The sequence below is a fragment of the Sus scrofa genome, chromosome 4, assembly GCF_054392235.1.
Source record: "Sus scrofa isolate SSC_HxYL_T2T_F1_AM1 chromosome 4, Sscrofa_HxYL_maternal_Yorkshire_Landrace_v2.0, whole genome shotgun sequence".
In the NCBI taxonomy this organism is placed as follows: Eukaryota; Metazoa; Chordata; class Mammalia; order Artiodactyla; family Suidae; genus Sus; species Sus scrofa.
In genome coordinates this window covers 42,863,001-42,967,321 of record NC_139386.1, presented here as the reverse complement: position 1 = coordinate 42,967,321, position 104,321 = coordinate 42,863,001, and the positions used below count along the sequence as shown (strand labels likewise).

The 104,321-nt window shown below is 39.3% G+C and overlaps 1 protein-coding gene, 1 long non-coding RNA gene and 1 pseudogene across 9 annotated transcripts; 1 reads left to right on the top strand and 2 right to left on the bottom strand.

The window, feature by feature from the left end:
* The first annotated feature begins 5,367 nt into the window (after window positions 1-5,367).
* On the top strand, window positions 5,368-58,217 carry TMEM67 (transmembrane protein 67). Of its 8 annotated transcripts, none has more exons than XM_021089105.2 (29): window positions 5,368-5,451; window positions 5,543-5,633; window positions 7,633-7,721; window positions 11,031-11,124; window positions 12,090-12,189; window positions 13,702-13,771; window positions 13,865-13,939; window positions 18,637-18,699; window positions 23,946-24,100; window positions 24,212-24,320; window positions 25,086-25,172; window positions 25,456-25,521; window positions 27,532-27,688; window positions 28,543-28,666; window positions 30,372-30,477; window positions 34,695-34,751; window positions 35,780-35,878; window positions 38,559-38,657; window positions 39,205-39,291; window positions 40,482-40,581; window positions 40,677-40,816; window positions 42,385-42,525; window positions 47,044-47,124; window positions 47,613-47,729; window positions 51,442-51,558; window positions 51,664-51,768; window positions 52,648-52,750; window positions 55,894-56,036; window positions 56,986-58,217. In XM_021089105.2, exons 1-29 carry the CDS (start codon window positions 5,383-5,385, stop codon window positions 57,064-57,066), a joined length of 2,925 nt encoding a protein of 974 aa, XP_020944764.1. In that variant the 5' UTR covers window positions 5,368-5,382; the 3' UTR covers window positions 57,067-58,217. The 8 variants fall into 8 exon arrangements, with proteins under 8 accessions (XP_020944764.1, XP_084878158.1, XP_020944768.1 ...); XM_085022032.1 differs by having other exon boundaries at window positions 56,382-58,217; XM_021089109.2 differs by lacking the exon at window positions 51,664-51,768.
* Window positions 45,177-45,459, bottom strand: LOC146403791 (signal peptidase complex subunit 1 pseudogene; annotated as a pseudogene).
* Window positions 58,218-64,284: 6,067 nt separating the features above from the next.
* LOC146403790 (uncharacterized) lies at window positions 64,285-76,615 on the bottom strand. The gene is made up of 3 exons (XR_014843653.1): window positions 76,509-76,615; window positions 75,270-75,381; window positions 64,285-64,415 (listed from the first exon to the last, which is right to left on the bottom strand). It is a non-coding gene; the product is annotated as an uncharacterized LOC146403790 (long non-coding RNA).
* Window positions 76,616-104,321: the final 27,706 nt, after the last annotated feature.

Below are 104,321 nucleotides of genomic sequence, written 5' to 3'. Positions count from 1 at the left end.
CAAAGAAACAGTGGAAATACTGGTTCAGAGCTCAGAAAAGCTATTTGGCCTCCATATATACATGAGTCATATGCAAAAATATGGACATTGAAGTCATGGAAATGGTTGACATCCCCTGGGAAACTTAAGAATGAGAAGAGTCAAAGGTCTAGGACTGAGCCCTCAGGGACTCCACATTTAACAGCCAACGAAAGCTGGATCCTCAAAGGGCAGAGAGTAGGAATAACCCAAAAGTTTATTCTAGGAATAACCTGGAGGAAAACCAGGAGAGTGTTCCATTATGGAAGCCAAGTCCAGTTTGGAACATAATGAATATGATGCTGTGGTTATTTATACCTAGTAAGCATTGTCATTAAGAGTCTGGAGATTGGCAAAGAGTGCAAGCCTCATCACACAAAGTGCCCCAACTATAGGGTCTTGACCTCACTAATTCCCCTTTAGACCACAACCTCCGCTTCCACACTTTGAATGTGTCCTTCATGTTCTTTGTAGTATTTTAACTAATCATTGTCCTCATGGATTCACTTGCCTTTCCCTTATATTTATTAATGCTTAGGAAAGCACATCCAGGGATTCAAGAGCACCAGTAAAAAATTGGGGTTAAAATCATGACATCAAATTGCCTGGGTTAGAATCATGATCTGAGTGTGACCCTAGAAAGTTGTACATACATTCTAAGTCTTGGTTTTCTCATTTACACAGTAAAGGTTATGAGAGTGGTCCTAACTTAGGATCAAATGAGATACTGCAGTGCCTGACACATTGAAAGCAAGCAATTCATATCAATTATTACAATTATTATCCATGGTCCTAACTTCTGCCAACATATTGAAAAATTCCTTTAAGTTGAATTTCTACCTGTAATTATTTTCTGTATTTAGTAAGAAGCCTTTATTTGCCCCAAGGAGTTTCTATGTTTCTTTAATGTCACAGTCCACCCAGCTATCAAATCAGAAACTTGGGGGTGATCTTTGTTTTTGTTCCTTTACTTCCTCTACCCAAGTCATAAAATTCTCACATTGCTTCATCCTAGACCACTCTTTCATTTATCTTCTCCTGCTTCTCCCTTCTTCCTTTGCCCTAATTTAGACCCCAGATTTTTTCTTTAGCCTCCCAAGCGATTTCTACTTCTAAAGGTTTCCATATACTTCTTTTCTAGGATGTTTTCTAAAATGCAAATCTGCTTATATTATTCCCTAGTTTAAAGCCTTAACAAGCTTAAAACAATGGCAGGCAAACACAGGCATTCAAGAAACTTCATTTTTATTTCTTCCTACCTTTCAAACCTAATTTCCTGCCACTGATCATGCACACCCCACACCTCAGGGATACTTAGATACATGGTGTTTGCCAATGTGCTGCTCACTCATGCCTCTGGGTCTATTCTGCTGGTCCCTCTACCTGTCCTGTCCTACGGTGTCTCTTCCTCTGTGACTTCTTCACCGATCTCCCTCCCACCCACCAAGGCAGGGTTAATCCTGTCTTCAAGTTCTACAGTCTCATTAGAGCAGTTATCTCAAAATATGTTAATTATATTTTTCTCTGACTGTTTCTCTACCAGGTTATGAGGCCCCTGAGGGAAAGCCTTAGAGAAGTGCTCAATGATTGAAAAATGATTGAACTCCCCATCAAAGATGAGCTACCTTCTGACTTCTTACCTAGGGCTCTCATTCTTAGTGATATGCCTCTCAACTCATTTTTAAAGATTCAAAAACACAACAGTCTTTTTTATTTTTTCTTTTTTGGATGCCCCCATGGCATATGGAAGTTCCCCAGGCCAGGGATCAAATCAAAGCTGAAGCTTCGACCTACGCCAGAGCTGCAGCAATGCCAGATTATTAACTCACTGCACCACAGAAGTAACTCCACCAAAAACATAATAGTCTTTAGAACACTTAAGGTGATTCCCATTTCTGGTTCCAGACTCTTCAAGACTTAGACCTCCACATCCATTTCTGCAATACCTGTCTACCTGAGTAGGCAACTCATGTTCAACATAACTAAACCATTCTTATTTTCTCTCTTTTTTTTTTAGGACCGCACCTGTGGCATATGGAGGTTCTCAGGCTAGGGGTCTAATCAGAGCTACAGCTGCCAGCCTACGCCACAGTCACAGCAACACAAGATCCGAACCGCGTTTGCAACCTAAGCACAGCTCGCGGCAATGCTGGATCCTTAACCCACGGATGGAGGCCAGGGATCGAAACTGCAACCTCATGGTTCCTAGTTGGATTTGTTTCCACTGCACCACAATGGGAACTCCCATACTTGTCTTCTCTTGACCCGAGGACTTTCCTTGCCTAGCTTTTATCTGCTCCCAATCCAACATGATCTAGCCTTGCAGTCAAGATCTAGACTTGCTGCAAGTTTTTAGTGCTACATGGTTTCCCTTTCAATTATCCATTCTACTTCTTACTTTTAACTATGTTCTTCACTTAAAAAAAATGATCTGGCTTAATTTTTCTGATCTCCAGCCCAGGATTTCTTGATGGCTTCACTCATCTATCTCTTTTCTTACAATCTGAGAAAGAATGACTCTCCTCCCTTTAGATGATTCTCTTTCCACTCTTATATCCAAGTCCTTGACCCCTTCCCAGGAACTCAATTACTCCTCTTTTTATTTTGAATCTCTCTTCTACTACTCCTTTCCTTTCATCTCCACTAATGTACATATTCCCCTTACCCTAAAAATATTAAAATTCTTTTAGTTCATCCCCTTCTTTTGCCTTCCCTTCAATGCCAAGTTCCTTAAAATAGCCTATCTGATGGTTGCTCTTTATCAGTACTGCTCTATGACTTGCCTCTAACCCTATCACTGTAATAAAACAGCACTCTAAAAGGTAACTAATGGTGTTCCCTTATGGGGCAGTGGGTTAAGGATCTGGCCTTGTCATTTGCAGTGGCCTGGGTTGCTCTGTGGCTTGGGTTCAATCCCCGGCCTGGGAAATTCCACATGCCACAGGTTTTGGAGTTGGTCAAATGGAGATAAATTCTAGCTTCACCACTTCCTAAAATGTAACTTTTTTATCCTCAGTTAATTTTTTTTGTCAAAGGATACAAAAAAAAGATAGTATTCCCTCAAAGGATTATTATGAAGCATTAAGGTTCATGCTGTCAAGTGCCTAACACAGTGCACAATGTGGAACACAAGGAACCTGCTCTTCTATTGTTTTAGTTATATAGTAGATAATAAGTAAATATTATTGCCCCAGTCACTCCCACAGAGCATATAACATTGTGTACTTCATTAAGGAAAATTAGAGTTAAAATTCCCCCATAGGAAGTTTTGCAGGCTAATCTCAACTATTCTGACCATACCCTTTCTGACCCAGTTAACATAAAGTTATGTATTTTTCAAAAATTATATTCATATAAGTGATTTCTACTTCAGATTAAACACTCCAACAGCATGGTAATTACTCAGAAAATTTTTTAAAATTCCTCTTAAAGGAACAGTTTTCAGAACATACACCTTCTGTGCCACAGATATTAGTGACAGAGTGAATGCAGATCTTTGTGGGAAGGTCACATGAAGAATACTAGGCCTAATGGTGGCTAATAGTTAAAGTTAGCTAACTTTCCTAGATGCATGTTACCACACATATTGAGAATATTACATACATGTATTCCCTTAATAGTGATAAATCATTGTTTTTATTACAAAGTTTGTGTTTTTCTGAGAAAGCCAAAAGTCATTTCAAGCTAACACTAACACTAACACTGATGAATAAGGTGTCTTCAAAATATGCCAGCTTTTACTGGGTGTGGGAGGGGGACAAAATACAACAATAAAATAAATAGAATACAACAGAAGCAGAAAGGGAATGTAAATATTAAAATGTAATTTTTTCTTTTATGACCCAGATACTGGCTTTGAGGACAATTCTAAAATGTTTGGGGGCCGAGAGCCTCCAAGTGCTTGATTTTTTTGTCTTTGGGGGGGGGGCACCCACAGCATATGGAGGTTCCCAGGCTATTGGTTGCATCGGAGCTACAGCTGCTGGCCTACACCACAGCCACAGAATTGCTGGATTGGGGCCACATCTGTGACCTACACCTCAGCTTGCAGCAAGGCTAGATCCTTAGCCCACTGAGCAAGGCCAGGGATGGAACCAGCAACCTCATGATTGCTAGTCAAATTTGCCTACGCTGTGCCACAAAGGGAACTCCTAAGGGTGCCTATTTTGAAAGACAATATTCACTTATGTGTACATTTGATTAAAAAAATAGATTCCTTTTTTTTTTATTCACAACTGGAGTAAAGATGATCTCATCTTCTATACATGATTTCTTATGCTCAAAAAAAAGAAGACAGGAGTTCCCATCGTGGTGCAGTGGTTAACGAATCCGACTGGGAACCATGAGGTTGCAGGTTCGATCCCTGGCCTGGCTCAGTGGGTTAAGGATCCGGCGTTGCCGTGACCTGTGGTATAGGTTGCAGACACGGCTGGGGTCCTGCGTTGCTGTGGCTCTGGTGTAGACTGGTGGCTACAGCTCCGCTCAGACCCCTAGCCTGGGATCCTCTATATGCTGCGGGAGCGGCCCTAGAAAAAGGTAAAAAGACAAAAAAAAAAAAAAGAAAAAAAAAAAAAAAAAGAAAGAAAGAAAAAACACAAAGAAAGTTCCGTCAGTAAAGATCTTTTTTTAGTGCCAATCTTCCGACATTGCATATTTCAAATCAGTGTTTTTCCTTTTTTGACGAAGGTATTTTTGACAAATTCATTGTTGAGATGTCTCTTTTAATACGATAATGACCTACTGTGTATAAATTTTTTTTTTTTTTTTTTTTTTTTTGAGGGCTGGCACTCATGGCATCTGGAGGTTCCCAGGCTAGCGGTCCAATCTGAGCTGTAACCGCTGGCCTACCGCGCAATCACAGCAATGGGCCAGATCTGAGAGGCGTCTGCGACCTACGTCACAGCTCAGGAACCTGGATCCTTAACCCACTTAGTGAGGCCAGAGATAGAACCTACGTCCTCATGGATGCTAGTAAGATTTGTTTCCGCTGTGCTACAACGGGAACTCTGACTTACTCTGCATAAATTTTGATGTAAATGTCATTTAACAGATTAATGAAATAACACTCAGTTTGTGTGCTAAAATCAGATAATTTCTTTGCTGTGCTATTCTATTTCGCGACCTCCTAAATTAACTTCGCGTCCTGATAATAGGTGGCATAGCAGAGTTTGAAGCAAACATTTTAAACAGCCTGTCGCGCCTGCCAGGCTCCCGCGTTAGCTTGCATGTAACCCAGACCAGGCAGCTTCCCGCGGCTTTGGTAACCTAGCAACCAGGCAGCAGTGGCCGACACTTCCGGAATCCGGGCCTCAGTTGTCCAATCAGCTCTGCAAAGTCGTCGCGGAGGCTGATGGGGCGCGTATAATGCGCGGCCCGCTAGCGTCTCACCATGGTGACGGGCAGCTGTGGTCCTGGGGTGGCAATGGCCGCCAGGTCTGTCCGCTCCGTAGCGACTGTGACCGTATTCCTCTTATTGGTAGTGCCTCGAGTCTCACAGACTCAGACCTTCTTTTTCCCTTTCCAGCAACCAGAGACATGCGGTCACAACCAGTACTTCGATATCTCCGCGCTCTCCTGTGTGCCGTGTGGAGCTAACCAGATGCAGGATGCCGGAGGTGAGATGGCTCCGGGTGGGCCCTGGCTAAAGTACCACTCCCACCTTGGCTCTGTCCCCAGACCCCAGGGTCGTCGAAACACCTTTTCGTCTGCGGAAAGAATATTTCAGAAAGGTTAACTGCCAACAGCCGAGAGAAGGGTTTCCTTGGAGGATTGCAACTTGCGCACAACATATGAGGATGAGGAAACCCTGGTCCGTAGGCCGTTGCCAGTAATTAATTTCTTGTCTCCATTCCCCTACTCCTTATCCGGGAAGTCTTTTAGGGAGGCACCTGAAAAAACTGAATAAGGTGAAAAAGCAGGTGACAGGACAAATTGGGGAGGGAATACAAATTAGGGCTTGTACATTTTGATCGCTTTTTTCCTTGCTTTTCAAATCCCAGAAGTTTCGAGCTGGAAAAGATCTTAAGCATAATCAGGCCCAGCCTTCTCATTTTACAGATAAGGAAATGAATGACCCTCAGTCTCAACCTATGTATTTCCACTATACAGTATGTCAGTAATATTATAAATTTTCTTAGGATCTAGCCCTTTTAGTGTTGAATATTACTAATTGCCCTTGAGGTCTCTTTAAATTAAGCTTTTTTTTTTTTTTCTTCTTGAAACGTTTATCATTTGGTCCCTGGTTGTCCTCACTAAAACTGCTCAGAATAAGTATTTCCGTATTCTGAAGTCAAGGATTTTTTTTTTTTGTCTTTTTGCCATTTCTTGGGCTGCTCCTGCGGCATATGGAGTTTCCCAGGCTAGGGGTCTAATCGGAGCTGTAGCTGCCAGCCTATACCAGAGCCACAGCAACGCGGGATCCGAGCTGCATCCGCAACCTACACCACAGCTCATGGCAACGCCGGATCGTCAACCCACTGAGCAAGGGCAGGGATCGAACCCGCAACCTCCTGATTCCTAGTCGGATTCGTTAACCACTGCGCCACGACGGGAACTCCTGAAGTCAAGGATGTTTTTAATCTCCACTTGATCACCCATGGCATTAACTTTCTGCCATCTTCAAATTTTATATGTCCTTATAAAATAATCCTGTAGGACAGGTCAGGTAAGAAAAGATGAATGAGAAAGCGTTTCCCGGACTTTAAAGCGTAAGGGTTAGTTTCATAGTTATGAACCCTAGTATGATAAGCATTCTACTATATGTATACCTATGGATGTTGTATCCACTTAATGCCTTTTTAGAGAGTGCTGTCCTAACCTATCCATCAGGTCGAATAGTGATTATCTTATAAAATTTACTGTCTTTCCAAACAGAGGAAAACAATGACTTATTTGAATAAAGATAACTTTCCTAATAAGGTTTTGTTTTGACCAGGTAAATTTGAATTCATTGAGTATATATGTGTATGGTTGGGTAGAATAGAAGTGTAAAAATTCCAGAATTCCTGTTGTGGCTCAGCAAGTTACAAACCTGACTAGTATCCATGAGGACATGGGTTCGATCCCTGGCCTCGTTCAGTGGGTTAAGGATCTGCTGTTGCCATGGGCTGTAGTGTAGGCTGGCAGCTCCAGCTCTGATTCGACCCCTAGCCCAGGAACTTCCATATGCTGCAAGTCCATCCCTAAAAAGAAAAAAGAAAGTGTAAAATTTGCCATAGCAGTTAATCAAGAGTTTGATTTTATGTTTAATAGTTATAACTTAATAGTTTGCTTATGCTTGCACTTGCACCTAAAATGGTAGCAAACACAATATCTACTGTGCGCCAGGCATATTCTAAGATGTTTACGTATAATAACTAATTTAATACTCTTATTAACCCCATGAGGTAAGTATTGTTGTCCTCATTTTACCAAATTGGAACCCAAGGCACAGAGCAGTTTGGTACCTTGGTCAGAGTCACACAACTAAGTAGCAGAATCAAGATTAGAACCCAGGCAGTATTGGCTCCACTGTCTTGCTCTCAACTACTGATTCTGAAGATTTTAAGAATTATTAAAAATTTCCTATCTTGGAATTGTATTTATTAAAGTCAAAATTGGTTCTTTTCTTTTTAGGAACTTCATGTGTGTGTCTACCAGGATTTCAGATGATCTCTAATAATGGAGGACCTGATATTATTTGTAAGAAGTGCCCAGAAAGCATGGTATGGAGTATTTATTTAAATATAATCTTACTGGGGCGGGGGGGAATATAGGAGTTCCCATTGTGTCACAGCGGAAACAAATCTGACTAGGAACCATGAGATTTTGGGTTCAATTCCCTGGCCTTGCGCAGTGGGTTGGGGATTCGGTCCTTAACCCACTGAGCCACAAGAGGAACTTCCAATATCTTTCTTTTTTAAACTACAGTTTAATGCTGTACTATCATATTTTCCCACAAATTTAAAATTATTAAGGTAACTTTGTTTTTACTAGAGTAAATTTGTGGAGATCAGTGAAATTTTGCAAACTTGGAAAAACAGTGATACTGGTTTACTTTTAAAAGTCTGAAATCTAAAAAAACACAAAGCTGTGAAAATTAGTGTGTCTTTATTTTACTTCATAGAGAAACTGAGTTATAAAGGAAAATAGATGAATGAATAATGCACATATAAATCAGTTTGGAATGTGTGTATCCTTTGGTACAGATTGAGTGATTGAGTTCAATATCTTAAACTTATTGTGTCAACAGTTTTTATTTTCATTTTAGGGCTGCATCTGTGTCATATGGAAATTCCCAACCTAGAGGTCAAATCAGAACTACAGCTGCCAGCTTATGCCACAGCCACAGCAACGCAGGATCCAAGCTGCACCCGCAACCTACACCACAGCTCACGGCAATGCTGGATCCTTAACCCACTGAGGGAGGTCAGGGATGGAACCCACATCATCAAGGATACTAGTCATGTTCGTTTCTGCTGAGCCACAATGGGAACTCCAGTGTGAACAATTTTATATAATAATTCATGTTTGTAATGATATGTAAGGTGTGATAAGTTTGTGAAATGCCAATTGCATCACTAAAATTCATAATTAAACATGAATCCATTGCTGTTTTATAACTTCATTATATAATAATTTTTGGAAAATTAATAGTTACTATATATTATGATTCTTAATAGCAATATATCTTCCAGTCATTTTGGATAAATAGGAGTTCAATTCTGACTTTTTTTTTTGTCTTTTTAGGGTCACACCCGCAGGTTCCCGGGCTAGGGGTTGAATCGGAGCTGTAGCCGCTGGCCTGTGCCACAGCCACAGCAACTCCAGATCTAAGCGGTATCTGCAATCCATACCACACCTCACAGCAACGCCAGATCCTTAACCCACTGAACGAGGCCAGGGATCAAATCTGCATCCTCTTGGTTGCTAGTCAGATTCGTTTTCACTGAGCCACAATGGGAACTCCCAGTTCTGACTTTTATAATAATGTTTCTTCTCATTATCTGTATTAAAGAAAATTAAATCTGGGAATTTAATATTTGCCAGTTGTCCTGGTTTATGACTATTACCTATAGGGGTTTTTTTTGTTTGTTTGTTTGTCCTTTTAGGGACGCATCTGCGGCATATGAAAGTTCCCAGGCTAGGGGTCAAAGCACAGCCCCAGCAATGTAGGATCTGAGCCTCATTTGTGACCTATACCATAGCCCACAGCAATGCTGGATCCTTAACCCACTGCGCACAACCAGGAATCAAACCCACGTCCTTATGAATACAGTTTGGATCGGTTACCGCTGAGCCATGATGGAATTCCTGCTTATAGGTTCGATGATCATTTTGATACTTTATATTTTTGGAAATATTGACCCTGGCTGAAATATCCATGATAAAAAGCTACTAATAGGAGTTCTTGTTGTGGCTCAGTGGAAACAAACCCGACTAGTATCCGTGAGGACACGGGGTCAGTCCCGGGCCTCACTCAGTGGGTTATGGATCTGGCTTTGCTGTGAGCTGTGGTGTAGATAACAGACATGGCTCAGTTCCCTCGTTGCTGTGGCTGTGGTATAGGCCAGCAGCTACAGCTCCAAATTGACCCCTAACCTGGAAACTTCCATGTGCCACAGGCACAGCCCTAAAAAGACTAAAAACAAAACAAAAGCTACTAATTTGAAATGGTGCCAAAGCAGATTTATTTTTCGGTGACATTATTAAGTCATCATAATTTTTAAAAAGTCCTATATGCGTAAATGTACTAATAAATATAGGAGCATTTCTTGATGTGTCCAGTCTTTTTTTTGTTTTGTTTTGTTTTGTTTTGTTTTTTGCAGTGCCTAAATGGCATCCTCACATTTAGAGGGATATGTTTTTTTTTTCTTTTTTTTTAAATGATTTTTTTTCCCATTTAGCTGGTTTATAGTGTTCTGTCAATTTTCTGCTGTATAGCAAGGTGACCCAGTCACACATACATATACACATTCTTTTTCTTCACATTATCATGCTCCATCATAAGTGACTAGATATAGTTCCCAGTGCTATACACCATGTCCAGTCTTTTTAACCAAAATTTAAAATTGTCTGTGATATTGTTTTGTTATTACCATTGTTCTCTATTAATTTTGGTCACATTCATGTTAGTAATAAAATTACTGTATTTTACCTCAGGTTTTTTCTAAACCATATTATAAGCTAAATGTTGGATGATGTCATATTTTATAAAAAACCTTTACTAGTACAAACTATTAATGGATATATGGAAAGATCTCATAATTTAAACAAATTTAAGTATATTTCATACAATTCATCCATTTTGATCACAACTTAATTTTTAAAGCTAATATATTTGAACTTTAAAAAATTAGAATAATTATTTTAGAACAGGTTAAGACTGGGAGGTCCCATCATGGCTCAGCACTTAAGCAACCCGGCTAGCATCCATAAGGACTCGGGTTAGATCCCTGGTGTCACTCAGTGGGTTAAGGATCCGGTGTTGCCGTGAGCTGTGGTGTAGGTTGCAGATGTGGCTTGGATCCCGTGTTGTTGTGGCTCTGGCATAGGCCGGCAGCTACAGCTCTGATTGGACCCCTAGCCTGAGAACCTACATGTGCCTCAGGTGCAGCCCTAAAAAGACAACAACAACAACAAAACAGATAAGACTGAATTATTAGCTAGCTGTCTATTGATTAAATCCTGTTGAATTTTGTTGCATTTTATCTTTGTAAATGAAAAAACTGAATGACAGTATTAATTATGAGAGTAAGGAGTTCTTTGAGTTGAAAATCATGAGGAAGAAAGAACTATTGCCTGGAGTTAATAGCACTCAGTACATGGCAGTAATATATAGCTTAATTTTTGAAATTTAGCACAAATTGGCTCTTTAGGAAAATTTTATGCCTCATATGTATATAATTTTTTTACATATTGCCTTCAAATTATACACTGTTGTGGCTTTTTGAACTTACATGATCAATTAAGGAGAAAGTTAATCAAGAAGGGGAAAATAATCTTTTTTTTTTTTTTTTTTTTTTCCAATTTAGAAAGGTGTTACTGAAGATGGCTGGAACTGTATTTCTTGCCCTGATGGCTTAACTGCAGAAGGAAAATGCCACTGTCCTACTGGCCATATCTTGGGTAAGAAGTAGACTCTAGAATGTGTCCTTCTAGAATCTTTTTTCTTTCTTTCTGTTTTTAATACAAACATGTCCATTGTAACCACAGGACAAATAAATGGTATTTTTATGTAAATATTCCAAAAATAATGTTCTGCAGCATACTTTTTTCAGTTAACAATATGATCTGTTAGATCTGCCTCATTCTTTTTATATCTGCTCCATAGTATGTCATTAGCATTTTCTATTTAGATCATTTTCTAACAAATATTGTTTTGTTGTTGTTGTTATTTTTTGCTTTATTTTTATGCTGTGGCCGCACTCACAGCATATGGAAGTTCCAAGGCTAGGGATCTAATCGGAGCTACAGCTGCTGGCCTGTACCACAGCCACAGTAACACATGAGCCGAGCCATGTCTGTGACCTATACCACAGCTAATGGCAATGCTGGATCCTTAACCCCCTGAGCGAGGCCAGGGATCAAACCTGCATCCTCATGGTTACTAGTCGGATTCATTTCCACTGAGCCACAACAGGAACTCCTAACAAATATTGTTTTGATGAATATTCTTATACACATGTACAAGTGTTTCTGTAGGTTAGGTATCTGAAAATGAAATAATTTGAGTAGATACTACCAAAAGCCTTTTAAGTTGTGAAAGACATCAGCAGTCTATGTCAATATTTGTTTCCCCATACCCAGTACAACAAGAACATGTAGGTAAGATGTAAGAAATTTTCTGAGAAAAATATATTAACTTATGATGATGATGATGATTTGGAAATTAGTTTCTGTATTTTTCATGTGGTAATGGGGAGGGCTTCACTTTTCGATAATTTATTATAATAGAAGGTGCTTGACCTGTCTTTTATGCAAATAAGGCATTATGGGAAGTTTTAGAATAATATTACAGGTGGGTTTTACTAAGTGTATAGAAGCTTATATGTTGATTATGAATTATATCTTGTTGTTTCTAAATTGTTTAGTGGAAAGAGATGTTAATGGAACATTGTTGTCCCAAGCAACTTGTAAGCTCTGTGATGACAGTGAGAACTCTTTTACGGTAGCAAATGCTTTAGGAACCAGGTAAGCAGTGTGCTGGGTGCTAACTTCATTAATATCATCTTATATTTATGTAGAGTCTTGCCTTCCCAATCATATTTCTTGCTCCTTGCAATAACCCAAGGAAAGATAGAAGTAGATATTAACAGGTAAAGAAGCTTAGGCCCAGAGAATGAGAGAAAATAGGATTTAAATTTTGTTTTAGTCTCTCTTTGGTTGTTTGACCTTCACTGGGCAAGTCAGTCTCCTTGTCTTTAATATGGGGATATACCACCTACTTCTTAGGCTGTTATCACAGCTCAGAAATAAATACCTAAGGGTCTTAGCTAAGTACTGCAGAGTAAGCGCTCAGTAAAAGATACTATTTTTGTTTGTCATTAGGTATTTTGTACATAATCTATAATCTAATATATAGTATATGATAGTAACATTTATTTGCAGTATACTTACTGTATACTGGGTACTATATATATTGTATTTCATAAAAATACATTAATGAATGTAGTGATAATTACCATATCCAGGTACCCTGATTTATAGCCCTGTTCTCTATCATTTCCTGTTCCTGTTTATGCATGCATCCTGTGCACCATATACACACCCCTCCATCTCTAACTTAACCACATTATTCCTATTCCAAATTCTTCAATTTTTTTAGAAGCCTACATGCTGACCTTCCTCTAAGCACTGTTTTCTCTTCAATTCCCAAATTTAAGATAGAAAATACTAGAGAAGCTTCTCCTGGGGATACTTAGTGTTGATCATCTTTTCTCCCTGGCTGACCTAAGTTGCAGCATCCTAACACAGCCTACTGGGCTGACCCCTTTTTCTTCCCCTCTTAGACCTCCCCAAGCCTAGTTTGAGCTACGTACTATGCCCCAGCCTCCTCTCATACCTGTCCTATCTTGCAGGTAATGAATACCCATAGAAACCCATCAGGATCCATGCTCATCCAACGCCTTCTCTCCCTCTATATCATTTATTAATGAACAATATTTTTTCCTAAAATAAGTAAAGTCAATGAAAAACTTTTAAAGTGTTGATTATGGGCTTGATGAGGGGATAGATACATGTGTCTTTTTAGCATATATTACCTTTTTGCTTTGTGGCAGAGAAATAATTAAAGTATATTTGATATAACTACTTATAAAAATGGATTGGGTTTCATTATGTGAGTTTGTTGGGTTCTTTTGTTAATTGAGTGACTTAGCCATCTTTTCTATTCAGTGTTATTTGTTTTCTATTATGTGTGGTTTCAGAAAACTATTCCCCTATCATTGGTTGATTTTATTTTTTTATACCTTGGTTTGTAATACAAAGAACAGTATAAAACTATTCAAATCAGTGTTCATACTTTTAATATGCAATAAAACTTTAAAAAATGAAAAAATACTTTAATATGTTTACTTTATTAAAACTATTTGCTTAGTGGAATGAACCTATTCACACCTAGTGTTCAGGAAGACAAATTCTTGATTAGATTAGGGCTACTGTAATTCATTAATATTTTCAAAACTATTTTTGTTGTATCGACAGGTGTGTCCGATGTGAACCAACATTCATTAATACCAGCAGGTCCTGTGCATGTTCAGAGCCTAACATTTTAGTAAGGCTGATCAAATTTATAATGTATATATTTTTAAATTAAATTGCTTATACTCTTCCATTAACTTTTTTTCCCTCTTATTTATTTATGAAGACAGGAGAATTATGTTTCAGCAGCACAGGGAATTTTCCCCCACATATGATTTCAACTGCACGTTATGGAGAGCTTGTGAGTATACTTCAGTTTTTTTGTTCTGTTGTTAAGGATCTTTCTGCATTTCTTCCTTTGGTCCTTAATTTGGGGTAAAATGAGAAACATTTGTGTAAATCACTTTAAAGCAGCAGTTATCAGTCAATAAGAAACATTAGACTAACAACTCAGCATTATAATTTATTCGTTACTTATACGTCTTCTCTCCCTTAGCTTGTTTCTTTTTCAGTGAATCACAGAATGTTTAAGCTGGAAAGATTCTTTATAGATCCTATAAAGAGTGCAGCTTAATACAGTTAAGAGCACCAAAGACTCTAGATTTGAACCCTGGATTTCCTGTCATTAGTTTTATATCTTTAGGCTTTCTAAACTTCAGTTCTGTTATTTGTAAATTGGGAATAATAATAACCTACCTCACAGTGTCTGCACATGGTAGTCACGGGAGATTTGAGGATTATTTTTATCTGGCAAGGTTCCTTATTTATAGTTCTGCTGCGAGCCACAAAGGAAGTCCATGGTTCCTTATTTATTGATGAGAGTACAAGGGCATAGATTTAGAGCTTTTGCAGCAGAAGCCAGTGATGACACGGTCTGGGATGTACAATGGGAAGTGCATGAACTGGAACTGAAGAGGTCACCAAGTCAATAGAATAGAAGTTAGATGATTAACTAGAGGTTAGTTAATGAGCAGAAAATGAGAGTAACTAGGAGAGCTGTAAGGATAGCCTTGATGAGGGTAAAATCTGGGATCCTCATGAATAAAGCAAAAATTCCTCTTTGCTGTAGTCTTGTGGCCTAACTGGCAAGTACCAGGTATTTGCAGAGCAGCAACAACAAAAAAATGCCAAAATAGGTGTATAGATAGGGAGCATGAGATCATATCCAAAAATTAGCTCATCTGTAATAAGATGCATGTCTTTGGGGACATTCTTCTCCAGTCTTGGGTTATAGTGATTCCTCCCATTATCCAATTAGCAGGCCTTTAATTTTCACTTTTTCCTTTTTCAAATTTAGTTAATTTTGCCAAAAATTCCCACAATGTCTCTTTTTCATATTTGGTCTCAGATTACTAATCAATTGGAGGTCATGTCCCTTTCATTTTCCTTCCTCTGGAACGGGTCCTCAGTATTTTCTTGCCTTCCTTGAGCTTGACAGTTTGAAAGATTTCAGGCTTTAAATCCAGAGCGAAATCCTCAACCTGGGTCCATCTGGTCTTTCTTCATAGTCAGGTCATGCTTGGCAGGAAACCACAAAAAAGGTGTGCTGTTCTCAGTACATTGTGTCACATCAGGGTGCACATGATGCCTACCTGTCCCTGTCCCACTGCTGGTGATGTTAACCTTGATCCCCTGCCATAAACTCACCATGTGCACTGTAAAGTTACCATTTTCCCTTTGTGATTGGTTCATATTTTTGAGAAGCGTTTCCAAAGTTACACTTCTTCACTAAACCTTAATAGCTTTAGTCTCCACTGATGACACTTCCCTTTATCAGCTGCTACTGTGATGGTTGCCAAATGTTTCTACCATTCCTTCCACATTATTATTATTATTATTATTTTTGTCTTTTTGCCATTTCTTGGGCTGCTTCCACAGCATATGGAGGTTCCCAGGCTAGGGGTCGAATCGGAGCTGTAGCCGCCAGCCTACGCCAGAGCCACAGCAATGCAGGATCCGAGCCATGTCTGCAACCTACACCACAGCTCACTGCAATGCCAGATCCTTAACCCACTGAACAAGGCCAGGGATCAAACCCGCAACCTCATGGTTCTAGTCAGATTCGTTAACTACTGAGCCATGACGGGAACTCCCTCCTTCCACATTATTAACATTCAACTCTAAGGAAGAATTTCCCCTTCTCATTTATATATTTATTTGTTCATTAAGAACAGTGTGGGTTCCTATTTTGTTCATTTTTTAATAGTCCAATATATGTATTTCTTGTTTTGATGCTCAAATTGTCCTAGATTTGGCCATTAGAAGCCCTTTTGAGTTGGTTCCTATATCTTTTTGACATATCCCCATCATTCTTTGAGCATTTCCTTACTTGTACTTTTCCTGCTTCAGCCCCAGAATCAGCTGTTTCTCTACGAAGCTCTTAAAAATAGTATTCAGAAAGCATAGTTACCATGCTTAGTGTGCCCTTTTTAGCAGACATAGCTGGAAATGTATATACACACATTATGTATGTACATACACACATGTATATAACTGTTTCTCGTGTATCTGTTAAATGAGTTCAGGGAGTTCCCACTGTGGCAGAGTGGGTTAAGGATCTGTCATTCCTTGTAGCGGTGGCATAGGTCACAACTGTGCCTCAGATTTGATTCCTGGCCAGGAACTGCCATATGCCTCAGGCGTGGCTGAAAGAAGAAAAAAAATAAAAATAAAATAAAATAAATGAATCCATACTGATATTTTCAACTCCAAAGCAATACCTCAGAGTTTGTGTTAGCCTTTCCTTTTGACAGTGGTGAGACTTGACAGTACCTTCTCTCATAGTGAGAACTCTGGGTCTCATCCTCAATTTCTCATCTTGCTATAACCCAACCGTCTTTCATACCATCCCCCACCTCCTCCATCCCCTGTACTACTATGGGAGTAGATCTGTTGCAGGCTTCTCTGCTAGGAAGGGAAAGTAGGCAGGGAAAGGCTATTCCAGTCTTAAAGTTAGTCTGACTCGATTAATGTATTTCATTTAAACATGCCAGTCTTTTTTTTTTTTTAGGGCCATGCCTGAGGCATATGGAGGTTCCGAGGCTAAGGGTCAATCGGATCTGCAGCTGCCGGCAGCAATGCCTGATCCAAACCGTGTCTGCAACCTACACCACAGCTCACAGCAACGCCAGATCCTTAACCCACTGATCGAGGCCAGGGATCGAACCCACAACCTCATGGTTCCTAGTTGGATTCATTTCCATTGCACTACAGTGGGAACTCCCTAAACATGCCAGTCTTGAACACTGACACTTTCCTGAGGACAAGTTTTGAATTCCTGACTTGAAGTCATTTTATACCTGGTGTTCAGACTGGTTCTATGTAGCCAGTGTATGAAACATGTCAACAAAATGTAGTTAAGGTGGTGTGATTGTCTCTGTGCTTCCTGGAGTTCCCATTTTGGCTCTGCAGTAATGTGGGTTTGATCCCTCCCATGAGTTGTGGTGTAGGTCACAGACGTGGCTTGGATCCCGTGTTGCTGTGGCTTTGAGATAGGCCAGAAGCTGCAGCTCCAATTCAACCCCTAGCTCAGGAACTTCCATATGTCCCACATGCAGCCCTAGCAAAAATGAAAATAAAAAAACTGCTTCCTTTTCTTTTTCAAACTTTACTGCAAACTCATAGTATCTTGAGTGTTATAATCAGTCACAGCAGTTGCTGCTATTCTTCTTTTCAAAGCTCAAATTGTCCCAGATTTGAACTTCCACAGAGATAGTTCCTGTGTTAGATTGATAGGTCTCCATTAGTCTTTAGGCACAACCTTGGTTTCTCCATACAGTGTTCCAGGCTCAACCAATGTAATTATAATTTTAGATAGTTATATAATACTCTAGTTTATGTATTAAAATTTATATAATTATATATTTATTGAGTATTTAGGTTTTCTGTTAATAATATTGCTAGCCACTATTTTATGCACATAGATGTGTTTTTCCTTTTGGAGAGATTATTCTCTTAAGCCAAATTTCCTAAGTGTTTCTAAATTCCTGGGTTAAAGTGTGTGGATATTGTTTTATAAAAGATCATGCAACTTTATCACTGGCATTGTCTGTGGCTTCATTTTACATGCATTTGCCAGTATTTTCATTGCTTCCCATTTTTACTTATGTTTTTGTGTGTGTGTGTGTGTTCAGCCTTCTATGCATATATTTTTTTCTTACAGAATGAGAATTTTTGCTTATTGAAGAGTTGAAAATAGTGACTCATTTTATTTTAGATTTTTTGACAGTTGTGGTACCATGTTTCATATAATTTGGTTTTATCTCCTTTGTCCATTTTCAAAGAATTTACTCTGAATGGTGCTTCTCAGTATCACAGTTTTTAGCAAGATATGCAGATAAGCTTTACAGCAGTGGTTCATAGCCAGAGGCTTATATCTTCAGCTTTCAGGGAGCATGTGTACCTTGGTCTCATTCTTGAGATTCTGATTCATTTGGTTTAGAATGAAGCCAGGCATTTTCTGTTCTTAGAAATTCTGCAGTAGATTCTGATAACCATCATTGTTTGAGAATCACCACTTTGGAGATTTTAAACATTAGTCTGTATATTCTCAATCTCCTGTTATGTAGCAATTATTCACAAATACTTCTTTTTATTACTTGCCGATTTAATATAGTGTGATAACCCTAAATCAGCAAATGTTAGCCAATTCTAAAGGTCTAATTTTTCTTTCTTTCTTTTTTTTTTTTGCCACTTTGATTTTTGTTTTTTGTTTAAGCAAAATGGGCATAGTAGGTTTGTTTTGATTATAGGCATACTTTGTTTCCTTATATCTTTTGCCTCAGTGATATGATTTTGTAATGTAGTCTTATTTGTAACTTTTGACATAGGTTAGAATTTATTCTTATATTCCCATTAAAGTCTATTTTTCTAATAACATTGAGAAAGTAATGTTAGTTATTCCCCACTGAACAAATGCATATTAATGTCTTCCTCAGATGGTAGGGTTAAGGAATTTCTATTTGAATTTAAAACTAAAATTCATCTTTTTGTTTACAGGGCAAGTCTTTCACTTCAGAATGGTTTGCAAAGTATTTGCAGTCATCAGCAGCTGCTTGTTGGGTATGTTTGAAATTTTGGAGAATAATTTTATTTAATTTTGCTTTTTTATTTTTCTTTTTTAATTTTATTGGAGTATAATTGACTTACAGTGTTGTATTAGTTTTAGGTGTACAGCAAAGTGAATCATGTATACATATACACATATATATTCTTTTTTCCCATATAGATTATTAGAAACTATTAAGTAGATTTCCTTGTGCTATACAGTAGGTTCTTTGTTAATTATCTGTTTTATACTGTAGTGTGTATATGTTATTCCCATCCTCCTAATTTCTTCCTCTAGATTGGTTTTGAAATCTGTGTTTATTTCTATTTTATAAATAAGTTCTATTGTGTCATTTTTATTAGATTCCACATGTAAATGATAGCATATGATATTTGTCTTTCTCTGTCTGACTTCACTCTGTCTGATAATCTCTAGGTCCATCCATGTTGCTGCAAATGATATTATTTTGTTCTTTTTTATGGCTGAATAATATTCCATTGTATATAGTACCACGTCTTCTTTATCCATTCCTCTCTTGATGGACATTTAGGTTGCCTCCACATCTTGGCTATTGTAAATAGTTCTGCAATGAACATTGGGGGTGCATGTATCTTTTTTGAATTACAGTTTTTGCCAGTTACACGCCCAGGAGTGGGATTGCTGGGTTGTATGGTAATTTCCTTTTCTCCGTATACTCTCTGGCATTTACTGTTAATTTTATTTCATTTTGAAAAATTGTGGTGTCATTTTTCCAGTTAATAAAAGTTTTCTCTATAAGTAGATATAGCTCCTTGGTCATATCCTATGAGAAAAAAATCCTTTCTTGTTATTCATTTCACATTTCATTATACACAGACTGTCTGTGCCCAACTTATTCAGCTGAAATTGAGTGTTTCAGGAAACTGATTCATACTGTCATTCAGTAAATGTTTATAGATAACCTCTTGCTTGCTAGGCCCTGTTCTCAAATCAAGTAACCTATTTTAGGAAAAGGCAGATAAAAATACCTTATGGAATTATACTCTAAGTAAATGTCAAGGGTGCTTAGTGCTATGAAGACCACCATAGTAGGATAAAGAACATAGAGAATAGGGAGTTCCCATCGTGGCTCAGTGGTTAACAAATCCAACTAGGAACCATGAGGTTGTGGGTTTGATCCCTGGCCTTGCTCAGTGGGTTAAAAATCCGGCATTGCTGTGAGCTGTGGTGTAGGTTGCAGACATGGTTCCGATCCCAAGTTGCTGTGGCTCTGGCGTAGGCCGGTGTTTACAGCTCTGATTTGACCCCTAGTCTGGGAACCTCCATATGCCGCAGGAGCAGCCCTAGAAATGGCAAAAAAAAAAAAAAAGAACATAGAGCATAGAAGGCAGTACTGTTTTACAGAGGGTGGTCAGGGCAGGCTTCTCTTGAGAGGGTGATATTTGGGCAGAGACCTGAAGGAAGTAGAAGGGAGTTGTGTAAATACTGAAGGGAAGAACATTCTTAGCAGAGGCCATAGCAAGTGCAGAGGTCCCAAAGCAGGAGTTCTGTGGTGTGTTCATGCCTGTGAAACAGGAAGGAGGCTGGAGCGGCTAGGGCAGAGTGAGCAGGGAAAATGGAGAAATGAGTTCAGGGATAAAGAGGGGGGCTATGGTGAGGACCTGGCATGTACTGGATGGGATGGAGAGGATTATGTGCAAAGGAAGCCATGGTTGAGCTTCAAGTTTGAAAGGCTCACACTATCATGGAGGGTGGATTTTACTGGGGCAAAGACAGGAGCAGGGGAGACCAGTTAAGAGAGTCCTAGAGTAATCCCAACGAGAGAAAATGGACCCCTGGACAAGGGTGCTGCCATGGAAATGAGAGAACTGTTTAGCTTTTGGATATACTTTGAAGATTGAGCCAACAGGGTTTACTGATGAGGTGGATATGAGAAGGGGAAAAAGAAGATTATTGCAGTGTTTTTTTTTTTTTTTAATTCAAATAGGTATTTTTATTCTTTTTAATTACTCAGTGAATTTTATTACATTTATAGTTGTACAACAATCATCACAACACAATTTTATAGCATTTCTATCCCAAACCCTCAGTGCATCCCCCCACCCACAACCTGTCTCATTTGGAAACCATAAGTTTTTCAATGTCTGTGAGTCAGTATCTGTTCTGCAAAGAAGTTCATTGTGTCCTTTTTTAGATCCACATGTAAATGATAGCATTTGATATTGTGTCTCATTGTCTGACTGACCTCACTTAGCATGACAATTTCTAGGTCCATCCATGTTGCTGCATTATTTCTTTCCTTTTAATGGCTGAGTAATATTCCATTGTGTATATGTACCACATCTTCTTGATCCACTCCTCTGTTGATGGACATTTAGGTTGTTTCCATGTCTTGGCTATTGTATATAGTGCTGCAATGAGTATTGGAGTACATGTATCTTTTTGAGTTATGGTTTTTCTGGATAGATGCCCAGGAGTGAGACTGCTAGATCAAATGGTAGTTCTATTTTTAGTTTTCTGAGGAATCTCCATACTGTTTTCCACAGTGGTTGCACCAATTTACTTTTCCACCAACAGTGTCATAGGGTTCCTTTTTCTCCACACCCTCTCCAGCACTTACTGTTTGTAGACTTTTTGATGATGGCCGTTGTAGCTGGTGTAAGGTGGTACCTCATAGTGTTTTGATTTGTGTTTTTCTAATCATGAGTGATGTTGAACATCTTTTCATGTGTTTTTTGGCCATCTGTATGTCTTCTTTGGAGAATTGTCTGTTTAGATCTTCTGCCCTTTTTTTTTTTTTTTTTTTTTTTTTTTTGTCTTTTTGCCATTTTCTTGGGCCGCTCCCGTGGCATATGGAGGTTCCCAGGCTAGGGGTCAAATAGGAGCTGTAGCTGCCAGCCTACGCCAGAGCCACAGCAACGCAGGATCCGAGCCACATCTGCGACCTACACCACAGCTCACTGAGCAAGGCCAGGGATCGAACCCACAACCTCATGTTCCTAGTCAGATTCATTAATCACTGAGCCACGTGGGAACTCCCCTTCTGCCCATTTTTTGATGGGATTATTCATTTTTTTTGGTATTGAGCTGCAGAAGATGTTTATAAATTTCGAAGATTAATCTCTTGTCAGTCAATTCATTTGCAAATATTTTCTCCCATTCTGTGGGTTGTCTTTTCATTTTGTTTAGGGTTTCCTTTGTTGTGCAGAAAATTTTAGGTTTAATTAAGTCCCATTTGTTAATTTTTGTTTTCACTGTCATTACTCTAAGAGGTGGATCCGAGAAGATGTTGCTGTTGTTTATGTCAGAGAGTGGCCTCTGTTTTCCTCTAACAGTTTTATAGTATCTGATCTTATATCTAGGTCTTTAATCCATTTTGAGTTTATTTTTGTGTATGGTGTTAGGGAGTGTTCTCATTTCATTCTTTTCCATGTGGCTGTCCAGTTTTCCCAGCACTAATTATAGAACAGGCTGTCTTTTCTCCATTGTGTATTCTTGCCTCCTTTGTCATAGCGTAGTTGACTATAGGTGTGTGGGTTTAATTCTGAACTCTCTATCCTGTTCCACTGATCTATATTTCTGTCTTTGTGCCAGTACCATATGGTTTTGATGACTATAGCTTTGTAGTATGATCTGAAGTCAGGGACCCTGATTCCTCCAGCTCCATTTTTCTTTTTCAGGATGTCTTTGCTAGTCTGGGTCTTTTGTGCTTCCAAAACAGACTTTAAAATATTTTGTTCGAGTTCTGTGAAAAATGTCCTTGGTAATTTGATAGGGGTTGCATTGAATTTGTAGATTGCCTTGGGTTGTATAGTCATTTTGATAATATAGACTCTTCCAATCCAAGAACATGGTATGTCTTTCCATCTATTTGTGTCCTCCTTGATTTCTCTCATCAGCGTCTTATAGTTTTCAGAGTACAGGTCTTTTGTCTCTTTAGGTAGGTTTATACCCAAGTATTTTATTCTTTTTGATGCAATGATAAATGAGATTGCTTCCCTAATTTCTCTTTCTGATCTTTCATTGTTAGTATATAGAAATGCATTCAATTTCTGTGTCTTAATTTTGTATCCTGCGACTTTGCCAAATTCATTGATAACAGTTTTCTCGTAGCATCTTTAGGATTCTCTAGGTATAGTGTCATGTCATCTGCAAATAGTGGTAGTTTTACTTCTTCCTTTCCAATTTGGATTCCTTTTATTTCTTTTTATTCTCTGATTGCCATGGCTAGGACTTCTAAAACTGCGTTGAATAGTAGTGATGAGAGCGGACATCCTTGTCTTGTTCCTAATCTCAGCAGGGATTCTTTCAGCTTTTCACCATTGAGAATGATGTTAGCTGTGGGTTTGTCATATATGGCCTTTATTATGTTGAGGCAGGTTCTTTTGCAGTGTTTTTTTTTTTGTTTGTTTTTTTGTTTTTTTGAATAGCTAAAATTTCACTGGCCTGAGAGGGGAGACTGAGAAAGATGTTTGAGGGCCAACCTCAACAAATGGTCTTATTTTATTTTTCATGTAACAAATTACTTAAGCAAAATGGATTGGATTTATATGCATAAGCTCTAACACAGGAACACATTATTATTCTTTCAAATATAATTATTCCACAGAATTGTTTTTTCAAATGTCATGCTGTAAAGTTTTAGTTAGTTCTGGAGTTCCTGTTGTGACTTAGTGGTTAACGAATCCGACTAGGAACCATGAGGTTGCGGGTTCAATCCCTGGCCTTGCTCAGTGGGTTAAGGATCTGGCATTGACGTGAGCTGTGTTGTAGGCTGGCGGCTACAGCTCCGATCAGACCCCTAGCCTGGGAACCTCCATGTGCCGCGGATGTGGCCCTAGAAAAGGTTAAAAAAAAAAAGACAAAAAAAAAAAAAGTTTTAGTTAGTTCTTTCAGTTGTTTGTCTTTATATTTTCACCCAAAATTTACAGTTAAAAATGTGCACATTTGGGAGTTCCTGCTGTGGTACAGTGGGTTAAGGATCCAGCATTGCTGCAGCTGTGATGTAGATCACAGCTGTGGCTGGGATTCAGTCCCTGGTCCAGGAACTTACATAGGCTGCGGTGGGCTGAAAAGAGAAAAAAAAAATGTACACATTATCTGCCATATGGAAATTTCTTTTCTACTTAATTAGAGGAAAGATATTAAAAGCAAAAGACCTTAATCCAAAAAAAAGAATTTGTGGAATAGGTAAAGTTAAAACTAAGCATGATTTTTATATCAACTTTTGCCTTGGGTAATAAAGTCCACGTTATATTTCTTTGCCATTGTCCTCTCATAGGTGTATGCCAATCTTACATCTTGCCAAGCTCTTGGAAATATGTGTGTGATGAACATGAATTCTTACCATTTTGCCACTTTTGATGCCTGTCAGCTATTTCAGTTTATCTTTGAAAATACTGCTGGACTGCACACTGTTCATTCCATTTCATTTTGGTAAGGATACTCTAATGATGAGCTGTCACTTCAATCAAGTTCAGTGCAATTACTTTTCACAAATATTACTAAGAAACATTTTATTATTAAAACAATTGTGATTGTTTGCAGGAGACAGAATCTTCCATGGCTGTTCTTTGGAGACCAGCTAGGATTAGCACCTCAAGTACTCAGTACTATACCTCTTCCTACAAATTTCAGTTTTAAAGGGGAAAACCAGGTACAAGTCATCTATATTATTGAAGGATAACTACATTGTAATTTATAATTTTAAAAGGTAATAAGGATGTTACTAGTCAATTCTTGATGGATTTTTAAAGAATTTAATTGCTAAACTAAATCTCAATATAGCTGCTGAGGACTAAACAACATAGAGTTTAGCTATATATGGATATTTCTGGATTATATGGTTTTGGCAGGAAGTAGTACTTGTGGGGTTGAGAAGGATAGTTTCCATCACCAAATGCGAAGCCATCTCAGTCTTGTATCTATACATTTTTAAAAAGGGCTCGCAAAGGTTGAATGGAATTCTGTCCCTCTTCTAAGCACATCACAGACTCTTGCCTTCAACTTTTTGACCTTTGAGATGAAAGAATAGGTTATGCCCCCTCCTATTTACCCCACATCTACACACACACACACACACACACACACACATTTAATAGGTTTGAAAAGTCACTAGCACTATCTCTATCACTAGCACTATCTCTCAATTCTGAAGTGGTAGTTTTTGGGTAAAAAACCCAGTCCATTTATTTTAGAGATCCTTAGATTAATTTTGCTTCAGAGTAAAGATAGTTGAATTAAGTATTTGGTCTCTGGGAGAAGAAAGGATCAATGAACAATGAAAAAATTTTATAGACTATTATATATACTCTCAAATTTTTTGTAGACTATTATGTATAATAATATGTATTACTATATATTATATAATATACTTTCAAGAGCATGTGACATTATTTTATTCTTGTTTTTCTTTAATCAGAATACAAAACTGAAGTTTGTTGCTGCCTCCTACGATGTAAGAGGAAATTTTCTCAAGTGGCAGACTTTAGAAGGAGGTGTTTTACAGGTGAGTATAATTCTAGCTGAGAATTACTAAGATGTTTTATTTTTGACTGAGGCAAAGATGAATAGCACATTATTTGCATGGTAGAGTTGTTTTTTTTTTCTTGTGCTTTAAATTGGAATTTCTTAAAACTACTTTAAGTTATGACATAACAAAGATGCTCACTTAACTTTTCATAGCCTTGATACATTAAATAAGTATTTTATAAAGCATATGAAAACCCTTAACTGTAAAGGGAAGAAAACATTTGTGAGAGAGATTTATCAGTTGTATTCTTTTGCTGTAGCTTTGTCCAGACACAGAGACAAGACTAAATGCTGCTTATTCTTTTGGGACAACCTATCAACAGAATGTAAGTTTGAATTATTTTAGATAGTCTGTATTTTAGCCTCAGTTTTCACGTTAGCAATAATTTGAACAATCTTTGAATTTTTGAAATTAGTAATTTTTTTGTAGCAGTGAATAATTTCGTCAGTGTAAAAAGAGTGCCTTATCACCTATACAGTCTTAAACATCATAATCAATTGTTTATTTGCCTTTAGGTCTATAGATCTTAAAAATAATGTCTACTTCTAAGCATTTTAGAATAAAGTAAAAATATTATTTTATTTTTGGTGACCAATCAATGTTATTACTCCCTCTTCCCTCTTCCCTCCGGTAACAAATAAAAGAACTTCCTTTCCTCTCCTTCCATACTTTCCTCCCCCCCTCCCTGACCTTCCTTCCTTTGGTGATGCATTTTAAAACTGCAGTGTGGTACAAAGGTATATTATGAGCCATTAAACGTTTGAAGGAAATTCACTGGTCTACAAAAATATTTCTTTTTTTTTGTTTTCTTTTGTCTTTTTACGGCTGCACCTGCGCCATATGGAGATTCCCAGGCTAGGGGTTGAATCGGAGCTGTAGCCACTGGCCTACAGCACAGCTGTGGCAGTACCAGATCCGAGCCATGTCTGTGACCTTCACCACAGTTTACGCAATGCCGGATCCTTAACCCACTGAGCGAGGGCGGGGATTGAACCTGCGTCCTCATGGATGCTAGTCAGATTTGTTTCCTCTGAGCCATGAGGGGAACTCCTACAAAAATATTTCTTGATAAAATCCATATACACACAACATAGAACAAAACTGATCGCAGTTTTGTTAAAACCACAATGAAAAATACTACCATGGAAAACAGATTGGAAGAAGATAAACATTTATAACAGTAGTTTATCTCTGGATGGTGGGATAGCAGTTGTTTTTTTTTTCCCCAAAAAATTTCTTTTTGTGTTTTTGTTTTTGTTTGGCTGAGCTGGGGATCAAACTTGTGCCACAGCCACTCGTGTCACTACTACAGTGACATTGCCAGATCTTTAACCTGCTGGGCCACAGAGGGACTCTCCTATATTTTCTAAATTTTCTATCATGAACATGAATTTATTATTATCTGAAATGATTTATATATTATTTTTAAAAATGTTGTATGTCTACCTTGAGCCAGGAGCATCAACATTTGTTAAGATGCCTGCCGCTTTGTGCTCAGCATTTTATCATTGTTATCTCACCTGATCCATGAAATAACTATATAAAGTACACTTAATTTTTTTTTTTCAGATAGGCAAATGGTGCTCAGTAAGATTAGGTAATTTACTCAAAGTCTTGCATCAAGTAAATGTTCTGTTAGGCTTAAAAACCATGTCTTTTTTTTCCGTTGAACCCGGTTACCTTTCAAGTAGTTCACAGCCTAATAGAGAAAGCAACTATATAGACTGAGAATTGCAAAGAATGTGATGTGTTATTCTATGAGTATGAACAAGGTACCCTCTTGGTCCAAAGGAGGGGTCATTAGTAGTTCCGGGGAAATGAAGAGATGCTTTACAGAGTGAGTGATACTTGAACTTAAAGAATGAATATGAGTTTGCCAGGAGAGCATAGTGGGGAAGAGAACGTCAGGTGGAAACACCATTTGCAATGACAGAGAGCATAGCATATTTAGAGACTATAAATAGATCAGTTTGAATGGACCATAGATAGACAGGAAGCTTTGGAGGGAAATCCTGGCTTTGTGAAGGAGAGCCAAATCATAAACAGCAGTGTGCATCAGGAGAAAAAGGACCTTACCTCACAGGATAGGCGTTTTTAAACCTACCTTTTCACTGCAGTACTCTTACTGTTGAGAATGAATGTATACCCTCCCCAGCTGGGTTGTAGGATCCTTATGAAAGAGTCGTATATAGTATTTGTGTTTTGAAAGTCACATGAAAATGCACATAAACAAGATAATTGAAAGGTATTTCATTTTATAATTAAAAAACACCTTTAAAGATAATACATATGATTTCTAATTTTTAATTTGGGTTCTTTTTATTTTATTTTGCAGTGTGAGATTCCTATCTCTAAGATCTTAACTGACTTTCCCACTCCTACATTTTATGATGTGTACATTGAATATACTGATGAAAATCAACACCAATATATTTGGGCTGTGCCTGTGTTAAACTTAAATCTTCAGCACAATAAAATATTTGTGAACCAAGGTAAGACATCCATCCACACCATTCTTTCTCTGAGCTGAAATCCATAAATAAGTCTACCAAGATAATAATTTAGTAAACTACAGATTATAAGAAAGGTCATAGATTCTCTCTGATTATAAGGTTTTTGTTTGTTTGTTTGTTTTTTGTCTTTTTGCCTTTTCTAAGGCCACACCAGCAGCGTATGGAGGTTCCCAGGCCAGGGGTCTAATCGGGTCTAATTGGGATCCGAGCTGTGTCTGCAACCTACACCACAGCTCACGGCAACACTGGATCCTTAACCCGCTGAGTGAGGCCAGGGGTCGAACCCGCAACCTCATGGTTCCTAGTCGGATTCGTTAACTACTGAGCCACAACGGGAACTCCCTAATTATAGGGTTTTATATAGCATGCCCAAAAGTAAAACAGTAAGGTTGCTGGTATATTCAGAAATTTTTGCTAACTGTGTCAAGCTTATTAAGAAATTATATTATTGCTAAAAGTGTATCCTGGGAAAAATTAGTAGAACTGTAAAATCAGGGCTTCTTCAAGCTGTCCTTGAGTTGATTTTTGGGCAAATTAGTTTCTTTTTTGTTCATCATGTTATAAAATCCTATTGGCTCAGGAAATTTGCAGGGATAATACTTCTAAACTGATGAAAAGTCCAGACACTTAGAAGACATTCAGGTACAGGTAGAGAAAGCCATGACCAGGAATTTCTTGCATCAGTAGCTATTTTTGCAACCATCTCATCTAAAACAAAGTGTACTAATGTCATGTTTTAAATTTGTGGAGTAAACTTCTCCTTGAGCGCCATCTTGAACAGTAGAAGATATTATTTAAATGCCATTTTTTTTCTTTTTTTTTAATGATAAAAGACAGCAACTCTGGCAAGTGGCTCCTGACTCGGCGTATCTTCTTAGTGGATGCACTAAGTGGACGAGAAAATGACTTAGGAAGTCAGCCACGATTAATTCGAGTTGCTACCCAAATCTCACTAAGGTAAACAATTGCACTAAATGAGGCTTGCTTCATATATGAAAATGTCATAGTGAAAGTGTTGATCCATAATTATCAGATGAAAACAATAACAGCAACTCAACTGGAATGATAAATAACGTGTTTTTAGATGCCTATGTAGATTAGTATGCACAAATAGAGGTGAGGATTATGTCACAAAAGCTGAAGGTGTTTGGCCAAAATTCACATTCTAGGCCCCACTGTAGGCCTGCTAAATTAGAATAGGTCAAGAATTTGGGGAAGGTGAAGATAAATGGGCTGACACGGGTGTTAGAAAGAGCCTGCCAGGTGGTTGCAAAAGGCAGGCCTCCTCTGGCTCCCTCTCCTTTAGCAGCTACTGTTCTGTTATTTTTCAATACCTCCCTCTTCCTGGGATACTTTACTGATGACCCTGCTTTCGGGTAGTGGCCTGCAGCCCTCCTGTCTCCTCCAGTGTGAGATTCCTATCTCTAAGGCCTTAACTGTTTTTCCCACGCTGATATTTTATGATGTGCACCTGGAATATACCCATGAAAATCAACACCCTCATCTTTCTGGCACTTCAACATATACTGTTTTTTCCCCTATCTTTTCATTTTGTTTTTCATAATAATTTTATGAGATAGTCACTACAGAAGCATTCTCATATACCTTGCTGAAGTCCCACTGTACGGTCTTTGGCACTCCTTCGGTCTGCTAATTTGGTATCCGTAGTGAAGACAAAATTGAGACTTGTCAGGCTTGACTTGATCTTGGTGAAACCATGCTGGCCACTGTGTTTGGCACCTTCCTTTTTGAGTTGATAAACTGTACATTACTAATGCATTGAATTCAGCAAATGTATCCCACTGTGTGCCACAAATAGTAGTAGATATGACACATATTGTTAAGAATTCATCTTCTTTGAAAATCAGTGTATTATTTGCCTTTCTTGCCTTTCTTTAGGCTTAGTGTAACACTTCCCTCACTTTTTTTTTTTTTTTTTTTTTTGGTCTTTTTGCTTTTCTAGGACCAATCCTGCAGCATGTGGAGGTTCCCAGGCTAGGGGTCGAATTGGAGCTGTACCGCCGGCCTATGCCAGAGCCACAGCAATCCAGATCCCAGCTGCGTCTGCAACTTACACCACAGCTCACGGCAACGCCAGATCCTTAACCCACTGAGCAAGGCCAGGGATTGAACCTGCAACCTCATGGTTCCTAGTCGGATTCATTAACCACTGAGCCATGACAGGAGCTCCACTTTTTTTTTTTTTTTTTTTTTTTTTTAATTTTTTGGCTGTGGCATACAGCACCTTGCTGTGGGATCTCAGTTCTCAGACCAAGGATTGAACCTGGGCTGCAGCCTAACCACTAGGCCACCAGAAACCTCCTAACACTTCTCTTTTGAGTTCTTCAGTGATTTCATTTGAAAACATCTTAGGACCTAGATCAAGAAGAGTTTCTAATTTGTCTCAGAGGGTATGAAACTTTACGCTCTTTTAACATAAAGAGGGATGAAACTTTACCCTCTTTGATGTAAATTTTTGACCACTTCAGATAGCCTATGTTGTTACCATTAGTTTATGTTTGACCTTCCCTAGTTTTCAGTTACTGGTTGGTTCTCAGATCACCAAGACTCTCCAAATCACATTCAGAAGAAACAATAAGTTAATGTATGTTTCAACGGGCCTCCATGTATTTATACTAGAAATGAATTTTCTTTTAAACAGCATCCACCTTGTACCCAACACAAAAAATGGAAACATCTACCCCCCCTTAATTACCATTGCCTACAGCGACATTGATGTCAGCGATCCCAACAGCCAATCTGTGAAGGTGAGTTCCTTCCTAATCAGGGCCTCTCTGTGGGTTCATATAATACTGATATAGTTTGCATTATGGTCGAAAGACAATGTAGTTTGCATTTTGGTCGAAAGACTGCACTTTAATGTAGTCAAGACAATGTTTTGTTTTGTTTTTTTACTAGTAATAGTTATGGATCTTGAGTATAAAAAAGCAAGAGTTAAATGTCACCATCAGCTGGGCATCCCTATTGAGAACCCCAGGGTATGCTGAGTCATGCAGCATCTGCTCCTGTCCTCTTTGGCCATTTTTTAAAATTTTAATTTTTTTTAATTTTAGGGCTGCACCTGGAGCACATGGAAGTTCCCAGGCTCGGGGTTGAATTGGAGCTGCAGCTGCCAACCTATACCACAGCCACAGCAATGCAGAATCTGAGCCACATCTGTGACCTATACTGCACCTTGTGGCAATGCTGATTCTCAACCCACTGAGCGAGGCCAGGGATCGAACACGAATCCTCATGATTACTAGCCTGGTTCGTTACCATGAGCCACGACGGGAACTCCTTTGGCCATCTTGTTTCTATAAGATTTTCTCCTTGCGTAATTAAGCCAGGAATGCCAGCCTTAAGTGGGCATGTGTGTTCCTCTTCTCACCAGTCTTGCCTGCTTGATAGAAACACATTGCAACAGGCAGAAAAGATTCAGTTTATCAGCTTTAAAACTAGTAGTAATAACATGAACTAGAGAATGCAGTTTGGACCTGCAGCCAAGTAGTCTTCTGACTCTTTGCCAACTCAATGAAACTTAACCACAGAACTAAAGCCCTTCCATTCCTGGGAAGGCCTGTATATGGAATTGAGACCATTACATGCTGGAATTAGGCTGCACCAAAGAGAATGAGCCTGGGAAAGGCCAAGCTACACATCTGCAGTTCCTCCTCTCAACCTCACCAGGTAGATGAGGTGTCCCTGCTTTGAGGAGAGAGGAAAGAGATCGAAATCAGAGCAGATCTGGAGCTCCTGTTGTGGCTCAGTGGGTTAAGGACCTGGCGTTGTCTCTGTGAGGATGCAGATTTGTTCAATCCTTGGCCTTGCTCAGTGGATTAAGGATCCAGTGTTGCTGAAAGCTGCAGCATAAGTCTAGATAACAGCTTGGATCCATTGTTGCTTGGCTGTGGTGTAGGGCTCAGCTGCAGCTCTGATTCAGTCCCTGGCCTGGGAACTTCCATATGCCATAAAAAAGGGAAAAACAAAATAAAACCAAAAATAAATGAACCAGAAAACAGAGCTGATCCTTCTATACCTCTTCCTCCTTCCCTTCTACCTCGAGAAACATGAGAACTGGGGGGTGAGCATTCCTTACCTCCAAGACTCATTAATAGCTTTTAATCTCTACTGTTTTACTTTTGTAAGTTTTAATGTTCCGGTTCTTCAGCCAGTACGTTTGACCTGTCCATTGTGCTTGTACTTCTACTCAGCTACACTCAGCTACTATTGGATTCAGGCTTTCATTAAATGAAAAGTGGGCACATAACTTTGAAAGATTTTTTGTGTCATTTGTATTACCTGATTTGATATTAAGATTGTATACACTCTATTGGAGTTCCCTTTGTGGCTCAGTGGTTAAAGAATCTGACTAGGAACCATGAGGTTGCAGGTTCGATCCCTGGCCTTGCTCAGCAGGTTAAGGATCCCGCGTTGCCGTGAGCTGTGGTGTAGGTCGCAGACGCGGCTCGGATCCCGAGTTGCTGTGGCTCTGGCGTAGGCCGGTGGCTGCAGCTCTGATTCGACCCCTAGCCTGGGAACCTCCATATACCATGGGAAGCAGCCCTAGAAAAGGCAAAAAGACAAAAAAAAAAAAAAAAAAAAAAAGATTGTATACACTATAATGAGAAGGGAAGAAAATCCAGAAACAGACGTAGTAACTACAGAAGACTGCCTGGTTTAAATTTTCCTGGAATGATCATTCTTGGGTGACTAAGAGTATATTTATTTTAATACAATTCATTTATGGGTGTTTTCTTTAAATATGTTTCCTGTCCAAAATATTCCAAACTAAGCCTTGACAAGTTAGGAAATAAGAGATAGAGAAAGTATTGAGGGAATCGTAAAACTATACTGATAAAGTCCACTCAAATTCTTTATAATTGTAGAATGCACAGTTCTTTCATCATTTTTTAATTTCTCACGACAGGTATTGCAAAAGTTCTATGTTAATTTTCAACATCAGCTCCATCTCTGCTCTCTCACCAATTGCAAATAAACTACCTTCCTGTTTACTGAGTAGATCAAAACCATCCAATATTGTGGAGTTCCTGCTGTGGTGCAGTGGGTAAATAATCTGACTGCAGTGGCTCAGGTTTGATCCCTGGCCTGGTGCATTAGGTTAAAGGTGTTGCTGTGGCTGTGGCATAGGTTGCAGCTGTGGCTCAGATTCTTTTCCTGGCCCAGGAACGTCCATTTGCCACACGTGTGGCCATAACCAAAAAACAAAAAGAACCATCAATATGAATTCTCAGATTTCCTCTTTAATACTTCAGAATCTCTGTTTTATTATCTTTCCCTCCTTTTGTTTCTATTTCTAAGAAAAGAGGACCCTTTTATCTTTATTAAAGGAATCTTCAGCCAGTACTTGTTTAGGGTACTTTCTCCAATATGCTGTTTTTCCCTCAACCCTTGCTTCAGCCAGCTTCTCTGCTGCTCCCTTTCCATTCATTGCTTATAACACCTTTCAGGTTGCTCCATCTTAACAACAAACTAAAGTGACCAAACAATAAGATCGTTCCCTATTCTGCCAGCTCTTTAGCTTGCTATCATGTGTCTTTACTTTATCTCCCAACCATTTACTCTTTCATCATTTGCAGTTTGGCTCTTGCCATTTTGCTTCTTTGGAAACCCCTTTCTTGAAGTCAGCAATGAATTCCACATACACTGGCTTTTTTTCTTTCACTCAGCATTTATACAGTTGATTCTCAAGCAACACAGATTTGAACTGCATGGATCCACTTATACACGGATTTGTTTTTTTACTGAATGCTTAACACAGTGCTCCAGGAAGTTGGTTGAATTTGTGGATATGAAGGGCCAACTGTAAAGTTATAACTGGATTTTCATTTGCATGCAAGTGGGTGCCCCAAACCCCTGCATTGTTCAGGGGTCAGTTATATAACATTTGACATGACTCCTGACCTACCCCTTGAAATTCCCTGTTCTATGACTTTGCTAAGACCTGGGTGTCTTCCCTCTCCTACTTCTCATGCACCTGTTTCTCTTAACCCTTCACTGGCTCTTCTTTCTTCTGTTTCAATGTAGTGGTGTCCCTAAGATTCTTGTTCTGCCCTTTGATTAATCTTTTTTTTTTTTTTTTTCATTTTAGGGCTGCACCCACGGCATATGGAAGTTCCCAGGCTAGGAGTCAAGTTGGAGCTATAGCTGCTGGCCAACACCACAGCCACACAGCCACAGCAATGCAGGACCCAAGCCACGTCTGCAACCTACACCATACCACACCTCACAGCAACACCGGATCCCCGACCATTGAGTGAGGCCAGGGGTAGAATCTGTATCCTCATGGATACTAGTTGGATTTGTTTCTGCTGGGCACAACGGAAACTCCTGATTAATCTTTTTAATTTTTAAGGTGCGATTGTTTAGCCAGTTGCAAAATTCTTCATACACGAGATCAGTTACCTTCCTCAATTATTAGAAACCTATCAGAAAATGGAATATGATTAGTTTGGCTTGACTGCTGTTAATGAACCTAACGTAGTTCCTGATGAACCCCTCCTTCTTTAATGTGTATTCAAAAGGAATATTTAAAGCAGCGTGAATAATTCCCTAAAGCAGAAGTTCCCTTTGTGGCTTAGAGGTTAACAAACCTGACTGGAATCCATGAGGATGTGGGTTCGATCCCTGGCTTCACTCATTGGGTTAAGGATCTGGCATTGCTGTGGCTGCAGGGCTGTGGCTGGCACCTGTAGCTCCAATTCAACCCCTAGCCTGGGAACCTCCATGTGCCGCAGGTATGGCCCTAAAAAGCAAAAAAATAAAAAAAAAATAAAAAAATTAAAAAAAAAAATTCCCCAAATTATATCCACTTATGTATAAGTGAGGGTCAACTCTAGTAATATTGATAGTTTAAAAGTATGGCATTTATGGTGAAATTCAGCTACAAATATATTTTTATAGTAAAAGTAGTTTTGTGTTATATAACTTCAGTATGGTTAATGTGCTTTCTTTTAAATATCAGGTTTCTTTCTCAGTCGAATATGAAATGGATCAAAAAGAAGCACATATCCAGACAGATGTGAGTTTAATTTAACCTGTTGAAATATCTACAGTACATTTTTTAACTTTAAGAAAAGTTTCTCATGTGTAGGCAAGTTGTTAAAGAGATTTGCCGTATATTCCTCACCCAGCCTCCCTAATGTTAACATCTTATATAACTGAATACAATGGTCATAAACAGGAAATTGATATTGATGTCGTCTTGTTAACTAATCTAAATACTCTTTGGATTTTACAGACTTTTTCACCATCCTTTTTCTGGTTCAGGACCCAGTCCCGGGTCACATGTTGCTTGTAGCCATCATGTATCTCTTTAGTCTCCTTAGATCTGTGACAGGTCCCCATTTGTTCTTTGTCTTTCATAACACTGCTATTTTGGGCCTCAGTTGGGTTCATCTGATATTTTCCCATGATTAAATGTAGTTATAGCACAAATGCCACAGAAATAATGTCTTACTCTTCTCAGTGAATTGTATCAGAAGATACTTGATATCGGTGTATCTTATTAACAGTGATGTGACTTTTGATCCTGTGGCTAAGAAGATGTCTGCAGAGTTCACTGTATTTTTCCACTTATAATTAATAAGTACCTTGTGGGGAGATACTTGAGATTATGCAAACATCCCACTCTTCATTATTATTTTGCCTTCTAATTTTAGTATTCATAGATAATTCTCGCTGGTAAAAAGTATTACTGTGGTATTTGAAGGATGGTGGTTTTGTATTTCTGTCATTTCTCCTATATTTGTTATATTTGTTCTTCTGTAAGGAGGAGCTGTCCCTTTGTCCATATTGATTTCTTTATTATTTATTTGAAACAGTATGGACTAATTAGTATTTATTTATTCTAGCAATAATGATTCATTACTATTTTCTTGCTCACATTGTCCCAGATTTGGCCACTGGGAGTTCCTTTAATTTGGCTCCAGTGTCCTTTTATCATACCTTCCACCACCACTTTTTGAGTACTTCCTTACTTTTTATTTACAATATCTTTGAACGTTGATGAGAGAAAGCACATAAATTCCAAAGTGTTTTTTCCTTTAGATTGCTTTGGGTGTGTTGGGTGGACTAGCTGTTTTGTCATCTCTCTTGAAGACAGCAGGGTGGAAGAGACGCATTGGAAGTCCCATGATTGATTTACAGGTATGACTGCAGGAATTTTTAAAGTGTATTTTTTATCTTCTATTTCATATTCTTCTAAGAAGACCCAGCTAGAAAATGGGTAAAAAGTTGCCTCAAGTTTCTCTGGGTGGTAATTAGGAGAGGTGTATGTTCGTTTCTCTCCCACATTGCTGTAGGCCTGTCTACACCCACCAATCCTTGTGGTTTTCTCACAGCCTCACCAGTCCTTGTGGTTTTTCCAGTCTTTCCATTTTTTGCCAATCTGGTGGGATAGGTGGTATGTCATTGTTGATTTAATTTTCATTTCTCTGATTACTTTTCATATGCTTTGCTAATCATTTGAGTTTCTCCTTCTGTGAACTTCCTATTTATATCACTTGCCCATTTTTCTATTAAATTTCCAGTTTTTCTTTCTTTTTTTTTTTTTTTTTTTTTTTTTTTTTTGCTTTTTGGGCCACACCCGTGGCATAAGGAAGTTCCCAGGCTGAGGGTCTAATCAGAGCTGCAGCTGCTGGCCTACACCACAGCCACAGCAACACGGGCTCTGAGCCGAACCTCAACCTGCTGAGCAAGGCCAGGGATCAAACCCACATCCTCATGGCTACTAGCCAGGTTCTTAACCTGCTGAGCCATGACGGGAACTCCCAAGTTTCCAGTTTTTCTTGTTTATTTAAACATGTTTTTTTACTTTACTTATTTTAAGGAGTTTTTAAATATTTTCTGAATATGAATCCCCTTTTGGTTTTTGATGTTGAAATTTCTTCTCCACGGGGGATTTATTTGTTATTTTATGTATGTGTTACTTTGTTTAACAGAAACTCTTTATTTTATTTTATTTATTTATTTAGTTTTAACCTTTTTTTTTTTTCTCTCTTTTTTTTTTTTTGTAGGGCTGCACCCATGGCATAGGGATGTTCCCAGGCTAAGGATCCAATCAGAGCTACAGCTGCTGACCTACATCACAGCCACAGCAACGCAGGATCCGAGCCGTGTCTGTGACCTATACCATAGCTTACAGCAGTGCCAGATCTTTAACCCACCAATCGAAGTGAGGGATTGAACCCGAAACCTCACGGTTCCTAGCTGGTTGCATTTCCACTGCGCCATGATGGGTACTCCTGAAACTCTTGATTTTAATATTGTACTTCTGACTAGGTTTTCATATTATGGTATGTGCTTTTAGGATCATGTTAAGAAAACTCCCTCTTGGAATTCCCATCATGGCGCAGTGGAAACGAATCCAACTAGGTTGTGGGTTTGATCCCTGGACTCACTCAGTGGGTTAAGGATCTGGCATTGCTGTGAGCTGTGGTATAGGTCACAGACGTGGCTCAGATCCTGTGTTGCTGTGGCTGTGGCTGTGGCTGTGGCTGTGGCTGGTAGCTGTAGCTCTCATTCAACCCTTAGCCTGGGAACCTCCATATGTCTCAAGTGCAGCCCTAAAAAGTAAAAAAAAAGAAGAAGAAAACTCCCCCATCTCAAGATCAAAAAGATACTCTCCCATGTTTTATTCTATTAACTTTATGGTTTCATTTCTCATCTAATCCTTTTTAATATTTGGGGTTTTTTTTGTTTTTTCTTTTTTTCTTTTTAGGGCTGCACTTGCTACATATGGAGATTCCCAGGCTGGGAGTCAAATCAGTGCTCTAGCTGCCTGCCTACACCACAGCCATAGCAACTTGGGATCTGAGCCACATCAGCGACCTGCACCACAGCTCATGGCAACGTCGGATCCTTAACCTATTGAGGGAGGCCAGGGATTGAACCTGCATCCTCGTGGATACTAGTCAGATTTGTTTCTGCTTAGCCATGACAGGAACTCCTCATTTAATATTTATAGCAACAAAGTAAGAGGTGGTTATTTTCATTTAGCAGATTAAGAACATAAAGGCAAGGCAGTACACTTATTTGTACTGTGATGTCTTCCTGACTCCAGAGCTAAAGTGCCAAGGAATCAGAGAAGAGGGGCTTGATAAAGGCTTCCCAGAGAAGTGAACTTTCTGCTGGGTTATCTGTGCAGTCTACAAATAGTCTCTGATGGCCTATGCCCAGCACGCCAGGATCTCTACCAGGCTCTGGGGATGTGATAGTGAACAAAGAGAGACACGTTCTCTGCCCTCAGAGCTCACTAGAGTTTGCCAGAAAGAAGAAGGGAATAATATTTGATGAGACAATGCCCATAATAATCCTCAAAACATTTTGCTTGAAGGTATGGAGTGGTCAGTTGTTGATTAAGCAGTTGGAACTGGCAGATAATGCTAAAACTTTAATTTTGGTTTAGGTTGTGGAGGACCCTTTGGGTCAGGAATTTACATTTTAGTGAGGAGTCACTATATGTTTTTAAGAATGAGAGTGATGCAAATTAAATTTATATTTTTGGGAGCCAACTCTGGTAGTAATAATATGGAGGATAGATTGGGGAGAAGGGTTCCAGACTAGAAGAAAATTAGGAAGCGGTTTATAACTTTTCAGATGGTGAAAGATGAGAAGGGTTGACTAAGACAGAGGCTGTTGAGAATGGATCGAAAGGTTGGGACCCTAAAGGCTACTAGGAAGTGGCTGCAGTTGTCTTTCTAACTGATCCATGGATACATGAAACAAAGCTTCAAGCTTGAGAAACTTGGTTGATAATGTGTTACTAAAGGTAATAGTATAAATAGATTGAGTCTATTATAGCTGTAATTCTCTTTTCTAATTGCAGACCGTTATGAAATTCTTGTTTTACTATGCCGGTGATCTGGCCAATGTTTTCTTTACCATCACTTTGGGAACTGGTCTTTACTGGCTTATCTTCTTCAAAGTAAGTGATTTTCTGAATTTAACCTTAAGTGCCAATACCTAAATAACTGCTAAGCTCTTTTTAGAAAGGAACTATTTTTATTTGGGGGTATTTCTTTCTTTCTTTTTTTTTTTTTTTTTTGGCTTTTGTTTTTTATCTTTTTAGGGCTACACCCGTGGCATATGGAGGTTCCCAGGCTAGGCGTCTAATTGGAGCTGTTACTGCCAGCCTACGTCAGAGCCACAGCAACGCCAGATCCAAGCCACATCTGTGACCTACACCACAGCTCACGGCAACGTCTGATCCTTAACCCACTGATCGAGGCCAGGGATCAAATCCTCAACCTCACGGTTCCTAGTTGGATTCATTTCCCCTGCGCCACAATGGGAACTCCTATTTGAAGGTATTTCTGTTAAGAGTATTGAGGCAAGTTGCTAAACTCACCATTCCCTGAGTGTCCTGTGTTTATCAAGTGCATCACCACCTTCATCCTTTATGCTTTCTTGTTATCAATAGTGTTAGTAAAAATATTGTATGATCATATTTAGTGGCATAATTTTTATCACAGGCACAGATGTCTGTCTCTGTTTTGCTACCAACGCCGGCTCAAGAAAAACGTTTTGTTACTTACGTGGGATGTGCTTTTGCTCTGAAGGTAAGTTTCTTTTTCTTTCTTTTTTTTTTTAATTTTTTTATTTTTTCCATTATAGCTGGTGTACAGTGATCTGTCAGTTTTCTACTATACAGCAAAGTGATCCAGTCACACATACATATACACATTCTTTTTCTCACATTATCCTCCATCATGCTCCATCATAAGTGACTAGATATAGTTCCCAGTGCTATACAGCAGGATCTCATTGTTGGAAGGTGAATTTCAAAGCACAGATCCCTGAATTTAAAAGGCCTGCTAATAAACACTTAAGTCTTTAACATGAAAATGCTTTCAAAACCTTTAGTGTAAAATTTAGTCTAATTTTGGAAGAAAACACGTATTCTATTTTACTAGGAAGTCTACTTTTATTTATAATAAATAACTCATTCTGAAAATCTGCCTTTAAAATTTTTTAATTATTTAATTTAATCTGTTAGTTGAGAGTAGAAGGTACCATGCTGACAAAGTGCTCAACTCTCCACATTAGTTCTCTCTGCTTCCATATTCCTTTCCTCCTCTTTCCATGGCAACCCCTTTCCCTACTTGACTGTTGTGTCAATGGACGGGAAGCTCCTTAATGTGCCCCTGTGGTGGATCTCATCCAGTTGTGGTTGTTAAGAGCCTGCTGTCCCCACTGATCTGTGAGCTTCATGAAGAGAGGAATCATCCCATACTTAGATTTTTATCCTTTGTTTGATCAGTAACGCTCCAACTAGGACAGTGCCTCAGTTTAAATGTATTCCATACATGAAAAATGTGTTTTTAATCAGAACTGTCAATACCAGAAATAGAAAAAATTAATTACGGTAAGCAAATTATAGTTGAAAATACCTTTACTTATAAAGAAGTTATGTGATCTAGAAAACAAAACATGCTTTTGGAAGCCATGAGAAAGAGTCTGCGCAAGATTCCTGTGTGAGGGGAAGGCAGTGTGTCTCCTTTCATATCCCCATTTCAGAGAAACACAGAAGAAGGAACGGTGAATCAATATGTGTATAAAAATCCTGTGAACTTAGTGATTCCATGCTATTTGATGAGCTTCCGGTGATTCCAAATGATGTTGTAGCCTTATCACTTGCGAAAATTACATATTCTTGTGCTTACAGCATGTTTGTTTCTTAAAGCATCAGAGTTTGTTTCATAACAGGCTTAATGTAGATACTTTTCCGTGTTTTGTTTGTCATTCTCAGGCTCTGCAGTTTTTGCATAAGCTCTTCTCCCAGATCACCATAGACATATTCTTCATCGATTGGGAGCGACCTAAAGGGAAGATTCTTAAAGCCGTTGAAGGTAATGGAAGTAGCCATTTGTACCAGAATTCTTTTGCTACCCCTGTAGTGCAAAGAAGGTGAAACCCTTTTTACTCATTCTATCTCCTCAACTAGGTGAGGGTGGTGTTCGGAGTGCTACTGTTCCCGTGAGCATATGGAGAACATATTTTGTAGCAAATGAATGGAATGAAATTCAGACTGTGAGAAAAATTAACCCACTCTTTCAAGTACTTACCGTCCTCTTCCTTTTGGAGGTATAAACTGTTTGATGTAATTGTGTGCAACTTCTGGGTACCTTATAAATGTTAATTTAATATAATTCCAGCTAAGTTTTCATGCCAGTGGAAGAGTTTTCTAAAAGTTAAACTATTTTGTCAAGTCATTAAAAAGTGCACATAACATGAAATTTACCATCTTAATTAATCATCTTTAAGTATACAGTTCAATACTGTTAAGTACATTCCTACTGTTGTGCAGTCTCCAGAACTCTTTTCATTTTGCCAAACAAAAACTCTACCTATTAAACAACTCCCTCTTCTCCCCTGTCCCCAGCCCCTGGCAACTGCCATTCTGCTTTCCGTCTTTTTGAATTTGACTACGCTAGGTAAGGAGTGGCTTTTAAACCATTGGTTTGTAGCAGACCCCCCTGGAGAGCTTTTGCAGAATACCTATGCCTCACCTCACCCTCAGAGATATGTTCGATTTAGTAGCTCTGTCGTGAGCCCAGGTATCTGTATTTCAAGAACTGCCCCCCACCATGATTCATATTTTCACTCCTGTATTAGAACCACTATTAAAAGGTTTTCTAATAAAGTTATCGTCGAACACTGACTATGGACTGTGTTTTGTGTGAAGAGCTGAGGCTACAGCTTAGTGAGACACAGTGAATGGGTACATGCTTCTGAGCCCTTTACAGTTATTCCATGGGTCTGAGTAGAATTTCTAAAGGAAGTAATCAGTATTGAATATCAGAGTGAAATAAGGAAACTGTTTGTATGGGTAACAGGTTTTCTCAAGAATTAGCTGCTTACGTTAGATGTGAATTATTAACTCATAAATCTATCTGTCTGCCTTCCTTTTTCCTTCCTATCCTCTTTCCTCCTCCTTTTCCTTTTTTTAAAACTAAAAGAACGTGTGTGTCCTTAGGACATATGAACACTATCTCAAAAATTCATTTATAGTAGTGTTTTTTAAAGCTTTAAAAGGTGTTATGTGAGAAAGAAGTTTTATAGTCTAGTAAGTTTGGAAAACACTGGATTCAGTAAAGTCCTGTACATTCCTTTACCATAAAACCTCCCAGAGTCTTTAGGGTAGAAGGCATGGAGGTGAGTGAATATAATACACAGACCAGACTTTCTTTTATTGAAGATGGTATCTTCCTCAAAAGATGCTTTGGAAAATATAGTTTTACAGTATAAAAATATTTTGCATAGTGCCTGGCATATGCTAAAAATTCATGAAATGCTGGTTGTTCATAGGTAGTTTACTGAAGAAAGCTTTACTCTTTTGACAGAAATTTTTGAGCTTTGTCGGTGTATATGATAATAAGGTTATATTTGGTCTTTAGCCTTGTTGAAGAGAATACTAAATGAACTAGCTAAATATTTTCTATCACATACTTTGTAATTAAAATACAGGATAATTATTTTCATCTAGATTTTCAACTGATTATACGAACTTTGAATACTTAAGTTTTTCAGCTAAAGGAAAGGGAGGAATAAGGAGTAGGGAGTTGAGAGGATTGTTTCATTTTCAGACCAGAGGAGTTTTCTTTATCCATGTCTGTTTAAATTATTAGTTTTTTTTTTTTTTTTTATTTCAGGTTGTGGGATTCAAGAACTTAGCATTAATGGACTCATCCTCTAGTCTTTCCAGAAGCCCACCTAGCTACATAGCTCCTTACAGCCGCATTTTGAGATATGCAGTGTCTACTGTTCTTTGGCTAGTCATTGGAATTATACAGGTAACAAGAGAGTATACTTTTGAGCAATATTGCCTCTATGTATTTTTAATTCTGTTTACATACTAATCCTCAAATATTGACTACAACATGACTTCTGTAGCATTAAGAAGATGACAAGAACAACAACAATTATGGCTAATAGCTAGTTCTTACATGGTGTGATAATCTAAACACTGTGTTAATTAATTGCATTACACAGATTGACCTAATCTTTGCAGTAGCCCTCAGAGATAGATTCTTTGAGTATCCTCATTTTACAGATGAGGATGCTGAGGCAAAGAAAGGTTAAATATTTGCCTAAAACCATGCAAGTAGAAATTGGTGGAACTGGAATTTGAACGTAGGCAATCTGATTTCAGAGTTCATTTTTATCAGTAGTGGGGCTCGGAAGAGTCTTTCAGAGTCTGCAGCTTTCTAGTCACAGGATTAATTTATAAATGATAGGAATTTCTAAGGTACCCTTAGTCTTTTCTTTGGAAATATAACTTATTGTCTAGCATTTATTTACATATCATTAAACCTCACTCACATTACCAGTACTCCTCCTGAAATCTTCTTTGAAATATTTATTGGAATAGCTGAAACTAAAAATAAATCTTCTCAGATCGTATGACTCTAGTAGAGAATCTTTTCTATGCTTACTTCTGTTATCTTCTTAAAGCTTTAAAAAAAGAAAAAAAAAAGAGAAGGGAATGAAAAGAAGAAAAGAAAGAAGCAGCAGCTATAGCACTTAACTTGAATTTCTGCACTTCTTTCTCTTGTTTACAGATACATCCATGAGTGGGTGGAAAGAGCCCTTCTGTTTGGTTAAAATTTCTTTAACTTTTTAATAAGCAAGGGAAGATGAGACCTCTAGGAAGAGCAGGTTGGACTTTCTATAAACTAGAGAGAAAATTTTTGCCTTCAAAGTCTATTTTAAAAGATTTTGGGGATTGAAATCCCAAAATTCCTACAGAATTGTAGGAATTGGCAGGATCCAGGTGTCATTCTGTTACCTGAGAGTAAACTCTTTGAATTCACATTTATTTTACATTGGTGAGACTTGTTCAAACTTGAAGCTGCAGGATAGAGCTAGTGAGGAATAATTTGACAATCAGAAATTAGGATTTGAAATAAGATTAAAAGAATATGGGGTTTGATTTTTTTTTCCCTTTCAGTTTTATTGAGCAAAATTGACATTGTGTAACTTTTATGTACAGCATAATGATTTGACTTACATACATCATGAAATGATTATGACAGTAAGTTTAGTGAACATCCATCATCTCATACAGATACAAAATTAAAGAAGTAGAACACTGTATTTCCCTTGTGATGAGACCTTTTAGGACTTATTCTCTTAATAAGTTTCATATATAAACACAGCAGTGTTAATTGTATTTATCATGTTGTATGTTACATCTTAGTATATATTTATCTAGTAACTGGAAGTTTGTACCTTTAGACTGCCTTCATCCAATGACCCCCCTTCCTCCTCCATTCCCCACCTTTGTAACCAGAAATCTGATCTCTTTTTCTAAGAGTTTATTCCTTTGTCTTTTTTTTTTTTTTTGAAGTATAATTGACCTACAACACTGTGTTAATTCCTGGTACACAACATAGTGCTTTGATATTTGTATACATTTCCAGATGATCACCATGATAAATCTAATTACCATCTGTCATCATACTGTGGGGTTTGATGTTTATCATCAGTATAACATTAAGAAAATATTTATTTTTATATATACCAATATAAGGTTTTTTTGTTTGTTTGTTTTTTTAGCATTGCACCTGCAGCATATGGAAGTGCACAGGCTAGGGGTCGAATTGGAGCTGTAGCTGCCAACCTGCACCACAGCTACAGCACAGCTGCAGCAACTCTGGATCCTTTAACTCACTGACCGAGGCCAGGGATGGAACCTGCATCCTCATGGATACTAGTCGGGTTCTTAACCTGCCGAGCCATGATGGGAACTCCTATAAATTTTTGTGACTAGATCAGATTCACCTGGATGTAGAGAACTGAAAGGAAACCATCTGAAGCTTTTCTTATTTGATTGAGTACAATAGTTAAAAAACTCAGAACAGCAGTCACTGAAATAAAAGTGACTTTTCTCTCTCCCATGAGAAAGGAGAGCAGAGGTCAGCCATGGAAGGCCAGCAGGGTGGCAGCATCAGGCCCAGAAGCCTGTGGTTCTGCTCTGCCCCCCAGGACTTCATCTCTGAGGTCACCTCACTGTCCGTGGCTGATAGAGTTTCAAGGGGAAGCCAGGGAAGAAAACCTCACCCCTTCCTTCCCCCCACCATGAGTTTTAATTGAAAACATTAAAACAGTTGAACTGTAATTTATAAAACTTGAATAGTTAAATTGTATTATCACATATGAGGCATTTATTCCACTTTATTTTGTAGACCTGCAAGAAACTTATTTTGTAGTCCATGCTTAGGTTTTCTGTTCTCCACTTCAGAAGAAGCTTTTGAGGAGAAAGTCTAAAGTTTTCTAAATCAAAACCCAACTGAGAGGTAAAATATGAAGAGAACAAAATCTGTATACAGCTGAGCATAGGTGGTTTTTAGCTAATGTTTTAGGTATGAAAACAGTTCAGTTCATCTCACATAACACACAAGCAGGGGCGGTAGAAAAGCTGACTCATGAATACCCCAGTTGGTTATTTATCTGGCATGACTCTTTTAGCTTTTCTTTCCCTTGGTTTCTTGTCTGGTGTGCCAGAATCTTGCACAGGTAACTACCTGAGGGGGTGTTGGAGGACGTGTCAGCAAACATGAAAAAGCAAATGCTGCCATAACTATGTAGACAGTCCAATGGAACTGTTCCGCCACAGAGGTGAATCCAAGTATTGCAAAAAAGAGTAATTCCTTGAAACATCTATTCAGCTAGCTCTGGCCCTTGTGATCCATTTGCATGGGCAGCGAGCTCAGATGCTCTAGCATAACTGACTGAGGAGGCAGGCAGTGGGGCAAGGGTGGCCCCAAACTCTGGGGCCACAGGAGCCGGGGTCTGCTCCTGCGTACAGCTCGGTGGGCCTGCCGAGCAGGGGAGTGCCATGGCTCTCCTCTTTGAGAGCCTTTACAGAAGCATCTTCAACAGCTCGTCGGCCAGAATTTGGTTACAGGGCCACACCTCACTGCACTGTCATCTCTCAGCTGGCCAGCAGCGTGCCCACCCAAAGAAGGGGTCTGTCACAAAGGAGAAGGGGGAAAGGATTCTTGGGGCAGCAACTAGGCGTCTTGGGCACCACTGACAAACCTCGTTCTGTGTTTCTCACTCTGCTGTCCTTTGATAGGAAAGTATTTCTCTCCGTGGTCACATTCTCAGATGATCAGTCTTTATTCCTCAAGTATCCTTAAGAGTTCCTTTAATCTGTGACCATTCCATAAATTTGTCTGCACAAACTCTTCTTGATTCTCGTGATGTTAGGCTTTATTGTTCATGCCTTATGTTTCCCCAAACTCACCTTCTTCGCCAAACTCAATTTCATAATTGAAGTAGTATCTTTTAGTTTTTAAACTTTGAATGTTGTGTTTTTCATATTCTCTAAAGAAAATTTAAAAAATATATATGTAGAGTATTTAAGGAAAGTAGTTTTCAACATTCAGCTGCTATAGATTCATTGATTTATTCATTCATGTATCTGAATACATTTTATGTACTAGGTACCATGCCAGGGAGAGTGTTTTTCAATACTCAGCTGCTATGATTCATTTATTTATTCATTCACATATCTGAGTATGTTTTATATACTAGGCACTGGGCTGAGCTCAAAGACACACTGAAGTAAGAACAAGTTATGAGTTGTGAGGGGTCCTCTGAAGGGCATCAGCAGAGAGATAAGATAGCCAGTAAATGGAGGTGAGGGGTGTGGAAGTTAGAAATGGGGACAGCAGGGACAGCTTTAAATTGTGTGGTTAGGACATGCCGTCTTTCTCTGAACCTTATCTAAGTGTAAACTTTTTGGATTTATAAAGCTTCTCTTTGTAGTATTGTTATTAAAACTATCTTAAAACTATCTAGGCAAACACTGGAAACCATTCCATTTGAATATTTGACACATTGTCTATAGTTGAAACAATACTTGACATAAGCTTTTTATGTACCACTCTATCAGAGAAGATTAATTTGAAAAACAACAACTTTTCTAATGGATTTTGGAATTTAGGAGATGAACGGAATTGTAGAACCAGACCTGAATGTGACCATTAATGCATTGGTTTATCCTAAAGTTTTTAAAGCCCCTGACTTCCTCCCCCTGGTGTTTGTCCTATCTTATTTTAATGAGACAGAAAAGTTTTTAAAATTGAAACTAAGTTCCTTCAGTGAATCTTAACACAATTCCAGAATACTCTTACTTTGACAGAAGAATCAGAGATGATAAGTAGGGTTTTATCCCACAGGAATTGTTATCGGCCGCTATGTTCTTGGTTGGAACTTCTTTTTCCTTAAGATGCTACATGGTGGCTATAAAAGAAGATTAAATCCTAAAAGCTAATAAGCGTGAACTTGGCTTAATGTTTCAGATCATGTTCTTTGCTGTCTTTTATGAGAGATTTATAGAAGATAAAATTCGACAGTTTGTTGATTTATGCTGTATGAGTAATGTAAGTACTTTCTGACTTTATCTTGCAATTGTTATTTTCTCCTTTTTAAAGGTCATGAGTACGTTAAGAGAGGCTTTAAAAGTGATTTGCTGTGATTGGATTTTTAGTCTAATTTCCACTAGTGGTTAATTCAGGGATGGTTATAATGAGCTACAAGTTAATATTTACTGCCTTAATTTTTCCTTCTTTATTTGTAGTTTCTTAATTATGAATTCCTTATGCCACCAAGTGGTTGACTCAGCCTAAAGTCCCTGCAAAGTGTTCATATATCAACCTTGTTTCTTCCTTTCTTGGAAGTGTCTTCAGTCTCTTTTCCATCTACTTTTTAAATATAACCTCATTATCCTTTATTACCTTATTATCTTTTTTGTATGTTTACAAGAATTCAACCCTAATTATTTTTAGAGAAAGGAAACAGTTTTAAGAAAAACTTACTTTCTGTTGTTTTACAGATGAGTTGCTAATTGCTTCTCCTTCTCTTTTTATAGATATCAGTGTTTCTGTTATCCCACAAATGTTTTGGTTATTACATTCATGGTAGATCAGTACACGGGCATGCTGATACTAATATGGAGGAAATGAATATGAATCTTAAAAGAGAAGCGGTATGAATATTTTCTTACATCTTTTTGTTTTTTTAAGTTGAGAGGTGGGTTCTTGTAATCTAGGATTTATAATAGTATTTTTTAAGAAAATCCTCATTGATTATTTCTGAAACTTGATAAGATACCAACTCCTTACCCTGATCATTGAAAGAGAATGAATCACATTTGTCCTGCAGTTCCTGCATGAAGTGTGTTTTATTTTTTAATTTTTTTTATGTTTTTGCTTTTTGAGGGTCATATCCGTGGCATATGGAGTTTCCCAGGCTAGGGATCCAGTCGGAGCTACAGCTGCTGGCCTACGCCACAGCCACAGCAACATCAGATCCAAGCCGAGTCTGCAACCTACACCACAGCTCACAGCAACGCCAGATCCTTAACCCACTGCGTGAGGCCAGGGATTGAACCTGCAACCTTATGGTTCCTAGTCGGATTCGTTTCTGCTGTGCCATGACGGGAACTCCATGAAGTTTGTTTTAGAGTAACCAATTAATTCATGAGGGAAAGTTCTTCCTGGTAGAAGAAAGTAAAAGGAATTCTGAGTTAGAACATCACCATTTTGTAGTGCTTGGTGGATTAATGCACACAGGCTACAGTCATCAATGGGTGCTAAAATAATTAAGTGAAGGATGATGAAGAACTTTATAATGAGAAATCAGGTGAAAATTACAAAAACTGGCATTATGTACTTCCTGTCATGACACAGTCAGGAAGTACATAATGTCACCCATGAAATGTTCTTGTCTAAGAAATTTGAACCTGAGTGTAATCAAGCCTTTCCAGCTTCCAGAAAATAGAAGGGATAGAGAGACAAAATAAATAATACCATGGGAAGCCGTTAGCCAGATCCAGAATGTGGGATGTCTCACAGGACAAATGACCCCATGTCTCCAGCAAATCAAAGGCATGAAAAGAAAAGGAGAGGTGGTGGTAGAAGAAGAACTAGTAGGTAGTAAGGGAAATTTAAGGAAAAAAATAAACAATTGAATACAATGTGCAGACTTTGTTTGAATCCCAATTCAAACAAACCAACTATAAAAAAAAAATCTTTGGGAAAAATCTGGGAGATTTAATAGACTAAATATTAAATTATATTAAGGAAAGATTAATTTTATTAGGTATGAAAATGGCATGATCTTTTTTAAAAAAATATCATATTGGTTAGAGAAATAGGAGTATTTACAGATGAAATGACAGTATCTGGGGTTTGCTTTATAAGAAAAAAGTTGGGAGGATAGATGAAGCAAAAGTGATAAAACATGGCTGATCGATGAAATTGGGTGAAGTTTACTGTTCTCTCTACTCTGTGCATTAGAAAACTTCTGTAAGAAATTTTGTGTGTGTGTGTGCTTTTTAGGGCCACTCATGTGGCATATGGAAGTTCCCAGGATAAGGGTCAAATGGGAGCTGCAGTTGCTGGCCACAGCCACAGCCATAGCAACTCAAGATCTGAGCCACATCTGCAACCTACACCACAGCTCATGGCAATGTTGGATCCTTAATCCACTGAGCAAGGCCAGGGATTGAACCTGCATCCTCGTGGATACTAGTTGGGTTCTTAACCTGCTGAGCCACAACGGGAACTCTCCATAAGAAAATTACAAAATATATATATATATATATGTGTGTGTGTGTATGTATATATATACATACACACACACACAATATAATATACACTTAAAGGAAAATCCAAAATGATTTATTATTAAGGAACTATACTTGTGACTTGTAAGACATGATAATAGCACCTCAGAGAAGAACAATTGATTTAATACATTGAACTGGATCAGTTGGTTAGCTATTAGAAATTCATCTGTTTTGAAAAGTTAAATGTAAACAATGAAACTATAAAAACCTAGAAAAGAATATTTCAGATTTTGAGATAATAATCTAAGCATAAAAATAGAAGGCATCAAAAAAGGAACATTTATGCATTTTACTTTATTAATGTAGAACATATATATCCAACAGTTATAGAAATAAAAGACATAGGGTAAAACCCTCATAGTAAATATGGCAAAGATATTGATAACAATTTCGAAACTCATGTAAATCAGTAAACAAATACTAAGTAAAACCTCAATGGAAAAATGACAAAAAGATTTTTAAAAATATCTAAATAAACTAATAAAACTCTAAAAATTATTCGGCTCATAAATCATGAAAAGAAATGAATGTAAAAGTAACATTTTTGCTTTCTTCAAATTACCAAACTTTTTTTTAAATAGCCAGTACTTAGTATCATCAAGGACATGGTGAACTGGGCGCTTGTCTCAGGATAAATGTTTACAAGCCTGCTGGAAAGCATTTGACAATACATACCAAGAGCTTTCTAAGAGTTAATTATCATTGACTCACTAATTCTGTGAATCTAATAATTCAAGGAAATAATTAGCATTTTGAATAACTAATTAGCTTCAGGATCTTCATCATAGGCGTTATTTATAACAGCAAAAAATATGGAAAACGAGAGAATATTAAGTAAATTCATTTTCCTAAACAGTGAAATCTTAGGTAGACATCAAAAATCATGTTTTATGGAACACCTAATGACATGGAAAGTTGTCAGGATTTAATGTTAAGTAAAAGGAAATTGATACGATCCCATTTTTATGCCATCTCTGTATATACCTAGCCAACAACTGGAAATGAACTACCTTGAAATACTCTTGGTGTTGAGATTATAGTTGATTTTTTTTCTTTTTTTATAGCTCTCCAAATTTTATAAATTCTCTGTAGTAGCATGTGCTTTTTTAAATGGGGGGGAGGATTTTAATAGAGAAATTAACCAAGTGTTAAATTATGTTTGCAGATTAGCTTTAGACAAAGAAGGAGAATGTTAAGCTCTAGAGTAGGCGGATAAAAGTCAGGAGAATTGAGGCAAGAATACTTGAGCTGAGCCTTGAACTATCAATGAGAATTGGTTAGGTAGGGCATAGGGCAAAATGCTACAGACATATATATGTTCTCAGGATTTGGGTCATGTCAAGAGATATCTGGTCCATAACATTAACCACTGGGTCATGCATCACTACCTTTTCACTAGAATTAATTAAGGAAAAAAAATTTTTTTTGTCTTTTTAGGCCCGCACCCATGGTATATGGAGGTTCCCAGGCTAGGAGTCCAGTCGGAGCTGTAGCTGCTGGCCTACACCACAGCCACAGCAACTGGGGATCCAAATTGCATCTGCAGCCTACACCACAGCTCATGGCAATTCGAGATCCTTAACCCAGTGAGTGAGGCCAGGGATCAAACTTGCATCCTCATGGATGCTAGTTGGGTTCATTAACTACTGAGCCATTACAGGAACTCCAATTAAAGAAAAAATTTTAAGTGTTTAGAAAACAAAAAAGCCCATTTATGAAAGTAGTTAATTCTAAGGCTAGACTTTGTGGCATACCTTAAGGAGCAATAAATTAATCAAAAAGAAAAGCTAAGAATATGAGTACATAATGAACTTTTAGTACAAACTTTTTAAAAGTAGGTCTGAGTAAAATAGATGATATAAAGACCTGCAAGGGATTATGACAAGATAGAAATTAATAAAACTTAGAGGAGAGGGCAGCCTTGGATGATGTTAGAATCTCTTTGTCTCAAATATAGTTCCAATTCACTTTCAGTTGGCTTCTACATCTTATTGAATATTGTATTTTATTTTTGAGTAAGCAAAATTTTCATAATCTTGATCTTAATTTAAGTTTTTTAACTTTTCAGGAAAATTTGTGTAGCCAAAGAGGGTTGGTACCCAATACAGATGGTCAGACTTTTCAGATTGCAATTTCTAGCCAGATGAGACAACACTATGACAGAATTCATGAAACACTAACAAGGGTTTGTATAAAGTACAATTCAGGTATATTTTGTCAATATTTCATGTTATTTAAAAACCAGCAATGTAGGGCATGTTGCATTTATCCTTGTGTCTTTTCACATTAGAGAAATGGCCCTGCTAGACTGTTGAGTTCATCAGCAAGTACTTTTGAGCAGAGTATAAAAGCATATCATACTATGAATAAATTTCTTGGCTCTTTCATCGATCATGTATGTATATCAGCATTTATTTATTTATTTATTTATTTATTTTGCTTTTTAGGGCTGAACCCACAGCATATGGAGGTTCCTAAGCTAGGGGTCCAGCTGGAGCCGTAGCCTCTGGCCTACGCCACAGCCACAGCAACATGGGATCTGAGCCCCATCTGCGACCTACACCACAGCACATGGCAACGCTGGATCCTTAACCCACTGAGTGAGGCCGAGGATCGAGCCTTCACCCTCATGGATACTAGTTAGATTCATTTCTGCTGAGCCACGACAGGAACTCCTATTTTTTTTTTTTAATTATTTCTTAATTCAATCAAGTCAGTGGACTTAGAACCCTTGTGGGTTTTTTGTTTGTTTTCTAATTCGTGCGTAGTTGAGTTAGAATGTTGTGTTAGTTTTAGGTATAAAGTAAAGTGATTATTATACATACATATCTATTCTTTCTCAGATGCTTTTCCCTTATAGGTTATAACAAAATACTGGGATGGATTTAAGTTATGTAAAAGTAAAATGAAAAATTTTCATGTTGATTAGCATGATGATTACCTTAAAATATATCCATTCCGGAATTTTGTCAGTTACCAAAATATTATCATATTATTCATTTTAGATGTATGTTATATTATGGTTGTCTTCCTGAAAAGCTGGTTATAAATTGATTTTCAGAATATCTAACTGTGAATACTAATAATGACATTTAAAATTTAAAACATTCCTAAAGAGAATTTTGTTATAAAGCCAAGCATAGTAAATTGTCTTTTTGAAGGGCAGATTTGCTTTGTGTACTATTCATTTTTTTTCTCTGCTTCAGATTTTACAAAAATTGGAAAGCATTTATTTCACTGTTATTTTTGAAATGACTCTTGCTTTTTATATTAGGTTCATAAGGAAATGGACTACTTTATAAAAGATAAATTGCTTCTTGAAAGAATTCTTGGAATGGAATTCATGGAACCAATGGAAAAAAGTATCTTTTACAACGGTATCCTTCAAATGCCTTTGCTGAACTTGATTATTATTTTCCAAGTTTGAAAGAAACATGCTTGTAGTTACTGTTTTTTGATTTTATACTTTTATATAGGAAACATAATGAACTTAGTTAACTTAAAAGAATTACAGGGCGTTCCCGTCATGGCTCAGTGGTTAATGAATCCGACTAGGAACCATGAGGCTGCAGGTTCAATCCCTGACCTTGCTCAGTGGGTTAAAGATCTGCCGTTGCCATGAGCTTTGGTATAGGTTGCAGATGCGGTTCGGATCTGGCATTGCTGTGGCTCTTGCCTAGGCTGAGGGCTACAGCTCTGATTCGACCCCTAGCCTGGGAACCTCCACATGCCAGGGGAGCGGCACAAGAAATGGCAAAAAGACAAAAAAAATAAAAATAAAAGAATTACGTAGTTTTCAGTAGCAAGAAACAAATATATAAATGATAATTATTTTATAAGAAAGTAAAACATTGAATTTCAAAATCAGTGGTACACATGGAAGAGATAGTAAAACAAATACATAAAGTTCAGATTTTATTGGAAGGTTCATTTAGTGGCACACTTATAAACACTTAAAGAAGAATAATGTTCATGATTTATCTTGAAAAATTTGATTTTTCATTTTATCCAAATTCTTAAAAATTAGATATCTGTGATAGGAATAGTAACTAAACCTGCTCTTTTACCATTAAAAAAGTAGTATAGTCACTTTCAATGTGACCGAACCTCTTGCCTGGCTTGGGAAGAATGGAAATGATCTAACTAATGTCCTGGCCTAGATATCACTTGTGCACGTGTTAGTGCGTGCCGCATGTGGTGCCAGTCCTGGGATACCCACATTAGTGGTCCCTCCTTTGGGCATCGTGTTTAGTAGACTGTGGAAGGTAGGCATGTGGTAGGTGAGTGGAGTGATGGTGGGATAGAAGGCTGTGCAGACACAGCTTACACTGGGTGCAGAAAGGAAAGTAGAAAATTCTAACTAGACACGGGTGAAGTCAGAGAGTTATCATGGAGAAATTTAAACTAGGTCTTAAAAATAAGTTTTTCTTGTCAAATAGGAGGGTCCAGGGAAGAAAGGCAATGACATTTGTGCAGAAGGAGGAAAGGGTATTATGCACTTATGAACTTTATGATCAAAGGCTGGATTGAAGTGGGACAGTGAGAGGGGAGTGCGTGAATGATAAAGAGGGCAGAGACCGAGTCCCAAAGGCCTTTCTGACACCCTAAGGAGTTTTGCTTTATCCTATCGATAGAACACTTGTTTCCAAAAACATTTTTAAAGAAATTTTTGTCCCTCAAGGAGTGTGCAGGTTGACCTGTGGAGGTATAAGAAGAAAATATTAAAATGTTATTTGTAGATTTGCAGTTCCATCATTCTTAATTTATATTTTTACAAATTATATAGTTGTAATTAATAAAATGTGCCTATTGTGAGATACATGCTTAGCATTTTATTCTGATAGGCATACACAATCAGGACGATTTGGAAACCACTGCTAATGAACATGGATGTGATCAGAAAGTCCTCGGCTGATCGGATTTATAAATTGGGAGAATTATTCTTGACAGTAGTGAATAGGTTCCATTAGAAGGTGCCAGGCTATAACAATACAGCTTAGCCATTAAGAATAAGCTTTCAAAGTCTGCTGGTCTTGGGTTCAAAATCCAACTCTACTGGTTTTGTGAACTTGGAGAAGTTGTCTGCCCTATCTGAACTTTAATGCCTTCTCTGTAAAATGAAGTATAACCTTCCAAAGGTTCTTGTGATTATACATTTGTAATGATGTATAAAGAACCTGGTATTGTTAGGACTCAGTAAAGTGCTTTTGTTACCATTTTTTAAATAATACAATCATCATCATCAACGTCTTTGTCTTTATTGCACAATGAGGAGAATATAAGCTAAGGCAGTAGTGATTGGGATAAAGAAGAAGAGAAAATTGCCAGAGATGTTAAGGAAAAGAAGGGGTAGGAGAGAGAGAGAGTTGTCAAAAATGATCTGAATTTCCAGCTTGTGTGACTAGGTGGTTGGTGGTGGCTCCTTTCACTCAGGGAGTGCAGATGGAGAAGATGTGAGGGAAAGAGGCCGAATCTGATTTTGAATATGTTGTGTCTCGAGTACCTGAGGAATATCTAGGAAGAGATATCTAGTCAGGCCTTATAGGGACCTGGGAGACTGGATTTTGGGAGAAAGTAAAGGTGCACAGTAAGCCAGGAGTCTCATGAAATGAGGTCATTGCTGGAGCAGCGGCAGTGTCAGATCCCCCAGGAAGAGCACAGAGAGCAGGCTTGTTTATTTTTTAAAATATGAATACAAGTTTGTATACAGAAGTGCATATCTTGTTAGGACATGGCTGAATGGTCAGTGAATTTTCACACACTGAGTATTACCCCTGTAACCAGCACTGGATTAGAAAAGAACATGACCAGCAAGCCGGATGTCCTCTTGTATAAAACAAGAGTTCCTAGCTGGGCATCCATGGCCACCTTCACAGGTTCTCCCTGACCTTGTGCGCAAGATTCATATATGTGTACTTTCCCTCCACCCCTTCGTGAAAGGATCTCTGACTTTCAGCAGAATCTTAAAATCCTGAATCCCTCCTTCGGGAGTGAAAAGAGAAGAGGTCTCTGAGCAGAACCTTACGGGATTATTTGAAATTCAAATTATAGCGCCCTATTCTAGTCCTTGCTGGCTTTGTTTTGCTTTTTTTTAGCTTATTCTAGCTTACAAAATCTTTCTAAGATTCTTTAGCCTTTAGTTATAGAAAGAAATAGAGAAAGGATGTTCATTCTCTGGTTGTTGAAAGATGTGGACTGTGTACTTAAACTACTTGCAATTACCAACCCTTGGTGCAAATGTTAAAACTGCTTTTTTTGAGCAGAGTTCCTAGACTATCCTTTTAGATTAGCAAATTTTAATAACCTTTGTTTATTTTTTGGTAAACTATAAAGTATTTGTTTTCTTTTTAATTGAGGTAGAATTAACATACAATAGCCATGAATTGTTATAGTTAACTAGTTTCTATTATGCTATTTTTAAATATCCTACTTTTATCACCAGAAATTTATCACAAGTTTACTCTTTTTTTAAATTTCTGATTTATATCTTTTAAATGACTTTTTTTTTTTTTTTAAACAGATGAAGGCTATTCTTTCAGCAGTGTTCTGTATTATGGAAATGAAGCCACCCTTCTTATTTATGATCTGCTCTTCTTCTGTGTTGTGGATTTGGCTTGCCAAAATTTTATTTTAGCAGCCTTCCTTACATACCTACAACAAGAGGTAAGTTTATCATTTTCTTCTGGGTTTCTTTTAAAGGAAATATGTTAGAAGTAAATATTTTTATAGCAGAGAGGAACAATGTCTACTTTCACAAGGAATTTATAAAGATTCAGAATGTGATTAACACTGTCAAAAAAAAAAAAAAAAAAAAAAAAAAAGGAAGAACATTTCAACCAAGTTCATTCTACAGTCTCCTTCAGGGTCAGTGAAATACCGGGGTCTTAGGGAAAGGAGGAGTTTTTTGAGCAAGTGTGGAGGGAATCTAGCAGGAAGACATTTAAATTGCCTGTCTCCTGGATGGGAAAAGTGAGCAGTAATTAGAGTCCTCTTCACCCTCTGCACCAGATGTTACTGTGACAAAAAGGCCAACCCTGGAGATCTCACTCAGCCTCAGCCACTTTAACATATAACTCGCACACATTCCCTACCTGCTTGGACGAAAAAACAGCTGCAGGGATGGGTGTGGAGCCTGAAATGGAGACTTCAAGAAAAGCTAAATTTGTTCTAGAAATGTTATTAGTAATATCGCCCAACTATTCCCCACTATGTCACGGAAATATATGTGTTAATAAGATATAACTTATTCATTCTTGATAGAGATGTAGAATTATAAACAAATTCTCTTCCTAGCGGTTCTTTTGATGTTTCCATAGCTCTTAGAGGAAACTTGCCTTGCCAAATATTTAAAAATCTGTTGCCGTGAATATGAGAGGATTTGTATTACTAACTTATAAAATATATTCTGAATAAGGACATACACTGCTTCAGTATTATGAAAGATGATGGTAGTCTTGAAATAATTTTGTGTATCACCATAGAATTCAGATGTCAGATGAAAATAAACAGTTCAGAGAATTAGCTAGCTTAATTTAGATGTTTTAATTCAAGTGTACATTTAATTTCCTTTATGTGTATTTTTTCATTCTAAATTGTTTTGCTTTTTCTTCAGATTTTTAGATTTATTCGTAATACAGTAGGACAGAAGAATTTGGCATCCAAAACATTGGTGGATCAAAGATTTCTGATTTAGTTTACTGCCTAAAGACTAATTTATAATCATGGCAAAAAAAGTCATGATTATCAGGTTAGTTTGCCATATTTTTTAAAGCTTATAGTATAGACTATTCTATTTTTATTTGTTTTTTAATCTAGAAAAAGATTTATTTTTATAACTTGTAGACACATAATGTACTTTGTAAATATATAATGTGATATAATGGAAAATATTTCTTTCCTATTCTGCATGGTATTTAATTCACCAGCTCATAAATAGATCACTCTGACAGTGGGACCAAAAAAAAAAAAAAAAAAACCTCAGTGTTGCTTTCAGCATAACACTTTTTAAATAATCAAAACAGTTCCCAAACTAGATTTGCCTGTACTTTCTCACATTGAAAAAAGTTTTGATCCCAAGTTCAAGTCTTGTTTTCAATTCAGTATTTTCTTGTTTTAAATATTTTAAATTCAAATTTTGTTGAAAATATTTTCACGTTTACTTAGAAATTTGAAATTGTAGATGGGCTGATTCGGTTTGCCTCATTTTAATTGCCTAGCCTGTTTAGCCTCTCTGCTGAATTAATAGGCATCATATGACATGGTTTATTCATTCCTTTGTATACTTATTAGGTCAGTATACTTTTTCCACGAAATATGTTTATATCTCTAATATCATCTACAGTTATTGAGCTGTAATGTATGACATTTTCCCCAATACAGTTTTTTATACATTTTAATTATTTAACATTTTAAGAGCACTCCCAAATTTTTGCTCTTCAATTATGTTTAAAGATTGTAAATAACTAATCAACTGTAAATGATCATGTTGTGTTAACAAGATGATTTATTGAAAGCAAACTTAGGCTTCATAAGTTAATAGCCTTGTATTTTTTTAAGTAAGGAAAAAATGTGAGGAGCCAAAATATAATTAATGTAAATCCTGAGTCATGTAGCTAGTAATTTTCCATAATATCATTTTTTCAATATACTCTAATAATCCTTTTCTTCGTGCACCATGAACTTGAAAGCCACCTTATTTCAGGTATAATGGTCATTAACCCCCAAACCAATGTTTCTTACTGCCTTCTATGTTAATGCTGTGTAAATACTTACATGTAATGATATGTCAGTATTGTTTATATTTCTGAACTGAAAATATAGAATAAAAACTTCCTGTTTGATTAATATGTATCTCATGAAATAGCATTTAGGAATATGATACAGTGGGGTTCTCAGCCATTGCCAAAGTTGAATCCTTTACATTTTCCTGAGTTTTGAGGATAGCTGAGGAGAGAGAGGGAAGGATCATAAGTTGAGGATTTGAAACTTCAGTTTCTTAAGGGCCGAAGTACAGAAATGGATTTTTAAAGCCACCTACCCAGAAGCTTATGAAAGAAAGCTTTCATCCCGCATATGAGATGTTAATATTTTGTGTGAATGTTTTTTAAGTGGAAATTTCAAAAAGATAGGATCAGTGGCTCACCTGTGATAAATTAAGACAGAGAAAAGACATTTAAAAAAATCACCTTGAAGTTATTTTGTACAACATTTATATTGGTTAGGTATGTAAAAGTGTGTTCAGGTTTTTATACTTTTTTTTTTTTCTTTTTAGGGCTGCACCCACGGCATATGGCATATGGAGGTTCCCAGGCTAGGGGTCAAATCAGAGCTATAGCCAGTGGCCTACCCCACAGCCACAGCAATACAGGATCTGAGCTGTATCTGCAACCTAAACCACAGCTCAGGCCACAATGGATCTTTAACCCACTGAGTGAGGCCCGGGATCAAACCTGCGTCCTCATGGATGCTAGTCTTGTTTCCGCTGAGTCATGACTGGAACTCCTATAACTATTGATTCCTTTGTTCATATTGCCACCATTTAAACTTTGTGATCATGTGACTAATGCTCTGCTAGACTTTCTTCTAGACCAACTCACTGTACTTTGCATCCGATGTCCCTAATTTTACTGATGACATAGAAACATTTAATAAATCTTTTTGTAATTTCATAATGAAACAATTCTAGGTTCACCTAGAGGATCTTTACAAGGTGCCATATGTTTTGTATCCCTAGAAATCCACAGACCCTTAAAATCTGCGGATTAGGATTTCCTGTTATGACACAGCAGAAATGAACCCCGCTGGTATCCACAGGTTCCCTCCCTGGCCTCACTCAGTGGGTCAACGGTGTGGTGTTGCTGGAAGCTGCAGTGCAGGTTGCAGACGCGGCTTGGATTCTGAATTGCTGTGGCGCTGGTGTAGGCTGGCAGCTGCAGCTCTGATTCAACCCTTAGCCCAGGAACTTCATATGCCTAAAAAGCAAAAAAAAATCTGCAGATTAGTCTGTCACAAGATGCTTTACTTGTGTCATACCAATGCCCTAACTGCCTTTGGAGAGGGTTCTGCTGGTTACCTAGACTGAGAAGCATTCAGAAGGACCATTAACTGAGTGCTCGCAAGCATGAAATGTGTATTCTTTTTGTCGTCTGTAAATATCGACAGTAAGAGCTGAGGGGAGATAAATGTAAGTTGAAGAGTGGTAAGCTTATTGGAAAATGCTCCAAATTTAGTAACAGAAGTCATGGATTTGAATTAGAATTTTGCCTTTCGTCATGGCAAAAAACTTTGGGATTTTACATTCAGTCATTTGGCATCTTTGAGCTTTATTCCACATCTTTACAATGGAAATAATATCTTTGGCTTACTACTTGTAAAAACTAATTCATTAAGATACATTTATAATAGTGAGTAAGCTTTGAACAGTGGAATTTTTATATATTTTAGTGTGAAATATGTACCTTAAAGTGTATTTTCTTTTTTTTTTTTTTTTTTTTTTTTTTTGTCTTTTTGCCATTTCTTGGGCCGCTCCTGCGGCATATGGAGGTTCCCAGGCTAAGGGTCGAATCAGAGCTGTAGACACCAGCCTATGCCAGAGCCACAGCAACGTGGGATCCGAGCCGTGTCTGCAACCTACACCACAGCTCATGGCAACGCTGGATCTCTAACCCACTGAGCCAGGCCAGGGATCGAACCTGCAACCTCATGGTTCTTAGTCGGATTCGTTAACCTCTGAGCCACGATGGGAACTCCCAAATGTATTTTCTATCATTCAATAAATCAGTTCCATGCTGCTAACACTGAGAGTACTGATTTTAGTAACTAACCAGTGAAAATCCTGGGCCTTACTTCTGCCTCAGCAACCCCCCACCCCAGTCTCAACAAAGAGGAGGCCTTTGTAAATGTCAGTCTTTAGGGAAAGAAGGCAAGAGGGAGCTGTTAGATCACGTTGTAAGTGTGGTTTGTGGTCACAGATTAGAAAAAAAAAGGAGTAAAAAGTGAAATACTACCTTTGGAAGGGAGAGTTTCTTTCATTTGCTCATTTATCTATCCATTCATTCAAACAGTATTTCTACTCCTACTCCTGAGCCCCTCAAAAGGGTCTTGCAATTAGTAGAGGAACCAGGTATATTAACAAATAATTACAGCAATCTGGAAAGGAGGCTGTGATGTGGGAAAGCTCTTAACTGTGTATCTGTGGTCATTAGGGTTTGACCACCCAAAAAAGTGGTTTTTGATCTAAGATGGAAAGGTAAACAAGACAAGTACAATCAAAGCAAAGAACACTATATGCCTTGAGATGAAGCACAGGGCCGTTAGGTGCTACAGGTAGTTTGATTCCAGAATATATGTATTCTTATTTTTAAAATATTCTGTATATTATGATGTTAAAACAATGGTTCAGGAGAGACTGCCCTATTGGGACCAGCCAATTAGAGATAGCAAAGGGTGCAGCTAGTAGCACACTCACCAATCCAGAGCCATACCTGCATTTTCTGGCCCTTATCCCTCAGGAGGCAATATGCCTCCCTCTGCCTTAGTCATTCCAGGACCAGGTACCAGGCAACCAGGAACCACTCCTATAACTTAGAGCCTGCTGTCATGACTCAAGCTGGCCAGTTCTAAGTTGTTACCCTGTCCGTCCTTGCTTTCCTGCAGAAATGCAGAAACTAATAAAGGCCTTGGCCTAGACTCTCCCCTTGCTCCTGTCCCTCAGCCTCCTGACCAACACTGGTGCTTCTCTATGTGGCTCTGGGTGGCACAGGAGCCTCCTGTGTCTGGGACCTATGAGTATAATAAACTTTGTTTTCTTGAGTCTCACCTGTGGATTCTCTTGTGGTGGAACCTGACTGACTATCCCATAAAAGAACACAGAACTGTACATGTGAGGGTTTTGGAGAGAGATGGTTAGAAAGGAAAACAGGAGGTTTTTATATCAAGCCACAGTGAATAGAGTTTAACCAAGCTCAGTTTCCCAGCCTACCTTCACATGAACTCTCAGTACCCCCAAAGAGTAAGTGGACAGAGGGGCAAGAGAGGACCTTCCATAGTCAAATCGCTCTGGTATAATTGATGATCTGTACACTAGGAGACTGGTGCTTCTGCCCCCTTTTGTCTGGCTGCGTGTCATGGTTCACCAGAAAATACATTGCTTATAAGAGAGGTAGTAAGGCAGTAGAGGGTAGTGGCCGAGAACACAGACTTGGAGACAGGCTGCCCGCATTCAAGTCCTGGCTCCGACACTTACTGGCTGGGTGATTTGGGGTGTCTTCCTCATCTGTAAAAGGGGATGATGGTGATAGGGATAGAGTAGGATAGCTACACAGGTAGTTGTAGAAGTTCCAGTAGAGGACCATAGAGAGGGAAACCTAGGGAGCTTTGGGAGACCACTGTAAGTTAGTGATCGCCCAAGAAAGCCATCAGAATGTCATGGAATTGAGCAGGCTTACCTAACTATAAAGCCATAAATAAGAGCATGAGATATGCCTCAGGGCATTAAGTGAAAAATGAGGCCTGCATTCAAGTTCAGCAAGATAATGATCCTTAGGACCAAGGACAGGAATTTAAGGAAAAGCTGACATTCCAAAGTAGGAGACCCTCATTTTACGGAAACTTGAAATGATTCAACATATTTTAGCATATATTACCACCATTCTGCTGATTTGAATAAGCATCGTGATAGTCCTACTTTGACCTCATAGGGTCAAATACTCTCTCACATGATATGAAGGAGGAGCTAGTGATGTAAGCCTGATGTCTACTCAAAGAACGAGGACGAAGGCGGTCTTTCCCCACTCCCCTACTTTGCTTGGATTATAAAAATGTAGCCCACCTAATCCTTGGAGCAGAGCCTCCTTGCCTGCCCGCTACTATCCCTCACACGTGTCCTATCTTAATAAATCTATGTCCTGCTTGCCACTTTGTCTCTCGCTGAATTCCTTTTGTGCTGAGACACAAAGAGCCTGAACCTCAGTAATTCCTGACACCAGGTGAGTGATTCCAGTTAAAAACCATGGGTTCAAGTCCCAATCTGGGTTTCGTCTCGATTGAAGCCAGAGGTGTTTTGATTTCAATAGTAGCTATTTCTGGAGTTCCTGTCATGGCTCAGTGGTTAACGAATCCGACTAGGAACCATGAGGTTGCGGGTTCGGTCCCTGCCCTTGCTCAGTGGGTTAAGGATCCGGCATTGCCATGAGCTGTGGTGTAGGTTGCAGACACGGCTCGGATCCCGCGTTGCTGTGGCTCTGGCGTAGGCTGGTGTCTACAGCTCCGATTCGACCCTTAGCCTGGGAACCTCCATGTGCCGCGGGAGCGGCCCAAGAAATGGCCAAAAAAAAAAAAAAAAAGAAAAAGAAAAAAATAGTAGCTATTTCATAGAGTTGTTGGGAAGATTAAATGAGTTAATCTTTGAGTTTCATAGAGTTATTGGGAAGATTAAATGAGTTAGTGTGTGTGGTGCTTAGAAGAGTGCCTGGCACATAGTAAATATGGTGTAGGTGTTAGTGATGCAGTAATACTAGTAGTGGTACTAGTAAGTCCAGTTAATATTTAATTCTGAAAGACCCAGATCAGTCCCTGGGGAACCTGTATTAAGACACTTAACTGGGAGTGCTAGAAGTAGCAGTGAACAGACTTGCCTAACCAAAGCAATCTGTGGGCTTTAAAAATTAACCTTGCTTCTCTTACAGTTATTATTACAAATGCAATACATGACTGTGGCCCGAGGATAAACAAATGACCCAGGGGATGGAGACTAGGAACAGGGCCACAGATAAATAATCACTTGATTTATGACAAGGGTGACATGCAGTGGGGTGAGGAAAGGTCAGCTGACTATCACAACAGAAAAAAAATGAATCTTCACGCTTATGTCACTTACGCAAAAATCAGTTTCAAGTAGATGGTAGATCTAAATGTGAAAGGTTAAATGATAAAAGCTTCTGGAAGACAGCATTGGAGAGTATGTTCATGACATTGGTGTAGGCTGAGATTTCTTAGGTAAGACCCAAAAAAGACCAACCATAAAGGAAAACATCAGTAAGTTGGACTTCACAATTTACATTAAATTTTCTTTTTTGTTTAATTGTAATCAATTGTTATTTCCCCAATACATTTTGTTTTCTACTGTACAGCATGGTGACCCAGTTACACATACATGTATACATTCTTTTTTCTCCCATTATCATGCTCCATCATAAGTGACTAGACATAGTTCCCAATGCTACACAGCAGGATCTCATTGCTAATCCATTCTACATTAAATTTTCAATTACACATATTTACATTAAATATATACAATTTACATTGAAATTATGAACTCTGTCAAATGATACCATTATGAGAATGAGAAAAATAATTTTTAATTATTTTATAATTAAGTTTAATTATAGATTTTAATAATTTATTATATTTTATTACATAAAATATAATTTTAAAAAATTTTCTGACAAAGCACTTCCATCCAGAGTAAAGTACTCATCAAATCAGGAAGGAAAAGACAGACAACTCAATGGGAAAACAGCCAAAAAACTAAAGTATCCAGCTCTCCAAAAAAGGTTTCCATATGACTGACAAGCACAGTGAAAAGTGCTCTACCTTAGCATGAGAATGCAAAATAAAATCAAGATACCATCCACTACCAAACCACCAAAATGGCTAAAACCTAAAATAGCAAGTGTTGGTAACGAAGTGGAGCAAGTGACTTTTTTTTCTATGTTTATTATATAAAGAGAGGGGGAATTAGTCTTAACTGACTGTACTGTTTTCAAGCATATCAAAATTGTGCAGCCCGACGTCTTTGCCCTGTTTGAAGCCACCATAACAGCAGATGGCGGTAGAGCGCACTCAGAATTCCCGGGGAAAGCCGCTCCTGGCGCTGTGCTCCCTGGGCTGTAGGGCTTGGGGACCCCGCTCCCTCCAGCTGCACTTCACGACTTTGTCACCGCTCCTCACCTCTACTGTCCCTCCCACTACTACAACTCGGCCGCTAGAGAGTACTTGACATGTAAAGCTGCGGTTTTTCAGCCCGGATTTGGGAGCGGAATGCTGGAAAAAGGGAGAAAAATCACAAAATAGGTCATGCCTAAGTGGGAAATAAAGAGCTAATTAAAAATATAATGATTATGGAATCCCCTTTACTTCATTTTAATAAAGTACACATTTACATTAAAATCTTTAAAAAAATGTATCCAGGGTACGTATTTTCTCTTTTATAAATACTATCTCTCCAAATGGGACTTTGTATATTTTCTTTATATGCTATGATATATCAGGATGTAAAACAGGACATACTATAGTGTATGTTAATACTATATGTTATTAATGTGGCAACGTTAAACCTTCAGCAAAAGACATATAGTTTAAAAACCATAAAGCCCATTTGCTTCTCTTAAGCTTCTCTTAGAGTTTATTTTATTGCAAAAGTGAGGATTCTATATTAAAATTACAAGGGATGTTTTCAACATGTGTAAGTGTATTTACACATGTGTATGGGTTTCCCCCATATTGTAACACAATATTTGTACTTCTTGATGCTATTATGATATTAATTTTCTAGTCTCTATCTCATATTTATTCTTTTACTTGATGGAAGCAGAAAAAAAATAATCATCCAAAGCCTGACTGTGCTGTGGACAGCCTGTCACTGAGCCTGGTCTCTGCTGATCTGATCATCTTTAACTTGCACCTGTTTCCTTTCCTTTCCTTTGAGAGTGACTAATGGAATTGACATAGTGAACCAATGCTTACTAAAACAACATCCTAGTAACTGTGAACTTACAAACAACTTTCTTATATATATCTTCAAATTATAAATCCATTTTTAAATGACACAGCAAATATAACCAAGATTTTTGACCAAAGATTTGTGTCTCCCTCTTAGTCCCCCCACCAATCAATCACTTTGGATACGTGCACAGCACTGTGCAACAGAAAAGTAAGTTCCGGAGTTCCTGTTGTGACTCAGCAGAAATGAATCTGACTAGTGTCCATGAGGATGCAGGTTCAATCCCTGGCCTTGCTCAGTGGGTTAAGGATCTGGCATTGCCATGAGCTGTGGTGCAGCTACAGCTCTGATTCAACCCCTAGCCTGGGAACCTTCCATGTGTCACTGGTGCAGCCCTAAACAGCCAAAAAAAAAAAAAAAAAAGACAAAGAAAATAGAAAAGGAAGTTCCCTGGGTAGCAGGTGGCACTACTAACATTCATCATTAAGAGAAAAATCAGGTCTGTTTTGATTACTCTCTTATTCCAATTGTCTGGCATTGCACTGCAAAAATAATAGCAAATGTTTGAAGGAATGAGAATGAATGAATGAACAAATGAACAGATTCTGGTCAGGATTATTGTCTATTATCATGAAGACTGGAGGTGATCTTGTAATGTCATTGCAAGCTGCTTCTATGGAACATAATCAATTTGCGAATATTTATTCAGTGCGTACACATGCCAGGTCTGCACTAGGTGCTAAGGATATGAGACCTCTATCTTTATGGAGCTTATAGTTGAACAAAAAAGACAGAATAACAAATGAGTGCAAGTGTAGTAAGAATTCTATTAGTTTCCTGTGGCTGCTGTAACAAATTACCACAATGTATTGGCTTAAAACCACACAAAATTATTGTTTCACAGCTTTGGACAGACGTCTGAAATGGGTCACATGAGGCTAAAACAAAGTTGTTGGCAGGGCTGTGTTCCTTCCGGAGACTCTTGGGGACACACCACTGTCTTATCTTTTCCAGCTTCTAGCCATCTGCATTCCTTGGCTCTTGGCACCTTCCTCTTTTGTCAGGGCCAGCAGCGTAGCATTCTCAAATTTCTCTCAGACTCTGAATCTCCTTGTCTTTCTCTCTCAAGGACTCCTGTGATCATACTGGGCCACCAGAAAATCCCCATCTCGAGGCCCTTAACTTGATGATATTTACCAACTCCTTTTAACCATGTCAGGTTTAGTATTCACAGATTCTGGGGATTAGGATGTGACTATCCTTTTTTTAAAATTATTATTACTCAATTTTATTACATCTCCTTTATCCATTTTATTCTTTTTTTATAGCATTTTTTACTACTCAATTACATTTATAGTTGTATAACAATCATCACAACCCAATTTTATAGGATTTCCATCCTAAACCCTCAGAGCATCCCCACCTCCCAGTCTCTCATTTGGAAGCCATAAGTTTTTCAAAGTCTGTGAGTCAGTATCTGTTCTGCAAAGAAGTTCATTCTGTCCTTTTTTCAGATTCCACATGTTGGTGTCTCATTGTCTGACTGACTTCCCACTTAGGATAATTTCTAGGTCCATCCATATTGTTAAAAATGCTGATATTTCATTCTTTTTAATGGCTGAGTAATATTCCATTGTGTATATGTACCACCTCTTCTTGATCTACTCCTCTGTTGATGGACATTTAGGTTGTTTCCATGTCCTGGCTATTGTATGTAGTGCTGCAATGAATATTGGAGTACATGTGTCTTTTCAAGTCATGGTTTTCTCTGGATAAATGTCCAGGAGTGGTATTGAAGGATCAAATGGTAGTTCTATTTTTAGTTTTCTGAGGAATCTCCAGACTGTTTTCCACAGAGGTTGCACCAAGTTACAATCCCACCAACAGTGTCATAGGGTTCCTTTTTCTCCACACCCTCTTCAGCACTTATTGTTTGTAGACTTTTTGATGATGGCCATTCTGGCTGGTGTAAGGTGGTACCTCATAGTGTTTTGATTTGCATTTCTCTAATAATGAGTGATGTTGAACATCTTTTCATGAGTTTTTTGGCCATCTGTATGAGGACGTGACTATCTTTTGAAGGGAGCATTATTCTGCCTACCACAAGCACTTAAAAAAAAATCTATAGGATACAAGAAGATAAAACTTAAAATACCTAAAATAATTTGAGTAGACTGGTAAGGACTGTTTGGGGAGGGATATATTTTCTAAGACATAAAGGATGGGCAGAAGTCAGCTAGAATGATGGGGTGGGAATGAGGGTCAAGATTTCCAGAGAGAAGGAACACGTGCAAAGGCCCTGAGGTATGAGAAACTCCATTTATAAGGGGTCAGGTTTGGTCAATTGCCAGAACTGGCCAACAATGGATTTGTTTAGAGTTGAGCATATAGTTTGTTTCAAAGCAAGAAAAAACTAAGATCTGGATTCCATCTACTTCATATTTTTGCCCTTTCCCATTGCAGCAACCAGAGCAAGATTTCATTCTGTATAGCTAGCTAAATGTGGTTTCATCCACTGAACAGTTCTCATTTTCTGGAGCCTTCCTCAAAGTTATCATCACACCCAACTTCGAAGGACTGTTACCTAAATGGGAGAAAGACTAAACTCAGAACACAAAGCCAAAGCCAAAGCCAAAGCCAAGGTCCCCATTCTATTTGGGGTGGTTTGCTCCTTGCTGGGGATTGGCTATTATCCTGATCATGTTTTCATGTTGGCACTTTTCTTTTGCAGCCTCTTTGCATTGTGAGGAGCTGAAGGACAGAAGTGACACAGCAGGACAAAACAGCTGTTAGTAGACTAGGGCATTTAAAAAATAGTTTTAAAATAAATCATAGAGCTCTTTTTTTCCCTTGTGTCACTCGTGAACTTTTCTCAAGCCAGCTCTGATTGGGAGTAATTGTAGCCAGTGTTTGCATGGCATTTCGATTCCCAATATTTTAATAACTGTTATTCCATGTACCCTTTGCAGCGGCCTCATAGCATATTAGCACAGCCATGCCAGCTGCCAGGAAGATTCATTACTTTGACATTTTCAATACGTCTGGAACTTACTAGACCACTGTTGCTTTAACCTACAGAGGGTAAAGGGTTATGAGATCTGATGACCAAACCAGAACTTCAAACCCATTTCTCTTATTATGACCTCTCTCTTTGGTTATTATAAAGCTGCAGGAAAAGCCCTCATCTAACCCTTTTTTTTTTCCCCTCAGTGCTTAGCATCAAGAGGCAGCATAGAATTGTAGCAAAGAGCAAAAGCTTTGAATACTAAGACCTGGATCTGAACTCCCCACTTCTGTTTCCTTTGTGTGTGATCATAAGCAGACTCTTCAACCTCTTTGAGTCTGTTCTTCATCTGCAAAACTGGATGATAACTGTCTTGAGAGGGTCATTTTAAGGATTGAAGGAGATGATAGATGTAAAGTTGTTAGTACATTGCCTGGAAGAGTACACAGCTCATTTCTTCTTGCACATGAAAGAAATGAGTTCAGAGGTTGGATAGATACATATTTAATAGGCAGATCTTGGAAAGGATGTGAGACTGGAAGTAAAAAGTTTAGAGTTTAGTCCTATCTCTGTTGGTGACTAGACCTTGACTAAACCAGTTATGCTCTCCCAGCTTCTATTCCATTATCTGAAGTCCCAGTGATCTATCTCTAGGGCCTCCTCTAACTCCAAGATCCACAATTGATAACTTTCTCCATGTAAAATGCCAAATGAAGATAATCAATATTCATATTGAGCCCATTTGCCCTTGGACAAGTCATTTAACCTAAAATTTAGTTTTACTTTTTTTTTTTTTTTTTTTGTCATTTTAAGGCCATCCCCACAGCATATGGAGGTTCCCAGGCTAGGGGTTGAATCGGAACTGTAGCTAGGGGCCTACAACACAGTCACAGCAACAGCAACACCAGATCCAAGCCATGTCTGTGACCTACACCACAGCTCATGGCAATGATGGATTCTTAACCCACTGAGCGAGGCCAGGGATCAAACCTGCATCCTCATGGATACTAGTCAGATTTGTTTCTGCTGAGCCACAATGGGAACTCCCTAGTTTTATATATTTTAAAATGGTAGATAATAACCTTGAGAGGGCATGTGGGCAGGATTTATATGGAGCACATAAGTTTAAACTCAGACAATGTATGTGAAAAATATTAATGGCCTTGACACTGGAACCCAATGTCTAACATGGAGTATGCCACCACAAAGCCCTAAATTCCTACCCCAAATAAATCAGCCTGGGGAATAACATCAATAGCTGTCTATGGAATATCCATTTTCCCCTTCTTCTTTACTATGGAACACTGGTTTCATTAGGGATGGAATATGCTCAGCTTCCATGGTGTAGGTGGCCATGTTTCATGGTGGCCAATAAGAGATTAGCAGAAGTCCATTAGATAGTGATTTGGAGAAGCTATGGATTTTCAAATTAAAATGGATTAACTGAGCTAGCACACTTTTGCCCTTCCCCTCTTCCTGCCTGGAATGTGGTCATGATACCTGGAGATGAAGAAGATATCTTGACATAAGAGGATATGAGGATGCAGGATATGAGAATATGAGGATGCAAAGCAGGGGAGCACACTGGGTCTTGAGCAGTTGTGTCAGTATCTATTACATGAAGCCTAATGCAGTCCTGACTGATACATATTCCTAACAACTCCTTCCCAGTCAATCCACACTAATTAAACCATAGTAGGAATTCCACTTGATACCCTCCAAAATGTCATACCTCTAAGAGTGCATATGACCATTGGCAACCCAATCAATACTCAGTGACACAGTGGGGAACCCTCCCCTTATACCTTCCTCTTTGCTCTTCTAAATATGCTATTCAGTGAGTTCCTGTTGTGGCTCAATGGTAATGAACCCAACTAGTATCCATGAAGATGCGGGTTTGATCCCTGGCCCTGCTCAGTGGGAATCAACTGAGCAGTTATCATGAGGATTCCACGTTGTCGTGAGCTGTGGCATAGGTTGCAGACATAGCTCAGATCTGGCGTTGCTCCAATTCAACCCCTAGCCTGGGAACTTGAATTAAAGGAATCTTGGATTAATTGACTTACTTCTAGCAGCATTGCTTAATTCAGGGACATTTAACAAGAGAAAAGAAAGCATTAGCTCAAACTTTCTTGAATAATCCCCTGAAGGCTTATACCTACTGTTGCAAACATAACATTATTAATTGTTTAATTTTTATTATAACTAACATTTAATATTAAATTGGCTACACTAGTTGTTTTTACAGCTATTCACTTTATAACATACTGGAGTCTCATAAAATTTTGTGTGTATTATAGTTATGTCTGTTTTAGAGAACTTGAGAATAATATTACAGTTTTAAGTGATTATGCAAGTTTATACTTTATTTTCATGACATGTGGTTGGTTGCATTTATGGTTTATGAAATTCTGAGTTCTTGGTCAGGATGCTACTATGTTGTAATAATTTTCCTAGGGGGGAAAATAGGTTCTATTTTGAAGATTCCACTTTATGATGCAGTTTCAAGGAATGCGTGCATTCTACTTAAGAACAGACAATAAGCATACTTTTCTTCTTCCTGTAAGAATTGTGCGCCTAAGTCCCTGCTGGACAGGAAAAGCTCTCTCACTCAAGCCTCCCCTCAAAATCATGACAATTCCATTATCTGTTCTGTATATAACTTTTCAGTAACTGTCTCCATTCACTTCCCAAGTATACACACTTGCTGCGGTAGCTCAGCTTCTGTTCACTAAGCGTATTCCTCGTCCTCCCTTGTCTGTCACAAGGGCTCTTCCTCCTGTGACTGCATAGGTGCTGGCTGGTTGGCCTCTCAGTCCTCCTAAGGGTTTCCAGGAGAAATGCAATCACACAGAGCAGTGTGTGTGCATGCGTGTGTGTGTGTGTGTGTGTGTGTGTGTGTGTGTGTGTGTGTGTGTGTATGCTTTAACTTTCTGAAGATGCAGAGGGCCCCAATCATGGCACAGCACCCAACATCTCTCTCAATTTGTCCTTCTCCATTTCTTCCTCTCCCCACTCTCCACCCTAATTCACGGAGCTCCTTGTAGACAAACCCCCACTGCAGACTCAGCTTTTTTCCTCAGGCAACAATGGCATTTTCCTCAGGAACACAATCTTTCTGCAGGAGGGATGCTTGCATCAGTGGCTAACAGAATTTCCCCCCATCTTGTTCTACTTAACAATCATCACACACAAAAGGCATTAACTCACATATTTTCATGAATAACCAAAGAAAGTTCTGGCTCACAGAATGGTCTCATGATCTAGTACTTTAAACTTTGTTTTTACAAGTGCAGTTAGAGTACAGACAGGTTTGGAGCTTTCTTTTGTTTGTGGTGGTCATGGAAGCTAACAGCTGTGGAAATGGAATGTTCCCTGCCATCCCAGAAAATGAACATTGCCTGAGGCCAGCAAGCCCTGCAGCCTCCTTGGCATTGCAACCTGAGGGGAAGTCAGGATGGAGAAAAACAAGAAACACTTTGTGCTCTGGATACGGGTCCTAAATAGTTAAGATGCATATCTAAGGAATCATTTCCATGTGTCCAGACTCCTGCATCTTCCTAAAGCACTAAAATCATTAACTTGACATGTCTGTTTTTTTGTGATTAGCAGTAATCTTTTGATGTTTGACTACACTTTTTTTCCTTCAGCAAAAACTCCTACATATCTGGCTCCTCCCTTATCTCTCTGGAGCAGTTTCTCAGCCCTGTCTGAGAGGTTGTTTCCCAGCCCATAGTCCTCAGTTAAGTCCCTGAATGAAATTTAACTCGCAACTTATAGGTTGTGCACTTTTCCTCAGTCAACACAGAGCAAAAAAGAATAAAAACAGACCCTTGAGATCCAAGCCACATCTTGTATATTTATTTCTGTGATAGTCACATGTTAAGTGTTCCTAGTTTTACACACGCTGAATGGAGGCATATATATAGCATCTGAAACTAAACTCAATCATTTAAATGAAAACACCTCAGTGGCAAGTAAGGGGAGATGGCCCTTGGGGGTGAATCAGACACTTCTGTGTGCTTCTGTGTGTGAACAGGTGCACATACTTTAGTGTGTGGCGTCAGTCACATCAGAGGATCAGTATGTATGGAAGATGTGTTAGCTTCTGGTCTTCAAGTCACTGACTTTGATTGGTTCTGCTGAAGCCTTGCTCCTCATGTCACTTCCTCCTCCACAGTTCTTGCTTCTATCACTTCACTGCTATGGGAACCCCACCCCTCTTCCATCTTTCCTTGAAGTACTATTTGTGGGACTTCAAGACCTCTTCAAGGAGATAAAACCCAAAAAGCCTCTGGCCAACATACTACCCAAAGTGATACCAGAAAGGTGATACCGGAATCTGGGTTCTTGTTCATGGCAGCTGAAGAATGAACTCCGTGAACATACAGGCAGCAAGCAAGCAAAGTCTTTCTTACAGGAAAGCAGATAGCTCCCAGGGCTGCTGGGAGAGGGGGAGAAGAGCCCACTTTCTCTATTGTCTTATAGGGGTTTTTATCCCTTAAAGATGGTGGTGGGTATCAAAGTGGGGTCCAGAAAGATGTGGTTTTCTCCCATTGGCCTTGTTCAATTATCCATATCAGTCCTTGTCCAATAGAGTCTTAGGGGTGGAAATGTCCTGTAGGTCTCATAGTTTCTTTGTCCTTTTCTTCCCATAAACTGAGTCACAGGGGATTAGAGATTACTGTACATCTGGGCATAGGTACACTCCCTATAGTAAACAAGGCCTGTGGGGATGTTATTCCCTGGAGCCCTTAAGCCGCAAATGTTAATCAATGGCCATATCAAAGAATGCATTGAATCCCATGCTCCTACACTGACTACCTGAGTTAATATTCTGACTCAAAAGCAATCTACAGATTTATTGCAATCCCTATCAAGTTACCCATGACATTTTTCACACAACTAGAATAAACAACCCAAAAATTTATACAGAACCACAAAAGAAGATTGCCAAAGCAATTCTGAGGAACAAAAACCAAGCAGAAGGCATAACTCTCCCAGAATTCAGGCAATATTACAAAGCTACAGTCATCAAAACAGTGTGGTACTGGTACCAAAACAGACATTCAGACCAATGGAATAGAATAAAGAACCCAGAAATAAATCCAGACACCTATGGTCAATTAACCTTCAACAAAGGAGGCAAGAACATAAAATGGGAAAAAGAAAGTCTATTCAGCAAGCATTGCTGGGAAACCTGGACAGCTGCATGCAAATCAATGAAACTAGAACACACCCTCACACCATGCACAAAAATAAACTCAAAATGGCTTAAAGACTTACATATAAGACAAGACACCATCAAACTCCTGGAAAAGAACATAGGCAAAACATTCTCTGACATCAATCTTACAAATGTTTTCTCAGGTCAGTCTCCCAAAGCAATAGAAATAAAAGCAAAAATGAACCAATGGGACCTAATCAAACGGACAAGCTTTTGCACAGCAAAGGAAACCATAAAAAAAGAAGACAACTTACAGAATGGGAGAAAATAGTTTCAAATGATGCAACTGACAAGGGCTTAATCTCTAAAATGTACAAACAAGTCATACAACTCAACAGCAAAAAAGCCAATGACCCAAAGGAAAAATGAGCAAAAGACCTGAATAGACATTTCTCCAAGGAAGATATACAAATGGCCAACAAGCACATGAAAAAAATTCTCAACATCCCTGGTTATTAGAGAAAGGCAAATCAAAACTACCTCACACAAGTCAGAATGGCCATCATTAATAAGTCCACAAATAACAAATGTTGGAGGGGGTGTGGAGAAAAGGGAACTCTCCAGAAAAGGAATTAAATTGGTACAACCACTATGGAAAACAGTATGGAGGTACCTTAGAAAAGTATACATACATACTATACATATGATCCAGCAATCCCACTCTTGCTGGATCATATTTATCCAGACAAAACTTTCCTTGAAATGGCACATGCACCCATATGTTCATTGCAGCACTATTCACAATAGCCAAGACATGGAAACAACCTAAATGTCAATTGACAGAGGAATGGATTAAGAAGATGTGATATATTTATATACAATAGAATACTACCCAGTCATAAAAAGGAACAAAATAATGCTATTTGCTGCAACATGGATGGAACTAGAGACTCTCATACTAAGTGAGGTAAGTCAGAAAGAGAAAGACAAATACCATATGATATTACTTCTATCTGGAATCTAATAAATGGCACAAATGAACGTTTCCATAGAAAAGAAACTCATGGACTTGGAGAACAGACTTGTGGTTGCCAAGGGGGAGGGAGAGGGAGTGGGATGGATTGGGAATTTGGGGTTAATAGATGCAAACTATTGCCTTTGGAACAGATAAGTAATGAGCTCTTACTGTATAGCATTGGGAACTATATCTAGTCACTTATGATGGAGCATGATAATATGAGAAAAAAGAATGTATATGTGTATGTGTGACTGGGTCACCTTGCTGTACAGCTGAAAATTGACAGAACACTGTAAAACAGCTATAATGGAAAAAATAAAAATCATTATAAAAAAATAAAAAATTTACTTCAAATTAAGAAAAAAAAAGCCTCTGGCCAAGATAAGAATTGCCAGGCCCTTATCATCCCACCTGAGCAACGTGGCCTACTTCTCCTTGCCCCCTACTAGGAAAGATATATGTGGCCCATTCCTCACACCACCCCTATAAGGGAAATATATGCCCCCAACCAACCAGAAATGTATGGGAAGATCCCATCATTCCCCAAAAAATCTGCAAGTCGGCAGGTGTATGGTAAGACCTCTCCACTCTCCTTTGTCTCTGGGCTATAAAGACACATATGACCATGAGCCCAGGATTGACTCTCCCTGACCAGCAGGAAGTCAGTCCACTGTGTTGACAGTGTTTCTTGCCTCAATATACTTGTCTTTTCTTCATCCTGCTCTGAGCCTGGAAAATTCTTTTTTCCAACATCACACAGACAACAACAGTACTTACACTAGACAACTGTATGTGCTAATGTTTTGCCGAAGGTCTGGAATAACAGAGGAGAGGCTACAGCATAGCACAGATCAAAAAACCTGTAGATTATTAGCATCCAAAGAGTGTTCCATCTGTAGTATGATCCTAGGAAGCTGTCAAGTTTTACCATGAGGAAAAGAAGTCCCCCAATTAGACTTTGGTGGACCTTAGCAATATTAGCTTACCTCCTTCACTTGTGGATCAGAAAACTGAAGCCCCAGGGAGTTCTGTTTTAGACTCAAGGCATCCTCAATAGAGAGCTGGGATCAAAGGCTCTTCAGGACACCCACTGCTGGTCTGATAATCGTTTAAATAGAGATAAGATATAATTCAAGTTGTTTACCTTGCTTGTTGAGTACAACCAATGTGGTCTGAAATCTGATAAATATGACTTATGGTTTTAAATTATATGCAAATGATGTTTTTAGACATGCAAAAATATGTGCATATAAAGTAGTCATACAGGTGAAATTTCCTATCTGCCAGTAGAAAAATTTATGTCAGGCTGTCAAAAGATAAATAGAGCTTCCTTTAGTGCTGCTCAGATTACAATTCAAATTGTTATAGAAAATTAAGAGTAAAATCTCATGGGGCCTTGAGTCCCATCCAGGCCTCAGTTTTGAGTCTGAGTTTTTCCCACTGCCTGTATCTCTTTCACCTCATTAGGATGCCTGGAGACTTCTGACCTTTAAGACACTGCTCTCTATCTCCAATCATACTTTTGCTTTTATTTTTTTTGCTGCATCCATGACATATGGAAGTTTCCAAGCAAGGGATCAAACTCATGCCACAGCAGGGACAACACCAGATCCTGCTAAGCCATCAGGAAACTCCCAAATCACACTTCTTAGGCATATAAATATTTTTTTCTGACCACAAAAGTGATATATATTTCTTACATGTTAAGTAATAAATATTATACTTTCTTCCACAATGTCATTATATGCTGTACATTATTTCGTAGCGTATACATTACTTTTGTAGCCTACTTTTTTAAAAAACTACATGGAATAAGCATATTCACATGTAATTAAATATTCTTCAGAAATTGATTTTAATGACATCATTACTTTAAAAATGTTTTCCTCTTAAGATGGAACATCCTAGGATTAACCCCATTTACAAATCCCTTGAATTACTCACAAGGATCTTTGAGAGGTCACTCAGGGTCAAGTCCAAACATTCCTTAACAGGGTTTCATGGTCTGCCCTAGTTTGCTTCTCCAGCTTCTTCTCGTCTCCTTGCTCTGTCTGCATTCAAACTCTAAGCACCAGAGACTCCAGACTAGGTTCTCAGAATGACCTTGTTGGTCACCCAGCCAATGTACCTATCTGTTCTCCCACCTTTCTGCCTCCTTAAGGCCTTCCAACCCATGATGGCTTCTTTCTGCAAGGCCTCCCCCCCATATTTCAGCTAAATCTTACCTTATCTTTCAGCTCTCAGCTTGGACTTCCTCCTCAAGCAGCTTGCCCTGAGCCCCATGTTCAGGTCAGCACCCCTTCCCTTCATCCCCACAGCATCCTCACTTCCCCTTCCACAGCATTGCTCCTGGTGTTGACTTAACCTGTTTTCCTGCTTGCCTCCTCAGAAGGACTGAGACTTCTGTCAGAACAGGGAACATCTCAATTCATCTTGTTCACAAAATTGCATCTCCGGCACTGCCAACAGAACGCAGCACATATTATTTATTTATTAGCTTCTTTTTAAAGTTATATAACCCCTCACGAGAATGAAGCCTCCATGATGCATAGGAGCAGTGTCTATCCTATTTGCATCTGCATCTAACCCCCATGCCTAGAATTCTGTTGATCCCTTAAAGGGAACCATGTCATCTTTTTTGCTGCATCTGTGACTGTACGTATACAATACATGACACGTGTGTTGATGTTTTTTACAGAAATGAAATGACTGCACTTTTTTGGTCACCTGCATTTTTCAATCGGCTACATATTGTGCATACCATTTCACGCTAGTAAATACGGACAGGCAGCAGAAAATACCACCCCAAAATATGCTGCTTTGGTATATTGACTGTTTCCATGGGTAGGACCTGGAAAAGCAGCTAATGCAGGGAGAGGCTTTCTCTGAACTCCCTTTATCTGCCTAAAGACAGATCCTCCAAAAGGAACTCAATTGTGATAAGTCCCCTCCCTGAGAGTTTCATCAACCGGGGAAGATTGCCTCTTACTGCAGGGGAGGAGACCAGCGGAGCTTTGTCACAGACAATCGTACCTCCCATCTGCTCTTCAAAGCGCCCAGTCATCTCTCCCAAAAACCATTTACTCTCTGTGAAGAGGGCTACATCCCCTTCCCCTTTCTCTAATAAAATAGTATTTAAGTCTGAATTCGAAGCACCACCTCAAGGAGTCACTCATTTTCCCTGGGTATCTACCATGCGTACATGACGTATACATGTTAATAAAATTCGGTTTGTTTTTCTCTCATGAATCTGTCTTTATTACAGGGGTCACAGCTAAGAACTTGGAAGAGTAGAGGGAAAGTTATTTTTCCTTCCCTAAAATATAGTCTTCTATAAAATTTTCCTCAATCTATCTTCCATTTTTGGACCTTTTGGTTATTTTTCATTTTCAACTCAATTATGTTCTAACCGGTTGGAAGAGCAGAGTCCATGAGCGGCAGGAAATGTCTAGGTGGTGCATATACACGTGGTGACCAGAAGGTGGCAAAAGAGAGCGCTTTCCTTTTCCAGTCAGTCATTTCGCTTTCCCGGAGCTCGCCCCCTCAGAGGGGGTGGGGGAGTGGCTCTGCTTAGGTCTCCTCTCTTGCCCTCCCTTCTCGCGCTTTTACCTCTCTGCATCTCCTGGCTCCCTTTCTTCATCCAGGTTCTTCTCGTTCAGACCTCTGGTTTAGATTTTTAGATGCACAGTTCCCTCTGGTTTGTCGCATAATGAAGCTGGGGAGGGGGGACAAGGAAAGTGCCCAACCTAACCCCCCACTCCCCACCCCCATACTCTGCAGGATCCAGTTGAAAGACTTGAGCCCCAGAAAGATGCGTTTGTGAGTTTGCCTACTGTGTATCTAGCCCACGGTTTTCACAGAACAGTTGCCTGAAAGATTTGTCCAACTTCTTGAAGAAATGGCATTTCAGCCATTTCACAGACATTTATTTCATTTTTCTTCCAGTCTCAATGCTGAGAACTCTTATTTAGCTAAAGCTTTGAATCTACCCTCGATCATTTCTTAAGGAGAAACTTCTAGAAGAATAGTTCTAGTTCAGAGTTTATAGGCTTTTTTTAAATATGCATTTTTAAGTGTGGTCATACATACTGTCAAATTATCCTCCATAAAGGTTGTACCAAATTACTTTCCTACCAGTGGTGTCTAATACTACTACAAGCATTGGAGATAATCATTATTTTTGCTAGGCAATTTGTGGTATCTCATAGCATTAATTTGCATTTCCCTAAAGTAAATATTTTTAAGTCACAGACAAAAATATTGTATCTCACTGTTGTATTAATTTGCATTTCTCTAAAACATGTAGAAATGCATATATGCATTTCTAAAACATACGTTTTAACATTTTAATAATTTCAAAGTGTATTTTTTTAGTAAATTGATAGAATGTTGAAATATATGTCTACTGCTCTGAGATTATTTGAGGCAAAGAGACACCAGGGTTTTTCATTGTATTTCAGAACTATAACACTATAGATAGTTGGCATTTAGAGGAAACTGATCATTTAGGCAACAACAAAGTTTACAGATTAAAAAAATTAAGGCTCAGTGATTTTTTTTTAAAAAAAAATGTATCCAACAAAAGCCATGACAGTTGATACAATCACAAAATGCGAATATTTTTCAGCTACAAAATTTGAAAAACTATAGTGTATTGCAATTTAATAAATATTTTGTAGCATGTACTTTTCATAAATTTGCTCAACAAGGTGCCACCAAAAAAAAAAAAAAAAAAAAAAGGGCACAAAGATAAGACTTCTTTCCAGGCATTTACGTACAGCTATGAGGGATTAATATCAACAAAGTGCTTGGCAAAAAGTAGAGTTGATTTTGAAAATGCTTAAAGTGAAGCATCATTACATAATGGGAAAAATAAGAAAAAACACTTTATAGGTAGAATGCTCGTTTTTTTTTTTTTTATTCTGTTGGGAATAAAACCCTCACACATAACCATAGTTATGATTACTTCCCACTGATCAGAACCTGGTGGTGTAAGAGGAATTTCAGAGGACTGAGTTCACTGTCAGATGCCTCTAGGTGGTCTTAAGAACTTATACAGCAGGAGTGCCGAGGATTCACAGCCACTTGTTTGGGAATGAATATAGTCTATTCAGTCAATAAGCACTCATTAAAGGTCTATTCTAAACCAGGTGCTGCGGAGGATCTACCAAGTTCAAAGGCAAGATCCCTCTGCCCTGCAAGAAAAACACCGTGATAAGAGTCCCCTTCGTCCCATCTGAACCATTTGCTGGACAGTCCCTGGGAGTTGTCAGCCTCAGAAAAGCTAGAAACTGGAGACAGACTGAAGTCAGATGCCAGAAAGGACACAAACCAGATGCCAAAGCTTTGCACCTAAGAGGAACTCAGGGCTGACACGGAGCTGAGATCAGCTAGCCATTAAACTGCCAGAGCTGGACAGCAGGCCTGGCAAGTCAGGAACAGGCAAGCCTAGAGAACGACTCTGACGTCAGAAGGGACAGCGGCGGCGAGTTGAGACAGATCAAAGGACACCTAAAGCAAGAACCCTGCGAGAGCTTGTGGGAAGAGGCCTCTGTGGTGGGGACTCTCTTCAAGACCTGGTGACCAGCCCAGGCAACGGTCCACCGCTGGTCTTCAGGGTCGTATAATGCAATGACGTGTCAAACGGTGGAGTTGAGTGCACAGTGGTGGGGGGTTTATCATCTGGGATATTGGGGGTTTCATGGAGGACATCACAGCGAGAGAGGGCTTGCTGGCAGGTGGAGGAGGAAGAGTAAATGGAGCAGGATGAGCTGGTGGTAAATCGGTACCCATAGCTGAGATTCACTGGGGACTTTCTGTGGGGGAAGCGGTGTGAGAAGCACTGCACCTGCACAATCTTACTTAAGCCCACGACAGCCTCGTGGGATAGACTCTATCATTAGCCTTGCTTCACACATCCAGAAGCCAAGGTTTAGAGAAGTTATGTAACTTATCCAAGGTTTTACACTAGACTGTGTGTTCTAACTCCAGAGCTAGAATGTTAACTGCTGAATTAATGATCAGTATTAACTACTAAAGCTTCTTGTGAAGTTCCTGGGTCAGGGATCGAACCCATGCCACAGTAGTGATCCCAGCCACTGCAGTGACAAAGCTGGATCCTCAACCCGCTGCACCACAAGACAACTCCTAGACTGAGCTGTTTTGGATGTGTTAAAAGATCTGGACTGTCTTTTGCCGGCAGCAGTAAGAAATTGAAGGTCTGGGTTTTTTTTGGTTTTGGTTTTCGTTTGTTTTTTGTCATTTTAGGGCCACACCCAAGGCACATGGAGGTTCCCAGGCTAGGGGTCGAATCGGAGCTGTAGCCGCCGGCCACAGCCAGAGCCACAGCAACACGGGATCCGAGCCTCATCTTCCACCCACATCACAGCTCACAGCAACTCTGGATCTTTAACCCACTGAGTGAGGCCACGGATCAAACCTGCAACCTCATGGTTCCTAGTCGGATTCATTAACCACTGCGCCATGATGGGAACTCCAGCAGTGAGAAATTGAAGGTCTTAAAGCCAAGGACTGCCATGTCTTTGGTGATATGGTTAATGTCATCTGCATAATCCTTGGGCTCTGTGACTTTCTGAGGATGCCTGATCAAGATGATTTTCTGAGGCTTCAGATTCCTGTTCTTTCTTTTTTTTTTTGTCTTTTTGCTATTTCTTGGGCCGCTCCCGCAGCATATGGAGGTTCCCAGGCTAGGGGTCAAATCGGAGCTGTAGCCACCGGCCTACGCCAGAGCCACAGCAACGAGGGATCCGAGCCGCATCTGCGACCTACACCACAGCTCACGGCAACGCCAGATCGTTAACCCACTGAGAAGGGCAGGGACCGAACCCTCAACCTCATGGTTCCTAGTTGGATTCATTAACCACTGCGCCACGACGGGAGCTCCAGATTCCTGTTCTAAATGAAGAATAACTAGTGTCTTCTTGCTGGAATGTTGTGAGACTTAATGTACACGAAAGGAGTGTTTTAACTGCCAAGCTAAAAAGAAATATTAACGATTATGATTTCTGCTGTAGTTCAGAAAAATCAGTGCAGCCAGGAGCAGAGCGATTTGAGAGCCACTGGGGACTACTGTTGTTGTGGCCCAGAGGAAGGAAGGTTGATGAGGTCCTGCACTGAGGCGGGGGCAGTGAGGATGGAGAGGAAGGACACAGTTAACGGATAATTAGGACATTCTTCAAAGTGGACTAGATGACTGGATACGGGGAGGGAAAGGAAAGGGGGTCAGGATGATTCAGAGTTTTCCGTTGAGTAATCAGGTGGAGGTGATGTCATTAATGCAGGAAGAGGGTAGTAGGCAGGATAATGCCTTCTATTTCAGGAATATTGTGAAGAGGTGGCTATGAGGCATCCATCCAGCAGCTGGAGGTGGTGAAGTAAAGTGGGACTGTGAGTGGGGGGCTCAGAAGAGAGGCGTGCTTCGAATCCAGACTTGGACAGCTTCTGGGATCTGTGTGACTTTGGGAGTAGGTGTCGGAGCTGGGTAGAACATGTCAGGCAATGCTGTTTAACCCTTTAAAGAGAAGAAATCTTCCCTGCTCAGGCACACAAATAAGTGCCCATGCAGAAACCCAATTTGCAGAATAGATCAAAATAAAGCTTTTCTGGTCCCATCTGGAGTAAGGTACCTGGAGCCCACTTCTTGAGGCAACCTCTACATGGGCTTCCCTGAGCCCACTTTGAGAATCACCAACTTAGAGCAAGAAGAGCAGGAGGAGGGTTAATTGCCATGTTGAGTCCAAAAGAAAGCAGCTTACACAAAATCAGATTGGAATTTTCATTTTTGGATTTTTTTTTTAAGGTACTCTAATTCTTTTGGAAGCCTCACCCGGTCATACACAGTACTAATCATTTTTCTGGCCTACCTGATGCCATGCCCACTGGAAGTCCCAGTGCCGTTTGAATAAAGGGAGTTGGCCGAAAGCCTGATGTAGTATCTATTTCCAAGTGCGTTTGGTTTTTCCTCATCAGAAGAGAGTTGTCATGTGGGTCATTAGAATCAAGATAACCGCATTTGTCACAATTATCCTGAGGCTCTCATGGGATTTCTAAATGAGATCAATGTTAACCATTTACTCAGTTGTTTAAAAAATGGTTATGCTAAGTATGAACTTGTAAGCTTTTTTTTTTTTTTTTTTTTTTTTGTCTTTTTAGGGCCACCCCCATGGCATATCGAGCTTCCCAGGCTAGGGATCGAATTGGAGCTGTAGCAGCTGGCCCACGCCACAGCCATAGCAACGTCGATTCAAACCACATCTTCGACCTACACCATAGCTCACGGCAATGCTGAATCCTTAACTCACTGAGTGAAGCCAGAGATTGAACCTGCGTCCTCACAGATAGTCCGATTCATTTCTGCTGAGCCATGAAGGGACCTCCTGAACTTGTAAGCTTTTTGAGAAGTAGAAAGGGTGGAACTTTTTCTCCTAATTCGATTAGTTGAGTCTGCTTATTATCTCAACTCTGTTAAGGCCTTAATCCCCAAATCCAATAAAAGTGATTTGGTCTGGTTATTCAATCAGAAAGACCTAACTACAGGATAAAGAAAGGCAGGAGGAACAAGGGAAAGAGGAGAGAAGGAGACAGAAAGAGGAAAGAAAGGACAATGGCTGATATATTGGTTGGTACTATGAGAAACAATAAAAAACTCTAAACTCTCAGTGATTTAACACAACGAAAGTGTATTTCTCAGTTACTCAAAGTAAGTTGGGCACCACAGGTATTTGTGGTTGGCACCTGGCCATTTGTCTAGTGACCCGGCCTCAGCATCCTCACCCGGATCCTCGGCCTTTTAGGGGTTGGTGTGGGGATCAGAGAGCGTGTCTATGGGTCAGGCCTGAAAAGTACATCCCTCTGTCCACATTCCACTGGCCAGAACCAGTCACGGGCCACGTGAACGTACCCCGGGGGGCTGGGACTGTAGGCTAGCTGTGCATTCAAAAGGTGGAGATACCCAGGCTGTACTACGGATGAGAAAGGGCGTATGCTCAGGTTTGGTGGAAACCAGGAAAAACAAACCTCTGGAAATTTTAGCTTGATTCTTCTTCTAGGAAAGTCCAAATCCAAAGGACTGAGACAAATGAATATTAAATAGCATCAACCCTGCCTTACATGTCAGCTAATTCCTAAGTGAATTAGCATGTCTTCTTCTTCTTTTTTTTTTTTTTTTTGTCTTTTTGCCATTTTCTTGGGCTGCTCCCGCGGCATATGGAGGTTTCCCAGGCTAGGAGTCAAATTGGAGCTGCAGCCACCGGCCTACACCAGAGCCACAGCAACGTGGGATCCGAGCCGTGTCTGCAACCTACACTACAGCTCACAGCAACGCCGGATCATTAACCCCCTGAGCAAGGCCAGGGATCGAACCTGCAACCTCATGGTTCCTAGTCGGATTCGTTAACCACTGCGCCATGACGGGAACTCCCATGTCTTCTTTTCTATTTTTTCGTTTTGGCCATGCCCGCAGCATGTGGAAGTTCCCGGGCCGGGGATGGAACCTGTATCACAGCAGTGACCTGAGCCACTGCAGTGACAGTACTGGATCCTCAACCTATTGCACCACTAGGGAACTCTGAATTACCATGTTTTCAAATGCAAAAAAGACAGTGTTTATCGCTTTTAGAGGTATGGCTCAATTCTTAAAACACTGTATTTCCAATAATGAAATAAGCTGTATGGGATGCAGCTTCTCATTGTTACATAAATTTTTCCTTTACAAACTTCTCCTAGAAACTTCTTCATACCCTTACCCAAAAAAGGCATTTTTAGAAAGCTAGACATGTACCCACTGAGTCATAGAATAATTGGAATTCTAACAGGAAGGTAACTGTAAAGCACTTCTTTAAAAAGGAGCACCATTCTGCTCTATTTAAACTCCACAAAGTAGGTGAGCGTTTTGTGGGTCGAGGTTTTCTAATACAGGGTGTTATGCAAGACGCAGCCCGGCTTTGAAGAATGCTGCAGCGTTGGCCTTTGTTCTTCTTGGCGCACCACGCACATGCCATTTGGTGACATCCCGAGGTCTGGGAGGCTGTGGGATTAGACCTTCTGAAATGACAGAAATGACAAGGTTATTCTACCTCATGTATAAGAAAAAGCTTTGATGATTCATAAAATTAAAGCCTTTTAGTTCCTGGCAGGGAAGATTTTCCAGCCAATGTGTTGAAAGGAAAGTGGCCGTATTATAACTTGCCCCCTGATAGAATCAAAGATCCCAGCTGGCTTTTTTTGCAAGAAGGACAGAACATTAGGCCAGCGTTGATTAGACAACTTTTAACAGCACAAAGCAGACAGACAGCTTGGCCTCTAAAAAGGAAACCGGGGGAGTGCCTGTATGTTCTCATGCTATGGCATAAAGCATAAAGGATTGTTCCAGCAAATGTTGCCTCGGCATGGAATCATGCTTGAGGAAACATACATCAGGCTTGTATCCCTCATAATTTGTCCCATGGCCCTGGTCCAGGCTACACAGGTTTGATAAGTCAATTTGACCTCAGAAAATAGACATTTGCTTTAGAAAGTGTGGTCTAATCAGACTGGACTTAGTTGAGAAGCCAACAGAATCTTCCATCCACTTATCTTCTGTTTTCATTCCATCCAGTGTTTTTGCTTTTTGTGCCTGGAGAGACCCCTTTGTAAATGTGTCCTGGTTTGTAATCAGCCTCAGAACTTGCTAACTGAATAATTCGTAAAGAGCTTTACAAATTAGACATTTTTCAAGTGCTGCTGGAGTTGCCCAGAGGCCTGGGGGTTAGGATCTGGTGCTTTCACTGCTGTGGCCCCAGGTTCAATCCCTGGTCTGGGAACTTCTGCAAGCTGCAGGTGGGGCCAGAAAAAAAAAAAAAAAGAAAAAAAAAAGTGGTGGGTCTTTCTTTTCTACTCCTTTATATACAATTCCTTCTATGCCTGAATTCTACTTTTAATGTGTTTCTAACCACTCTGATTAAATGGCTATTGCAGAGAAAGCAGCAAAATAACCACGGCTCCAATGATGCCTTTCATAGAGGATGTGGCCTTTGAGGCAGTTGTAGGTGCTGTGTGGACATGGAATTTATGATTAATAAAAGAATGATTTTTTCTAGAATTTATTATTTGACTCAAAGCCTCAACTTCATGACAATTATTTATTTCTTCATATCACTTGCTGTTCTTTTAAGGGAGAGAGCAAGTTTCAGGCTGAGCATATTCAGCAGGCAATTTTATCGAGCTCAAACTTACTAACACTTTTATTTTCGGTTCACATCTATGTAAAGCAAGTGAAACAGATTTTCTAGTTATCAAATGATAGAAATTTTTCTTTTAAAACAAATAGGTTACCTGCTGAAAAAGAAGTCCCTTTAAGGGAGAATATTGAACAATAGAGTAAGTGGTTTGTGAATGAGTCAAGACTGAAAAACACAGGTATAAGCTCTGGGAGCCAGAATACTTGAATCTCTGACTCTTGCCACTAGCAAGCTGTGTGACATGCGGTAAGTCAGTGAACCTCTCTGGGCCTCAACTTCCTTATCTATCAAAGGCTGAAATATAGCAATGCCTCTCAACTTTGCACATTAGACTCTCCTGAGACAGAGTTCCCATCGTGGCTCAGGGGAAAAGAATCTGACTTGCATCCATGACGATGCAGTTTTGATCCCTGGCCTTGCTCAGTGGATTCAGAAGCCATAAGCCATGGTGTAGTTTGCAGATATGGCTCAAATCTGGCATTGCTGTGGCTGTGGTATAGGCCAGCAGCTACAGCTCCAATTCGACCCCTAGCCTGGGAACCTCCATATATTGCAGGTGAGGCCCTAAAATGCAAAAAAAAAAAAAAAAAAAAAAAAAAGAATCTCCCAAAGTGCCTTAAGGACCGCCAGGGCTTGGGTCACTTCCCAAACCAGTTACATCAGAATCTCTCGGGGTGGGACGCAGGTATCAGGGTTTTGCAAAGCTCCCAGTGATTCCAGTGTGCATCTGAAGTTGAAAACCCCTGCACTAAATGATGGGCGAGTCCTCTGTAACTCTAAGTTTCGGTGATTCTAAAGTAAAGCAGAGGGTGATGGGAAAAATTGTATTGACACATTCATGAAATATTTCTCAGCATTTAATGTAACTGGTCAAACGGATCAGCTTGTTGCCACCATTTATAGATTTAGATATTCCTGTAGGTCCTGCGTGCATATTACAATTTGACACAGGAACTGTGCTGGGGAAACCTTGGTAAGGCAGATGTGGTCTCTTCTTCACAGAACTGACAATTTAGTGGATGAGGAGCTAAATAAACACACTACAGTGTTTCTTCTTCTTCTTTTTTTCTTTTTAGAGCTGTACCTGTGGCATATGGAGGTTCCCAGGCTAGGGGTCCAATTGGATCTACAGCTGCCAGCCTATGCCACAGCCATGGCAACATCAGATCCAAGCTGCATCTGTTTCCTACACCACAGCTCATGGCAATGCCAGATCCTTAACCCACTGAGCAAGGCCAGGGATTGAACCTGCAATCTCATGGTTCCTAGTCCGAATCATTTCCACTGTGCCACGACGGGAACTCTGACACCACAGTGTTCCTATGTTAAAGAATGTTGAGGGGAAATGGGGCATTGTCAGTAAATCTAAAATTTTACTATTGAAATTTCTTTTTAGCTGCACCCTTGGCATGTGGAAATTCCCGAGCCAGGGATGGAACCCATGTCACAGCAGCAACCAGGGCCACAGCAGTGACAATGCTGAATACTTAACCTACTGCACCACCAGGGAAACTCCTAAATTCTATAATAAAAATCATCAGCTCACAATAATCAACATGTACCAAAAACAAGACAATTTCAGCTTTGAGGTTTGTTGTCAAGTTGGCTATCTGCATAGCTCCGCAACAAAAGCAAGGTGAAAACTTCCTCCTTTCTCACCCCTTCCTACCCAGAAGGCACTTCTGAAGCTATTGTATTCCTTGCATAAAATTTGAAAACTTTCATTTAGAATTTGCTTCAACTCAGAATACCAATAAAATTGACCACAGATCAAGGATTCAATGAAAGATGCAGGCCATTGCACTCGAATAATAAATCCGTACCTGCGTGCGGATGCTCTTCTTGCTCCTTGGAACAATAATCAACACTGTGATTTACATAGAAATAATCAGACATGATTGGAAATTAAAAGAAACCCTTCACTCGGAGAATAAGTCTTGCATTAGGAAATTTTGGCTGAAATATGGTTTAAAAAATGAAGACTAAAACCTTGTGACTATTGTTAAAACGAATGAATTCTGTTTTAGCTTTTAAACGTAATGGGTCACAGTTAAAATCTTGGGCGATCTACATGAACACTTTTAAGAAATACAAAGTTTTGAGTGGTTCTGAATAGTATCCTAGCAACCTAGAAGTGTTAAAGGTAATTGCCACAGAATATACATTGACTGTCAACATCCTAGCATTAGGATCAGTGCCGTTGCATTACTTTTTGTGATACGTCTTGTCATATGTGGTACGTGTAGACAAAGATCAGAGTCCTCCAGCAGAGGAAATGTGCCACTTCTCATTATACCATCTTCCCTCCTTCTGCCACGGGCACAGACCACTTGGCATTTTGCCCCGTGCAGTAGTCTCCAGGGGCCAAGCAAGCAAAGGACAGCCATGCAGGGTCTCGTGGTTCCTGGTCTCTGTGGCTGCCTCCACAGCAAAACAAGGGTACTGTTTTTCTGTTGCTGGCTTCAGACAACAAGAATTCTTTGTATGAAGAGTACTGTTGCCAGTTCATTCAACCCAGATTGACTCTTGCTTTGCTCTATCTCTCAGACACTCTTTTCCCCCCCCTCACTTTTTCCAGTACCAAATCCCACTCACCCCATGTATTGTTTTGTCTTACTTTAATGTCTTATCATCATCTCCATCTCGAGAAGCCCAGAACTGACCATAGCAGTTCTCTGTGGTATTTCCACTCCCCAATCAGTTCTCCTTCCTTATTTTTAGTTCCCAACACTGGGGTCTCCCTCCTCCTCCTCATCTTTCTCCCTAGAAAGTGTGGGTTTGCTTTGGACTCTGTTTCCTCCTTGGTACTTTACTTCCAAGCTTTTGAGAGCTCTGCCATCTCTTCCTTCAAAGAGCCTCTATTTGGCTCTTCCCTCTTCCTTCCAGTGCTTCCCACCTGCTCCAGCTGCTGGTTTCACATCCCAGTAAGCCAAGCTTCCCTGACAATCCCCTTTGCCTCCAGGGTCACCCTCAGCAATCCAGACTCCATTCTGTTGCTGGACAGACAAGCCTTCCTAAAACAGTATCTCTGCTCGGTCATTCTTATGTTTAGGAACCCCCGTTGCTTCCCTCCCATCCAGTGCGTGGATGAGGATAATAATAATGGTAATGGCAGCAACAACCTCTACCACATGTTGAACACTTATTACCTCCCAGGCCTGGGTTTGGAACAAACACTTTATGTATATGTTATCACTAATTCTTACACCTGTGCAGTCATCTCTGTTATACAGGTAAGGAAACTGAAGGTAGTGTGTTTAAATGACTTGCCCAAGATCTCACTAGTAAGACAAGCAGCGATTCAAGTCCAAGTCTAACCCCATGTCATACGTGTTATGTCACACTGCTTTCAAAATCTATGCATATGATCAATATATACCATATTTCATTTATATGTTGATGGACATTTGTTTTTTTTTTCCCACCTTTTGGATATTTTCATCCTCCCCCCCCCCTTTTTTTTCTTTTTAGGACAGTGCTTGGGGCATATGGAGGTTCCCAGGCTAGGGGATTTCTAGTTTTGTTCTAATGTGCACCTGCTCTTCTGATCTAAAGTTATCTCCTACTGCTCTCCGACAGGCATCCTCCACTCAATTAGGAAGGTCCAGTCTGTGTCTCTCACATATTCTGTTCTAATTTCCTCCTCCTGACTATTGCCTGATATGATTCCTCATTCCAGGACTGCCCTCCCTTCTAATTGCTGTTCACCTAAATGTTACTCATGCTTTAAGATCAAGTTCAATCTTAAGCATAGACCTCTCTCAGATCAGTAGAGCCCAAACTGGTATTTCCCTTTCTTAAGATTTCGTATGATCAGTACACTATAACTGACTTATTCAGAGTTTCCGAGCTCCAGTTAGATGTGAAACTAGAGTAGGGTGAAAAGATTATGGAATTGCTTAGCAGACCAACATATCAGTGTTTGGATTTCATTTGCTGGTTGTGAGACCTCATGCACACTAAGCTAACTGTCTTATCTGAAGTTGAGTTTTTTCACCTGAAAAGAAGATAAGAACCTCATTTGGCAGGGTTGCTACACAAATTAAATGGCATAGAAACGTGTAAAACTCTTTCTGAGGTCCAGCCCTTGGCCTCTAAATGGTTGTGAGTTTTCTTTCCTTTTTGAGGTCAGGGTATGACTCATACTTAAAGAACTATCACAAGAGAGTAACAATAAATAGCTCATGTATTTTCAGTTGTATAACAGGATGTCAAGTTACATTTTAACGGAGATTTGGAGATACAAGAGAAAATATTCCCAGTGTTCAGGACGCTAAAATCCCCTCATCCCAAAGGGAGTGAGTAGAGAGTGAGAGAAAATTTGTGAAGTGGATTTGTGATAAAAAAGTTATCTGAAGTGAAATTAGGCATTCAGATATTTGTATACCCATGTTCTTAGCAGGAATATTCATAATAGGGACAGAGGCTAGTCTTCCAGAGTCTTGCCTTTCAATCAAGATTGTAGGAATCAATAGTGGAAAGCAACCCAAATGTCCATTGACTAATGAACAGTTAAACAAAATGTGGCGCACATGTACAATGGAATATTACTAAGCCTTTAAAAGGAAATTAGAATTCTAACATGCTACAGGAATGAACTGCAAAGACCTTACACTAAGTGAAATAAACCAGTCACAATGGGGCAATGATTGCATATTCCACTCCTGTGAGGTTCCTTAGAGCAGCAAATTTACAAAGATAAAAAATAGAGTGCTGGCTGGGGGTGATGATCTGGGGATAGGAGGGATGGGCTGTTACTGTTTAATGGGTGTTGAGTTTCAGCTTGGGAAAATGTAAAAATTCTGGAGGTAGATGGTGATGCCGGATGTTGCAAAACAATGTGGATGTACTCAGTGCCACTTAAAAATGGTTAGAATGGGAGTTCCCATTGTGGTGTAGTGGTTAACGAATCCGACTAGGAACCATGAGGTTGAGGGTTCAATCCCTGCCCTCGCTCAGTGGGTTAACGATCCGGCGTTGCCGTGAGCTGTGGTGTAGGTTGCAGACGCGGCTCGGATCCGGCGTTGCCGTGGCTCTGGCGTAGGCCGGTGGCTACAGCTCCGATTTGACCCCTAGCCTGGGAACCTTCATATGCCGTGGGAGCGGCCCAATAAATAGCAAAAAGACAAAAAAAAAAAAAAAATGGTTAGAATGGTAAATTTTGTATTATGTATTTTTACCATAATAAAAATTGTTTTAAATGAAAATGAGCAGATTAATGATTTAAAGGAGTTTTTCTGGAGAAAGGCCCTCACCACATCCCAAGGAGAGGAGTCTAATCTGAGTTTCCTGCAGTGGTTGGAACCATGGGTTGAAGCCTGGCTCTTGCCTGAAGGAGTTGTGGCAGCCTATAGCTGCAGAGCAGGGGTGACTTTTATTGTCTTTTTTTTTTTTTTTAGGGCCACATCTGCAGCATATGGAGGTTCCCAGGCTAGGGGTCAAATCAGAACTATAGCCACTGGCCTATACCACAGCCACGGCAATGCCAGATCTGAGCTGCATCTGGGACCTACCCCACACGTGGCAATGCCGGATCCTTAACCCACTGAATGAGGCCAGGGATCGAACCCACGTTCTCATGGATGCTAGTTGCGTTCGTTAATCTCTGAGACATGATGAGAACTCCAAGGGCTGACTTTTAAAAGTAACTCTCCCTTCCAGGTGCTATAGGCTCTGATGAATCCACACAAATGTCCCAATACAGCAGTTAGGTCCAGAGAGTGCAAAACCAGCATATAAGTAAGGAAGAATTTCTTGGTCTCTCTCTCCCCTCCCTCCTTCCTGAGCTAGTCCTGGGCAGGTGTGACTTATAACCAGTGCAGAAGGGCAAGAGGAACTAGGAAAGAAAAAGCTGCCCATACGCCTTCCTCCACAACCTCAGAGCAGAGAGCTGGGAGGGACTGAGGCTAGACTTTCAGAGTCTTGACTTTCAATCAAGATCGCAGTGTTAACATATTGAAATGAGCTTCCTAATTTCTGAATCAAGACTGTTCTGTGTTAAAGAAATAGAAATATTGTTCATTACTCCAGAAGCGATATAGGAGTTCCCATTGTGGCTAGTTAAGAACCTGACTGGTATTCATGAGGATGTGGGTTCGCTCCCGCTTGCTGGCCTTGTTTAGTAGGTTAAGGATCAGGTATTGTTGCAAGCTACAGTGTAGCCCACAAATGGATGTGGTATAGGCCAAAGATACGGCTTGGATTTGGCATTGCTGTGGCTGTGGTATAGGCTCTGATTCGATTCCTAGCCTGGGAACTTCTGTATACCCCAGGTGCTGTCCTAAAAAGAAAAAAAAAAAAAAAAAAAGGAATGAAAATAGCCAAAAAGTGGGGCGAAAAAAAACCCAAATGTCCATTAACAAATAAGTAAAATATGGTAAATATGACAAATGCAATGTTTTGGAATTTTTTTTTTTTTTTTGGTTGTGCCCACATTATGTAGAAGTTCTCAGGCCAGAGATTAAATCCATACCACAGCAGTGACAATGCTGGATCCTTAACTGCTAGGCCACTGGAGAACTCCCACAGTGTTGTTGTTGTTGTTGTTGTTGTTGTTTATTTTTTTCAATTGGAATATAGTAGATGTACAATATTATGTTCATTTCAGGTGTCCTTCATAGTGATTTAGTATTCACATACATTATGGAATGATGACCACCGTAAACCTGGAAATTACACCAGAGAAAATTATTTCAGTATTATTGATCATAGTCCTTAGTCTGCACATTGCAGCAGTTTGGCTGATTTATTTTATAAGTGGCAGTTTGTTCCTCTTAATCCCTTTCACCCATTTTGTGCTTCTGCTTTCCCCACCTCTGGCAACTATGCTTTTGCTCTCTGTATGTATCAGTCTGTTTTCATTTTGCTTTTTTATTATTTTTTTGAGAGTCCACATATAAGTGAGATTGTATGGTAATTTGTCTTTCTCTGTCTGACATATCACTTAGCATAGTACACTTTAGATCCATATATTTTGTTGTAAATGGCAGGACTTCTCTCTTTTTAACAGCCAAGTAACTTTCCGTTGTAAATATATACCACATCCTCTTTATCTATGGATAGGCATTTAGGTGGGTTCCATTTCTTGGCTATTGTAAATAATAATGCACTGAGCATGTTGTGTGTATATCTTTTTGAATTCTTGTTTTTGTTTTCTTCAGGTAAATGTCCAGAAGTAAAATTGTTGGATCCTATGGCAGTTCTATTTTTAATTTCTTGAAGAATCTCCATGCTGTACGTCTCTTGATCTGTGCATTTAGTCTATTTACATTTTAAAGCAATTATTGATAGGTATGTACCTATTGCTGTTTTCTTAATTGTTTTTGCAGTTATTTTTTGGTTCTTCTTTTTTGGCTCTCTGCCTTTGTGACTTCATTTCTATCTTTAATGTTTAGATTCCTTTATCTTTTTGTGTGTGCATATAGGTTTTTGGCTTTTGGTTACCATAAGTTACGTATATAATATGAATTATATCTAATTATTGTTATGATTAAGTTGATGATCTCTTAAGTTTGAACACATTCTAGCCATCTTACGTTTTTACCCCCCTCCACACACACACACACACATAGCACACACAATATTTAAAGTTTTTTGATGTCATATTTTATATCTTTTTGTTTTGTGGATCCCTTAACTACATATTGTGGATTAAAGATGATTTTACTATTTTGTTTCTTATTTTTCCTACTGGATTTATAAGTAGTGGATCTACTACTCCTTTACTATGTGTTTGCCTTTACAATGGGGTTTTTCCTTTCATAATTTTCATAATGGTGGTTGTGGTCTTTTGTGCTTAGAGAAGTCTCTTTTACCTTTTGCTTGTCTTTATCTCTCCTTCAAATTTGAATTATAGCCTTGCTAGGTTGAATATTCTTGGTTGTAGGTTTTTTCCTTTCATTATTTTGAATGTCCTGTGCCACTGCCTTCTGGCCTGCAAAATTTCTGCATGGGAGTTCCCTTGTATGTAGCTAACTAGTTGCTTTTCTCCTGCTGCTTTTAAGATGCTCTCTTTAAGTTTTGCCATTTCAGTTATAATGTGTCTTGGTGTGGACTACTTCAGGTTCATCTTATTTAAGTATCTCTCTGCTTCCTAGACCTGAATGTCTCTTTCTTCCCCTAAGTTAGGGAAGTTTTTAATCTATTATTTCTTCATGTAAGTTCTCTGCCTCTTCCTGTCTCTATATTCCCCCTGGAGCCCCTAAAAGTGAATTTTAGTATGCTTGATCTTGTCCCAGATGTCTATTACCTATCTTTCTTTCTTTCTTTCTTTCCTTTTTTGGTCTTTTTGTCTTTTTTAGGGCTGCACCCACAGCATATGGAGTTTCTCAGGCTAGGGGTCCAATCAGAGCTATAGCTGCCAGCCTAAGCCAGAGCCACAGCAATGCGGGATCTGAGCCTCATCTGCAACTTACACCACAGCTCACAGCAATGCCCAATCCTTAACCCACTGAATGAGGCCAGGGATGTCCTGGCTCCATGGATGCTAGTCAGGTTTGCTAACCACTGCACCATGACAGGAACTCCCAGAGGTCTCTTAAACTATCCTCATTTGTTTTCTTTTTCTGTTCATTTTGGGTGATATCCACTAATTTGTTTTCCAGATGACTGATCTGTTCCTCTGTGTTATCTGATCTACTGTTGATTCCTTCTTGTATATTTCTTATTTCAGTAATTGTATTCTTCAGTCTGGTTATTCTTTATATTTTATAGCTCTTTTTGAAATTCTTCCTTTGTTCATCCATTCTTCTTCCAATTTTGGTGAACATTTTTATGATCATTACCTTGTACTCTTAATTGTGTAGATTGCATATCTCTACTTTGTTTAGTTTTTCTGGGATTTTTTTTCCTGTTCTTTCTTTGGAACATATTCCTCTGTCTCCTTATTTTGCCCAATTCTCTGTGTTTATTGCTCCGTGTTACATTGGGTGATTATGTTTCCAGGTCTTGGAAAAGTGGCCTTATATAGGAGATGTCCTATGGAGCCTAACAGCAGCCTCCCCCTTGGTGCCCAGATCTATATGCTTGACAGATGTCACCTATATGGCTTGCATGTGCCCTTCTGTTGTGGCAGGACCGCCTACTCTGTGTGTACTTGTAGGTGGGGCTGGCCCTTGGCATATCTGGCTGTGAGACTGTGCCTCATGTGGTGGTTGGGAGTCCACTGGAGGGTGAGGTAGGCTTCCCACGATATTGGCTATGTGGCCTGGGAAGTGGGGTCAGAAACCTACAGGTGGTTGGGGCCAGGTACCTAGTGCTAATAGACTATAGGCTAGTAGGAGTATTCCAAAAATGGTACTTGCCAACACCGGTGTTACTGTGGTAGGATATGCTCTCCCAAATGGCTTCTCTTAGATCTCTATCCCTAGGGGAGTCCTAGTTGTCTCCTGCCTCCCCAGGAGGCTCTCCAAGGTCAGAAAGTGGCCCTGAACCAGGTCCCTCTTAAAACTATTACCCCTGTGCTGGGACTCAGAGTGTGCTATTACGGGTGCATCCTTTAAAAGTGGAGTCTTAGAGTCTTATTTCCTATGGCCCTCTGGGTCTCCTGAACAGAAGCCAGATGTTCTTGGGGTTCATCTTCCCCATGCAGGAACCTTGGGCTGAGGAGCCCCTTATGAAGTGTGGACCGCTTGTTCCTTGGTGAGGATCTCTATGTTTATAATATTCCTCACATTTCCAGTCACTGACCTGGGGGCATGGGTCCTGACTGTACTGCACCACACTCCTCTTACCCATCTCACCATGGTTCCTTCTTTACGCTTTTAGTTGTGGGAGGTATTTTCACAAGGTCTTCAGATCATTCTTCTTGACAGTTACTGTGTAACAAGTTGTAATTTTGGTGTGTTCATGGAAAGTGAGTTCAGGGTCTTTCTATTCTGCCGTTTGGCCACTCTCTTGAAGCTATTAAGTGGACTATTATTCACCCTTTAAAATGAAATATTATTCACTCTTAAAAATGCAGACAAATGCTACAGAATGGGTGAACTTTGCAGACATGCTAATCAAAATAATCAATCACACAAGGACAGTTATTTTACAGTTCCACTTATATGAGGTATCTAGAATAAGCAAGTTTATAGAGAAAGAAAGTAAATTAGAGGTTACCATGGGCTAGGGATAGGAGGGATGGCCAGTTAGTTTTAAACAGGGACAGAGTAGGAGTTCCCTGGTAGCTCAGCAGGTTAAGGATCTGGTGTTGTCACGGCTGTGGCTCTGGTTATGGCTGTAGCATGTGTTCGATCCCTAGCCCAGTAACCTCTGCATGCTGTGGGCACAGCCCAAAATGGAAAATAAATAAAAAAAGACAGGTACAGAGTTTGAGTTTGGGAAGATATAAAATTTCTGGACGTAGATGGTGGTGATGGTTACCAATAATGTGAATGTACTTAATGTCACTGAACTGTATGTTTTAAAAATACTTAAACTGGTAAATTTCTTATTTAGTTTATGTTCTGTATATTTTGCCACAGTGTGCAAAATATAGGGAAAAAAGGGATGGAAACGTTATGGGGAGTATCTAAAATTTCACCTCCTGATAAGAGGACTGCCCATCCTGAACGTGTTCATGGGGACAGTAAGGGACACCAATGAAGTTGCATTTACACCGTCTGAATCCCACTGTTTCAAAGTGTGGATGACACAACTCAAACTGATTTAAACTAGAAAGCATATTTTTTGGTTTAAGTAACTGCTGGAAGTCAGAATTTCTCAAATTTGAATGAACATCGTGATCACTTACAGTGCTTTGTTAGAACACAAATTGCTGGACCCCACCCTGTAGTTTCTGATTCAGTAGGTATGGGGTGGGGGCTGAGGCGTTGCATTTTTAACCCATTGCCAGATGGTGCTGAGGCTGCTTCAGGAACTGCTGATAAAGGGCTCAAATGTCATCTCTGTCAACTGGCCTCTGGCTCTGCCTCTTTTTCAGTCTCTTTCTTCCAACCTTCATCTTTTAACTTATCTGGTTCACCACAAGAGCTAAAATGTCTACCCCAGTTCCAGGTCTCATGGATACATGCGATGTGGTCCAGAGCAAGAGAAATGCCTTCTGTCCCAACATTTCAGGTACAAGCCTAATTGGATCTCTTTAGATCGGATGCCCCCACAACCCTTTACTCTGGTCAGGGTATAGAATACATGGATTGACTTCTACTTGAAACTGGGTCGAGGGGAAGAATGCAGGGGGAAATAGATGATGGGGAGGCAGTCAACAGACATCCACAGCCCCAAAAGAAGTGAAGCTTGAGGTGGGCAGAAGTTAGAGCAGACATGCCCAGCTGAGGGGTTCAGAATTGAACCTGAAAATAGTGGGCAGCTCCTGAATGATCTCATCAGAGGACTGGCAGGATCAATTTCAGGAAGTTCACTCAGGCAGAATCTTAGAAGATGGATTAACCCAGGAAGGGACAACCCGGAAGTTAAGGAAAGAAACAACTCAGGGTGGTTCCTAGCCACCTTCTACTTGCACCTGCCTTTTAGAAGCATGAAATTACCTGAGTGTTCCTCATGCCTACGACCCTGCTCTGCTTTTTCTTTCTTTCCTTTTCTGTACACGTCTCACCTTCTAACATGCTGCATAGTTTACTCATTTCTTATGTTTATTATTTCTTGTTTGTCTGCCCTGCTAGAACATTAGCTCCTTTGTGGAAGGTCCTTTGTCCGTTGGGGTCCATGCTGTGTTCCAGTACCTGGCATAATAGGGGCTCGACAAGGAGTTCCTGCTGTGGCTCAGGGAGTTAAGAATCTGACTGCTGCAGCTCAGGTCACTGCGGAGGCCTGGGTTTGATTCCCTGGCCCGGCACAGTGGGTTAAAGGACCCAGCATTGCAGCAGCTGCAGCATAGGTCACAGCTATAGCTCATATTCAGTCCCTGACCTGGGAACTTCCATGTGCCATGGGTGCGGCTATTAAAAAAAAAAAAAAAAAAAAAAAAAGAGGCTCAACAAATATTTGCCACATAGATGAATTTCATAGGCTAATTCATCATATTCCCTTCTGTGCCTTTGCCAAAGCTGGTCCTTTTGTCAGAGTTCTCTTCTCCTATCCCACCTCTCAGATTTTGCAGTTTTATCCAAGCCTTCACATCCCTGAAATTCTTCCCCTATTTCCAGCCAGGAGCTACCAGTATATACTCTGCGTTCCCTTGGCATCCACCTGTTGCAGTGTGTTGTCATTGCTGTGTTTTATCCTGCCTTTCTCATAGACTGCCGTCACCTAGTGGGCAGGATGGGTGGTTTTGGTCTCCACATTGCAAGCTTAGTGCACAGGGCCTGATGTATGAGAGATTCCATACAAAGTTGTTGAATTACTGAGTTGAAGTACAGTTACATAAATGAGTAAACATTTCTCAATTAGGACTTGTTAAATGAAAAAAAGGAAAGCAAAACACAAAAATCTCTAATAAGTGATTTCCTGTGTGGCCATCCTCATCTCTGGTAACAACAAATGGAAAAAATGATACAGGTTGCCTGAGTTCTACTTGCCTATGTCTTGTGCTCAGGGTCACTTGCTCTCTTGACCCATTAATGGCAAAGCCAGAACTGTCATTTGAGAGTTTCTGGCATAAAATCTGGGCTCTTCCTAGCAGCCAAGATGGATTTTTTTTAGGGTTGCCCCTGGGGCATATAGAACTTCCGAGGCCAGGGACTGAATATGAGCCACAGCTTCCAACCTACACATCAGCTGTGGCAATGCCAGATCATTTAACCCAATGCTCTGGGCTGGAGATCGAACCAGCTCCTATGCAGTGACCCCCAACTCTGCAGTTTCTTAACCCACTGCACCATGGTGGGAACTCACAGCCAAGATGGATTTGATGAAGGATGAAACCAGGAGGGTTCCCTTTGTGGTTTTAGCATTACAGCTACTGCAGAGACAGGTGAAATCAGGCCCAAGTTCACAAGGACAAGCCTGCTAAGCAGCATCAGCAGGTGCACCCATACTGGAGATGCCCTCAGCCACAGCCAGGGCAACAGGGCTTCCTGATGGTCCCTCAGCAGCTCTGATGATCATGAAGACCCAGCACAGAGCTTGTGTTTCCTTACCCAGCTGTGCTCTCCACATATGCCCCAGGCTTCGTTTCTTTCTTCTGGCTGCACCTGCACATACCATCTGGCAAGGCCAACAGATCTGTCCTTCTTTCACGAAATTTTCTTTTCTCAAAAAATTACAGATATTTTTTAGCTGGAAGGAATTTTCAAATACCAGGTCAACCATAATTTGTCACATATATAGATAAAAACATTGATTTGGGGGATTTATCATGGCAGCAAACAAAGCATATTATCGTTTCTGATTATCAAGAAACTCTGTTTTTCGGTCCAGCTTTTATCCAGAATTCTAATGGCAAATATCCTAGAGGGGTCACAAAAAGAGGGCTGATTCCCCAGCAAGAGATACAGTTCTTGTCAGATACCGAAGCAGCCGGTGCCTTCAAAGTGCGGTTCTAAGCCATGCTACCCCATCAGTCTCCCTGAGTCATTCCAGCTCACAGGGACTCCCCTGTCCCAGAGCAATAGAGCATTCAGTTGGAACCAATTTATGATGTTGTTGTAATATCTGGCATTTCCGCATTCTCTGCTTCATGTTCATGCCTTCTTCTTTATCTCCTGAATTGAATTCTTGGACACTTTAAGAACAGAAACTAAATTAATGTTTATTATAATTCTCACAGTGGATACCACAGCTTTTGACACAAGGTAACTGCTCAATAAAATGGATTTTTTAAATGATTTTTATTTTTTACATTATCGTTGGTTTACAGTGTTCTATCAATTTCTACTGTACAGCAAAGTGACCGAGTCTCTCTCTCTCTCTCTCTCTCTCTCTCTCTCTCTCTCTCACACACACACACACACACACACACACATTCTTTTTCTCACATTATCCTCCATCATGTTCCATCATAAGTGATTAGATATGGTTCCCTGTGCTGTACAGCAGAATCTCATTGCTTATCAATAAAATGGATTGATAATCATTGGGAGGGCAAAACCCCATGCAATGCCACAACCTGTTTGTGATAAGGCAGCCCTACCCTCTGCACAAGGACAATGTGGTTTTTTTGTTGTTGTTGTTGTTGTTTTTCTTTTTTTGGCTGCCGCCCAGCATATGGAGTTCCTGGGCCAGGGATCAGATCCAAGCTGCATTACCAACCTACACTGCAGCTGCAGCAATGCCGGATCATTAACCCACTGCACCCAGCTGGGGATCAAACTGGCAATGCAACAGAGACAAACCAGATCCTTAACCCACTGCATCACAGCAGGAACTCCACAAGGACAACATTTTAATAAAAGAATGATGCATTCAATACTGAAATTGAAATCTAATCAAACTGACAAGCTTTTGTACAGCAAGGGAAACCAAAAAGAAAACAAAAGGCAACTTACAGAATGGGAGAAAAAAGTTTCAAATGATGCAACTGACAAGGGCTTAATCTCTAAAATATGCAAACAACTTATACAACTCAACAGCAAAAAAGCCAACAACCCAAAGGAAAAATGGGCAAAAGACCTAAATAGACATTTCTCCAAGGAAGATACACAAATGGCCAACAAACACTTGAAACAATGCTCAACATCACTGATTATTAGACCAATGCAAATCAAAACTACTAGGAGATACCACTTCACATCCGTCAGAACGGCCATCATTAATAAGTCCACAAATAACAAACGCTGGAGGGGGTGTGGTGAAAATGGAACCCTCCTGCACTGTGGATGGGAATGGAAAACAGTATGGAGGTACCTTAGAAAACTCTACATAGAATTACCATATGACCCAGCAATCCCACTCTTGGGCATATATCCAGACAAAACTTTCCTTGAAAAAAAACATGCACCCACATGTTCATTGCAGCTCTATTCACAATAGCCAAGACATGGAAACAAATGTCCATTGACAGATTATTGGATTAGGAAGAAGTGGTATATATACACAATGGAATACTACTCAGCCATTAAAAAGAACAAAATAATGCCATTTGCAGCAACATGTTTGGAACTAGAGACTCTCATCCTGAGTGAAGTTAAGTCAGAAAGAGAAAGACAAATACCATATGGTATCACTTATATCTGGAATCTAATACATGGCACAAATGAACCTTTCCACAGAAAAGAAAATCATGGACTAGAGAATGGACTTGTGGTTGCCAAGGCGGACGGGGAGGGAGTGGGATGGACTGGGATCTTGGGGTTAATAGATGCAGACTGTTGCCTTTGGAATGGATTAGCAATGAGATCCTGCTGTGTAGCACTGAGAGCTATGTCTAGTCACTTATGATGGTGCATGATAATGTGAGAAAAAAGAATGTATACATGTATGTGTAACTGGGTCACCATGCTGTACAGTAGAAAAAAAATAATGTATTGAGGAAATAAAAAATACTGAAATTGACCTTCATTCAATATCATATGTGATCTGAAACTTCTGAGCATTTTATCTACTGTTTTCTTTGGATTATGATTTATTTTATCTCCCAGTAATGAGACAGTATTTTTTGCTTTATTAAAGATAATAATATTTTGCTATAATTTAGCAAGCATTTATTGAATGCCTACAATTTGCAAACTGTGGTTTTGTGTAATTTGTGGATACAACAAGAAATATAATGTAACCTCTTCTCTCAAAGAATTCAACTCTACCAGAAGAGACAAATCAATCAATCAATATAATAAAAGGCAGAATAAGATAAACTCATTGAAAGAAGTTGAACCAAAACACATTGGAAACAGAAGAATCATGTGAATATAGAATTCTGATTAAAAAACCTATAAAAGTCATCTAATTCTCCAAAATCTATTTGAATGCCCTCTAAAATATAATCAAATACCCATCTATCTACCCTAAGCACAAACAGCTCAAATAATAGATCTCATATCTTCCAGACTCCTGGTTTTAAGCCTAATAGTTTTTTTTCCCTATCAGTGGGTACATGAGAGATTAGGTAGCTGATCACTGGAGTGATCACTGGAGCAATACACTGTCCTGTCCCACATGGCACTGGGCCCATCTATCAGTAACATGCCATGGGTTTCTATTGAGGTATACTTCTAAACATGTATGCAGTTTTATACCTGTACTATTACAATGGCTATAAGAACAGAAATTAAAAATGATGCGATACGAGTTCCCTCTGCTGCAGTGGGTTAGAAATCCTAATGCAGGAGTTCCCATTGTGGTGCAGCAGAAACAAATCTGACTAGTGTCCATGAGGTTGCGGGTTCAATCTGTGGCAGCGGGTTGGGACTCCAGCATTACTGTGAGCTGTGATGTAGGCTGACAGCTGTAGCTCCAATTTGACCCCTAGCCTGGGAATTTCCATATGCCATGGGTGTTGCCCTAAAAAGCAATAAATAAATAATAAATAAATAAAAGCTATAAGAAAAAAAAATCCTAATGCAGCAGTTTGAGTCACTGTAGAGGCATGGGTTTGATCTCCTGCCAGGCCCAGTGGGTTAAAGGATCCAGTGTTGTTGCACAGGCAGCATAGGTTGCAGCTGCAGCTCAGATTCAATCCCTGGCCTGGGAACTTCCATATGGAATGGAATTTATTTATAAAAGTAAATAAATAAATAAAAAAAATGGAAATGAAGGTGACATATAGACTACTTTGCAATGGACACTATATTTTATTGTTATCCACTTCCTTTGCTCACGTTAAACTATTATGAATGATGTTCTGAATGCTTAGCTTTTAAATGTGTTGATAATCATAAGGGCTTCACGCTACCACAGGCTGATATCTCAAGGCATCATATTCCCTTAAAGTTCTTCATGTGGTTAAGTGATAGCAGAGTAAATCTATATTTCAAATAGTTTTTTTGATTATTTTTACCATGTTTGGCCGACTTCTCAGCAGATTTGAGTTTTTGCCATAGTGTGGCTGACAAAGAACTTGTTCTCAGTGCTGGAGAAGCGCCAGCTCTGCCACACCCTGCTTGTCCTCTTGAGCTCATACCAGATGTTTGCATGAATCATTTGAAGCCACTTGTCCATTTTGTTGGGACTACTTTAGTCACATCAAGTTATGTCCTCAGTGGCTACACCTGACTTGCTGCACATCACAGTAACCAAAGGCCAACCAAGGAGTGAGGCCAAAATTGCTCCTTGGTGTCCTGGCCCCAGTGTCAGGCTTTCAGCCCTCTCCATTTTTAGCATCTCTTTCCTGTTACCTAGGTATTGCCTCACAGGATCCCTAGCCCTACTGCTGCCAATCATTAGTGATTCTACTGTATTCCAGCCTGTATAGAAAAAAAAAATCTATACAGATAAACAGGTGGGCAGACAGATATTTGATGATAAACATAATTCTTGCTTCATGTCAAAAATCTGAAACATGGAGAATAACAAACACTAAATATTGATATCATCCATAATTTCACATCTCAGAGATAAACACTGAAACATTTTGATCTATGCCCTTCCAGGTATAAACTCATATATATGTACATTTTATCAGTATTCCTCTTTCTTTCTTTCTTTCTTCATTAGGCTTTCCAAATGTAGCAAATCAAACCCTGACCCCGGATAAATGTAGAAATTAAAAGGAGCCTTGTCAAACCAACAAGCCGAAATTATAAGGTCATACAGATATTTTTTGCTAATCTAGATATTCCTCTCTTCTACAGAATAGTTTTGAGTCTTTGAGTCTGTGTGCATGTGCCAAGGCTTATTGGAGACAATATCTTTTTTGTTTGTTTTTTATTGAAGTATAGTTGATTCACAATATTATATTAGTTTTAGGTGTATAACAGTGATTCAATATTTTTATAGATTATACTCTATTTAAAGTTATTATATATGGCTATATTCCCTGTGTTGTGTGATATATCCTTATAACTCATTTATCTTATACATAATAGCTTGTACTTCTTAATCCTCTACCCCTATATTGCCCCTCCCTCCTTCCCTCTCCCCACAGGTAACCACTAGTTTGGTCTCTATATCTGTGAGTCTGTTTTGTTATTTTCCTTCACCTGTTTTATTATTTATTTACTTATTTATTTATTTATTTATTTTACCTTTTCTTGGGCCGCTCTCCCTCGGCATATGGAGGTTCCCAGGCTAGGGGTTGAATCAGAGCTGTAGCTGCCGGCCTACGCCAGAGCCATAGCAACGCAGGATCTGAGCCGCCTCTGTGACCTACACCACAGCTCACGGCAACGCCGGATTGTTAACCCACTGAGCAAGGGCAGGGATCGAACCTGCAACCTCATGGTTCCTAGTCGGATTCGTTAACCACTGCACCATGACGGGAACTCCTGTTTTATTTTTTTAGATTCCACATATAATTGATAGCATATGGTATTTATCCTAACCTGTCTGACTTATTGCAGTAAGCATAATACCCTCCAGGTCCATCAATGATGTTGCATAAATGGCAAAATTTCATTCTTTTTTATGTCTGAGTAGTAGTCCATTACGTATGTGTGTGGTGTGTATCTTCTTCATTTATTTATCTGTCAGTGGACACTTAGGCTGCTTCCTTATCTTGGGTATCATAAACAATGCTGTCATGCATTATGTTTTTGTTTTCTTTGAATTAGTGTTTTTGTTTTCTTCAGATATATGTCCAGCTGTGGATTTGTGGAATCATATGGTACTTCTATTTTTAGTTTTTTTGATGACTCTCCTTACTCTTTTTTTTTTTCTTTTTCTTTCTTTCTTTTTCTTTTTTTTTTTTTAGGGCCTCACCTGTGGCATATGGAAGTTCCCAGGCCAGGGTGGAATCAGAGTTCCAGCTGCCAACCTATACCACAGCCACAGCAATGTGGGATCCGTGCCGAGTCTGCAACCTAC

Excerpts from the sequence above, each read along its gene's own strand:
- TMEM67 (XM_021089104.2), top strand. The coding sequence starts at position 5,408 with ATGGTGACGGGCAGCTGTGGTCCTGGGGTGGCAATGGCCGCCAGGTCT. Across the intron at positions 11,125-12,089 it reads TCCTACTGGCCATATCTTGG|TGGAAAGAGATGTTAATGGA; the intron begins GTAAGAAGTAGA and ends TAAATTGTTTAG. Across the intron at positions 35,879-38,558 it reads GTCCCATGATTGATTTACAG|ACCGTTATGAAATTCTTGTT; the intron begins GTATGACTGCAG and ends TTCTAATTGCAG.